Source organism: Anomaloglossus baeobatrachus, chromosome 8 (assembly GCF_048569485.1).
Source record: "Anomaloglossus baeobatrachus isolate aAnoBae1 chromosome 8, aAnoBae1.hap1, whole genome shotgun sequence".
NCBI classification, from domain to species: domain Eukaryota; kingdom Metazoa; phylum Chordata; class Amphibia; order Anura; family Aromobatidae; genus Anomaloglossus; species Anomaloglossus baeobatrachus.
Window position 1 is genome coordinate 30816276 of NC_134360.1, and position 144179 is coordinate 30960454.

At 44.5% G+C, this 144179-nt stretch overlaps 1 protein-coding gene across 1 annotated transcript; it reads right to left on the minus strand.

Annotated features, from left to right (window-relative positions):
• Positions 1-6373: 6373 nt before the first annotated feature.
• On the minus strand, positions 6374-66617 carry MDFIC2 (MyoD family inhibitor domain containing 2). Its single transcript, XM_075320706.1, has 6 exons — positions 66477-66617; positions 66155-66355; positions 65916-65994; positions 13701-13925; positions 13259-13517; positions 6374-6595 (listed from the first exon to the last, which is right to left on the minus strand). Exons 3-6 carry the CDS (start codon positions 65992-65994, stop codon positions 6451-6453), a joined length of 708 nt encoding a protein of 235 aa, XP_075176821.1. The 5' UTR covers positions 66155-66355; positions 66477-66617; the 3' UTR covers positions 6374-6450.
• Between the last annotated feature and the right edge of the window lie 77562 nt (positions 66618-144179).

The following is a 144179-nucleotide window of genomic DNA, read 5'->3' on the forward strand; positions in this document are numbered from 1 at the left end:
TCCTAACAAAGGCAAGGCTAAGGAAGACAGCGGAAGAAAGAGACACTAAGAGAAGGGCACCGGCTTTCACTCTCAGAATCACCCAGAAATGGCGGAGGTCCCTGACAGCGGTCCCAGCAGTCCAAGGGTCCCTGCAGCTGTGACAAGAAGTGTGAGTAAAGAACTTGAACTGCACCCTTGAAGTGGTCTCTGTTATTTCAGCTGCATAGACATTCACAAGCACCAACAGTGCCTCGGGCATTGCTCCACCTGTGGGGAGCAGTACCACCATAGCTGCCATCACATCATCCCGGTGGCCTCACACAGCAGCGGCGGCTTATTAGCCGCATACCACAGGTGGCGTCACGAACACAACCATTAACAAGCAAGCCACATATTCAACTGACACCCACCAGGGCCACGGAGCCGGGCCCAGCCACCACTGACTGCCACCGGACTAGTCCGGCCCGGCACCGGGTGTCCCATAGCCCTGGGGTGGGCGAGTCAACTTTTGGCGTCCCCGAACAGGATTTCGTGCCCGGTCACACCGGGTACTGTGCGCCTGAAGAATCGTGAAATAGCCTGTGTTTACTGTGAGAAACTGCCGCCATTGAAGTCACTGAGCGCGGGAAGAAGGGGGGCATGCAAGAATAAAGGGCGCGAAGAGAAGCCCCACCCCCTTGTCCAAGAAAAGAGCGCGAAGCAGTGCCCGCCATAGAAGGCGGAGGAAAAAGAAATGGCGACCAGATAAGCTGGCCGGCTGGCAGAAAGAGTCTAAATGCCAGACCAGCAGATAAAGAAAATGTACCTTATCGCAAATGGACTGATGCCGGTCGTGATGGGCTGGGCGCCAGTCTGGCGCCAGATGCTAGTGCAGCCTCCGGCCCCGCCTCCGAGAAGGGAAAGGGAGCAGCCGAGTGGCGTGGTCGAGCACCCGAGCAGTGTTCCAGGCAGCATTCCCCAGGTCGGTAGCATGGCGGAGGAGCTGCAGCAAGGTGCACCAGGGACCGGAAGAGTGGATCCCGAGCTGGACCTGCTGAGAGAGGAAATGCGAGTCCTGGCCCGGAGGCTGAGCAGCGTGGAGGTGGAAGCGGACCGGCAGAGAGAAACACCGCTGATACCGGAAGGCCTGGGCCAGTGGATGGATGCCGCGGAGCAGCAACAGGGTGAGCTAAATGAACCCCCGATCCGTCCGGACCCATGGCCCCGCCACGCGCCCCCAACCAGCCTCTTCACCGACCCCCTGGCCTTCCCCGCCAGCCCCGCTGACGCCCGGTGGGGCACCGGAGGCCTGCCCGAGACCCCCGCAGACGGAGCCTGGGGAGGGGTGGACCCGGAACAACTAGTGGGCCCCCTGCCGAGTCCCCCTGTGAGCCTCCTGGGAATGGCATCCCCGGGAGTGAATTGGGACGCAGCGCCCATAGAAACCAGGGGACTGCAGCGGCCGCTGCTCCCCAAGGAAACTCCCCTGGCCAACGAGATGATGTGCCGGAGGCTGGTGGTCGAGTACCAGAGGGAGCGGGAACTCCGGGAGGAGAAACGAAGGGCCCGAGAAGTCGCCAATCTGGCCTCCAAAGAAGAGGTCAGGAAGGCCCTGAAGGGATCCGAGTGCCCAGTAAGACGGGGCACCGTGGTTGATTTCCGGCAGAAAGGCGGCTGGGGCTTCATCCGGGAGCCCGGTCTGGGCAAGGACGTGTTTGTGGCCCGGAGAGACATCGAGGAGCACCTGCCCAGATGCCACCCAGGGCGCGATGCCAAGCCGGGTGATGTGGTGGAGTATACCCGGCTGATGGGGGACCGCGGATGGTACGCGCTGCATGTACATATCCTGCAGGAAGAAGCGGCCCCAGAAGAGCCAGAGTGGCGCCGCACAGTGCAAGAGCGCAGCATCTCCCCTAGCAGCAGCACCACCTCAAGGCCGACCCGGGCCACCGAACTGAGCAGAGGTCCTGCGACAGTCACTCAGGAGACGCAGACCAGGATCTCCATGGCGTGTGTGATGCAGGGAGCCCGGCCAAAGCAGGGCCCTAGAGACCACAGCAACAGCCCCCTGCAGACAAGCAGCCCTCTGCAGCAGCGCCGTGCGACACCCGCAAGTAGTCCCACTGCAATCCAGGCTGCAGCACAGCGCAGAAGGTCAGGGACCAGCGCCCAGGGGACCCAGACGATGATATCGTCGGCATACCTGCTGCCAGGAGCCATGCCGGAGTGGGACCCTGATATCTACCCTCGAGAGTAAAGAAGATGAAGAGATGTTGAACTGTACATAGCCCCTCATTCTTTTTGAAGAAGTCCCTCGTGTTTTGCCCCTTATTCTTTTCGAAGATGACACCCTTTCCTGCTGTACTGCCCCTAATGCTTTTTGAAGACGTCACCCCCCATGTTATGTGTTACCGGGCCACTGAACTGGAATGTGGGCCCCGGTGGAAGTGTATGTGTCATGTCATACCAGGCCACTGGACTTAGTGGCTGGTATGTTGTTTATGTGTCCTATGTAACCAGGCCATTGGACTTAATGGCTGGTTGATTTTGTCCCATTATTGTTTGATTGAAAGAAACGAACTGCCGGGCTACTGGACTTGTTGTAGCCAAAAATGTAATTAGTTGCACCCGTTATGCCCCCTACCAGAATTATGGGGGAAGTGCCCAAACTGTGCAATGAACTGAAAGTGCACACATAGTTTCTTTATAAGAAGTTGCAACGTTAAAGAAATTGTGCCTCCCATAAAGGGAAGAAATGTTAATTGTTTTATTGTTTTATTACTTTGAATACAAAAATGTTTTGCAGTTTCTCCACATGTTTTTGTTGTTTTTCAGCCCGAGGACGTGCTGGGATTTGCTGTGGGGGAGTGTGGCGCCCCTGAGGCTTCCATCGCCACAGGTCATTGCACCCCACCAGCGGTGTGATGCCCCATTCTGGGAGAGGAGGAGAGTGAACTCCGGTCCCCTGGTAAATCCACACTACACCCATTGTTAGGCACATACTAGGACCAGGGAAAGTGGCAGGCAACCCTCCCATGCTGCATGCTGGGAGGGGCCGTAAGACCCATCCCTGCTCCTATAGGTTACAGCTTAGCAACTGGGGGGTGGGAGGAGCCATCTGAGAGCAGACACAGATAGGAAGGTCAAGTTTAGTCAGTCTACCTGATGGAGAGCAAGGGTGAAGAGCCAGCATGTAGTTGGAGAACAAGAACGAGAGAAAGGAGGTAGGAGGAGGCCTGCTGGAGGCAGGCAAGGAGGAGAAAGAAAAGAAAGAAAGAAAGAAGGAAAGAAAGCTCCAAGTCAGACAGGAGCAGAGGAACTGAAGGAGACGCTTCCTGGTGAAGACCCTGGGACCCAGAGGTCCAGGTGACACCACATAGGAACAGAAGGAGTCGCAGGGCCGCGGGTAGTCCTGGAAGTATCACGAGCAGGCCTAGAGGTACCAAGGAGAGAGGGCCCTAGAAGTGCCACGGGTAGTTGTAGGCTGCGGTGGCCTGTTCCACAGTAACATCGGTGGAGGGATTAAGCTGCGACAGGGGACGGTCCCTAGAGACTGGAGGAGTGCAAAATCATCTCCAAACAGTAAAAACCGAGGCCCAGGGACGTTGTAAGCTCCCAGGGCCAGAACCCATAGCAGACTTCCAGAAAAGGGGTAATCAGCCGACAGGTGACCCCCCAGCCTGGAGGCTGTAGTGGAGGCCAAGCCAGGTCTATCCTAACAAAGGCAAGGCTAAGGAAGACAGCGGAAGAAAGAGACACTAAGAGAAGGGCACCGGCTTTCACTCTCAGAATCACCCAGAAACGGCGGAGGTCCCTGACAGCGGTCCCAGCAGTCCAAGGGTCCCTGCAGCTGTGACAAGAAGTGTGAGTAAAGAACTTGAACTGCACCCTTGAAGTGGTCTCTGTTATTTCAGCTGCATAGACATTCACAAGCACCAACAGTGCCCCGGGCATTGCTCCACCTGTGGGGAGCAGTACCACCATAGCTGCCATCACATCATCCCGGTGGCCTCACACAGCAGCGGCGGCTTATTAGCCGCATACCACAGGTGGCGTCACGAACACAACCATTAACAAGCAAGCCACATATTCAACTGACACCCACCAGGGCCACGGAGCCGGGCCCAGCCACCACTGACTGCCACCGGACTAGTCCGGCCCGGCACCGGGTGTCCCATAGCCCTGGGGTGGGCGAGTCATGTCTCCTATCTGACTGTGGCTTCCAATACCTCTGCTACCTGTTTCCATTCTTCCAGGACCTCTGCTACATTTCTGCGGTCTCCGGGATATCTCCTATCTCACTGCGGCTTCCAGTACCTTTGCTAACTGTTTCCAGTCTTCCAGAACTTCTGCTACTTAGCTGTGGTCTCCAGGATGTCTCCTATGTGACTGCAGCTTCCAGTACCTCTGCTACCTGTTTCCTTTCTTGTAGGACCTCTACAACATTTCTGCAGTCTCCAGAGTAGCTCCTGTCTGCCTGAGGATTACAGTACCTCTGCTACCTGTTTCCATTGTTCCAGGACCTCTGCTACATTTCTGCGGTCTCCAGGATGTCTCCTATCTGCCTGCAGCTTCCAGTATCTCTACTAACTGTTTCCAGTCTCACAGAACTTCTACTACCTAGCTGTGGTCTCAAGGATGTCTCCTATCTGACTGTGGCTTCCAATACCTCTGCTACCTGTTTCCATTCTTCCAGGACCTCTGCTACATTTCTGCGGTCTCCGGGATATCTCCTATCTGACTGCGGCTTCCAGTACCTTTGCTAACTGTTTCCAGTCTTCCAGAACTTCTGCTACTTAGCTGTGGTCTCCAGGATGTCTTCTATGTGACTGCAGCTTCCAGTACCTTTGCTAACTGTTTCCAGTCTTCCAGAACTTCTGCTACTTAGCTGTGGTCTCCAGGATGTCTCCTATGTGACTGCAGCTTCCAATACCTCTGCTACCTGTTTTCAGTCTTCCAGAACTTCTGCTACCTTGCTGTGGTCTCCAGGATGTCTCCTATGTGACTGCAGCTTCCAGTACCTCTGCTACCTGTTTCCTTTCTTGTAGGACCTCTACAACATTTCTGCAGTCTCCAGAGTAGCTCCTGTCTGCCTGAGGATTACAGTACCTCTGCTACCTGTTTCCATTGTTCCAGGACCTCTGCTACATTTCTGCGGTCTCCAGGATGTCTCCTATCTGCCTGCAGCTTCCAGTATCTCTACTAACTGTTTCCAGTCTCACAGAACTTCTACTACCTAGCTGTGGTCTCAAGGATGTCTCCTATCTGACTGTGGCTTCCAATACCTCTGCTACCTGTTTCCATTCTTCCAGGACCTCTGCTACATTTCTGCGGTCTCCGGGATATCTCCTATCTCACTGCGGCTTCCAGTACCTTTGCTAACTGTTTCCAGTCTTCCAGAACTTCTGCTACTTAGCTGTGGTCTCCAGGATGTCTCCTATGTGACTGCAGCTTCCAGTACCTCTGCTACCTGTTTCCTTTCTTGTAGGACCTCTACAACATTTCTGCAGTCTCCAGAGTAGCTCCTGGCTGCCTGAGGATTACAGTACCTCTGCTACCTGTTTCCATTGTTCCAGGACCTCTGCTACATTTCTGCGGTCTCCAGGATGTCTCCTATCTGCCTGCAGCTTCCAGTATCTCTACTAACTGTTTCCAGTCTCACAGAACTTCTACTACCTAGCTGTGGTCTCAAGGATGTCTCCTATCTGACTGTGGCTTCCAATACCTCTGCTACCTGTTTCCATTCTTCCAGGACCTCTGCTACATTTCTGCGGTCTCTGGGATATCTCCTATCTGACTGCGGCTTCCAGTACCTTTGCTAACTGTTTCCAGTTTTCCAGAACTTCTGCTACTTAGCTGTGGTCTCCAGGATGTCTTCTATGTGACTGCAGCTTCCAGTACCTTTGCTAACTGTTTCCAGTCTTCCCGAACTTCTGCTACTTAGCTGTGGTCTCCAGGATGTCTCCTATGTGACTGCAGCTTCCAATACCTCTGCTACCTGTTTCCAGTCTTCCAGAACTTCTGCTACCTTGCTGTGGTCTCCAGGATATCTCTTATCGGACTGTGGCTTCCAGTACTTTCCAGCTACCTGTTTCCTTTCTTGCAGGACCTCTACAACATTTCTGCAGTCTCCGGAATAGCTCCTGTCTACCTGAGGATTCTAGTATCTCTGCTACCTGTTTCCATTCTTCCAGGACCTCGGTTACTTGTCTGTGGTCTCCAGGATGTCTTCTACTTACTGCATGCCTCAACTACCTGCCCGTGGCCGATGTGATTGTGCCCTTCCGGAATTTGGGCTTTGTGGATCCACCTCACCTAGTGAGCCTATCAGTTGTCCTCCTATTGATATCACTGGTAACCAAAATTTGAAGAAGACACAAAATATACACAAATTATCCAAGCAGAAAGTGAGGAGAGTAAAAAAAAGAAACTTCTTTAATAACCAAATCATTTTCAAACAGATTTATAACGGGGAAAGTCACTTCGTTCTCAGTGATAACAAACTTCCGAAATCTCCATGGCGAGTTCCAAACATTCACTTGATTCTTGGCAAATGTCGAATATTCCGCAGTCGAAGTCACAGCCGCAGTTACAGTCATTACTAGATTGCTCCTCGTCGGAGGTGTGGTGGTACCTGTTAGATGGGCAGCACAGGGTGGTCACCATATTCTCGCACACATTAGGTAACATAAGCAGGAAATCACAGAAGTGGCAGAACAAGCAGGCCAGGATTAGAGATGCACATTCCCCTGTAAGGAATAGCATACAACTACATGTATTAACAGTGATCTTACATGGAGATAGCATACAGTAGATAGTTAAAGGGCATGTCCATAAAAAAATAAAATAAAAAAAAAAAGATAAACACATAATACCTCTAAAGTGGGAATCATAATACATGTTAGTTTTTAGCAAAATGACAGACTAGATGGCAGTCATGTGTAAAATTTAAAGGGGTTGTCCACTACTGGGACAACGCCTTCTCATTCCACTTGTTTGACCCCACTATAATAAAAGAGGTTATACTCACCGAAACCGCTGGAACGGCGCCGACACTTGCTCTCCTGGGGCTCATGTGACATTGTTACACTATGGGATCCTGCACCCAATCAGCGCTAACGGTTCGTGCCTTCGGATGTATGAGTAATCATCGGGAAGTGAGTGGAAGATGCAGGTGTCACTTCCTCTTGATTACCGTATTTTTGGGATTATCAGAATTTGGGAGGAAAATGAGGGGTGCGTCTTATAATCTGAATGTAGTTTACTGGGAGGTGGTGGAGAGGAGTCGCAGGAAGCAGGGGCAATGCTGCGGGCTGCGGGTGCTGTGCCGGCGCTGCGGGCGTTGTGCTGTGGACCGCGGGCATTGTGTTGGGGCTGCGGTCCCTGTGCTGTGGGTTGTAGGTGCTGTGCTGCAGGGGCCATCCTGAAAATGTCAGTGGTGCAGACTTCAAATAATGGCGCCCAGAGTCGGCAGATGCACAAATGGAGCTCTCGGCTCAAGATCTCATCTGCGCCTCCGGCCAATTGATCTCCCAGCAGCAGACTTAAGGAAAATGGTTTCTGGTGGTGGCACATGCGCAGATGAGATCTTGGCTTCTCATTGAGTCGATCTCTTAATCTGCGCACGCGCCGCCTCCGACTCATTGATTTCTTGGCAGTGAACTTAAGGAAAATTGCGCCCGGAGCTGGCACATGCACAGATGAGATCTTGGCTTCTTATTGAGTTGATAGCTTAATCTGCGCACGCGCCGCCTTGTGCCCATTGATTTCCCAGCAGTGAACTTAAGGAAAATGGCGCCCGGAGATGGCACATGCACAGATGAGATCTTGGCTTCTTATTGAGCCAATAGCTTAATCTGTGCCTGCGCTGCCACAGGCCCATTGATCTCCCAGCAGCGGACTTAAGGAAAATGGCACCTGGAGGTGGCACATGCAGAGATGAGATCTTGGCTTCTTTTTGAGTCAATAGCTTAATTTGCGCCTGCGCTGCCACGGGCCCATTGATCTCCCAGCAGCGGACTTAAGGAAAATGGCGACTGGAGGTGACGCATGCGCAGATGAGATCTCAGTTTCTCATTGAGCCGATAGCTCAATCTGCGAACGCGCTGACTTCGGGCGCCATTTCTTTGAAGCCCACAACACCGACAGTTTCTGGAAATTGCCTAACTCACAGCGCCCGCAGCAAGTATCTGGGACGTTCACGGCACCGCCCGCAGCATCGCCCTACTCCACCATCGCCCCTTCCTCCTGTGACCCCAATCCACCACCGCTGTCTCCCCCTCCTGGTAAAACACCACCAGATTATAAAACGGACCCATTGTTTTTTACCTTTTTTATCTATAAATTTGAGGTGCGTCTTATAATCCAGTGCGTCTTATAAACCGAAAAATACGGTACTTGTATGTTCGAAGGCACAAACCGTGGCAGCAGGCGCTTTCTCTTTATTACTTATATGTTCGAATACATAACCCCGAATTCTAAGAGATGTTCTAGAATTGTTTTATCTTGGGGAATGCACGTATTTTGTAAAACAGACATGTCAGGAGAGGTGACGAGTCCACTTTAAGATCAAAAGAACAACTTTGACACATTCTTGACGTTAGATATCTGCAGGTTGTATTATTAATCTACGTTCTTGCATTAAATTTGGATTCACCGTGAGGGTCCCCTGGGAATTTTGAGACAGAACAGATCATTTTAAGATTTTACATTTTTATTTTTGAAGCGGGACCCACAAACAAGGCTGAATGTTTTAATAATAGCATTGCGGCACGCAGAGTTGTGATGGGCTGCAGAGATGCTTTTAAAATCTCATCAAGCCATACAGCATGAACTTTACTAATGGACGCAGCGCGTTTTATGAAATCTGCATATGTGGGCCTTTTTAGCTTGATTTTAGAGTGGCAGCCGAGATAAATAATTGATGATGACAATTAGGCATCAATGCATTTCCATATCTGGGGAGAAAATAAGTTTACCGCAAAGAGTGATAAAAGACTGGTAAAGTTCATGATCTTCTCCTTCCCTTAACGCTACGTATATAGCTGGGGAATTCAGATATTTTTTAAAACCAGAAAGAAAATGTGTAGGGTTTTTTTTTTCCAGAATTTTTTTTTTCAGAATTTTCCATGTTACTGCATAAATTTGACCTAAAATATCAAATTTTCACAAAAGTTCCAAAAGTAGATAATGAAAGAGGAAACAAAGATAAAAATATTAGACTTTGCCATGAAAGTGATCCAATGTCACATGTCTATAAGTATTTAAAAAAATCTCAATATTCCGGGTACCTAACTAAAATGCCACTATCTAGGTTAAAAACATCCGTGTCTGGGCAGCTAGACTAAAAAAATCTAACTTGAAAAAAAAAAAAATCTCATTTTTTCATATAGCAGTAATGCAGTACCAGAGTTCCCTTATACATTGATGGCATTTTAGTGTGCGGCTGTATGCATTTTGTATTTGCTATGTTTTTTCAGCTGGCACCTATACACACTTGTAGGATGTGCGGGTCAGTTTTTTTTAAATATTTGTAGTGAGTCTTTCTGACTGAGCACTCTGCCCTATAAACCTGCCTGTGTTCATGATCCTTATACCAGGGGTCCTAGCTGCCCAGACATGGAGGTTAGTCCAGATAGTGGCATTTCAAGTTAGATTTTTTTTTAGTCTAGCTGCCCAGACACGGATGTTTTTAACCTAGATAGTGGCATTTTAGTTAGGTACCCGGAATATTGAGATTTACCTTGCCGTTGCTTTTCGGGCTTACATGCATTGGAAAATTCCTAAACTAAAAATCTCATTTTTTCATATAGCAGTAATGCAGTACCAGAGTTCCCTTATACATTGATGGCATTTTAGTGTGCAGCTGTCACACCACGGCCCCCCGAGGAAGCTAACGAAACGTGCGCGTCGGGGCACGTTCTCCACGCTGGCATCCACCTGAACATGGGTAAAATATGTCTCACTTTGCATCACTGCTTTCTGTGTAGGGGAATAACTAAAGTTTTACTTTGTGTTTTGCTACCACAATGATTGTTGAAATTCCCCTGCTCCTATAGCAGTATGCACCTGAATTCCTATTGATTCTCTGAATGCCCACACGGTAATTATGTCCTTGATATTGAACTATATGTCTTTAATGATTGTAAACTATGTGAGGCCTTCTTATTGAGAGTGTCATAGGATTTTTGAATCTTCCCATGGTTGGTGTTGGACCTTAGTGTTCCATGTTTGGATCCCCTCTTGTTTAAACCTATATGTGATTTATATTAAATATGATGTATTTAAAATCTTGCTGAATAATTCTTTTTGGAAAAATAATAATAAAAAACTTTTTTAATGCAAGATTATAGCTTTGACGCAATTTTTATATGTGCAGACTATGATTCCCAGTTTTCTCTCCTGTTTAATATTTTAGTTAGGTACCCGGAATATTGAGATTTACCTTGCCGTTGCTTTTCGGGCTTACATGCATTGGAAAATTCATAAACTAAAAATCTCATTTTTTCATATAGCAGTAATGCAGTACCAGAGTTCCCTTATACATTGATGGCATTTTAGTGTGCAGCTGTATGCATTTTGTATTTACATGTCTATAAGTGTCTAACGTATGTGAACCTTTAGGATTAGTAGATAATTTGAAGATTAATTTACAATCTGGTGATTTCAATCAATAGGAGGACAATCAGGTGTGAGTGAGCCACCTGTTTAATTGAAAGAACAGGGATCTATCAAAGACTGAGTTTCAGGACACATTTGTGGAATGAGATTTCTGAGGACCCTTGAAGAAGAAGTGTTGGTGCTGATCAGGCTGTAAAAAGTTACAGAACAATCTCTAAAGAGTTTGGACTCAACCAATCCACAGTCAGGGAGATTTTGTACAAATGGAGGTAATGTCACATAGAGTTTTGAACAAATTGTTATGGCGGCATTGGACTCGGTTCATATTGCAGATTCTGAGACTCCGCCAGATGGTTTCTCTGGTGTCTGGAATCAACACTGCTGTGTGCTGACTCATAGGCAGGTTAGGAAAAGTTAATCTCTGCTAGTCTGCTTGCTCACAAGTTGTGGGGAGACCTACCAAATCTGCTCTCCTCCTATTTATGTTAGTGGAATCCTGCTACCCATGCCAGTTATAGCTTATTCTGTGTTGGTCTGTGATGTGTGGTGTCCCAGACTTTCTCTGGTGAAAGTTGTGCTCTTTGCTTGTTTTGTAGCGTCCTTCCTGCTCTTGTTTTCCTCCTGAATCTCTTATCTTATTCCGTGTGTGTATGTGTGTGTGTGTGTGTGCGCTGTGTGTGTGTGTGTGTGTGTGTGTGTGTGTGAGTGTGCACTGAGTGACACAGTTTTTGTTTTGTCCCTTGTCCGTCTTTATCTGTGGTTTTAACACATTACTGTCCTATTTCTCTTTGGGGGGAGAGGGATGGGGAATCAGATCAGTACTGGTCAGGAGCAGGGTCAGGAAAGAGACTCAGGCCTCTCTACCATTAGGAGTATCCCTGAGGTTAGGGATAGCGTAGAGTCCCCTAGCTGGAGGGACAGCTTAGGAGCCCCAGTTCTCCGATATCACAAAATCATCGTGACAGGTAATTCAAGACCATTATTACCCTGGAAAGGAGTTTTTACTCCAAGAACAAGGTATAATGTAGTCTGAAAAACACCAACATAAAAAGGTGAAACTGTTTTGTAGAGAGGAATGGGCTAAAATTGTTCCGGTACGATATGCAGGGCTAATCAACTATTGCCGGAAATGTTATTGCTGCACAGGGGGTTTACACCTCATACTCAAGTCAAAGGTTCACATACGTTTGCCATACACAAACTTGTGATATTGGATCATTTTCCTTAATAAAAAGTTACGACGTTGTCTAATATTCTTAACTCATTTATTTGAAATCCAGGTGATCCAGCAGGTGAAATCCCTCAGGATTGGAGATGAGTGAATCAGAGGTTCGGTGTTCGTACCAAACACAGACTTTACAAAAAAAAACAGAATTCACGGTTTGGAGTTTGGGTCCTTTACGTATGATGACCACTAACGCGAGCATCGCTGTGCTCGGGTACGCTCGGTGCTCAGCCCAGTGCGAGCCGCTGGAAGTGTTTGTTCTGCTCGCACTGGGGGTAACAACAGCGTGATTGGATATAGTGTGCACCAAAAAAAAAAAGAAAAAACCCCGTCCACCCACCCCCGGAAGTGATCTATTTATGACTGAGATCCGAACTGCCCTATTAGTGACTTCCATTGGGGTTCAGGTCAAGTTCGGGTCCAAGTCCCAAACCGAAGTTTATCTAAAGCCCTGCTGACCCCCGACCAAACGTCAATAGATCTGTTCATCTCTACTCAAGATATAGGGAATGTCAAGCCCTTAAGAAAAGGACAGAACAAAGGGTTTGTCAGAGTTCAGATGCTAGCCAAAGGAAAAGAGCAAATCAGTAGAAATTTCGCAAATTTGCTAAAATTTGGTCAGGCTATTAGATCATTTTACATTTATTTGATGCAGATGGAATTTGCCTTACCTTGTACTGAGGTCTCTCCAGATCCAGAGTATAATAGACTCAATATTTTTTCTTTTATTAAATATATAAGTGAATATATATTTGGAATTGAGCTCTATCCAAATTTTACAAAAATCCACAATTATCATTGAGGATTTTTAGTAATTTGCTTCTTCTGCTGGCCAACATTTTTTGAACCATAAAGGGCCATCAGAATGTTTAAAAAATATATGAAAATCTTTATATTCACCTCATTGCTCATATCTTAGCTCTTTTGCTCCTCATCGTCAACCTTCTGGTCCTCATCACATCTTCTGGTCCTTGCCACTTCTCCTGAAATTCCCAAGCATTTCCCAGTGAGCCAGAACGTCCGACGCTGTTGGGGTGATCGAGGTGATTCTGTGCATGAACAGACTATGTTGTGATACAATGTCATGTTGTGGGCCATGACTTGTTGAGCATTTATGGAGAACCATCATCAGAGTTGGATGTGGTGGCTCACTGTGAGTAGCCTGAAGATTTTAGTGCGAGAGATGGGGATCAGAAGATGTGACGAAGACCGGATAGTTTACGGTGAGGGGCAAAGGGGGCTGGAGAGGGGAGCAGTGAGGTGAGCATAAAGATTTTTTCTATTTTATGATTACTACTTTTATTGTGCTCTAGGGTCTATATAAACACAAGAGCCTAATAAGGAACATTCAATTTACAGATCGTAATTTCTCTACAAATCAAATTTCCCAGGAAAAAAAGGACGACCCATCAAATTTAAATGTTCATTGATACACTCATACCTAAAACTCACCTCTCCCCAATCCCTACATGTTCCTCTGTGCAGTTTATTGCCGCATCCTCCTGTCCTCTTCTAGATGTCCCCAGTCCTCTTCTAGGTGCCACTGGTCCTCTTCCAACTTTAATGCAGTCTGGTATGTCTTCGGTGCTGATTAGGCATTGCCACGCCATGAGTTGGCCACCAACATCATGACAACGAAATGTCTTGTCATTTCCATAGGCCACTATGCCACTAAGAACCAAACCTGAGTATGGAAGAGGACTGGAGACACCTAGAAGAGGACAGGAGAACTGGGTTAGAAATTCTACGGAAAAGGTGAGACCTGGAGAAAGGTGATGCAATACCAGACACAAGCCTTATAAAGATCGATGTCATGGTGCATGTTTTTATAATCCTGTCTAACAATCCAGAAGAATATGAGCACTATCCATAATCACGTTATATTGATACGTACCTTCATTATTTGTTTGGTGGGGTGTTATCTGTTTTGCCTCTTTGTACGAGAGACTCTTGCTACACTCTTCATTTGAAGAATATGTAACCAGTTGCTTTCTTGGGTGGTTGCTTTCTTGGAAAGACTCATCTCCTGTGTCGGGACTTGGTGGTGGTTTGTGTTTTGGAGACAACTTTTCTTTAGTTTTAGGTCGATCTTCTCGGCTTCCGCTGGCAATACTCTGTTCTGAAATACAGAATTGTAGTTGGTCAAATCAACATTTATAGACTTGGAAGAACATAACATGATTAAGTAAATGGTCCCTGTACTTTCAGGCAACGAGATCTCACATGAAAAATAATTTGATAAATTAACAATTCCTCAATCCAAGGTGCCAGCCTCTAGATGTCTCACATCTGATGTCTTGTCCTTTGTCTGTTGTCAGGTGTAATCCATCTATACAAGAAAAGATGCCTCCAGAAATTACAAAAAGTGAGGGAGGGTCTTAAGGGTACTGTACATGCTGCGACATCGGTAGCGATCTCGTTAGCGATGTGAAATTCTAGATCGCAAGTGCAATCTTTTGAGATCGCACATAGGTCATTTTACGCATGTGCGATCTCGAAAGATCGCACTTGCGATCTAGAATTTCACATCGCTAACGAGATCGCTAGCGATGTCGTAGCATGTAAAGTACCCTTTACTCTATCTACAGGAAGTGAGAGCTAGTTTTTGTCTCTGTACAAGAAGTGAGAGCTGGTGTTTGTCTCTGTACAGGAAGTAAGAGCTGGTCTTTGTCTCTGTACAGGAAGTGAGAGCTGGTCATTGTCTCTGTACAGGAAGTGAGAGTTGGTCATTGTCTCTGTACAGGAAGTGAGAGCTGGTCTTTGTCTCTGTACAGGAAGTAAGAGCTGGTCTTTGTCTCTGTACAGGAAGTGAGAGCTGGTCATTGTCTCTGTACAGGAAGTGAGAGCTGGTCTTTGTCTCTGTAGAGGAAGTGAGAGCTGGTCTTTGTCTCTATACAGGAAGTGAGAGCTGGTCTTTGTCTCTATACAGGAAGTGAGAGCTGCTCTTTGTCTCTGTAGAGGAAGTGAGAGCTGGTCTTTGTCTCTGTACAGGAAGTGAGAGCTGGTAATTGTCTCTGTACAGGAAGTGAGAGCTGGTCATTGTCTCTGTACAGGAAGTGAGAGTTGGTCATTGTCTCTGTACAGGAAGTGAGAGCTGGTCTTTGTCTCTGTACAGGAAGTAAGAGCTGGTCTTTGTCTCTGTACAGGAAGTGAGAGCTGGTCATTGTCTCTGTATAGGAAGTGAGAGCTGCTCTTTGTCTCTGTAGAGGAAGTGAGAGCTGGTCTTTGTCTCTATACAGGAAGTGAGAGCTGGTCTTTGTCTCTATACAGGAAGTGAGAGCTGCTCTTTGTCTCTGTAGAGGAAGTGAGAGCTGGTCTTTGTCTCTATACAGGAAGTGAGAGCTGGTCTTTGTCTCTGTACAGGAAGTGAGAGCTGGTCATTGTCTCTGTACAGGAAGTGAGAGCTGGTCTTTGTCTCTGTACAGGAACTGAGAGGTGATCTTTGTCTCTGTATAGGAAGTGAGAGGTGGTCTTTGTCTCTGTACAGGAAGTGAGAGCTGGTCTTTGTCTCTGTACAGGAAGTGAGAGGTGGTCTTTGTCTCTGTGCAGGAAGTAAGAGCTGGTCTTTGTCTCTGTACAGGAAGTAAGAGCTGGTCTTTGTCTCTGTACAGAAATTGAGGGCCAGTCTTTGTCTCTCCACAGGAAGTGAAGGCACAATAAAAAGAAGAGGGTGAAGAGCCTCAGAGAAAAGGGAGGGAGCACTTTCTCCCATCTCCTCCGCTGTCTGTCTCTGTGTATATCGCACTGCAGTTGCATAACATGCCAGTGCAGTGCGATGTTTCACACATTCCCATAGGCTTGTATGGGGGTGCGTGGCGAGACTCGCTTCTAAACTCAGCATGCTGTGATTTCACCGAGAGCACGTTTCATGATGAAGAAAAATAAGCAAGAGGACACTGCCTCATTGATTAACACCGGTGTGAGTGCGATCCGATGGATGTTTTATCGGATCGCACTCGCACATAGAAATTGCAAGTGGAAAAGAGCCCTTACTTACTATACCGGGCAATGCCGGGTACTACAGCTAGTTTTAATATATTTTTCAGTTTGCAATTTGCAACATTACTCCTATTTCTTATGAATATTTCCGCCTTCATTCTTCCATATTGGACAATCGCGAGTGTATGACTGATAATAAATTATATATAACCGGAATAATGTCGCGTGTCCAAGGGCACTCAAGATTAGTGCTATCTTATGTAGGATAAGCAGCCTCCAATTACAGAAACCTTAAAGTAAATAAAAAGGATTAAACACTGCGCTCCGGCAATGTCCATCTCCGTCCCGAAAATTGCATATTTCAGTTTTCTGACATACGGGTGCAAGGGTCAAGTTAGACACGGAACATAAATGTTTTTCTTCTTTCTGCAAAGTGATATAGCCGAGTGACCTCTGATAAAACACTATGCAAAATAAGCTTCCTTCTTCCATCGATATGTGCAAATTATAGCTTTCCTAAGAATTTAAATTGACTCAAATACTTGAAAATCAATGGTCGGCTGTTATCCCCGTAATGAAAAAAAAAAGCATTTCTTAATGTACACAAGATGAAGACATTAAAAATGTACATAATTTAGAAGATACGGGTTCGTCTCAGTCAGATTTTTATTCGGGAGATAATTATATGTGCATATAAATATATACATTTATAATCAACACGTTAACATCTAGCAACGGTTAATGGAAACATTTACCAAATACTGTTGTGCGACGACACGGGGACATGACCGTTTCCACCGACGCCTGATATGTGGGGGCGTTTGCACAAAGGAAAGCGAGTGTGAACGAATGTAGGGCACGGCGATTGCAACCGTACGGCAAAAACAAGAGTCGTTTTCACATTAGGAATCTCTACCTATAGCAAACTGCAAGAATTTCAGAACCCAATATCCTGAAGAATGGACACGTGTAGAAAACAAAGATGATGTTGAGAGTCAAAAATGTAATTTAGGCTATGTGCGCACGCTGTGGATTTAGGCTATGTGCGCACGCTGTGGATTTAGGCTATGTGCGCACGCTGTGGATTTAGGCTATGTGCGCATGCTGTGGATTTAGGCTATGTGCGCACGCTGTGGATTTAGGCTATGTGCGCACGCTGTGGATTTAGGCTATGTGCGCACGCTGTGGATTTAGGCTATGTGTGCACGCTGTGGATTTAGGCTATGTGCGCACGCTGTGGATTTAGGCTATGTGCGCACGCTGTGGATTTAGGTTATGTACGCACGCTGTGGATTTAGGCTATGTGTGCACGCTGTGGATTTAGGCTATGTGCACACGCTGTGGATTTAGGCTACGTGCGCACGCTGTGGATTTAGGCTATGTGCGCACACTGTGGATTTAGGCTATGTGCGCACGCTGTGGATTTAGGCTATGTGCGCACGCTGTGGATTTAGGCTATGTGCGCACGCTGTTGATTTAGGCTATGTGCGCACGCTGTGGATTCAGGCTATGTGCGCACGCTGTGGATTTAGGCTATGTGCGCACGCTGTGGATTTAGGCTATGTGCGCACGCTGTGGATTTAGGCTATGTGCGCACGCTGTGGATTTAGGCTATGTGCGCACGCTGTGGATTTAGGCTATGTGCGCACGCTGTGGATTTAGGCTATGTGTGCACGCTGTGGATTTAGGCTATGTGCGCACGCTGTGGATTTAGGCTATGTGCGCACGCTGTGGATTTAGGTTATGTACGCACGCTGTGGATTTAGGCTATGTGTGCACGCTGTGGATTTAGGCTATGTGCACACGCTGTGGATTTAGGCTACGTGCGCACGCTGTGGATTTAGGTTATGTGCGCACTCTGTGGATTTAGGCTATGTGTGCACGCTGTGGATTTAGGCTATGTGCGCACGCTGTGGATTTAGGCTATGTGCGCACGCTGCGGATTTAGGCTACGTGCGCACGCTGTGGATTTAGGTTATGTACGCACGCTGTGGATTTAGGCTATGTGCACACGCTGTGGAATTAGGCTATGTGCTGTCACGCTCCCGGTGTCCCGGCACCGCTCCTTAACCACTGATCCGGTCTCGGTGTCACAACGCCGCTCTGTACCCACTGATCCGGTCCACGTGCTCACTGATCGCGGCCGCTGCTCCCGCTCGTGCTCCCCTGCGTCCCTCGTGCTCCCTGCTCAGTGGTCCCTCCGGCCTCCTGTGTTTGCCTCTGGCTCCCGGGCTTCATGCATGTGTATTAGGGCGCGCGCCGTGCTCACTCATCTTGTCTTATAGGCCCAGCATCCCTGGAACAGGATATGGTACAGGGTATATAAGACTTCCCTTTCCAGGTGGGCGGTGCCTGATCAGCGTGTTCCCATAGCTAGGTGTTCAGGTCCCATTGTGCCTTGTCTCCGTTTAACTCTGTCTCTTCCACAGAGCCCGTCCTGCCACCTTAACCTGGTCCTGACTGCTGATTCCCCAGGAAGTCTCCTGGTTACTGTCTGCTGAGGATCCCGCCATCTTCCATCAGCCTGAATCCGTCACTGTCGCGGGCGGAGGAGGGGACGCTGCGCTCTCCCACTGCTCGGGTCCGGCTGCTGCTGCTGCTGCTCTGTGGTGGCTCGAGCGGTGGGCCGGATCCCGGGGACTCGAGCGGCGCTCCTCGCCCGTGAGTGAAAAGGGGATTTTTGATTGTGTGGGTTTTGATTATTGTCCGTGACGCCACCCATGGTTGTGGTGATATTGGTGACACCACCGCTGCTCTAGACGGGGATCCCGGGAGCGGTGACAGGGAGCAGCTTGGTTGTTATTTCACCCCTCCGTGGGTAGGGGGTTGGTTGTCCCGGGGCCCGGTGATGGGGTAGGGATGGATGGCAGGCGGGTTACAGGGCCTGGTGAGGTGCAGGGTCGCAGGGGCAGCGCTGTGCCGCACGGCACGGTGGTACTCACTCAGCCAATGATGAGGACACAGTTCTCGGTAAAACACACGGCTGGATGGACGGGTCCCACAGACGGCTGCGGTGTTGTTTTCTCCCGGCAGGTTGATGGTGACTGCCTTTCCCTGTACCTAGATACGGTAGATGGTTCCAATGGGTTCCCACCGGTAACCCGCTCCCCAGCTTGGATATGAGCCGGAGGAGCCCCTTTTGCCCGCAGGCTCTGGCCCTGAGAAACGGTTGCCTTGGCGGTGGCGGTGTCTACCTCACTTTGGTTGGACTGTTGCCTTCTGTCGGGACTTGGCTGTTGGGAAACCCAGGAGGTTCCCTTCACTAACGAATTTGGCAAATTCACGGCGACTCCTAGCCTTGCCGGGGTCCGTAAGCCTCTGCCAGATGGTGCTGGCTTCTCTTTGCGTACTGGTCCGGTACCGCCGGGCCACCGCCCGTCCACGGTCCTTACGGTAGACTCCAATCAGCCACTCCTGCAGACGGTCACCACCGTCTGCCAACCTTGCTGTCTCGCCCGGGCCACACACCCGGACGCTGTCAGTTAGTTGCTCCACTACCACTTCTCCTCCTTCCACTTTCACCTCCAAAACTAATCTGCCTGTTTTTCCCGCCTCCAGGACTGTGAACTCCTCGGTGGGCGGGACCAACCGCCTGGCCCACCCCCTGGTGTGAACATCAGCCCCTGGAGGAAGGCAACAAGGGTTTTGTGTCTGACTTCAGTGTGCCTGCTGGGAGTGTGGGGTGTGTTGATGTTGTTCTCTGTGGCCCCTGGCTTGTCCAGGGCGCCACATCACCGATCCCCGACTTCACCTGGTAACACCAGTCTTCAAGTCTAGGCTATGTGTGCACGCTGTGGATTTAGGCTATGTGCGCACGCTGCAGATTTAGGCTATGTGCGCACACTGCGGATTTAGGCTATGTGCGCACGCTGCAGATTTAGGCTATGTGCGCACGCTGCGGATTTAGGCTATGTGCACACGCTGCGGATTTAGGCTATGTGCGCACGCTGCGGATTTAGGCTATGTGCGCAGCGTGCGGATTTAGGCTATGTGCGCACGCTGCGGATTTAGGCTATGTGCGCACGCTGCGGATTTAGGCTATGTGCGCACGCTGCGGATTTAGGCTATGTGCGCACGCTGCGGATTTAGGCTATGTGCGCACGCTGCGGATTTAGGCTATGTGCGCACGCTGTAAATTTAGGCTATGTGCGCACGCTGTTGGTTTAGGCTATGTGCGCACGCTGTGGATTTAGGTTAAGAGCGCACGCTGCGGATTTAGGCTATGTGCGCACGCTGTGGGATTAGGCTATGTGCGCACGCTGCGGATTTAGGCTATGTGCGCACGCTGCGGATTTAGGCTGTGTGCGCACGCTGTGGATTTAAGCTATGTGGGCACGCTGGGGATTTAGGTTATGTGCGCACGCTGCGGATTTAGGCTATGTGCGCACGCTGCGGATTTAGGCTATGTGCGCACGCTGTAAATTTAGGCTATGTGCGCACGCTGTTGGTTTAGGCTATGTGCGCACGCTGTGGATTTAGGTTAAGTGCGCACGCTGCGGATTTAGGCTATGTGCGCACGCTGTGGGATTAGGCTATGTGCGCACGCTGCGGATTTAGGCTATGTGCGCACGCTGCGGATTTAGGCTGTGTGCACACGCTGCGGATTTAGGCTATGTGGGCACGCTGCGGATTTACCGTGGATGTGCCGCGGATTTGCTGCAGAAAATGTGTCTAACATTGCTGCAGTCATTCCCCAGCAAAACCTATGGGTATAAAAAAAATGCTGTGCGCACACTGCGTTTTGCTATACCTGCGGATTTACCCGCGGGATTTTCGCTGCGGAATTAATGTGCATGTCACTTCTTTTCTGCAGGTCATTGCGGTTTTACCATCAATTATTGGTAATAACCCGCAGGGACCAACCTGCGGAAAAAACGCAGAAATTCTGCAGCAATTCCGCGGCAAATCTGCAACATCCCGCACTAAATCCGCATGCAGAATTTGCGTGCGGATTTCTGCCGCGGGTGCGGGATTCTTGCAGAGATCCGGAACTTTCTTAAGAAAATTCCATTTTCTAGTGTACACGCTGCGGATATACCGCTGATTTTACTGAGGATTTTCTGCAGAAAATGTGTCTAACATTTCTGCAGTCTTTACCCAGCAAAATCTATGGGTATAAAAAAATGCTGTGCGCACACTGCATTTTTTTTATACCTGCGCATTTACCCACGGATTTCTGCTGCGGAGTTAATGTGGATGCCACTTCTTTTCTGCAGGTACCTGCGGTTTTGCCATTAATTATTGGTAAAAACCCACAGGAGGGACCAACCTGTGGAAAAACTGCAGAAATTCCGCACCAAATCAGCACTAAACCGTTTTTTTTTTTTACCGCGGGTGCGGGATTCTTTCAGAGGGTCCGGTTTTTCCTTATGAAAAAGTCAGTTTCTAGTGCGCACATGGCCTTAAAGAGGTATATTTGACAGTGTCAATGAGGCAATTCTGAATTCTGTGCACATGTTTAATTTTTCCTTGCAGATTTGGTGCAGAAAACAATCTGCACCACGTCAGTTATGCATTTTTTTCCTGCATTTTTTAGCCCTGAAACGCATTGACTGCATTAAGAAAAATGCACCAAAAATGCATGCGTTTTTCTGCCAGATGGTGCAGATTTGATGCAGAAAATGTCTGCACCAATCTGCAACGTGCGCATAGCTTAATAGTCCTGTCAATGGCAGAAGCTCTCTGCCTACTTTGAGGGGGGGTGTGACTGGACCCCTGTACGGCTGCATAGGTTGCACTAATGATATGACCGCCCCTGCAGAGTACTGTATATACCATAAATACCTGATAAGTGCAAGTTTTACATGTCAGATTCTCATCTACAAGAGTACAATAATATAAAATAAAACAGGTTTTTGTTTTTATTTTTTTATTTGTTTCATATCACAATTTGAATTTAAAAACAAAATTAGTGAACTTGCAAATTTTAATGATTACTGGCACTTTTTTAAAATGGTACTTTCAGTCATTTCAGGAAGAATCTACAGCATTTTCTTTATGATCAGAGGCACAAATACAGTAGTATTCACCTTTCACATTAAGTGATGTCACAGCTCACCTCCTCCTCCTCCTGTTCAATGACTGATAACACCTCTATACACAGCTGATAACACAGGACCCACCATTCACAATCGATGATATACTGTGAATGGTGGGTTCTGTGATATCACAGCTTACCTCCTCCTCATGTATAATGATTGATAACACCTCTATATCCAGTATATAACTGTCACATCTCGGAGTGGGAGTAAGTGATATCACAGCTTACCTCTTCCTCCTGTACAATGACTGCTAACACCTCTATCTATACACAGCTGATAACACCTGATCCAACATTTACAATAAGTGATATCACAGCTTAGCTCCTCCTCCTGTACAATGATTGATAACACCTCTATACACAGCTGATAACACCTGATCCAACATTTACCATAAGTGATGTAACAGCTCACCTCCTCCTCCTGTACAATGATAACACCTTATACACAGCTGATAACACATGATCCAACATTTACAATAGGTGATATCAAAGCTCACCTCCTCCTCCTGTAAAATGACTTATAACACCCTTATACACAGTTGATAAGTTAACACCTGATCCAACATTTACAATAAGTGATATCACAGCTCACCTCCTCCACGTGTACAATGACTGATAATGCCTCTATACACAGCTGATAATACAGGCTCCCCATTGACAATAAGTGATATCACAGCTCGCCTCCTCCTCCTGTACTATTATAACACCTTATACACAGCTGATATCACTTTTTGTAAATGTTGGATCATGTGTTATCACAGCTCACTTCCTCCCCCTCCTGTACAATGACTGGATAGCCATATGGGCTATCCAAAAATCATTTTTTGAAGCAAAAAATGTGGCAATTTTTTTAGAAAATGGGGCAAAACCGCACTTTGATCATGGCATGTGAATGCAACAACCTGAATATACCCCATGAATTGCTACATTTTCTTCACTGTTATATTCCATCCATTTCTTTAGATGAGAAGATGCTGAGTAACGTTGTGTTTCTTGCCGTTAGTCGCTCTTTTGTCTTCCACATTCTCCGATCTATAGAGATTCCTCCGGAGGAGCTGACGTGACTCGCATCTGGGCTCCGAGTGATAATTTGGATTGATTGTTAATTAACTCTGCAAGTAAATAGCTCAGTAATCTCCATAATCATCAAAGATTTCCTATCTGTCAGCCCCTCCTGCCCATCTATGTAACGTATGGACACGAGAAGACGAGGCGACTGCGGCGGACCAATCACCGCAACACGCTTCACATTTATCATTTAAACTAAAATCATAAGAAATGATACGGTGGCTCAGTGGTTACCACTTCAGTCTTGTGGTGGCTCAGTGGTTAGCACTGCAGTCGTGGTGGCTCAGTGGTTAGCACTGCAGTCTTGTGGTGGCTCAGTGGTTAGCACTGCAGTCTTGTGGTGGCTCAGTGGTTAGCACTTGAGTCTTGTGGTGGCTCAGTGGTTAGCACTGCAGTCGTGGTGGCTCAGTGGTTAGCACTTCAGTCTTGTGGTGGCTCAGTGGTTAGCACTGCAGTCTTGTGGTGGCTCAGTGGTTAGCACTGCAGTCTTGTGGTGGCTCAGTGGTTAGTACTGCAGTCTTGTGGTGGCTCAGTGGTTAGCACTGTAGTCTTGCAGCGCTGGGGTCCTGGGTTCAAATCCCACCAAGGACACCATCTGCAAGGAGTTTGTATGTTCTCCCCGTGTTTGCGTGGGTTTCCTCCGGGTTCTCCGGTTTCCTCCCACACTCCAAAGACATACAGATAGGGAATTTAGATTGTGAGCCCCAATGGGGACAGTGTTCCTGATGTATGTAAAGCGCTGCGGAATATGTTAGCGCTATATAAAGATTTGATTTTGAAAGATTTGAAAACATTTCATTCCAAGGAGAATGTGATTTAGAATTTATATAAAGACGAATATTTTACAGCAAATTTCGGAACATTCCAAGAAATTCACAATTGGGTGTTTTTATTTCACGACCCTATGACGCTTTACGGGTGAATGTCCAACTTTAGGAAATTTTCAAAATTGCAATTTGGAGTTTTTGATTATTGGAGATTCTGGTCGTTCCTGTCATTACAGATATAATCTTGGCTTGACCCATATTATACCCATGGCCGGTACAATATGGCTTGCCGAGTTGGCAAACGATCACCGAACGTGGTCCAGATGAGGAGATGCCCGTATTATAAATGGTGGTGTTATCAGTCATTGTACAGGAGGAGGAGGTGAGCTGTGACATCTTATATTGAGAATGATGGATCCTGTGTTATCTACTGTATATAGAGGTGATATCAGTCATTGTACAGGAGGAGGAGGTGAGCTGTGAAATCACCTATTGTGAATGGTGGATCCAATGTTATCTACTGTATATAGAGGTGTGAACAGTCATTGTACAGGAGAGGGAGGAGGTGAGCTGTGAGATCACCTATTGTGAATTGTGGATCCTGTGTTATTTACTGTATATAGAAGTGCTATCAGTCATTCTAAAGGAGGAGGTGAGCTGTGACATCACCTATTGTGAATTGTGGATCCTTTGTTATCTACTCTATATTGAGGTGCTATCAGTCATTGTTCAGGAGGAGGAAGCGAGCTGTGACATCACCTATTGTAAATAGTGAATCCTCTGTTAGCAGCTGTTTATAGAGGTGTTATCAGTCATTGCACAGGAGGAGGAGGTGATCTGTGACATCACCTATTTTGAATGGTGGATCCTGTGTTATCTGGTTTATATAGAGGTGTTATCAGTCATTATACAGGAGGGGAAGGAGGTGAGCTGTGATACCAGCTATTGTAAATGGTGGATCCTGTGTTATCTACTGTATATAGAGGTGTTATCAGTCATTATACAGGAGGGGAAGGAGGTGAGCTGTGATATCAGCTATTGTAAATGGTGGATCCTGTATTATCAGCTGTATATAGAGGTGTTATCAGTCATTATACAGGAGGGGCAGGAGGTGAGCTGTGACATCACCTATTCTTTATAGTGGATCCTGTGTTGTCTACTGTATATAGAGGTGTTATCAGTCATTGTAGAAAAGGAAAGAGGCGGTGAGCTGTGACATCACCTATTGTGAATGGTGGATCCTGTGTTATCTTCTGTAGATAGAGGTGTTACTGGTCATTGTACAGGAGGAGGAGGAGGAGGAAGTGAGTTGTAACATCACCTATTGTGAATGGTGGATCCTGTGTTATCTACTGTATATAGAGGTGCTATCAGTCACTGTACAGGAGGGGGAGAAGGTGAGCTGTGACATCACCTATTGTGAATGGTGGATCCTGTGTTATCTACTGTATATAGAGGTGTTATCGGTCATTATACAGGAGGGGCAGGAGGTGAGCTGTGACATCACCTATTGTTTATAGTGGATCTTGTGTTGTCTACTGTATATAGAGGTGTTATCAGTCATTGTAGAGGAGGAAAGAGGAGGTGAGCTGTGACATCACCTATTGTGAATGGTGGATTATGTGTTATCTACTGTATATAGAGGTATTATTTGTCATTATACAGGAGGAGGAGGAGGTGAGCTGTGACATCACCTATTGTGAATGGTGGATCCTGTGTTATCTACTGTATATAGAGGTGTTATCGGTCATTGTAATCCTGCCTCTGATAGAGAAAATGCTGGTAAGTCTCCTTGAATGGACAGGATGAAGTTTGAGTCAAAAGTAGCCCCAGTGTCCAGAGTAAAGATTGTAAGTACAAATTTACCAATTCTGTTACATTATAATTAAATTATAACTTTTTTTTACAAAAATGTAAAAAAGATATTCACATAACACAAAAACCACAATTAAACAGTTGATCATTAAATGATGTCACGTATATTTATTTACATAACAAATTGACTTTATTTATTAAAGCTTGCAATCCTTTCATTCATTCTCTGCTTCCTGATGGGTGTTGTAGTAGAATGGTTTGCAGGTCTCCATACAGTATATCATCAATTAATGGTAAAGTATGCGCCATTGATGGCGTAAACCCCCCCCCCCCCCCCGATCGATTGTCAGCCTCTTGCGTCCGTCCGTCTTCCCTTCTGTGCAGTTACGGTATCTCCAGATGAGTTCTGTGGGTTTGTCTGCAATCTCCTATGAATGTAATGCAGGATTTGATTGTCTGGAGGGGTGCGGAGCTCCGGCTTGTCCTGTATAATGAGTGGTTGACATTCTTTATTTTATTTCCGCCTGCACTCCATGGATTAATAATGGCCCAAGTGCTTGGAAACACAAATGAAGCCAAATAGGCTTTTAACGAAGCATTATGTACAAATTGAAAACATTTAGTGTCAATGTTATATATGAAGCTGAAAAATAACAGCGTAATTACAAGGGAGGCTGAATGTGTCCTCGCGGCCGCTAAGAACGCTATCAATGGTCGACGTGTGAGCGCTACCAACGTGTCACCAATTAAAAACGTTTTAATCTTTCGGCTTCGCCACGGACGTGATCGCCGTGATTTAACCCATTTCTAATCGGGGGATGGTAAGTTGTGATATATGTGTCTTCATTCTGTTCATTATTCCGTGTGTTACATGAAACGGATCGTTCAGTATAAAAGGTTCATTATTTAACGAGAGACCCTTCACGTCTCTGCGCAGGAAACTTTTTAATTAGCTTTATTTAAAAATATCGGTATAAACTTTTGTATTTTGCACAATAAAATGACTTACGCAAGCAAGTAAAGTTTGTAAAATGAGCAGCTTTTTGATTGGCAGCAGCTGCTGATCAGCTGATAGCTGGGGTTGGTTTTCATAGTGATTCCCACCCCCTGACGATCCGTTCTCCCCCTGTTATGTATGCTAATTCTATTATAGAATCATTTTACTAAGTGGCTAGAAGGACCTGTGCTGATGTCCTACCCATGTGACCAGAAAGGGCGAGGCCTCAGCCAACATAGCTGATACCAGGAAGCAACATTATTTTTCTGTTGGCTGGGGCCCCGCCCCTTCTGGTCACATGGGTATGATATCAGAACAGGTCCTTCTAGTCAGTTAGTAAAATGATTTTATAATTAGCATAAATAAGGGACCAGAAGGACTTGTGCTGATATTATACCCAGGTGACCAGAAGGGGTGGGGCCTCAGGAAACTTAGCTAATACCAGGAAGAAACCTTATTTTTCTGTTAGCTGAGGCCCCGCCCCTTCTGGTCACATGGGTATGATATCAGAACAGGTCCTTCTAGTCAGTTAGTAAAATTATTTTATAATTAGCATAAATAAGGGACCAGAAGGACCTGTGCTGATGTCATACCCATTTGACCAGAAGGGGTGGGGCCTCAGGAAACATAGCTAATACCAGGAAGAAACCTTATTTTTCTGTTGGCTGAGGCTCCTCCCCTTCTGGTCACCTGGGTGTGACATCAGCACAGGTCATTCTAATCAGTTAGTAAAACGATTCTATAATAGAATTAGCATAAATAAGTGACTAGCAGGACCTGTGCTGATGTCCTACCCATGTGACCAGAAAGGGCGAGGCCTCAGCCAACATAACTGATAGCAGAAAGCAACATTATTTTTCTGTTGGCTGAGGCCCCGCCCCTTCTGGTCACATGGGTATGATATCAGAACAGGTCCTTCTAGTCAGTTAGTAAAATGATTCTATAATAGAATTAGCAAAAATAAGGGACCAGAAGGACCTGTGCTGATATTATACCCATGTGACCAGAAGGGGTGGGACCTCAGCCAACATAGCTAATACCAGGAAGAAACCTTATTTTTCTGTTGGCTGAGGCTCCTCCCCTTCTGGTCACCTGGGTCACCAGTACAGGTCCTTCTAGTTAGTTAGTAAAACCATTCTATAATAGAATTAACATAAATAAGTGACTAGAAGGACCTGTGCTGATGTCATACCTGTGTGACCAGAAGGGGCGGGGCTAATCTATATCCAGTATCTAGTGCCTGTGTTCGGTTCTGGTGTCCTGTGCCTGTTTGTGCCTTGTGGCTAGGCTGCCCTGCCTGTACCTGAAGCTGACTATCTGCACTAGCTTTCCTGTTAGATTCTGTACCAGAATCCACTCCAGCTCCGGATCCTGCTCTGCCCATCTCCTGCATCCGTACCTGCCTATCTGAACCTTTAGGGTCAGCTGCTACAATACCGTAGACTACCTTGGAGTGGTACCTGGTGGCTACCAACAGCAGCAAGCCTATCCTTACCATTAGAGGCTCTAGTGAAGAACCTGGGAGTTGCTTATTGACGCTCCTCCAGGAAAAGCCTGACCCCATGGTGCAGTGCATCAACACCCACGTGCATAATAAATTGGTTCCACTAAGCCACCAGAAAGTCTTACCGGAGAACACACAGTAACCTGACACTTTCCATTCTCTTCAGCTTTTTGTTCAGCTTTGCTGTACAGACAGGGACAAAATCAGCAGAGTCATCTCATTATAGATAGAATTTAACAGAGTATTTCACAGATGTTGAGTCTCTAGAACTTCTGCAGAAATATATATATAAATATAAATAACTATAGATAAAGTTCCATATACTGTACAGCTTTCATGCCACTTCCCATCTCTTCCCATCGCGAGGGGGTTATACTCCATCTTTACCTGTAGACTGTAATGAACAAATATGATTTCCTCTCCATTCTTGCATACTTCAGCAAACTTTGCGAACTGAAATTTTTTTAACAGTATGTAATCTTCATTTTGAGATTTGCTTCTCCTTGTTGCTCATTTTTGCCTCCTTCACATCCTGTTCCCAGGTCCCACCCCCACGGATGCATGTTTGGATGCCAGGTGACTAACGGCGCTGTCTAATGACATGCAGAGCAAACTTTCAAGAACAACTATTTTTAGAGGTTTTTTTTAGAAGGAATATTTACCAAATCTTCTGGAAGTTCAGGAGATCTACTTTTTTACATTGGAAGCTCTCAGGAAATGTAATGGGGGGACAAGGATGGTACACAGGCTCCACGGTTAACCCTAAGGGGTACTTCGCACGCTGCGACATCGCTATCCGATGCTTGCGCTGCCGAGCGCGATAGTACCCGCCCCGTCGCACATGTGATATCTTGTGATAGCTGCCGTAGAGAACATTATCGCTACGGCAGCTTCACACGCCCTTACCTGCCCTGCGACGTCGCTCTGGACGGCGACCCGCCTCCTTCCTAAGGGGGCGGGTTGTGCGGCATCACAGCGACGTCACACGGCAGGCGGCCAATAGAAGCGGAAGGGCACAGATGAGCGGGACGTAAACATCCCACCCACCTTCTTCCTTCCACATAGCCGGTGGAGGCAGGTAAGGACATGTTCCTCGCTCCTGCGGCTTCACACACTGCGATGTGTGCTGCCGCACGAACGAGGAATAACATCGTAACATCGGTCGTTCCGAAATTATGGAAATGACCGACGCTACACAGATCACCGATTTACGACGCTTTTGCGATCGTTTATCGGCGCATCTAGGCTTTACACGTTGCGAAATCGTTACCGGCGCCGGATGTGCGTCACTTTCGATTTGACCCCGACGATATCGCAGTAGCGATGTCGCAACGTGCAAAGTACCCCTAAGACTGGGATCCCTGTGCTTTCCCTTATCCTCATGGTAGACTTAAAGATTGTCAGGGTCAAGCCTCCAACGTGGCCCTGTCTCCTATCCTGGCCCTGAAGACTATGTCCCCACCACCCATGGAACTGACCAGGACGGAGATCCCCAAAACTCCACCAACACAGAACAACAGGCAGGGGTAAACAAAAACCCAAACACACCTAAAACTTGCACCAGGGGAAAACCAAAGAAGAGAAGGTAGAATAAACAACTTCCAACAATCACCAAAAACAATCGCAGCAGACAACAGAAGCAGTAAGAACAAGTCCTCTCTGCTCCTGAGCTAGCTCCTAACTGAATAGAATAACCAGCAACCTCTCCAGGAAGCAGAGGGAATAAATACAACTGTCCACAGCTGGGCAAGTCTGCTGCTGCACCAGGGAAGGGATTAACCTTTAAATGCCAAAAGGAAAAAAAAAACCCCATCTCAGATGGTAAATGAGAACGACGCTAATCCTGAACCTGTCCTTATACACGTGACAGTAAACCAGAAGAGTAGAGTCTCACCGATGTGCTTTCTGTTCCAATGGTGGTCCATCACACTCAGCCCCCCGTAATATATACAGTATAATAACTGTTCTGATTATATTTCCCTTTTCAGTTCTCGGCTTTGTTTGTAAATTGTATAAATCTTTCTCGTGTGCAGCCGACAAATTAAAAGCATACGTGCAAAATACGGTTTATAACTATTTGATTCCGGAATCAAAGGAATTATCACCTCGGCTCTCCTGTCAGCTCCATTACAGCACCGAGGGGATTATCTCAGTCCCACTTTTCCTTAAATATGAAAATCTTTTATCAGCTCTGTGAACGACATGACATCGCTGTTTGCACCCTTTGTATATCCTATCCCCCCCCCCAGAATTATTTGACATGTTGAAAGCGAACTCCACCTGTTCTCCACCTCATCATCACCGCGGCGCACACAACACACGCGGGGTGTTTTGTCTTCCGCGTGTGAACTGGTGACAAGAATCTTTCTGTACGACGAGACTATCATTTTTGTATCCTCCATGTGCAACAGCAAAGAACGTTCTCGTTATAATATCAGGAAGACGTTACGATATAAACTGTTACCAAAGCAAGTGTCACATGAAAAGCATCTCCGAGACGTGTCTGCAACCCTCGGGGGAAAACACACTGCATGTGCGATTTACAAGTACATCTATTTGCCTATCTATGTATATATAATGTATATACAGTGCCTTGCAAAAGTATTCAGCCCCCTTGAATTTTTCAACCTTTTCCCACATTTCAGGCTTCAAACATAAAGATAAAAATGTTAATGTTCTGGTGAAGAATCAACAACAAGTGACACAATTGAATGAAATGTATTGCTTATTTTAAACTTTTATAAAAAATAATAAACTGAAAATTGAGGCGTGCAATATTATTCATCCCCGTTAAGTTAATACTTTGTAGCGCCCCCTTTTGCTGCGATTACAGCTGCAGTCGCTCGGGGAATGTGTCTATCAGTTTTGCACATGGAGAGGCTGAAATTCTCGCCCATTCTTCCTTTGTAAACAGCTGGAGCTGAGTGAGGTTGGATGGAGGCGTTTGTGAACAGCAGTTTTCAGCTCTTTCTACAGATTCTCGATTGGGTTCAGGTCTGGACTGTGACTTGGCCATTCTAACACCTGGATACGTTTATTTGTGAACCATTCCATTGTAGATTTTGCTTTATGTTTGGGATCATTATCTTGTTGGAAGACAAATCTCCGTCCCAGTCTCAGGTCTTTTGAAGACTCCACCAGGTTTTCTTCAAGAATGGTCCTGTATTTGGCTCCATCCATCTTCCCATCAATTTTAACCATCTTCCCTGTCCCTGCTGAAGAAAAGCAGGCCTCAAACCTATGATGCTGCCACCACCATGTTTGACAGTGGGGATGGTGTGTTCAGGGTGATGAGCTGTGTTACTTTTACACCAAACATCGTTTGGCATTGTGCCCAAAAAGTTTGATTTTGGTTTCATCTGAGCAGAGCACCTTCTTCCACATGTTTGGTGTCTCCAGGTGGCTTGTGGCAAACTTTAAATTACACTTTTTATGGATATCTTTGAGAAATGTCTTTCTTCTTGCCACTCTTCCATAAAGGCCAGATTTGCGCAGTGTATGACTGATTGTTGTCCTATGGACAGACTCTCCCACCTCAGCTGTAGATCTCTGCAGATCATCCAGAGGGATCATGGGCCTCTTGGCTGCATCTCTGATCAGTCTTCTCCTTGTGTGAGATGACAGTTTGGATGGACGGCCGGGTCTTGGTAGATTTGCAGTGGTATGATGCTCCTTCCATTACAATATGATCGCTTGCACAGTGCTTCTTGGGATGTTTAAAGTTGTGGAAATCTTTTTGTAACCAAATCCGGCTTTAAACTTCTCCACAACAGTATCATGGACCTGCCTGTTGTGTTCTTTGGTCTTCATGATGCTCTCTGCGCTTTAAACAGAACCCTGAGACTATCACAGAGCAGGGGCATTTATACGGAGACTTGATTACACACAGGGGCTTATATTTATCATCATCAGTCATTTAGGACAACATTGGCTCATTCAGAGATCCTCAATGAACTTCTGGAGTGAGTTTGCTGCACTGAAAGTAAAGGGGATGAATAATATTGCACGCCACAATTTTCAGTTATTTATTTTTTAAAAAAAGTTTAAAATAAGCAATAAATTTTGTTCAACTTCACAATTGTGTCCACTTGTTGTTGATTCTTCACCAGAACATTAAATTTTTTAGCTTTATGTTTGAAGCCTGAAATGTGGGAAAAGGTCGAAAAATTCAAGGGGGCCGAAGGGACTGTAGAGACAGATACATAGAAGGATAGATAGAAAAGCACAGGCAGCACTCCAGAGTTTGAGATTAAATAAGGTGGACTTCATTGAGCCCAGTAGCAACATTTCATTTCATCAGAACCTTTACCTCTTAGGATAAAGCCCGAGGCTACAGGGGGCCAATGGCCAGATTGGCCCCATTTATCATAAGTGGTGCGCTGGCAGGGAGGGCTCTTGCTGCTCCGCTGCACAATATAAGCAGTGGAGCCAATGCTGTCCCGTCGTGGCTGGAATGGATGTGATAGGGTAGAGGTTTCCTCCTCTAGTGCGGAGTTGATCCCATCATCGAAGTGTTCAGCGTTGTACTGTGGCTGCTGGAGATGAGGAACGAGCTAAGGTTGAGTAATATGAGATGGCATTTGGTTTTTGGAGGGCACAGGATAATAAATATATGTAACAATAACTGGATGTTCCTACATAGGGGCTGAGTATTGGGGGATATTAAAGTGAAGGGTCCGCCTAATGACGATTATACAGGGAAAGAGGTGATTTTACATACGTGGGGCTGGATGTAAAAAGGGGTGATCTTGTATGGGTGGAGCTGGATACTGGAAGGTGTAGTGCCCCACGGGGTCTCAGGAGTTACTCATCACCGGGCCAGTGGTTTTGTGGGGTTGCTGTGACTGGCCTGACCCGGCTCCGTGGCCCCATCAGCTATGTGACGCCCCAGGGCTGTGGGGTACACCCAACTCTTCACTTAAGGGGTACTTTACACGTTGCGACATCCCTAGCATCGGCTAGCGATGTCGAACACGATAGCACCCGACCCCATCGCACATGCAATATGTGGTGATAGCTGCCGTAGCGAACATTATCGCTACGGCAGCTTCACACGCACATACCTTGTCGGCGACGTCGCGGTGACTGCCGAACAATCCCTCCCTCAAGGGGGAGGTGCGTTCGGCATCACCGCAACGCCACTAAGCGGCCGGCCAATAGAAGCGGAGGGGCGGAGATGAGCGGGACATAACATCCGCATTGCCGGTGGACGCAGTTAAGGAGATGTTTGTCGTTCCTGTGGTGTCACACACAGCGTGTGTCACACCGGCAGCAGTAACGACATTATGGAATGGAGCGACGTGTCACCGATCACCGATTTTTGACGTTTTTGAGATCGTCGCTCCTAGGGTTTACACGCTGCGATGTCAGTAACGGCGCCGGATGTGCGTCACTAACGACGTGACCCCGACGATATATCAATACCGATGTCGCAACATGTAAAGTACCCCTAACTCAACTCTTAACTGACTACTTCCTCCCGTCAACTTCCCAACTGTTCACTTGCCCCTCCCCCTCGCTGGTTCTGTCCTTACAGATTGGGTGGCGACTATCCAATCAGTGCCCATCCCTTTTACCTGTTGCTAGGCAGTTTCCCAGTCTTACTGCCGTCCCGCAGTTCCTGGAGTATTCCACTTCTACAGGTAACCCACGGTTCCTGGAGTCCTGGTTCCGTACCCCACAGTCCCTCACTCCTGTTACAGCACTCCGGTGTTACTTCAGGTCTTTCCCTTTCTTTCTGTACTTTCACTCTCGACTCCTTCCATCTCCTCTCAGCTCCTTCTCCTCACAACTTCCACCTTAACTGACTACTTCCTCCCGCCAACTTCCCAACTGACCAATCACCCCTCCCCCTCGCTGGGTCTCTACCTACAGATTGGGTGGCGACTATCTAATCAGTGCCTATCCCTTTTACCTGTTGCTAGGCAGTCTCCCAGTCTGGTGTTGGGGTTGTGTATGTGGCCTGAGGGTGCTGGTGTGTTGATTGGCATGGATATTCCAGGGTTTGTGTTTCGACAGGTTATATTTTGTGGCACCTGATACCTCAGGGGTGCTACATTCCCCCTTGCTTAACTCCAGCACGTCCGCAGGCTGCAAAGATTAGAAGGTACATTTTAAAGTAAACATAAAACATTCTTCACTTTATGGGAGGTGCTTTCTTAAACATTTCATTGAATCTAAACATATTCACATCATGAGTTTTATAACCTTCCTTGCCACCCACCACCCAGAGTCTCTGGTACCACTGCCCAGTGGTAAACCTCCCAAAGTCCCTGGTGTCTTTTTTCCACTGGAACAAAAAGGTTAACAAGGTGACAAGTTCCTGTAGAGTGCGCCACCGGTCCTGGTGGTGACGGGGGTCTTGGCCTGCTGCGCCACAGACCCTAACTGCACCTTTCCCCTCTCCTTGGAGCAGTTTTATGTGGGGAAAGGCTTCAGGTTTTTTACTCGAATATGAGGCACAAAAGTCAATCAACATTTTAAACTGGAATCAAAAAACTTTTTCGGTAGCACAACAGGTCATAGCTACCAGGTAACTGGGTAGGGGAACCAGATCCGCTTCCAGCTGGCAATTGCTGCTCCCTCATCGCCCGGTTCAAGGATTTCTACTTCTGCAACCGGGCAGCTCGCTGTCGGGTCCCCCTCAGCAGCTTGGAACACTACCTGGTGGTCGGCGATGGCATCCTTCTCCGATCAATCCCAGTGAAGGTGCAGCATGATCGGTCTAGACCGGGGAAGGCGATGCATCCTGATCCTTCTCAGCTAGAGAAGGTGATGCACCCTTGTCTGGTCAGGCCGGGGAAGGCGGTACACCTGGGTCCTTCTCCAGCAGAGAAGGTGATGTGGCCTGGTCCGGTCTGGCCAGGTCGGATGGTGGTGCGTTCCAGTGGTCTGTACCCTGGGGCAGCCATGTTGTTGCTCTGCTCTCCCAGAAACTTTCTGCAGCAGGGTTCCAGTGTCCCTGCATTGGTTTCGGTTTACATTGTTCAGGCACTCCCAGGGGGAGGAGTCTCTGGTTTTCGCGCCGTTTTGTAGTTTGTGGCGCAGTTGTTTTTAATGTTCAAAATGGCGGCAATTTTGCAAGTTTTTAGTCAGAGTTTCAGTTTACAAGGCATGCTTGTCACTCGAGGTTACGGGTCTAGTCAGAATCCTGCCGACTATGCTAAGTTCGGGGGTGTAATGCTCCAGGGCTGTGGGGTACTCGGTCTCGGGCATGTGGTGCGCAGGAGGAAACAGCCAAGGTTGCGTCCGGTTCCATGACCCAGGGGGTCGGTCCGATGAAAAAGGGGTGAAAAATAAAAAGGAAAATAAAATAAAGGAGTTCTTGACTACGCCACTTGCAGTGTGCGGCCAGGTTTTTGAGTCCGGCGCTGCAGCGTCTTGCTGGGGCTGATGGAGTAGTGCAGCTTAGGTGTTTTGGGCCTCCTGTAAGCAGGGATAGGCCCCAGCAGTGGATGATGAGGGGGCAATGGTAGGGGACAGTCAGTGTACGGATACGGAGGCAAGAAGGAAACAGTCCACACCGGTATTTCAGTTTCAATTTGCCTTTTACTTGTGGCCGTTACCTGGACCCGCTGGTGCCGGTTACAGGTGTTCCTGCTCCTCTTGTTCTCCGTGCCAGCTGTGACCTGGGTTAGCTGTCCTCTGTGCACACTTGTTAGTGGTGGGCTGCCGTGGCCTAAAGCTTCTCAGGAGCCCCTCCATTTCAGTACTGGTCCTATTGCAGGCAGCCTCAACTATTTAAGGGGTTCAGTCCACAGTCCCCTCTTTGCTGCTGATGCTTCAGACTCTTTGGGTGGTGAGGGACCCTGGAGATCCCCTCACCTGGCAGAATTAACAGTTGACCATAAAGTGTCCCGCTGTCCTAGGGTCTGCACCCCGCTGTGAGCCTTGGTTCCAGACTTCCACAGGCGTCCCACGGTTCCTGCAGTATTCAACTTCCATAGCTAACCCACGGTTCCTAGAGTCCTGGTTCCATACTTCTGTTACAGCACTCCGGTGTTACTTCAGGTCTTTCCCTTTCTTTCATTTTGTGGCACCTGATACCTCAGGGGTGCTATAGCTACATGTAAAAGACAAACAGACTGGTGCAAGGTGTAAAGGGGGATGGAAGGAGGGTGAAGAGTCCCTGGGAAACGTATCACCGGTTGCAGCGGTGACTGGGGTCTTGGCCTCCTCCACCGCAGACCCTTCCTGTGACTTTTTCTCTTCCAGGAGCAGAGTTGGATGGGAATGGGGGGGGCTACCTGCTGGGGGGCTGTGTGGGGAAGGGTTACTGACATTGCGGTCCAGCGCTGGGCCACTTTGATCTGCCCTGTTGAGGGCAGAGTAAAGTACTGTAATGCGCAGGCATGAGGAGAGGTTACAGACCGCTTGTGCATGCGCACTACAATACTTTGATCTGCCCTAAGCAGAACAGATCACAGTGTGTCTGTGCAGAACCTCAATACCAGCCTGTGTGGATGACGTAGGACTGCGTCATGCACATGGACCTCAGAAGAAGGAGGACAGCGATCACGGAAGAGAGGAGGCACTAGACCGGTGAGAGGAGGCGCCAGACCAGAGAGCAAAATGAGAAAATTTCTTGACAAAATGTGCATGTCACTTCTTTTCCGCAGGTACCTTCGGTATTTTACTCCATTCACTGTAATGTAATCGCGAAATACCGCGGGTATACCGCAGGTAGCAAATGATGTGCGGTATACCCGCGGTATAGCCGCGGTTTACCTGCGGTAATGTTCATCACTACCCTGCATTTTGCAGGGAAGTGATGTCATTATGACAGAAGAGGAAGCGGAGCAGAGAGTAAACACACACACATCACACACACAGACATATAGAATACACATAGAAATCAAACGTACATATAAAAAAAAAAACGTGGGCTCCGCTGTATTTTTACCGTCCAGCCGAGGTAAACACACAGCGACGGCCCGGTATTCACAGGCTGGGGTGGGCGAGGGCCAAGGTTATTGCCCCCCCCCCCTCCCGCAGCCGAGAATATCAGCCCGCAGCTGCCCCAGGACTGTCGCATCTATTATGCGACAGTACTGGAGTGTCCCCGATTCTTCCAGATTGCCGTGATGTGGTGGCAATCGGGGTAATAACGAGTTAATGGCAGTGAATCACTGCCACTAAGTCCAGGCTTAATCATGGCAGCGTCTTTGAGACAGCTTTCATGATAAACTCGTAAGTAAAGTGAATATGCACATACCGAAAAATCCGTTATTTAAAAAAAAACACAAAAAAGCCCCCTCTTTCACCCCTTTATTACACCCCCCAACACACAGCTCCGTAATCCACGCAGGTCGCAGGACGCTTGCAGCCACGACTGACACTGTACTGAATGCAGCCTCGTAATGAGACTACAGAGAGGTAATTACAGGTCATTTCTCACGGTCGGTAATGTGAACACTCTACTGCTCGTGAGAACTGCAGTGTCCTCGCAGGGACTCTATCTATTGATTGATTGATCTGTCCTCTATCTATTGATTATCTATCCATCTATCTATCCTTCTATCTATCTATCCATTATCTATCTATCTATCCCTCTATCTATCCTTCTATCTATCTATCTATCCATTAATCTATCTATCCATTATCTATCTATCCCTCTATCTATCTATCTATCTATCTATCCATTTATCTATCTATCTATCTATCTATCTATCCATTAATCAATCTATCTATCTATCTATCTATCTATCTATCTATCTATCTATCTATCTATCTATCTATCTATCTATCCATCCATCCATCCATCCATCCATCTATCCTTCTATCTATCTATCTATCCTTCTATCTATCTATCCATTAATCTATCTATCTATCTATTTATCAATCTAAAGTTTATTTATATATTATTATTGTCCCATAGACAATAAATGGAGCGGCGGTGCACATGTATCCTAACTGCGATTGATTCCAATGCAAAGGGCAATACAAATGTTACTGTGATAGGTCAGACCCCTAGCAATCAGCAATCCACCCATCCACCCATCCATCCATCCACCCATCCACCCATCCATCCACCCATCCATCCATCCATCCATCCATCCATCCATCCATCCATCCATCCATCCATCTATCTATCTATCTATCTATCTACCCCTCTATCCCTCTATCCCTCTATCTATCTATCTATCCCTCTATCCATCCATCCATCCATCCATCCATCTATCCCTCTATCCATCCATCCATCCATCCATCCATCCATCCATCCATCCATCCATCCATCTATCTATCTATCCTTCTATCTATCCCTCCCTCTATCTATCTATCTATCTATCTATCTATCTATCTATCTATCCATTTATCTATCTATTTTTTGTTTTTCTTTCTTTTTTTTTTTCTTTTTCAACATGCTTTATTTATATATTATTGCAGTTACAGCATAAAAAAATGCAGGGACCAACCTGCGGAAAAAATGCTGCAAAAACCGCTGCAAAAACGCACCAAAACCGCGGCATGCATTTTTCCAGCGGTTTTGGCGCGTTTTTTTTACCGCAGGTGCGGTAATCTTCAACTCCCAGAAGTTTCTCAAGAAATTTTCTTGAGAAAAATCACTTTTCTAGTGCGCACATAGCTATAAGAGCTCAGTGGTGGTGGCCGCAGCTTATAGCCGCTAAATCCGATGACAGGTCCCTTTAAGGAAGGTCTGGGATTTTTTTAGGTGCATTTAAAAGTGGAATAAAAAGTCTTTTTGGAGCAGGTTTTTCCCAATTCAAGAATATTTTTGAACAGTACAAAGCCCTATAAACCTCTTTCGATCCATCTGGGTCTGATTTGGCCTTTCACTGACCAAAGATGTAACTCGAAAAATCTTGCAAAATGTATTTTGCACGTTTCGGCACTTAGTCCGACCGCTCTTACGCCGGAATATTTTATTATTTAAGTCTGTTCTTTTTTTTTTTCTTCCAAAAAATTCTAATTCTCCATCTAATTACTAACACAATGCAATTGCTCTAAATGTTTCCTGAAATTATGAGTGCAAGGTTATTAATTTCTCCAGCCAGTGTAAACCTAAAGCCAAGCAAGAAGTTTGAGTTTTTATGGCTAATAATGACCTTCCATTACTGTAGGAGATGAGTTTAATAGTTCTGGTGATCTCTGGGGTAGTGATTCAACTGATACAATGCAACTATAAAATGTTTTATAGGCGTGATAGATGCATGGAACCGTGTACTAGTAAGTGCCTAATGGCAGCACATTTCTATTCAACTACGGCAGCGACAAAGAGGAAAAAAAGACGTATTACTCTAATACTGATAGGGCCATTTGTAATAATCTTTAATGGGTCTGAGCAGAGATATTGCATGCAAGCTCAGCATTAGGCACAGTATGGCTATCTTAATGAGTTTTCTAAATTTTTGACTTTTAAGGACATTGCGTTAAAGGGATTTTCTGTTTTTCGAAAACTACTGTCCCTTTAAAAAACAAAACAAAAAAAAAAACCTGTGCTTTCTTCATCCTCCCCAGGTCCAGTGCTGAGTCTCCGCTACTGATTCCATTGTCTGCAGACCTGGAAGCATGACGATAGTGCTGCAGCCAATCAGTGAGGTCAATGAATCTGGGTTTCTCTTCCTGAGTTGATGGCACAAGCCGCTGAGCTCACTGATTGGTTGCAGCGCTGTCAATGGGACATCAGTGCTGTAGACAATAAAAGACACAAGGAGCAGGGATGGAGACTCAGCGCTGGACCCAGAGAGGGGGAGTAATGGACTACCGACTTTGTTTTTAAACAAACTGCAACCTAGGGACAGGGTTTTTCCAAAATCCGTTCCTGTGAGACATGCTCTGGTTCTTGTCCTGCTACCCGGTTCTGATTGTCCTGAGCCCCGCTCCCCTTGCCCGACCTGTCTTCCATCCCTCTTCCCTGACCCGACTGACCTCGGTTCCACCGACCTGGCCTGACCTCCGTTTCCCTGGTCAGTCCTTTCTTCTGCCCTTCCTACCCGTCCTTTTGTTCATACCTCCCTGTCCTCCAGTCTCCTGTCCGGTGTTTCCCACGTCCTCCCCTGTGCTTACTTGATCTCCCGGTATCTGACCTCGGCTCTTTTCTTTGACTTTGGCTTGTTTTCTTCTCGGTATGAACATGATATTCCAGCATAGATTCCAACTGAGTGACTATCCTTGATCTTGGTAGCAACTTCTAGTGGGCTTCCATCTTACTACACTCAGGAGTTCTTTTCCTACCCAACTCCCTGCACCCCCTAGTGGTAACTTAACCTTATACATATACAGGATTGTCTGGCCGTGGTAATATCATGGCTATAGGTATAGCTAATAAGGCTAAGGTCTATCGAGCATAGAGTAGATGGCTTACAGCACAACACTCATACACATGAGGATGGCGGCCAATTATCTTTGTGGTTCTAAGAATGGGAATAGTCTTGTAGAAGATAAAAGTGTTTCAATGTGAGTCATCACCATTTATAAGAACTGCATTTATGACTATACATGTAAGTTCCTGCTCATGCCCACAATTGTTGACCATATCTAGAACACAACCTATAGAGTTGAGGTCTATCCAGGAATGGGCAGGTGGCTTATAGCCCGAGACTCAAACCCATAAGAATGGCTGCCTACAGCCCTTTTGGGTCCAAGAATGGGAATGGTTCTGTAGAAGTTAGGAGTGTCGGCTTGTGAGTCATCACCATCACCATTTACAAGTTAGAAGTGTTGGAATGTGAGTCATCACCATTTATAAGATCTGCATTTATGACTGTCCATGTGAAGTTTCTGCTCATGCCCACACTTGTTGACCATATCGAGAACACAACTGATAGAATTGAGGTCTATCCAGCAATGGGCAGGTGGTTTATGGCCTGACATTCAAACCAATAAGAATGGCTGCCTACATCCCTTTTGTGTTCAAGAATGGCAGTGGTCCTGTAGTAGTTAGATGTGTTAGGATGTGAGTCATCACCATTTATAAGACCTGCATTCATGACTGTCCATGTGAAGTTCATTCTCATTCACACAATTGTTGACCACATTTAGAACACATCTGAAAGAGATGAGGTCTATCCAATATTGGACAGGTGGCTTATGGCCTAAGACTCAAACCCATAAGAATGGCTGCCTTAAGCCCTTTTGGGTCCAAGAATGGTTCTGTAGAAGTTAGGAGTGTCGGCTTGTGAGTCATCACCACTTCTAAGAAGGGCTTTTATGGCTTTCCATGTAAAGTTCCTGCTCATTTCCACCATTATTGAGCATATCTAGAACATAGCTGATAGGGTTAAGATCTATTGAGCAAAGTTGATGGCTTACATTACAGGATAACGCTCAAATACATAACAATGGCGGCCAATAGTCCTTGTGGGTTTAAATTTTCAAATGGTTTTGTAGAAGTTAGAAGTGTTGGACTGTGTGTCATCACCACTTCTAATATTTACATGCAAAGCTTATGTTCATTCTCAATTGGAACAGAACTGATGTTTCTGAGGTCTATTCAGCATAGAGTAGCTGGATTACAGTGGAAAACCCAAGCAGATAAGGATGGATACCAATAGTCCTTATGGGTCTAAGACGGGCTTTGCACACTACGACATCGCAGGTGCAATATTGGTGGGGTCAAATCGAAAGTGACGCACATCCGGCGTCGCAGTCGATATCGTAGTGTGTAAATCCTTTTTGAGACGATTAACGAGCGCAAAAGCGTCGTTATCGTATCATCGGTGTAGGGTCCGACATTTTCATAATTGCGCGGCAGCGACAGGTACGATGTTGTTCCTCGTTCCTGCGGCAGCACACATCGCTGTGTGAGAAGCCGCAGGAGCGAGGAACCTCTCCTACCTGCGTCACCGCGTCTAACTCCGGCTCTGCGGAAGGAAGGAGGGGGGCGGGATATTTACGACCGGCTCATCTCCGCCCCTCCGCTTCTATTGGCCACCTGCCGTGTGACGTCGCTATGACGCCGCACAACTCGCCCCCTTAATAAGGAGGCGGGTCGCCGGCCAGAGCAACGTCACAGGGCAGGTAAGTGTGTGTGAAGCTGCCGTAGCGATAATGTTCGCTACGGCAGCTATCACAAGATATCGCTGCTGCGACGGGGGCGGGTACTATCACGCTCGATATCGCAGCATCGGCTTGCGATGTCGCAGCGTGCAAAGTACCCCTTAGACTGAGAATGGTCCTGTAGAAGCTATAAGTGTTAGGCTTTGAGTCATCACCACTTCAAAGAGGTGCATTCATGAGTCATGACTGTTCATGTGAAGCCCATGCCCATTCCCACCATAATTGACCATATCTAGAATGCAACGGATATGGTTGAGGTCTATACAGCATTGGGTAGATGGCTTATTTCTGAAGATTAGGAACCGAACCCATAAGAATGGCTGCCTATAGCCCTTCTGGGTCCAAGAATGGGAATGGTCCTGTAGACGTTAGGAGTGTTGGGCTGAGTCATCATCACTTTTAAGATGTGCATTCATGACTGTCCATGTGAAGCACATGCCCATCCCCTCCATTATTGACCATATCTAGAATGCAACTGATAGGATTAAGATCTATTCCACATTGGTTTGATGGCCTGAAGTCCAAGACTCAAACACATAAGGATGGTTGCCTACAGCTCTTATGGGTTCAATAATGGGAACAGTCTTGTAGAAGTTAGGCATGTTGGGCTGTAAGCCATTGCCACTTCTAAGATGTGCATTTATGACTGTCCATGCAAAGCTCATGTCCATTTCCACCATTATTGATCATATCTAAAACATAACTGACAGGATTGAGGTCTGTCCAGCATAAAGCATTGATTAGATCGGTTGAAGTCCGAGATTCAAACTCTGGGCTGAATACAGCTCTTATGGGTCCAATAATTGGAATAATCCTGTAAAAATTAGGAGCGTTGGGCTGAGTTATCATCTTTTGATAAGTTTCAGGTCTATCAAGCATTGGTTTGATGGCTTAAAGTCCAAGACGCAAACACATAAGGATGGCTGCCTACAGCTCTTATGGGTCCAATAAAGGGAACAGTTCTGTAGAAGTTAAAAAGGTTGGGCTGTAAATCATGCTGCTTTTAAGAGGTGGAGTCATGACTGTCCAAGTGAAGCACATGTCCATTTCCACCATTATTGATCATATCTAGAACACAACTTACAGGGTTGAGGTCTACACAGCATTGGTTAGATAGCTTGAACTCCAAGATTCAAAGTCAAGGTTTCCTACAGCTCTTACGAGTCTAATAATGGGAACAGGCCTGTAGACGGTAGGAGCGTTGGGCTGAGTTATCATCACGTGATAGGATTAAGGTCTATCAAGTATTGGTTTGATAGCTTGAAATCCAAGACTCCAACATATAAGGATGGCTGCCTAGTGCCTACACCTCTTATGGGTCCAATAATGGGAACAGTCCTGTAGAAGTTAAAGGCGTTGGGTTATAAGTCATTGCCACTTCTAAGATGTGCATTTATGACTATCCATGTGAAGCCCAAACCCATTTCCACCATTATTGATCATATCTAGAACACAACTCATGGGATTGAGGTCTACACAGCATTGTTTAGATGGCTTGAACTCCAAGATTTAAAGTCGAGGCTGCCTACAGCTCTTATGGGTCCAATAATGAAAACAGTCCTGTAGAAGTTAGGAGCGTTGGGTTATAATTCATTGCCAATTCTAAGAGGTGCATTTATGACTATCCATTTGAAGCCCATACCCATTTCCACCATTATTGATCATGTCTAGAACACAACTGATGGATTTGAGGTCTACACAGCATTGATTGGCTTGAACTCCAAGATTCAAAGTCAAGGCTGCCTACAGCTTATATGGGTCCAATGATGAGAACGTTCCTGTATAAGTTAGTAGCATTGGGTTATAAGTAATTGCCTATTCTAAGAGGTGCAATAATGACTATCCATTTGAAGCCCATACCCATTTCCACCATTATTGATCATATCTAGAACACAACTGATGGGGTTGAGGTCTACACAAGCATTGATTGGCTTGAACTCCAAGATTCAAAGTCAAGACTGCCTACAGCTCTTATGGGTTTAATAATAGGAACAGTCCTGTAGATGTTAGGAGTTTTGGGCTATACCGGATGAGCCGCCAATATAGTAATTGATATCGGGAATGTCTTAAGCATTACACAACAATGGTCAGAATACAGAATACTAGAGGGTCAAGTTTAGTCCTGCCGACCTTTGCCTTGAGGAATTACAGAATAATATTGCCTATATGATGGGATACATTGTATTCTTAAGCCTATTTATCCTCTTGTAATACAGATCGCTCCAGTCTCACACGGCAGCATAGGTGTTAAATTTTTTAGTGCTAATTCCACGTTCTTTTCAAAATGATCAACTCAAGCTGACACACTTAGTTTTGTCTGGAAATCACTCTGCCTTCATGACACAAAAGACGAAGATGGCAGGGAATGAATGTCAAATAAAATCTTTAGATTGCATCTTTTTACATGATGATAACATTTGCCAGCCACATGGGGTTCATTAATTTTGACTAAATGCAAGAGGGTTTTTTTTTTTTTTTTTGCAATGAATTTCAAAAAGTAGAGCACTTCATCTGAAAATGTCAGTCTATGGGTGTCTGATAATAGATCTTACAACTATACATTTGTAAAATATGGTATTTTTTTTCCTACTTAAGGTGCAACGACATTAAGATGCATATGGAATGTTAAATGGTAGACCCGACATTCAAAACAGTTTTATCTATAAGGAGTTTTTTTTAAGGGTGGGCACCTATTTTATTGAGAATGAAAACACATTTCACTTTTAGAAAATCAATCATCACTTTTTTATATAAATTTCACTTTTAGAAAATCAATCATCCCAGTTCTTTTTTTATACAAATACATATTTTTAAAGCGATTTCAGTAAAATCTTCCTCAAACTGAAATTAAAATAAAAAAAAACTTAAAGTTAAAGGGGTTTATTTTCAAGAATACATAAGTTTGTGAATATGATGATAAAGTTTTTGACTTATAAATGGAAATGTTAGACTTTTTTAGTGTTTTATATTATTTTTACTGTATATGTTGTTTTATGATAAATTTTTACATTTTTAAGGGTCTGTACACTTTTGCAAAAAAAAAATAAAAAAAAAATGTTTTTCTAGTTCCTATACTTGTAAAATTAAACAGTAAATTAAAATAAAATTTAAACAACTTTGCACCGCAAATAGTAAAGGGTAATCATTCAGTAGAATGTTCAGATCCATGCGTCTCCATGGTTACAGACTACAAACAAACTGTGTGTAAAGTCTAATTTTGCAATGTGATTGACTTCACATGGACCAGATCAGACTACGTAGGGCTTGTTTGAGGTCTGTAAGGATATAGACACATAAATCCGCATTGGTGCTGTATACAAAAAAACGACTATTTATAAGAGTGCTGCATTTTTAAGTATAAATACATTGTAACAATTAGTTCAGTAGAAAAAATAAAAACATTTGCACTGACCTTAAACATATGGGATTATAATCATATCTAGGTTCTAAACTCTTTTATATAATATTTCATTATTTTATAATATTTTTCCATCTATATAATTTTAATGTAATATTTCTAATATATATGATATATTTCAAACATATATACTATAATACAATATTTAAAAAAGCCTCTTAATAATTTTACATTTTGCATCTATATAATTTGAATATAATATTTCAAATATATTTAATAGAATTATATATATATATATATATACATAGATATATATATATATATATGTATATATATATAATTTGTTCAGAGCAGCACCGAGAGATTATAATAGGGTGCAAAAATCCTTCACAAACAGCATCCTACTGTCCATTCAATATGTTCAAAAAATCAGAGAAGGCAGCACTCCATTTTTCTTCCATTTTTTCAAGTTTGTCTTTCTTTAATGGCCCACAACACAGGACGTTTCGGTCGGGAACTGACCTTTTTCCAACAGTTTCTGACCGAAACGTCCTGTGTTATGGGTCATTAGAGAAAGACAAACTTAAAGAAAAATGGAGTGCTGCCTTCTGATTTTTTGAATATATATATATATATATATATATTTATATATATATATATATATATGTGTGTGTGTGTGTGTGTGTGTGAAATCTAAAAATGTATATCTATTTTAATATAAAATGTAAAATATACATATATATGTAGATATATATATATATATATATATATATATATACATAATGTACTTTTAATATTATATTAAAATTATATAGGTATAAAATGTATAATTATAAAGAAGGTTTTTGAAAGGATATACCATATATATATATATATATATATATATATATATTTCTATTAAGCATATTTGAAATATTATATTATTATATTATTGTACTGTATTATATATGTAGTATTATACATGTTTATTATATCAAAATTTAAATATTACTATATACGGTATATATATATATATATAGATATATATATATATTTCAAATATATATCATATAATATTTCAAAAAACCTCTTTGTAATATTTCACATCTATAATATTATATGATTTTACCTCATACCTCAAAGTCTCCTTTATCCTTAATATCTACTAATTTTTTCTTTACTTCATGTACTGTTCAATCATCAAGACCTTTTTTTATTTCTCATGTTATATATATATGTTATATTTCATAATTCTACTTTTTAAAATCTTTTAGATTGATTTTATTCCAAATATTTGACTTAATCAAGTAACAACAAAAAAAAAAAGAAAATGTTATCATCAACTGATGTATATTTTGATACTCGACAGTCTTCTCAGATATGAATGGTGGAGTTTTAAAAAGTATTTCATGCTATTTTGATTTGTATTGGACATTATGCTTCTGTTTTGTAAAAGTCAATTTTTAGTTTGTAAACTTTTAACTTTAATCTTACTTTATTTATAATAATAGTAATCTTACTATATATATATATATATATATATATATATATATATATATAAAAACAAAAATAGGCAGGCAGCACTCCACAATTTTTTTTAAAATACTTGACCTTTTATGTATATATATATATTTGTTTGTTTTTTTTAACAAAGCAGTTACTGTCAAAGCTTTGATGGGCCTAGCTAGTGCCGCTATCGCATAGTTTTGCGGGACGAGTTGTACTTTTGAATGTCACCCTTCATTTTACCAGATATAGTACTAGAAGACAGGAAAAAAAATTCCAAGTGCTGCGAAAAAACACACAATTCCAATGATGTTTTTTAGGAATTATTTATTATAATACACTATGCGGTAAAAATAACTTGGCAATATGATTCTGCTCATCTGTATGGTTACGGTAGCAAACTTGTCCAGTTTGTGTATTTTTTTAGTGCCGGAAAAAAAAAAATTGGTAATAGCAATTTTTTTTGTCCCGCCATTTTCCTAGACCCGTTACGTTTTCATTTTTAGGTCTATGGAGCCGTGTGATGGGTTATTTTTGCGGGAAAATGCTTTTAATCATAATATTTTAAGATAGACACATTATTTTTATGGCTTGTTACAGCATTTTTGGTCATATTACATTGATAAAAAAATAAATTTTGGCTTCTTGATTTTTTCCTGTTTATGGTGTTTACTGATCAGGTTAATTATTTTTATATCTGGATAAATCGGACTTCTCTGGTGCCAACTATGTGTATTTTTTATTATCTTTATTATTAATGAAGGAAAAGGTCAATAATTTGAATTTTACGGGGTTTTTTTCATTTTTTTAATACTTTTTTTATCTTTTCATTGTATTTATCAGCTTAGCCTACTCTTGTCTGATTGCTTGTGCTACATACAACATACTGTATATCTTGTTTATAACAAAAATCACAGTTTGCTTTGAAGCCAAAGGGTTTTTCAAGGGAGCGCCGTAATGACAAGCAATGAGGTCTTCAATAGACCACCCGCTATCAGAACAACCCATCGGTAACCTACAATCATGTCACCGTTGCGCCGTTGGGCGCCTAGAATGACTCAACCCCATGCCGGCATGCTGTTAATGCTGCTGTCAGAGGTTGACGGTGGCAATTACCAGGTTGACAATCGTAGGTGGTGCTTCGGGCTACCCGCAATTGTTAGAGGCAGGTCCATCACCTGATGGGTATGGAGCAAGCCCGCTCCATACACCCGTTACCGCAGCTTGGTCATACATGTACAATACCCCCATGACTCATGAGTCACCCCCATGCCGGCACGCTGCTAATGCCACTGTCAGAGTTTCACATCTGGATTTAACAGGTTAACAATCGCTGATGGTGCTTAGTGCTACCTGCAACTGTTAGAGGCAGGTCCATCATCTGTCAGGTATGGAGCAAGCCCGCTCCTTACACCCGCTACCGCAGCTTGGTCGTACATGTACAACGCCCCCATGACTCATGAGTCACCCCCATGCCGACGCGCTGCTAATGCCACTGTCAGAGTTTGACAGCTGAATTTAATAGGTTAACAATTGCAGATGACACCCGTTACCGGCTTTCGCCATAAATGTACAACGCCCCCGTGGCTCATGACTCACCCCTATGCCGGCGCACTGCTAATGCCAGTGTCAGAGTTTCATATCTGGATTTAAGAGGTTAACAATCGCCGATGGTGTTTAGTGCTACCCCCAACTGTAAAGGGGGCTTTACACGCAACGATATCGCTAACGAGATGTCGCTGGCGTCACGGAATTCGTGACGCACATCCGGCCTCATTAGCGACGTTGTTGTATGTGAAATGTACGAGTGACCGCTAACGATCAAAATGACTCACCTAATCGTTGATCGTTAACACGTCGTTCATTTCCCAAATGTCGTTGCTGCTTTTGGACGCATGTTTTTGGTCGTTCCTGAGGCAGCACACATCGCTATGTGTGACACCCCAGAAACGACAAACAACACCGTACCTGCGTCCTCCGGCAATGAGGTGGGCGTGTCTTTCATGCGGCTGCTCTCCACTCCTCCGCTTCTATCGGATGCCTGTCGTGTGACGTCGCTGTGACGCCACACAAACCGCCCCCTTAGAAAAGAGGCTGTTCACCGGCCACAGCGATGTCGCTAGGAAGGTAAGTCCGTGTGACGAGGCCTAGCGATATTGTACGCAACCGGCAGCGATTTGCCCGTGATGCACAAACGACGAGGGCAGGTATGCTCGCTAGCGATATCGTAGTGTGTAAAGCCCCCTTTAGAGGCAGGTCAATCACCTGTCAGGTATGGAGCAAGCCCGCTCCATGCACCCGCTACCAGCTTGTGCCGTACATGTACAACGCATGTCGTGAAGGGGTTAAAGGAGCTAAGGGACCACATTGATTGGTTATCGCTCTAAACTCCGTCGCTACTTAGGAAATCACACAGTACCTGGGGTTGGAGAATAAATTTCCAGCCATTAACAACTCTACAAGGTTGCCCCCAGCCTTTAAGGCTTTATTGACACTAACAGCAGTGAGTGATAGCTTGTAGAGCATCAATTAGTCTGGATGCTCCTTTGTCTGTGTCTCACGCAGGCTCCCAGGACCGGGCTGTCAGACAGCCACCTCCTCTCTTCGGGATCAAACTGTCAATGCAACTAGGCTTTCTTTTCATTTCGAGCTAAGACACCCCCAGAGAGTGAAAGCTTTCAAAAAAGCTTCACACTAAATTACATGATACTAGCTTTAGCTGAGCAAGCTGACAGACCTTTAAAGAACAATTACAAAGGTTTGTTTTGAACGACTTGTTAACTGTAATGAATAATTTCTGAAAGCTTCAGAAGTAAAGACTAACCTACATTTGACCTTAGAAAAGTAAATCTAATCTACCTGAAGGTACGCAAAGCACAATATGTTCGGGGAAAAAAATACTTAAGTTTTGATGCAAAGTCTTTATTTCAAAGGAAAAGTGTCATTCCGGTAATGAATTGTAGGCACATGCCGGCGCGCAATAATTCTGTGACTCTAATGAATGCGGGCAAGTGGCACACTGTAATACTTTGGTCTTTGGAGGCAATGGATAAATTAAAAACAGGTGATGTCCTTGATGTTCACGGTTTGGCTCAGTCAGGAGGCAACATTAGAGATCATCTTCAAATATAGATGTCTCCACCATCAACTTTCCGGAAGTAGTGGATTCCAGTTTAGAACAAGTTTCAATCCAAATTCTATCCCAATTCTCACCTGCCAGCTCACTAGCCAGGACTATTACAGGGTCAAGTAAAAAGAAAAAAGTTCAGCTCAGCCGTATATGTGCTCTCTCTCAGCTTGGATGGGATGCATGCAGTCCACCAGACAGGCAGGTCTGTGTGAACGTGGAGGAGAAGGAAAAAGAGGGACTCAGCACCAATTCCAGAGTGGAAAAATGTATCCAGCAAGATATAAAATTGAAACTTTATTCAATAATTAAAAATCCAAAATATCAAGGTTTCAACGATTCCATAAAAACATCATGGCTTGACGCATTTCGGACAAGAGAATATGAGTAAAGTCCTTAATCATAAGCCAACTGGTCTTTGGAGACAATGGATGAATTAGAAACAGGTGATGTCCTTGATGTTCACGGTTTGGCTCAGTCAGGAGGCAACATTAGAGATCATTTTCAAATATAGATGTCTCCACCATCAACTTTCCGGAAGTAGTGGATTCCGGTTTAGAACAAGTTTCAATCCAAATTCTATCCCAATTCTCACCTGCCAGCTCACTAGCCAGGACTATTACAGGGTCAAGTAAAAAGAAAAAAGTTCAGCTCAGCCCTATATGTGCTCTCTCTCAGCTTGGATGGGATGCATGCAGTCCACCAGACAGGCACGTCTGTGTGAACGTGGAGGAGAAGGAAAAAGAGGGACTCAGCACCAATTCCAGAGTGGAAAAATGTATCCAGCAAGATATAAAATTGAAACTTTATTCAATAATTAAAAATCCAAAATATCAAGGTTTCAACGATTCCATAAAAACATCATGGCTTGACGCGTTTCGGACAAGAGAATATGAGTAAAGTCCTTAATCATAAGCTAACTGGTCTTTGGAGACAATGGATAAATTAGAAACAGGTGATGTCCATGATGTTCCTTGGTTTGGCTCAGTCAGGAGGCAACATTAGAGATCATCTTCAAATCTAGATGTGTCCACCATCACCTTTCCGGAAGTAGTGGATTCCAGATTAGAACAAGTTTCAAACCCAATGCTATCCCAATTCTCACCTGCCAGCTCACTAGCCAGGACTATTACAGGATCAGCCAGGGTCTCAGGTATCCTGTTCTGTGACAGGTGCGGAACCTATCTAGGAACTGGCTAGGAGTGTAGGGTACAGCTGCAGGTGAGAGAAGGAGATGTTGCTGCTTAGGCTGCAGTCTTGGCGCTAACTGCAGCAGTCTGTTGTTGTGTTTTCCCCTGTCATTCCTTCCCTTGGTGTGTTATTAGTGCAGCAGTGGGGCTAGCGTCCCTCACCTGCCAGTTCACTAGCCAGGGCTATTACAGGATCAGCCAGGGTCTCAGGTATCCTGTTCGGTGACAGGTGAGGAACCTGCAGAGGGACTGGCTAGGAGTGTAGGGTACAGCTGCAGGAGAGTGAAGGAGATGTTGCTGTTTAGGCTGCAGTCTTGGCACTGACTGCAGAGGTCTGTTGTTGTATTTTCCTCTGTCTTTCCTTCCCTTGGTGTGTTATTAGTGCAGCGGTGGGGCTAGCGTCCCTCACCTGCCAGTTCACTAGCCAGGGCTATTAAAGGGTCTGCCAGGGTCTCAGGTATCCTGTTTGGTGACAGGTGAGGAACCTGCAGAGGGACTGGCTAGGAGTGTAGGGTAGAGCTGCAGGTGAGTGAAGAAGGTGTCCCATCTATCTTCTCACTAGCGCTAGGGCCCACCATTATTAAAGTGTCTCCGGTGTTCCCCTTGTGTTGTAGTTGGTTGTAGTGTTAAAAACAGGTGACGCCCTTGATGGTCACAGATTAGCTCAGTCAGGAGGCAACATCATCTTCAAATATAGGTGTGTCCACTATCACGTTTCCGGAAGTAATGGATTCCAGATTGGATCAAGTTTCCATCCCAATTCTATCCCAGTACTAACACATTTCGAACATGGGGTCATGCAGGGTTTCTTTGGAGACTTCCGGAAAAGACATCAGTAGAGTCAACCAACAAATTCAACTTGTTCCAAATAAAATAATTTCAAGTCAAGATAACCCATTGATTATGCTCTGAACACAAACAGAAGAGGGCCCCTGTGCGAGAAGGCTTTTTGCTGTCCAAAATCTTTTCATAAATCACAATTTCATCTGCTTTGGAGGTAGCAGACGCCCTCATACCACTTGAGCCCCTCTTCAGCTGCACAGGTTGCACCAAGGACATGTCTACCCCTGGCTCTGGGGTTATTCCAGACCTAAAAACATCATGAAGGGTCTAGAATGGGTTTAAAATATGATAAAGTATTTTACATTCTCTGATCCGACACCCTCCCCTGTCCTTACTCTGCTGCAGTTCCCTGCTCCTCTGATTCTTCAGACATTGAGACCACTGATTTGCTTCACATGGTCACGTGCGGGGTGATGCATGTTATTAATATCAATTACATGGTTTACCCCCACATTGATGTCAACGACATGCGTTGCACTACACGAGACCGTGTGAAGTCAATCAATAGTCTCAACCAGTGCCGGACACACACAGACTGCGTTAAGTCAATCAATGGTCTCAACCAGTGCCGGACACACACAGACTGCGTTAAGTCAATCAATGGTCTCAACCAGTGCCGGACACACACAGACTGCGTGAAGTCAATCAATGGTCTCAACCAGTGCCGGACACACACAGAAGAGGGCCCCTGTGCAAGAATAATAGTTCAGTAGCTCATTATAATGCACAATTCTACCTACTATGGAGGCAGAATTGGACCCCTCTTTGGCCCCACCTGTACAAGTTGCACAAATGATATGTACACCCCTGGCTTCAGTACCAGAAGGGGGGGCTGCAAAAAACAAAGACTGGTGCGAATGACTGGGAAGCTGTGGTGATGTAAGGACAGGTGAAAGCCTAATACAGGTAAATATAATGTGTTTCATTATTTGACCCCTTTCCTGGCCCTTTAAAGATTAAAGCAACATGATAGTTGGATGGCCACAATTTTGCTTGATTTATATAGATACCAAAAAATTTGGATTTTTAGTAAATTGGTAATGACTTTGATTTGTTAATATAAAAGTGTCAGAACACATAGAGTATAACAACGTACTATATATAGAGGCACTTAGTAGTGATGAGAGAGCACCAAAATGCTCAAATGCTCGATACTCAAATTGTGCAGGTCGGATGCTGACACGAGCTCAACTTGAGTACCGAGTATAATAGAAGTCATTGGGCAACCTGAACATTTTTCCAGAAACCCTAACAGGAATGCTGAGAGATGTAGGAAAATCACTGAAAAGGATGTGAACAGCACTCAAATGGAATGGGAACAAAATGCAGAAGACACTTGGACGTGTCACTGACTTCCATGTCGTGGTTATGAACTAAATAAATAAATATTATTTAAAAAGAACATGGGGTCCCCTCTGTTTTGCTAACTAGCACTGGTAAAGCAGACCGCTGCAGGCTGATATTATAGACTGGGAAGGTTCATGGTTATTTGGCCCTACCCAGCCTAAAAACACCAGCCCGCAGCCGCCCCAAATGTGACGCATCACAATAGGTGCAGTGGCAATCGGGTTAATGGTTTATGGTGTTGATGTCAGCTGTGTAATGTCAGTTGGCATCAAGCGCAGGGGTCAGTAATGGACACCCCCATTAATAACCCAGAAATAATAATAATAATAATAATAATTAACAATAAACACATGGGAAAAAAATGCTGTATTTGTTTGGAGTATGTGACGCACTGGGCCATAAGATGTACCTAAATTTTTGAGGCGGCAAATAGGAAAAAAATACAGAAGCAAAATTTGGTCACAACACACTTATAACTGGGATCTGCTGCTGACACTGTTATGAGAGTAATGCCCTCCAATTCTGTACTAATGTCTTCCATCTTGGGCCTCTTACAGTTATACAGTATATGTTCCCAATCCTGGTGTATATGTTCGACATCCTGGTACATATGTTCCCCATCCTGGTATATATACCGTCGACCTGGTATATCTGTCCCCATCTTGGTATATATGTTCCTAATCCTTGACACATCTTGTTAGTTGTTACATATGGTCCCCATCCTGGTATATATGTCTTTATCTGGTATATATTACCCTCATTCTGGACCCATCCTTTTTTATATGATCCCATCCTGGTATATATGGCCATTGTTTCGTTAACCGCCTTACAGCAACTATGGGTAGATGACCAAAATGAGATGTGCCCAGTCCAAGAGTTTCCAAACCAGGACAGGTAGTTTCACTGCCCCAATACTAGACGATACCCATTGTCTCCCAACTTTTGGTTGGCCTACAGCTTTTGTCTCTCACTCCGGTGTGGTCTGCAGTCACAGCCTATGCTCCTCTAGATGATGGATATTACGACCAAAGTGCGTATATCCAGCTCCAGGCAGCACCAACCCAATCTTCTCATCAATATCCTAAGTACCCCATGTTGTCCCATGGGTTTGAGTTTGGCCCATGGGAAAACCTCTCCAATGGTAATTGTGCATTGGTGGAGGTATTTTCCTAAGGCCGAACCACTCACCTGGGACTGCATGGCATACCCCCGTGATGATAGCTCCACTGGGTCTACTATCACCATGCACATAATGGGACTAGTGGATGGGAGAACAATGGGTTATTTGAGGCTCTTGTGACACTATCGAAAGACACGTAATGATTGCTTTACTCTAATTACCAATCTTGTGCCTGGCCTTCTGTGTGCATAAGATCCAGCTGGCACATCCTTGCCTCATGGCTCAGTCTAAAGGATGAGCATGGTTTGTGTCTTCCACGCCGCCTCTCCCGATCCATTAACATTTTATTGTGCACCTTAAACTGATGAGCAAGAAAATATCTAATAAAGCAGAACGTGCTGGAAAAAGTCTGGATCTGTTAGAGCAGTGGACTTTGCTCTATGTCCATTCTTCCAATAGTCTTTAGTTCACAGCCAGCTGTGCAGTGTTCTCTTCTGATGCCTGGCAACTGACTTGTATGCATGTAAGCAGCGTGGTACATAATGTCAATGCCATGTGCCCTCAGTGACATTCTGATGTCAACTGACAGAAAATTCACTGCTTCCCAAACTCATAATACAAGCATCCTCTCGGCATTGAAGCCAACCCTGAGATGTGTGATTATGGGCGTGGAGAGCAGTGAATATTCATTCTCTTTAATAGCGGACACATGAACACCCAGTCACTGCAGGAAGCTAGTGGCTGGTTGATCACATCTGCTCGCTATTAAAGAAAATGAATATTCACTCCTCCGCACATCCACAATCCTGCCAACCCTTCAGCACTAGTGTCCCTCACCTGCCAGCTCACTAGCCAGGGCTATTACAGGATCTGCCAGGGTCTTGGGTATCCTGTTCAGCGACAGGTGCGGAACCTGTATAGGGGCTGGCTAGGAGTGTAGGGTACAGCTGCAGGAGAGTGAAGAAGATTTTTCTGTGTAGGCTGCAGTCTTAATGCTGACTGCAGCAATCTGTTGTTGTCTTTCCCCTGTCTGTCTTTCCTTCCCTTGGTTTGTTATTAGTGCAGCAGTGGGGCTAGCGTCCCTCACCTGCCAGCTCACTTGCCAGGGCTATTACAGGATCTGCCAGGGTCTTGGGTATCCTGTTCAGCGACAGGTGCGGAACCTGTACAGGGACTGGCTAGGAGTGTAGGATACAGCTGCAGGAGAGTGAAGGAGATTTTTCTGTGTAGGCTGCAGTCTTAATACTGACTGCAGCAGTCTGTTGTTGTGTTTTCCCCTGTCTGTCTTTCCTTCCCTTGGTTTGTTATTAGTGCAGTGGTGGGGCTAGCGTCCCTTACCTGCCAGCTCACTAGCCAAGGCTATTACAGGATCTCCCAGGGTCTCAAGTATCCTTTTCGGTGACAGTTGCAGAACCTGTACAGGGACTGACTAGGAGTGTAGGCTACAGCTGCAGGTGAGGGAAGAAGGTGTCCCATCTATCCTCTCACTAGTGTAATGCCCACCATTGTGAAAGTAACCCCTGTGTTCCCCTTGTGTTGTAGAGATATCATAATTAACTAGTCTCCATCCACTAGCTCATAGTCAACTGAACATTAGATTTAGAAGTTGCAGAGGAGGAAAAATGCTGAAAAATACAGGAGACTTAACATATAATAATGACTGTAGTTGATGTTGAATAAGTGACAGCCCATTCTGAAAAAAGTCACCTGAAATAATATTTGATAAAAATCATTATCCCCCAAAAATTAAAATTAAAGTCTCCTTTAATTCTCAAAAAAAAAATCCTTAAAAGCTCAGACTATAATTTAAAGAAAAAAAAAAAAAAAAGAATATAAGATTGACTGATGAAAAAAAAATGAAAATGACAAAAAATAATATAATATCAAGTTGCAAGTCTCTTCAGGGCAAATGCAATTAACTTTGAATAATATGATCAAACTGATGGCTGAAAATGCTTTTTTTTTTTTTCTCAAACAATCGCAGCCCGAATGATTAGGGTCTCTTTTGAATGGCGCTCGTGTTAGGTGGCGTACATTAAAATATTGTTTCTTAAATGGCTGGCGGTCTGAAGTAGGGAACGCAATTAAAAATATGCATACACAATTGTCATCGGTATTTTGGCGACGATATTAGTTTTAATATCCGCAGCATACATGATCTAATCAAGAATACAGCCGGTCAAGTTGGGGGGAGCGTTTTTTGTCGCAGCCGATTCCCTCGCACTTTTGGGATTTAAAATTACCGAGAAGGACGTGGGTTACAGGTTGAAGAGGAGAAGTTATTATTGAAACACAATCTCAATGTCTATCCTTTAATGGATAATTCAAATTGTTCATTTATTAAAGGACTTGCCTATTTATTAATTCTCTAATAGACGTTTAAATCCCGGCTCTTAAATAATCCTATTTTAACAAATTATTTTATTTTCAGAATACTAAAAAAAATAAAAAAAAATTAAAGATGTTTTTTACATAAAGTGACATTCTTTAAAAAGAACAAGTTTATTTCTGAATTCCTATCGAGGGTTTTTTAATATTCCGAGAGCCGGCTTAATTTTTAATTGCGACCTTCACTAAAGAGGCAACAGTTTTACGAGTGTAATTAAGATAATGTTAGAAGAAGTGAAAAACACATAACCATTTTTATTTTTTTTATTTTATTTCTCGATATGACGGAGCGTACAATTAAAAAAAGACATTAATATACAATGATATGAAGGAATATTATGGAGAAAGATGTGGCCTATAGTTCAATAATAAAGTTGGGGGTTTTCAGTGATTCTTTTTTTTATTTATATACAATGGGTGAAATAAGTATTAAATACGTCACCAATTTTGTAATGAAATCTAATATATAAAGCTGAGTGTATGTATGTATGTATGTGTGTGTGTGTGTGTGTGTGTGTGTGTGTGTGTGTGTATGTATGTGTGTATGTGTGTGTGTGTGTGTGTGTGTGTGTGTATGTGTGTGTGTGTGTGTGTGTATGTGTGTATGTGTGTGTATGTGTGTGTGATGTATGTATGTATGTGTGTGTTTGTGTGTATGTGTGTGTTTGTGTGTATCTGTGTGTATGTATGTGTGTGTGTGTGCGTGTGTATGTGTATGTATGTATGTGTGTGTGTGTGTGTGTATGTGTATGTATGTATGTGTGTGTTTGTGTGTATGTGTGTGTATGTGTGTGTTTGTGTGTATCTGTGTGTATGTATGTGTGTGTGTGTGTGTGTATGTGTATGTATGTATGTGTGTATGTATGTATGTATGTCTGCTAAAGGAATTCTCACTGTCTGTACAATCACAAAATTTTGCACAGACACTCCATTTGCCTCAGCATGAACATCAGCGTCAGCATCAACATCAGCATCAACGTCAGCATCAGTGTCAGCAAGGCCTAAGACACACGGCATATAAATCGGACCGAGTGGGATGCGATAAAACATCGCATTCCACTCGGAAAAATATTAGCCTGTGTGTCAGCACCCATGAGCGATTATTTTCTCAGCCCCAATCGGTCCGAGAAAACAATCGCAGCATGCGGTGAGTGCAATGCGAGACTCTTTCTCTCGCACCCATTTAGGTCTATGGGGCGAGAGAAAGATCGCACTGCACTCACAGTACACTGGTGTACCGCGAGTGCAGGGAGAGAATGGCAATAGCCGGCTACGGAGGACAGAGGGAGATAAATCCCGCCCCTCCTCAGTGCTGGCCTGACCCTCCTCAGTGCCGACCCGCTCCTCCTCAGCGCTGGCCTGCCCTTCCTCAGTGCTGGCCCGCTCCTCCTCAGTGCTAGCCCACCCCTCCTCAGAGCTGGCCCATCCACCGCAGCTGAGGTCCGATTGCATTATCGGACTTCAGTCGCAGTGACACTCGCATGACACTCGGCTCCTACTGTGCTGCCAGCACGAGCCGCGTGTCATCCGAGGATCGCATTAGTCCCGTGTGGCCACGGCCTTAGTGTCAGCATCAGCCTCAGCATGAACATCAGCATCAGCGTCAACGTCAGCATCAGCCTCAGTAAGAACATCAGCGTCAGCTCAGCATCAACATCAGCATCAGTGTCAGCATCAGTGTCAGCATCAGCCTCAGCATCTAGGTCAGCGTCAGCATCAACATCAATGTCAGCATCAGTGTCAGCGTTAGCATCAACATCAGCCCCGCTCTGTACAGCAGAAATCGCAATATCCTAATGTCGCTCGCAGCCGGCATCCCCCAGAGGATCGTAACAACAGACATTGGAGTCATCAACAGACCCCCGACTGTCATGAGAACCCATTGACCCCCCCCCCCTCGATCACGTCACTGGGCCACCAATGGAAGTGGGGAATGACATGTTCTCCCCCCACGCATGTTATATCCCGCTGTCAGAGATTGACAGCTGTGGGCAGATCTACAATCCACCCATGGCTATTAGGCATATGCCGGCTGATCAGATCATATGCAGGGAAAGATGCGGGCTCCGAGTGTGAGCTGGCATCAAAGGCGAGGAAACAACCCATGAAGGACATATGTCATTAGGGTTAATATTTTGGAATCCAGACCTAGCTAAGGCTTCTGAATATACTATCTTTTAGTCTCATTGAACAAAAACAATAGCTTGTCCGTTTTTTCTTTGAATAAAAGACCCCACAGCAGGGAATACATTAAAAAACCAAAGGTCACCTAGTAAAGTCCTTGCTGTCTCTTCTCTGGTCCAACCAATCTATGTAAACTAGTGATGAAATTCTGACTACACTCATGTGACCTCTGCAGCCAATCACTGGACTCATCGATCATGTGACTACCATGCTTCCATCACTTAAGTCCAAGCATTGGCTGCAGTAGTCACATGCATATGGTCGGTACATCAATACTGCTGGACAATTCACAAAGACCAATGGGATTCAGTGGCAGAAGGTTACCTGGTGACATTATTATTATTATTATTATTATTATTATTATTATTATTATTATTATTGTCATCATTATTATTATAGTTTCCATGCTTTGTGGCATTATTTAATTAATTTAAATAAATTAATTTCATTAATATTGAAAAATCCCTTTAAAAATCATCAATTTTTAAACATAAATTTAACTAACAAAAACACAATTGTTTCTTACTATATGTAATTATTCATATTTTTTTTTTATTTTTGGACTACTATTGTATTTCTATGAAAGATCAATGACTTTTGCTGTTATAATTTTACATGTTTTTTCCCATTACTTTCATCCCCGGGATGCATACATAATGTGAATTCTTTGTTTGCTCCCTCTTTATATATTTACAGTTGAATCATTTGTAGCCGCATTACACAGATACGATATCACCTGTGAATAGAAGCCGTATTTAAATATTGAATTAAATGCATCATACGAGTGAAATGTGAAATAGACATTCCTTTTAGAATGCAGTTGTAAAATATTTATCACCGGGAAGGAGACATGCTGAGTATACACTAATAAATTTCCCATTGTACATAAACAATATAAGCATTATGCAACTATATATGAGCTTTATTTACAGGTCAGGAAAATGTCTCTATTCTGTGAGAGCAAAAAGAAATCTAAGCGCCTTTGAAATATTATCGACGGAAGCATTTACATAGAAAAAATGTGCGCTTGACTGCAAAAAAAAGTCATACAATCGCCTTAAAAATATGAGGCTAAGACCAATTATGAAGGATCTGCCACCAGGTAAAAAGTGAACAATTTTTGGCTATATTTTTATTCCCTTAGTATTCTGTTTTATTTCTTCTTGAAATCCAACCATACGGTTACAGAGATATGATCCTTTTTATTTATTGCTAATTTTTAGCTTTTACCAAGGATCCTCAGGGGTGTGTCTTTAGGCTATCAAGGATTCTCAGAGGTGTGTCTTTAGGCTATCAAGGATCCTCAGGAGAGTGTATTTAGGCTATCAAGGATCATCAGAAGTGTGTCTTTAGGCTATCAAGGATCATCAGAAGTGTGTCTTTAGGCTATCAAGGATGCGCAGAGGTGTGTCTTTATGCCATCAATGATCCTCAGGGGTGTGTATTTAGGCTATCAAGGATCCTCAGGGGTGTGTCTTTAGGCTATCAAGGATCCATAGAAGTGTGTCTTTAGGCTATCAAGGATGCTCAGAGGTGTGTCTTTATGCCATCAATGATCCTCAGGGGTGTGTATTTAGGCTATCAAGGATTCTCAGAGGTGTGTCTTTAGGCTATCAAGGATCCTCAGGAGAGTGTATTTAGGCTATCAAGGATCACTAGAAGTGTGTCTTTAGGCTATCAAGGATCCATAGGGGTGTGTCTTTAGGCTATCAAGGATGCTCAGAGGTGTGTCTTTATGCCATCAATGATCCTAAGGGGTGTGTCTTTAGGCTATCAAGGATCCTCAGCGGTGTGTATTTAGGCTATGAAGGCTCCATGTATCAAGACAAACATTGAATCTAGATCAAGAGAGGTAATTATTCCCTATACTCTGCCCTGGTCAGACCACACCTGGAATACTGTGTACAGTTCTTGGCGCCCCAAATCAAGAAAGACATCGATATATTGGACAAAATCCAGAGAAGAGCAACCAAGATGGTAGAAGGTCTGCGAACCATGTCATGGGTAGAACAACTAAAAGAACTAGGAATGTTTAGTTTGAAAAAGAGTAGGCTGAGAGGAGACTTAATAGCGGTCTACAAATACCTGAAAGATCACAGTGCGAAAGGAACTTCCCTGTTCTCATTAGCACAAGGAAGTACAAGAAGCAATGGATTGAAACTAAAAGGAAGGAGATTCAGATTAGACATTAGAAAAAACTTTCTGACAGTGAGGGCAGCCAGGGAGTGAAACAGGCAACCGCACGAGGTGGTGAGCTCTCCATCAATGGAAATCTTCAAGCGGAAGCTGGATAAATATATAGCTGGGATGATTTAGGAAAACCTGCACTCATGGGGGATTGGACCCAATGGCCATTGAGGTCCCTTCAAACTCTACCATTCTATGATTCTATGAGGGACGTGTCTTTAGACTATCAAGATCCTCAGGGGTATTTCTTTCGGCTATCAAGGATCCTCAGGGGCATGTCGTTAGGCTATCAAGGATCCTCAGGGGCATGTCGTTAGGCTATCAAGGATCCTCAGGGGCATGTCATTCGGCTGCTCTACATTGTTAACCTGTGAGCACCTCCCTGTAACAAAGATCATAAAAACTAGTACTACATACCCATATTTTTGGATCCGTATGATGGATTTTAAAAACATAAAAAACAGAAAACGTATGGAAAATGTGGTTATAAAATAAGATAAGAAACTGGACACTTTCACCTAGTGCCAGGTATTCTTCAAGATATATATATTTTTTTTTAAATTTCAAATTTCAAAAATATTTTTGGAACTTGTTTGACTGGGCCAATTTAATAAAAATCTCAATAAAAAATAAATATTCAGGTCACTACTATTTTTTGAGCCAGTGTCTCTGCTAAGTCTACAGCTGTACTTGATTAATGATAAATTAGAAGTAGGATGGTTTGGTCTATGTTGATATGAATTAAGATGAAAGCACCACATCACGATCAGCACGGGACTATGGACTAATTCTGGCAACCATTTTTTTTTGCATATGAGAGAAAAATTGAAAGTTTTATTTTTAATGTCCTGGCTCTAATTTTTTATCCATTGTGGGTCAACGAGTATATATTACCCTCACTATTGGATCTCATGCAAAATCATCCAAGCTTTTCCTACTGTTTGAACGGTAAAATTCGGACAGCCTTTCCAATGGAAGACGAATGTCACTTGAGTGTCGCCTTTTCATGGAGCCATTGGCAAGCTTGATCCATGACGGAGAGCACAAACAATTAGCTATAGCGTGGCACTTCCGGTAATAAGTAGGGGTGCTTCGGTAGGTTCCAAACCCGTAATATAGAAATCAGAAATTCGAGAACTCGCAATTCAGTGTGGAGAATCCAGTTACGGGTGAAAATGTTTGGTTCTTCACTCAGACCTTCATCAGTTCAACGTGCTCCCGGTTGTGAGACTGCCTTGATTGGTGGCATGGAGAGATTTCAGAGGTGTCCACTGCTGAGAGAAGCCATTGGCGAGTTTGATCAATGACAGCGCTCAAAACCAGATGTCTACTTTTTTTGTTTGGTCATTCGAAAAAAAAACATGTGAACAGCCCGATAGATAAAAATCGGTATGAATCTATCTGAGAGAAGCATGGATAGGACAAATCCAAGAAAAGTAGATGTGTCAAGGAGGTTTAATGACAGGTTTATACATGCTACATTCATGACCCGAGTATGGACCATGAGGTCCAGCTTGACCACGGATCTCATATATGATGTACCTATGATGTTGTTGATTTTGGTTCATCATGATCCATTCTCAGACTGTAAATGTCGGAAGTGTGAAGTGGCCTAACTTAGATAATATAGATTCTGAGGGCATTCATAGAAATCTTGAGGGTCCATAGCTAAAATCCTTAAAGAGTCCTTTTTCTCCCCTCAACGCCCCAAATATATTCAGTAGCTGGACTCATATCTCACAACTTTTACAAACAATGAGGTGGACATGTATTGTGGCACAATAATCAAGCCCTACTCTGAAGCCCTTAGTGTTCTCATTCACTGCACTAACCCTTTCATGGCTCTCCAAAGAGAAGGATGCTCTCTCACACACACACAGTGCATTATCCCCACAGTGAATTCCCCCAAAGAATTTTCCTCTAACGTGGCCCTCACAAGCAAAGAATGATGACCCCCACAGTGTCCTCAACACAATATGATGCTCTCATATTTCCAACCTCCAGTATGATCCCCAATGCAGTGTGATGTCCCCACAGTATCCCCACACAGTATTATACCCTGTATAGCATGATGCCCATATGGTATGAGGTTATCATACTAACTCCACACACACTATACTATGCCCATATCCCATACACATACAATATTATGGTCTCCATTCAGCATCATGGCCCCAACAGCCCTCACACAGTCTGATGGCTCAGTATAATGCAATTGCATAGTATGATCTCCCCATAGTTCCCCCTCACACAGTATGGTATCCTCACATTGCCCATAGACAGTATCATGGACATTCATTATGATGGTGATGGCCCTACAGCCCTCAACAGTCCTCCACACACGGTATGATGTCCCTACACCCTCTTCCACACAGTATGATGACCATACAACCTCCACATACACTATAATGGCCTACAGAGCCATCCCATCAACACACAATATGATGGCCCACACAGTCCTTCTCATACAGTATGATGATTCTACAGCTCCCTACACACAGAATGATGGCCCACACAATCCTCCACACACAGTATGATGGTACTATAGCCCCCCACACACCGAATGATGGCCCACACGGACCTCCAAACACAGTCTGATGGCCCTACAGCCTCCCACACATAGTATGATGGCCTGACAGCCCCCCATTCACTGTATGATGACCCACACCATCCTCCACATACAGTATGATGGCCCTACAGCTCCCCACACATAGAATGATGGACCTATAACCCCCCATACACAATATGATGACCCACACCATCCTCCTCACACAGTATCATGGCCCTACAGCTCTCCACACACAGAATGGTGGCCCACACGATCCTCCACACACAGTATAATGGCCCTACAACCCACTACACACAGTATGATGGTCCTACAGCCCCACAGACTGTATGATGGCCCTAAAGCCCCCCCATACACAGTATGATGGTCCACACAGTCCTCCACACACATATATAATAGCCCACACAGGATAATCATGCAAAATCATCTTAAGATTCAACTCATTGGGAAAGACATTGGTGATTAGATGAGATAAAGGGAAAATAAGAGAAGAGATCGATAAAAAAAAAAAAAACTATAAAGATGAAAATTGAGACTCTGGTAGAAAAGTTGGTATACAGTAGGAATTTTCCTGATGCCGTCCCATAGGTGAAGTCTGTATATTTACTACATGGATGACCTATAAAGTGGCAATTTTGGGAACCAATGGAAAACATTCCTGACTTAAGGCTCAGACAGAAAGTGAAGAAAACTATCACTTTGAGTGGAGCAATATGAGCAATGGAAGAAACCCATGCAAAGAACATAAAGACTTTATAAAGATGTTGGTTAGACTTGAACCCAAGACCAGTGCAGCAAGTCAACAGTGTTACCATTGAGCCACTTAGTTTCAGTCTAGATATGCAGGAGAGCTATCTTGTAAAGCTCTAAAACCACAGATAAAAAGTATACATCCATTTTCAAAATGTTTTTCATGGGATGTTGAGATAGGTCAGAAGTTGTCATCTTAGGGGTCCGGCTATGATACTTACTTACTTGGGATCAGAAAACAGGAGGACACATCAGGATACAGGGAGTAAGCAGAAATGCAGTCAAGTCAAAGGCCGAAGGTCAAAATTTCAGTAGAGTATGTATAAATTCAGGGAGCAGACAGAGACGTGGTCAGGTAAAGGTCTGAGGTCAGAAGCCAGGAGGTAACAACAAGAACAAGGAGCGGGCAGAGAGAAGTCAATAAACAGCTCGGTGTCAAAAAGCCTAGATCAAAACACAAGCACAGACAGGAGCCAAGAGCACAACTGCAGAACCAGAGAGTACGACTGGCGAGGTTCTGGGACAGCATGCTCAGAAATTAAACCAAGCAATTACCAGGAACATGGAGCACCTGAGTAACCACACCTAAGTGTACTAGGATGAAGTGTGTAGCTCCCAGCACCTTCTCCAGCTTTATTAGGGAGACGTGAAGATTGTGGCCCTCATTTCATTTTATCGGGCCATCTTATACCTGGGAAATCCTACAGAAGATGAAATTGCCATTGGGGGAGTTAGCAGCTTCATTCTTGAGAACATTAGTGGGGCTTCGAGACTGGACTTCACCATTGAAAACTCCTTGTCTTTATGACTATATTACCTTGCATTACCTTTTAACACCTTTAGATTTACTTACAATCCTAAAATAATATGAAATAACGAGACATTGTATGAAAAAGTCAAACTGTTCTCCATTGTGTTGACTGACATCTGTATAGAATATGATTTACCGCTTGATTTATTTTCTGCTATGTTATTTTTTTGACTATCGGGTGTTAAGATGCTCCTAAGATTAGATGGATGGCAAGAATAATGATTTTTCGAAATTGGGATCTTAGACAAAAATATCATATGTTAACGGTTCAACTAAATCCATCCCGTCTTGTCATATACCCAAAAAGAAACTATCTACCGAGTATCCAACTACTCAGAAATCTAAGCTAATATATAAAGTTATAAATTATATTTTAGAAATCATAAATTGAATAACATGAACCTTCCCAAAAATAAAAAGGCCAATTTTGAACATTTAAACAAAATAAAAAATTTCAGGTTTTTGGATTTCCAGTTTAACATTTCCGACTTTGGGTTTATCCGGTATCTTCTTATTCAATGCTCATTCATACCAAGAGTTAAACATTCCATGGTCTCGTCTTACGTCTGAATATTGTGTAAATATAGAGAAAAACTCAACTTACCTCCAGCCAGCCAAGCGATGGTTTCCTGCTCATTTTGGAAAATCTCTAAACTTTTTTTGGTCTTGTTGTCTTCTGACATCTGAAGGAAAGAAGATTTAAAAATGTATGCCTTAAACACTTAACAAAAATTTCAATCCAGGTAACGCTGCTAGAATAAGATGATGTTTCACCATCGAAAATTTTGCAAAAATTTCCTATTTTCTTTTTTTGGAAAATGAAAATAATGGATGGGACTTCACCTGCTCTCCGAGCGGATTTGCTTGTTGTGTGTTGTTGTCCGGGCTCTCTCATACTGACAGCAGTGAATTGATCAGGAATGCACTCACTTCACAGTGCCAGAATTGTCTTAATGCCAGGGATCATCTAAGTTACTACCGAGGGGATTTTGCAGACAACATTTGATGAGATATTTAAAATCAACTCAGCACTCGCGAAGCTTCCTAAGCAGAAAAACACAATAAGGCGCATTGTTATTAACTATCTCAGCAATGCTGTCATTACGAAGAAAAATCCTATTACTGTACATGGAATAAATCACTTATTATTATCTATCAGTCTCACGAGCTCATTGCCTTGGAGTAACCCTCGACTCTGCTCTATTCTTCCAGCCGCACATCCAAGCCCTCTTCACCTCCTGCCGAATACAACTGAAAAATATCTCCCGGATCCGTGCTTTCCTTAACCATGAATCAGCAAAACCACCAGTACATGCCCTCATCATCTCCCGCCTCGACTACTGCAACCTCTTGCTCTGTGGCCTCCCTTCCAACACTCTTGCACCCCTCCAATCTATTCTAAACTCTGCGGCCCGCTTAATCCACCTTTCCCCTCTCTATTCCCCAGCCTCGCCACTCTGCCAATCCCTTCACTGGCTTCCTATTGACCAAAGACTCCAGTTCAAAACATTAACCATGACATACAAAGCCATCCACAACCTGTCTCCTCCTTACATCTGTGACCTAGTCTCCTGATACCTACCTGCACGCAACCTCAGATCCTCACAAGATCTCCTTCTCTACTCCTCTCTTATATCCTCTTTCCACAATGGCATACAAGATTTCTCCCGTGCCTCCCCCATACTCTGAAACGCTCTACCCCAGCATATCAGACTTTCTCCTGCTGTGGAAAGCTTCAAGAGGAACCTGAAGACCCATCTCTTCCAATAAGCCTACAACCTACAATAACCCTCAGTCCAGTACACCACTGCGCAACCAGCTGTGTCCTCACCTATTGTACCCTCACCCATTCCTTGTAGACTGTGAGCCCTTGTGGACAGGATCCTTTCTCCTCCGGTATCCTCACCTATTCCCTCTAGACTGTGAGCCATCACGGGCAGGTCCTCTCCTCCTGTATCCTCACCCATCCCCTATATACTGTGAGCCCTTGCGGGCAGGGTCCTCTCTCCTCCTGTATCCTCACCCATTCCCTGTAGACTGTGAGCCCTCGCGGGCAGGTCCTCCCTCCTCCTGTATCCTCACCCATCCCCTGTAGACTGTGAGCCCTTGCAGGCAGGGTCCTCTCTCCTCCTGTATCCTCACCCATTCCCTGTAGACTGTGAGCCCTCGCGGGCAGGGTCCTCCCTCCTCCTGTATCCTCACCCATCCCCTGTAGACTGTGAGCCCTCACAGGCAGGGACCTTGATCCTCCTATACCAGTCTTTTTTGTACTGTTAATGATTGTTGTACTAGTATTTATGTATACCCTTTTCACTTGTAAAGCACCATGGCATAAATGGTACTATAATAATAAAAAATAATAGTACTAATAATAATATTTGTAAAGTCGGCAAAATTGGGCACTTCAGTCTCTGTCCACATTGTATATTGCTATTTATGGGGAGTTTGAAGATGTCATACTAGAGGAAAAGTGATGTCACTCATTCAAAATCTAATAATGGCTGAAATTATAAATTTTCTTTAGTGAAGTTGGTGGGAAACGATTCACACAACCCAATCCAACGGCCACGTCAGTAATGGTTTCTTTGATTAGCCGACTTGAGATGACATCACATTTGGGTCACACTACCATGATGATGATGCACCAGGCTGCCTAATCAGAAGAAGAGCTACAGATGCTGTCAGTCCTCACGGCTTCCATCCAGCAGTCATGGTTTACTAATGTGGCCAATGGACCAGGTGTCATGAGTGTGTTGTCGCGGGCGGGGAGGAGGGTGTCAGCACACCGCGCTCACCCCTTCTGCTCGGGTCCGGCAGTTGCTCCTGGTGGCTCGAGCTGCGGGCCGGATCCCGGGGTGTCTCGAGCGACACTCCTCGCCCGTGAGTGAAAAGGGGGTGTTTGTTGGGATTATAGTTCGTGACGCCACCCACGGTTGTGGTGATGGCACCACCGCTGCTCAGTGTGAGGGTCCCGGGGATGGTGATGGGAGCAGCCAGGTGTTGTGTTGCCCCTCCGTGGGTAGGGGTTGGTGATCCCGGGGCCCGGTGAAGAGATGTGAAGTGTAGGGCCTGGAGGGCGCAGGGACGCGGGGGCAGCGCTATGCCTTGCGGCACTGTGGTACTCATTCAGCCTGAGACACGGACACAGTTTGTACGGTAAACCAACGGCTGGTAGGACGGTCCCACAGACGGTTGCACCTGCACTCCCGGTAGGTGACGGTGACGTCTCTCTTCCTTGCACCTGTTTGACTGATGGTAGCGGTGGATTCCCTCCGGTTACCCGCTCCCCGACTGCAATCTGGGCCGGAGGAGCTCTACACTTTGCCCGCAGGCGCTGGCCCTGGGGAAACTGGTGCCTTGGCGGTGGCGGTGTCTCCCCGGTAATGGTCGGGCTGTTGCCGTCAATCGGGACTTTGTTGCTGGGGGATCTGCGTCCCCTTCACTGACGGATTCGGCAAATTGGGCGACTCCTAGCCTTGCCGGGGTCCGAGAGGCCCCTGCCCTGGTGCTGACTGTCCTTCGGAACACTGCTCCAGACCACCGGGCACACAGCCAACGGGGTCCTTCCAGGAACTTCCAAACGGTCCCCCTCCGGACAGTCACCGCCGTCGCTGACCTTGCTGTTCTAGCCCTACACACAGCTGGGCTCTCAGGCTTCTCCTTCTCTCTGCTCTGTCACCACTTCTTGCTTTCCTCCTTTTCCACTTTCCTTTCCTTCACTTTCACTTCTGGTTGTTTCCTCTAGCCCCTGCCTGGGCTACTCTGCTGTTCACTCAAGCCCTGCCCGGGCTAATCTCCCTTCACTCGTTCATGTCCCTGACTGGACTGCCTGGTAACTTCCTGCCTCCAGAGTTGTGAGCTCCTTGGTGGGCGGAGCCAACCGCCTGGCCCACCCCCTGGTGTGCATCACAGACTCCTGGAGGGAGGCAACAAGGATTTCTGGTTAGCAGGTGTGCCTACCTGGAGTGTGGGGTGTAGTGGTGTTGTTATCTGTGTCCCCTGGCTTGCCCAGGGCGACACATTCCCCCTTAGCAAAATGCAGACCGTCCGCGGGCTGCCATCCTACACCGGTTTTATTTTTCTGTAAAAAGGGGATAACAGGGTTAAACATAACATAAGCATTTTCAATCAACTCTTCCCAAGACGGGAGGCACATTTTACTTTTAACGTTTCAACGGTGTACGGTCACGGTTTCCGCTCTCTCCCACCCAAGCAACCTGGCCCTGATGCTGCCCCTAAAACCCAGGCAGCACCCCTTGACCCACAGTCCAGCACAAGTCACCCGAGCGGGATCTGTCCTTCCCTCCAGAGGGTAGCCACCGGTTCCTTTGGTGGCTGGGCCCTGGCCTGCTCTGCTCAGGGCCCTCCCTCCAACCTGCCTCTCCGGAGGCGGCATTGCGGAAACGGTAACGGTACCCAACATATTTACAAGCCACTAACGTTTGTGGTTGCCCTGCAGAGTTCACGGGCTTGTCCATGGCTAGTTCCCATGCATTTTTAAACTTTTAACGGTCCCCACGGGGACAACGGTGCCGGCTCCAGCCGGTTGCAAATCACAAAGCCAATCTGGTTACTGTTCGGTAATCATTTTTCATTATCTTTGGCAAAACTTTCAACTTTTTCAAACAAGCAGGTGGTCCCAACGGGGACGGTGCTGCGGGCCTCCATTGCCCTACTCCGGTCTTTCAAGCGCTGGGGCTGCTGGCAAGGGGTAGAGGTCTGCGCTCGCTCGGACCTCCGGGCCCCTCCTGAGGTTAACGTCCAGCGCAAACCATCCTCGCTCCCCAAAGTGCCGGGTATACTGCACAATATCTCCCGGCATCAGGTTACGGCCGGGATGTTCTTCGGGCAGGTGAGCATGCACGTCCCGCCGGGCTACAAACACCTCAGCCTCCAGGCCCGGCTCATAGATGAACCCGTAGCCCCGGCGGACATCAAACCGCCTCACCTGCCCCTCGTACAGCGGTCCCCGGTCACGGAAGGTCGCTTGCCGGAGATTTTCTTTCTCACGGATCGCTCTGGCCACCAGCTCGGCCTTCTTCCTCTCTCTCTCGGCGATCTCCAGGCCCAGCGGTACCGGCTCCCTATCCCAGTACGGCGCTGCTGCCAGCGCCGGCGCACGGGTTGGGCCCCGCGGGACATCCAGAACGTTACCCACTGTCAGGAAGGTGGGTGGCGTATCCCGCGGTGTCATGGCCTTGGGCGCTGCCCTGCAGCAACAACCCGGCGCTACCTCAGCCGAGGTGTGGGGGATGGGCCTAGGGGCTTTCCGCTGCTGGGCCTTCGGCCTGGAGCGGGTCATCGGCTCCGGCTCGGGGAGTCTCTCAGGGGATGCCTCCGGTTCGGTCTTCGGAGTCTTCCACGGCAACACTACGGACTTGCTGCGGGCTCCGGCTACAGGTTGGCCCGCTTGGGCGGGGACGCTGGGTACTGCTACCGGTTGCAGTGGTAGCAGGCCTAGTGGCGGGGTCACGGCCTCCGGGACGGGTGGCGAAGGAGGCGGCGAAGGGAGAGGGCTTGGACCGGGCCCCACAGCCGCGATGACCGGCCCCTCAAGGGCGTCAGGACGTGGGTCACTCACCCTCCCTTTCTCCGCTTCCTCCTCGCGTCTCCGCATGGTGGCTACAACGTCCGCCATGTCGGCCTCCCACTCCTCCATGAGGAGCTGCATCTTCACCTGCAGCCGTTGGTAGAGCTGCGCGGTCCGGATCTCTACCCACGCCGCGGTTCCAGGCGCGGGGGGCACGGTGTCGCGGGACGGCATCCACATGACGGCTGGTTCGTTTGTTTCCAGGAACGGGATGTTTGCAGAGTCCTGGCGTCCCTGCTTTTATAGCGGCGACTACATGCCGCCAGCCGCCATCGCGTCCCCCTTAGCTCTTTCCGGCCCCTCCTCTCTCGGGGCGGGGTTTTGGCCTTCGCGCCTCTACTGCTCGAGAAGACGCTCGAGCGGGAACTTTTCGCGCCAAAGATGGCGGCTTCTGAAATTTTTCTGCCGGATACCTCCGGCGGTAACAAGGCGCACCTCTACCTGACGGCAGAGCGGTAAGATCCTGTTCGTGACGCCAAGTTGTCGCGGGTGGGGAGGAGGGTGTCAGCACACCGCGCTTACCCCTTCTGCTCGGGTCCGGCAGTTGCTCCTGGTGGCTCGAGCTGCGGGCCGGATCCCGGGGTGTCTCGAGCGACACTCCTCGCCCGTGAGTGAAAAGGGGGTGTTTGTTGGGATTATAGTTCGTGACGCCACCCACGGTTGTGGTGATGGCACCACCGCTGCTCAGTGTGAGGGTCCCGGGGATGGTGATGGGAGCAGCCAGGTGTTGTGTTGCCCCTCCGTGGCTAGGGGTTGGTGCTCCCGGGGCCCGGTGAAGAGATGTGAAGTGTAGGGCCTGGAGGGCGCAGGGACGCGGGGGCAGCGCTATGCCTTGCGGCACTGTGGTACTCACTCAGCCTGAGACACGGACACAGTTTGTACGGTAAACCAACGGCTGGTAGGACGGTCCCACAGACGGTTGCACCTGCACTCCCGGTAGGTGACGGTGACGTCTCTCTTCCTTGCACCTGTTTGACTGATGGTAGCGGTGGATTCCCTCCGGTTACCCGCTCCCCGACTGCAATCTGGGCCGGAGGAGCTCTACACTTTGCCCGCAGGCGCTGGCCCTGGGGAAACTGGTGCCTTGGCGGTGGCGGTGTCTCCCCGGTAATGGTCGGGCTGTTGCCGTCAATCGGGACTTTGTTGCTGGGGGATCTGCGTCCCCTTCACTGACGGATTCGGCAAATTGGGCGACTCCTAGCCTTGCCGGGGTCCGAGAGGCCCCTGCCCTGGTGCTGACTGTCCTTCGGAACACTGCTCCAGACCACCGGGCACACAGCCAATGGGGTCCTTCCAGGAACTTCCAAACGGTCCCCCTCCGGACAGTCACCGCCGTCGCTGACCTTGCTGTTCTAGCCCTACACACAGCTGGGCTCTCAGGCTTCTCCTTCTCTCTGCTCTGTCACCACTTCTTGCTTTCCTCCTTTTCCACTTTCCTTTCCTTCACTTTCACTTCTGGTTGTTTCCTCTAGCCCCTGCCTGGGCTACTCTGCTGTTCACTCAAGCCCTGCCCGGGCTAATCTGCCTTCACTCGTTCATGTCCCTGACTGGACTGCCTGGTAACTTCCTGCCTCCAGAGTTGTGAGCTCCTTGGTGGGCGGAGCCAACCGCCTGGCCCACCCCCTGGTGTGCATCACAGACTCCTGGAGGGAGGCAACAAGGATTTCTGGTTAGCAGGTGTGCCTACCTGGAGTGTGGGGTGTAGTGGTGTTGTTATCTGTGTCCCCTGGCTTGCCCAGGGCGACACAGTGTCACAGCCTGATGTGATCTCGGAGGGATCTGGGATCAGAAGGTCACAACGTATTGTGGATCACAGATCCACTGTAGTGTCCGCTCGCCATTTACCTTGAGTTGGAGCCTGTTTAATTGCATCCTGTACTAAGGGGGTTAAGGTTCATTTCTATCCTGCAGTGATCTAACAGGTAGATGGAACTTCAGCTACAGCCACAACCTTCTGCTATAAATATCTGCTCCTCACTCCTTTCTATCCAGCAGTGATATAACAGGTAGTTGTAGCCTCAGCTGCAGCCACTCCCTTCTGCTATAAATATACACTCCTCACTCCTCCCTATGCTAGCTATAGCTCATACCTATGCTGCCCACTTTGAAGGAGCCAATCTCTGGAGAAGCTGAGGTGTTGCTTCTGTTGCAGCTGAGAAGTTCTTGCTGGAGACGCTGTAGAGTGTTAATTTTTGTTTCTTTCCCCACCTGTTAGTCTTGCCTCCTAATTTTGTCTTAGTGCAGTGGATGGACTCGCATCTCCCTGGCCTTTACTAGTCAGGATGAGTTTGTCTCTACAGAGCTGTGATAATGTTCCTGTTGCAGCTGAAAAGTTCTTTCTGAAGAAACCTTGAAGTGTTATTTTTGTGTATTTGTTGTGCATTTCCTCACCTTGTTGTCTTACCTACCTCATGTTGTCTTATTTTCAGTGGCAGGACTAGCATCTAAGGGCCTTCACTAGTCAGGGTGAGTTCAAGGCCAGCAAGGGCCTATATACATGATGTCACAGGGGGAAGAATGTTAGGGAGTGTAGGTATCAGCCTCAGGTGAGTTTTAGGAGGTGTCCCTGCTCCCCTTTCTCTAGCGCCAGGGCCTACCACTGTATTGTTTCCCCAGTGTACCCTGTGTGTTGTGGTGCTAGCCGAGTGTCCCATCTACACCTGGCGGAACCCCGGTAGCAACTGTGTGACACCAGGTCACGAGAATTGAATCTCACCAACTTTACTCAAAAGTATTTATAATTTCAGCCGTTCTTACACTCTGCTTTCAATAATTTCCAAAGGGAAGTAAACTCACAAAACGCATTGTGGGGGGAAGATATCAAGAGGGGAAATTTTAAAGCCATTTTTGCTTGTGCCTCCGTTGACGACACTCACCCTAACGTTATCAAAGTCTTGCCCAATGTGTCATAAAATAGGGAATCATTACATAAAAAAACTTCTGCGGAAATAAAACTAGAACTTGTCTCCAAATATTTTTCCACTATTTCCTCCCCCTTTCTATTTGAGTAAGTTTATGACTCCATATGCAACTTTTTGAAAAAGTCACAATCCATAAATTTGGCTTAACGCTTATTTGTAGAGATGAATGAATCAATTCACAGGACATCAGTATCCAATGGCAGCCAGACAGGGGCCATAATAGCCACATGAATCCCTCTTCTGGTTAGTCGGTGTAACGCCTGCCTGGATCCACAGACTCAGACGGGCTGTAATGGGGAGGCTAGAGGGAAGCCACTCACCAAGCAGGACCCCCAGAACCCTGAAACCCTTTAACCCCTATACAGGGATTTGGAATTACAAAGGGCCCTGGAGATCACTACCTGTGGAAGGCTGAAGTCCGAGAGAGTAGTCGTCAGGCAGGGTCAAACCAGGAATTGCCGAACAGGGACAGAATCAGCAGGCAAGGAAGTAATCAGAAAACAAAGCAGAGTTCAAATCCGGATCGGGCAGAGAGGTACATAAGCAGCAGGCAGAAGGGTAGTCAGAAAACACGCAGAAGTCAGCACACAGGAATCACAAAACAGAATAGGGCGGATCAGGAGCCAGGAAATCAGAACTATCTCTGGCAGAGGTCAGCAGACATGAGGGAAATAAGAAGGGTGTGGTGACTTCCCATTGGTTGTAGCTGAATGATGGTAACTTCATCTGGAAGACACACGCCACCTACAGTCAGCCAGTGGTACTGCAGATCCCAAGGAAACCCAGCCCAGTGGATGAGCCGAGCCTGCACCCACCGGCTTCGCTGGCATCGACTCCTCTCCCATCACCAGCACTATCCACGGCAGGAACACAGCGTCGCCTGGCGATCGGAGCAGAAGTCGTAGGAGTGGACTCCGGTGGTGACGTAACAGCCGGTCTGATGATGATGATATTTCTGGATGGGTTGTAATGAAATGAAAAGTTGGGGACACTGGTGGGTGAGAGGAAGTATGTAGAGCTCCCGTCCGGCACCAACAAAATGCTTATGTAGCTCCTGAGCCAGGGTCCTACAAAATAATTTTCTCATCTCTACTGAAAACTAACACATATTCTTGATACAGTAGAGACCTGTCACACTAGGTACGGGGAAGTACCAAGCACATGGCGAAAGGGAAGGGAAACCCTGTGTCTAGGGTGAGGGAAGATGTTGACCCCTGACCAAACCTACTGCAGGTCCATGGGGTCCCTCACCACCCTAGATAGGTGCCAGATGTATGTGCGGAGCCGGATATCTGACATTAGGTATCCCTAGTGCTGGATCCTAAATAGGGAACGTATGGGATGAGCTCTTTGTCAACCCCGCTAAACAACTATAGAAGACACAAGGAGGACACACAAGGGGAAGCATGAACTACGTATCTACAGATGACTCATGTAGAAGTTCAGCAATGATACCACAGAGGAGTACAAGCCAACTGCTTGCAACCTCAGCCCGAAGGAACTGAAAATATCACCAGCACAGTCCAAATGAACAAAGGGGCATCCAAACACCAAGGGAACACCGATAACCAACAGGCAGGAAGTCAAGCTCCCGCTGGGTCCAGAAGTTAGAGAGATGAATCCAGCAGGAAAGCTACCTATACCAATGAATACTGACAGCAGTAACAATAGAAAGTCAGGGAGCATTCTGCGCAGTCAGAAACCACATGACTGTCTGTCACACGTGACACCCCCGTGACCATACAAAAATGTCAGACTTTGTCCTTTAGGAAGACTTTTGGGGAAATGTATAAAACTTTAAAAAACATTTTTTTTATGTACCGAAGGTTGAAAATTCTGACACACACTATTTCTTGTGCAAAATTTACAACATTTTTGCTATCATACACCACTCTCTCTCCTAATGGAGGTGTCAAGGTGTGTATGGTTAGTATGGTAGATTTATGATTTGAGACTTCACTTCCAGTAGGGGCTGGAATAAAAAAAAAAGGATAAATGGTTTTAGGTAGAAGTGATGAATTTAAAGACTTGCCAATTGTATCAAGCACGGAAAACGTTAAACGTTCCCATTGAAGTTACAATGTGACTCCACGTAATGCACAGTATCATGGGGGGATTCTGGTCTTATTGACTTTGAAGTAGACCAATATTTTACATGAAATGTTTGCTATGTAACACAGATAAGTCAATGGTTTGCCCTGGTAAGGTTTGGAGAACCCCCAGTTCTTTTCTAAGCACCATGCACCTTCAAGCTACTACCAGACCTACTGTAAAAACATTAAAATTAATACATCTAGTTATCAAATATTTCATAGTAAGACATATACGTTCATAGTTCTGTTTATGTTGGAGGGCATAGGTTATTAATAAAGTTTATAAGGGATAAATATTAAAATGCCCATATTGAATATACTTGAGTGCTGAGCCATGGAAGGATATATTTAAATCCTTCCCGAAGCTTTCCGAAGTTTCCAGAAGGTTACGTAATATGGAACTATATTCAACTGTGTTCCACTAAACACCCTATATGGACTGAGCAGCTGGTATATAATACACGATGGAGGGGGCTACTGGGGGCTCCTCCACATTGCCTGCTGTGAGAAGACTCGAGGCTGCAAAGATGAAGACACGCTAAGAGATGACATCCCCTGCCTTGCCATTCAGGAACCAAAGAAAGATGGGTAAAGACTTCCCATTGATCATTATGGACTAAATGAACTCTTTGCGTAAGCCATCAAAGTATATTATTTTTCCTTTCTGTAACTGAACTCTGGCAACCATTTTTAAATAGATAAAATATATTTATTTTCTTTACATTTTTGGAAGTTCTTTCTTTCATGCGGCTTTACGTATTTGAAGAAAAATATAATATTTAAGAGTATATTTTTTTAACATTTTGGTGAGCCACCCATTCGTCATTTTTTTTTGCATTTTTGTTGTTCCTTCACTTTGCATAAGGGGGGTATCTCAAGTATCTCCTGCAAAGGATCAGGAATCGACAATTTATAAAAATCACGCAGAACCTAGGAAATACGTATAAGTCAAGTTGCATGAAAGTTTTTTTGAATGAACTTTAACGTTTTTACAAAGCCACAGAAGTTAACTTTTGACGTATTTTTGAGTAAGAAAGATAAAGTCAGTCCATAAGAAGTATTGGACCTGCTGAGTAAGGTGAATCAAGTCTTAGAGGATCATCCATCAGATCATCTGATCATTTCAGGTAAGAAAATGGATTTTATCTCTTCATATGTTAAGCAGAGTAAACTTCAGTTCACTTATTCAGATATTTCTAATGTAGAGGAGCTTTGGTTACGCTTTTATGGGGAGTGTGAACTTGAGAATTCACGTATAGAATGTGCAAGGTCTTTTAATAGAGAGAAACAGAAAATCAGAAATGTCTGTCATTTAGTCTATGATTTTCACAAGTTAATCATAGAAAAGTGTAAAAATGGTGGAAATAGACAACCTGAATGGTCAGGAAAGTCAGTGACAGAGAAATCCAAAGACTGCTTAGAACCTGGAATGTCAGTCAGTGATATTGTGAATTTTGACTGTAATGTTGGCTGTAATTTTGCAAATCAGAATCTTGATAATGGCGGCAGACATGTGCTACGTGATCAAGGTCATTTTCAGGACACTGGGAAAGAAGCAGGAAATGGCGTAGAGAAGCCAGAAGGGGGAGGAGCCAGAGTGGGACACGTGCAGAAAGGACATGTGGAGAGAGAAAATGGCGACGATCAGTTTCTAAAAATAGAACAGGCTAAGTTAGGGATTACACTTAGAAAAAATTTATTGGACATATGCAAATTAATTCCCGCATATAATCCTAAAATACATGTTTGCAGAAATTCAGAGATATTTGAAAGTTCCATCGAGAAGTTAAATTTAACCAATAGTGAGACGAATCAGTTATTCCGTATGTGGTTACCTCAGCATTTCTTTAGACAATTGGCATTAAAAAAGTCTTCTGACAATGAGACATTTGATTGTTCAAATGATAACGATATCATAAGGCTGAAAAATCTCATCTTCTGTGCAAGGAATGAATCTGATCCAAACTATGAGATGTTGAAAGAATTACAAATTGAACAGAATGAGAGTACGTTCTCATTTATGTCCGTTTTTGAACGTTTGTATAGGGCGGTTATTCCAAATGTCGGATTGGATGGAATGATACGTTTATTCATCAAGAAATTTAATTTCCTTGACAATGCCGCCTGTGCAGTGGCATTAAATAAAAAGTCCCTATTCGAATGTACGACATTTATCGATTTTGTTAGAAATCGCCAAAGTCAATCAAAACAGAAATTAATTAATTCTGAAAAACCAATACAAAAAAGGGAGAGTTTTTGTGAAAAACCAACAGTGTCTCCCAGATCCAGATATTTCTGTGACAGGGTATATGAAGTTCGGAGGAAGATGCATACGTGTTATAAACCATACAATCCACCCCAATTTTTGTCATCTAAAAGTCTTTTTCCACAGGAAAAACCCTTGTCACCAGTGACGGGATCGGTCACTGGGATTGAAAATCCCGGACAAATGATGAGTAATAGCTTTGAAAGACAGAAACAGGTGTCTTGTGCAGATTCTCTCCCTGGGTTAGAATTTCATAGCCAGTGGCAGCTGGGTGGTCTTTCAGAGAGAGACGTTCTTTCTCATATAAGAGAAAACCTTGAATTACATAAGTTCCGAGATTCCTATAAGTTCAAAGGGAATCTAATAAATCGAATCTTTGAAGAAAAAATTAGGTATGGTCTTCAGTTAAATGAAGTGGATTTCTGGGTAAATTAATTTTATTGTTTGAGAAATATGTTTATTCATATACAGTGAATCAATACATATATATATATATATATATATATATATATATATATATATATATATTAAAAGGTAGTGATAGTAAATCAAGGTCATATTTTCATTTAGTAAAATGATAGTTTAACGTTATAAATTAATAATTTGATCTCTGTATATGAATAATAATATTTAAAATAAAATAATAAGAGAAAGTAACGGATTTTAAGTGTTTCATTTTTATCATAAATATGATAATAATTTTATTCTTTTATTTCCCTCAGAATTTATCAGTAAAGTAAATTGATGGAGTATTAACTTTTTATTTTTTTTTACATATGTTCTTGTCCTCAATCAGGTAACATATATTTTCTTGTGTAAGGTTAATTCGCGAAAGCATGATTGATAATAATTATTATTTTCTCAGGTACCAATGGTCAGAGAAGTATACTTGAACGTTTCTTTTATGAATATATATATCTTCTATAGAGTTATTAGAAATGTAATCTGAGCTTTGGAGTAGTAAAACTGCTTGCTGTTTTGGAATGGTGTTCTTTGCACGTATCAGAGCATGTGACTTGGTACTAAAGCTAATAATAAATGTTTGTTTCATGGTCATATGTACAGTAAGTAATACATTGGAATTTGTTTTTTTCGAGAAGTACTTCAATTTAGTAACATAATCTTTGAAATGCGCATAGAATAATTGGGAAAACAGGGATTTGTGTCCGTCAATATTTTTATGTGAAAGTATATGTTAAAGAACCATGACAGTCTTGTGTGTATAGATGTGTCTATGAATGATTGATTGTTTGAGCAGCTGCTAAAGTCAGAGTACTTGGATCCAGAGAGAGAGAAAAAAAAAAAAGGGGAATTTTTGTTTTAACTTCGAGGTTATTCTTAGACATATTTCTTTAGTATAGAGATATTAGTATTTTTTTTTATTAAGGGTTTATTCTGAAGAGTTACATTCTAGAATAAGGTTATAACGTTTTGATTTTTTTTTTTATATCTTTTGTGTTAGTCACTTCTTTTATTGGTACATAGATTGAAAATCATTTTTCTTTTCAAATATGGAAGTGATATTTATAATATGGTCTTGAAGATATACCACACAAATTTTAATTTAATTTAATCTAAACATGGTAATTTTTATAATATCATATTTCATGATATTGTAAGGGGGAGGTTTGGTCTCAATCACACATTTATATTTGATAAATATATGTGTTTACAGGATACTTTAATAATTAATATTTCAAGTACAAAGGAAGAATTGGAAAAAAAAATATATTTTCATTTTTTCTTTTATTCCTATTTTTTATATTAATTATTATTTAATATTCACATTTTTAATTAAAATCTTAATTTTACAATTTTTATTTTTTCTTCAGATTTTAAATATCTCAATTGAGAAAACACTTCAATATTTAGTTCAGTAATATCTAATATAAGAATATTACTTTATTAAATATGAATCATATTAAAAGGGAAAAGTTCCATTTTTTGGAAGAAAAGATACTTCCTTCATCAATATATACAATTGTTTATTTCCTAGTAATACATTATTGTTATATTAATATGTTAACACAATAAGGATGAAATATTACTTATAGTTACACATTTCCTTATAGTAGGTTATTTAATAAATAATAGACAAATCAAATAAATTAAATTAGAGTAATAAAGATGGAAGATCGAGGTACATCTAGGTTTACCTTCCTATATTTATAAATAATATATATTATATTTTTAATCAATAATAATTTATAATGGGTATTATTGTGTTTTGATGGTATCATCCAGTCTTTTCTAAAAGGTTATTTGCTTTGATTTATAATTTACAAATGATCTAACTAAAAGCCACATTGTTGCCTTTCATATTTATAATATGATACATGTTATAGGTACACACTATATTATTTCATACTTTATATTATATTTTGGTTACATTCAACACATTGCCACCTATGGGTTTGGAAGGGTAATACACCAATGATAAAAAAGGTCATTACAAGAGAATACCATCGTCTATACCATTATACAGTATTTTATCATTCTGAGTATCAATTATATTAATACTTCTACGATAATAATAATGACATGGTATTATAGTATTAGAAGTTATGATACGCTGTGACATTTATTAGTGATAGTTATTGCCATATTTGGTATTTAGATTAGGGAGTGAAATCTTCAATCAAGATTACAAAAGATAAAACGACTTTATATTTTTTCTAAAGTTAAAAGGGATTCTGCAAAAAGGTCCAAAAGGTAACGTCTCAAATAAGACTGTGTAACATACAAAATACACTCACTGTGCTTGCATCTCAGAAACATAGTGCTCTTTTGGTTCAAGGATGGACAATGACACATGGTCTGTGCATTAAGACCTCCCTAAAGTTACTAAGAAGAGCAATGACGTGTTAAAGTTAACCCCTGTCGTGCTGACCAAGAACGTCTTAACATCTGTCCAAAAGGATTTGACAACAGGCAGCATGGAGGATAAAAGGTGACTAATGTAAATTGCACTGCACAGACATCAAAGACTTTTGCTATTCTTCTACATTCATGAACTGTGGTTTATCAACATTGGCTATGGACTTTGTAATAAAGAATAAAGTTTATGGACTTTGATCTAACGATGATAAACGCAATACGGGACTGTATTAAATTGGTAACCATTCATTTTTATCAAAGGATTTATTTCTAAGAGACTGTGTTTATGCCGGATTACATCGGAGATAAGAAGACATCAACTCAGAGGACATCATATGGTGACCGGATTTGGTTTTTGCATTTCTTTTTAGGTCTAGCGAAGTATAGTTTTATACATTTTTATATGATTGATCAGTCACAGCCTGTCATAACATGAATCCACATTATTATATTATTGAACTTACATGAATAATGCAAATTAATTATTCTTCATCATTATTATTGATATTAATCCGTTATTGCCAAATAAGGAAAGAAGATTTGTTATTTTAATGATGTATTAATTAATTTCGGGGTTACTCCACCCGCTTCAAGGGGGGTTTGTAAAAACATTAAAATTAATACATCTAGTTATCAAATATTTCATAGTAAGACATATACGTTCATAGTTCTGTTTATGTTGGAGGGCATAGGTTATTAATAAAGTTTATAAGGGATAAATATTAAAATGCCCATATTGAATATACTTGAGTGCTGAGCCATGGAAGGATATATTTAAATCCTTCCCGAAGCTTTCTGAAGTTTCCAGAAGGTTACGTAATATGGAACTATATTCAACTGTGTTCCACTAAACACCCTATATGGACTGAGCAGCTGGTATATAATACACGATGGAGGGGGCTACTGGGGGCTCCTCCACATTGCCTGCTGTGAGAAGACTCGAGGCTGCAAAGATGAAGACACGCTAAGAGATGACATCCCCTGCCTTGCCATTCAGGGACCAAAGAAAGATGGGTAAAGACTTCCCATTGATCATTATGGACTAAATGAACTCTTTGTGTAAGCCATCAAAGTATATTATTTTTCCTTTCTGTAACTGAACTCTGGCAACCATTTTTAAATAGATAAAATATATTTATTTTCTTTACATTTTTGGAAGTTCTTTCTTTCATGCGGCTTTACGTATTTGAAGAAAAATATATTTAAGAGTATATTTTTTTAACACCTACATCAATGTCTCATGTGAAAAACTAAAACTTGGCAACTTTACCAACAATAATTTTATTAATAGAATTCTGAGTCATTTTCTAACTTTTGTAACCCTAAGCTGGCTGGTAATTTTTAGCTGGGGGAGCACAAATCATTGGGCCCAGGAGTGGCGTGACTTAAGGCCACTATTCACGCAGTGACATCGCTAGCGATGTCGCTGCCGATCGCACCCGCCCCCGTCGTATGTGCGTCACGGGCAAATCGCTGTCCGTGCTGCACAATATCGTTAGGTCCCGTCACACGTACTTACTTTCCTAGCGACGTCACTGTGGCCGGCGAACAGCCTCTTTACTAATGGGGCGATTTGTGCGGCGTCACATTGACGTCACATGGCAGGCGTCCAATAGAAGCGATGGGGAGGAGAGCAGCCGCATGAAAGACATGCCCACCTCGTTGCCGGAGGACGCAGGTATGATCCTGTTCGCCGTTCCTGGGGTGTCACATGTAGCGATGTGTGCTGCCTCAGGAACGACCAACAACCTGCGTCCAAAAGCAGCAACGATATCTGGGATTAGAACAACGTGTCAACGATCAACGATTAGGTAAGTATTTTTGATTGTTAGCGGTCGCTCCTACGTGTCACACGCAACGACGTCGCTAACGAGGCCGGATGTGTGTCACAAATTCCGTGCCTCCAACGACATCTCGTTAGCAATGTCGTTGCGTGTAAAGCCGCCTTTATTCTTAGCCTTGGGTCTTATGAAGAACATGGTTTGTGTTGAGTTTGTCCATGATTCGGCTACTAATAATGACTCATAGATTTCACAGACTCTATCTGCCGCCATTACCAACAGGCAATGTGCACTTACTTTTAAATTATTCAGTGGAAATACGCAATAGCCATTACTTTTTCAGAATCCCGTAACACTGACAGCTACATCCCTTGCCTCTTGTGGTAGCCTCCAACTGCCAGAGAAGGTCAAGCACCACCATCGGCTATCACCAGCAATCCCATAGGGTATGAATAGGGCAATAGCACTCATGTGCGACACCTGCTCCATTTCATGTTTGCCCCGGCGGTTATACCGCTACCGATCTACAAAGTGTCACCTATCCTTTGAAGAGACGATAGTGTTTAACGACGAAGACATCCCTTGATTATGTACTACCTGTATATAAGAAAGGATGGCTGGCCTTTTGTGCAAAGCAGGCACTTATACCTCTTGTGTCACCCCTATTTGCATTTCCCTTAATGTATTTTACTGGAAAATTCTCGCCATTAGTAAAAACAAGACCAGGTCCAACTTACAGAAAACACTCACTCACTGAGAATGACAGTTGGCATTACATGGAGTCTTATAAAAGCTTTTCACTTGTTTTCTAATTAAAATGTTTACGGAAAATCAGGAGCTCATCCGTTGTACGATATCAGCGGAAAATTCACCTTCCTGGATATTGTATTTACCATGGATCACTGGGACATTAATGATATAGAAGATGATTAGGTTCTGTTCTACTTAACACGTAACTTTACCTCTATCATCTTGTGCACCACAAATATTAAGCTTTTCTGGTCCTCCGTGGTCTACTGGGGCCAGTATTAATGAAAGTCATCCCCTCCAAAAAAAAATATTTGTGCATCTGTACTGTACAATAAGCAAGACACATTGAATATGGATGAGGACCGGTAATCTCTCCCAATATATGTGTGTTTACAAATACTCGTAGTCTTCATGAATAATCCATATTAGAGCATTTTTTCTTATAACTCTTCTTTACCCCATTCTTCTGGTGTTTCTTCTAGAAAAGCAGAAATATATTGGCAACGTTGTATCACTAATTGTGGGCGTGTCCCTGCACAGGAAGTGAACTGTCCAATCAGTGCTGAATGAAATAAATTGGCAACTTTGTATCACCAATTGTGGGCGTGCCCCTGCATAGGAAGTGAACTGCCGAATCGGTGCCGAATTAAATAAATTGGCAACTTTGTATCAACAATTGTGGGCGTGTCCCCGCGCAGGATGTGACCTGCCCAATCAGTATTGAATGAAATAAATTGGCGACTTTGTATCACTAATTGTGGGCGTGTCCCTGCACAGAAAGTGAACTGTCCAATCAGTCCTGAATGAAATAAATTGGCAACTTTGTATCACCAATTGTGGGCGTGTCCCTGCACAGGAAGTGAACTGTCCAATCGGTGCTGAATGAAATAAATTGGCAACGTTGTATCACTAATTGTGGGCGTGTCCCTGCACAGGAAGTGAACTGTCCAATCAGTCCTGAATGAAATAAATTGGCAACTTTGTATCACCAATTGTGGGCGTGTACCTGCACAGGAAGTGAACTGTCCAACTGGTGCTGAATGAAATAAATTGGCAACTTTCTATCAACAATTATGGGCGTGTCCCTGCGCAGGATGTGAATTGTCCAATCGGTGCTTAATGAAATAATTGGCAACTTTGTATCACCAATGGTGGGCGTGTCCCTGCACAGGAAGTGAACTGTACAATCGGTCCTGAATGAAATAAATTGGTGACTTTGTATCACCAATTGTGGGCGTGTCCCTGCACAGGATGTGAACTGTCCAATCGGTGCTGAATGAAATAAATTGGTGACTTTGTATCACCAATTGTGGGCGTGTCCCTGCACAGGATGTGAACTGTCCAATCGGTCTTGAATGAAATAAATTGGTGACTTTGTATCACCAATTGTGGGCGTGTCCCTGCACAGGATGTGAACTGTCCAATCGGTGCTGAATGAAATAAATTGGTGACTTTGTATCACCAATTCTGGGTATCTCCCTGCACAGGAAGTGAACTGTCCAATCGGTGCTGAATTAAATAAATTGACAACTTTGTATCACCAATTGTGGGCGTGTCCCTGCACAGGAAGTGAACTGTCCAATCGGTGCTGAATTAAATAAATTGGCAACTTTGTATCACCAATTGTGGGCGTGTCCCTTCAAAGGAAGTGAAATGCCCAGTCGCTGCTGAATGAGTCAGACTTTGCAAAGAAACGCCCCATTGATAAGGGTAATGGCACCTCCCATTGGACAATAATTTTTACATTTCTATGAGAATTAACAGAAGAATGGTACAAGGCAGCCTTCTAAGAAAACTCCAGAGTTATTTTTCCATGGGGAATGCATGCATTCAACCAAAACAGACGCATTAAGAGATATGACAACACTCTCAGAAGTGCAAGAAAAATAGCACGGAAAGTGGTGTTTATACAATTTCACACTCCCTAGTCACATATTCCAATACAGTACCCTGTAAAATACTGCACATGGTGCCAGATAACCTCTCAGGGTCTTGTCTAATTTTTATAATGGCTTCCTGATTGTACCCTGGGAGCAGATGTCGGTAAAAGAAGGATTCACTTTTTTGCATGTTACATCCTTTTGTTTTTATAAGAAAGGAGTCAAACCAGGAGATGTCTAGCGTCAGCATTCCCACTATGTAGAACTCGTGCACACTCATCCAAACTTAGCATGCATGTGAATGGTAAAATCGGAAAGGAACAGGTTTTGGCTAAACGAGAATTCCGGTAATAAATATCTAATGTGGATGGCCAATTTAAAATTTTTATTCAGCCTAAAGGCCCCGTTACACGCTACGATTTATCTGACGATATGTCGTCGGGGCCACGGTTTTCGTGACGCACTTCCGTCGTCATTAGCGACGTCGTTGCGTGTGACACCTACGAGCGACTCCGAATGATCATAAAAGTAGCGGACATCATTGATCGTTGACACATCGTTCATTTTCAAAATATTGTTCGTTGTTTCGAACGCAGTAGACATATTACTACGTTTGACACCCTGCCAACGACGAACAACTTCGTTAGTGCGTCCGTCATCAGCAACGCGGGCGTGTCGTTACGAGCAATGCTCCACGCCTCCTCCGCTCTGATTGGTGGTCCCAACTGCATTCTGATTTGGCAGCCATGGTTGATAACGTGTCCCTGTAGCTTGTCTCTTGTACTAGTTGTTCAGGTCCCTCTCTGCCTGTGCTTTGTGTAACTCTGTCTCTGCTTGCAGATCTTGAGTACTGTTCTGAGCACACACTCCAGCCTGATCCCAGTAAACTGCTCCAGTCTCCGGTTCTGGACTTCAGCCTCATCCCGTTAAGGCCGGTTTCACACATCCGGCTTTTTGCCGTTTTTCCGGATGCGACGCTCTCCCGTACAGTTAATACAGTACAGTGACAGCGCAACAAGCGCCGGTCACATGCTGTCATGTGACCGGCGCATATGACCCGGAAGTTACAGCGCTGTCATTGTACTGTATTAACTGTACGGGAGAGTGCCGCATCCGGCAAAACGGCAAAAAGCCGGATGTGTGAAACCGGCCTGACCTGCACCAGCCTCCACCTCCGGACCTCAGCCTGATCCCATTAACCTGCACCAGTCTCCGGTTCTGGAGCTCAGCCTGATCCCGTTAAACTGCACCAGTCTCTGCTCTTGGACTTCAGCCTAATCCCTGTGACCTGCACCAGTCTCAGTTCTGGACTTCTGCGTGATCCTGTTAACCTGTACCTGGTCCAGATCGGATCCTGCATCCAGTGACTCTTGCTGATCCCGGCTTCTGTGCATCTAGGCTCTCTGCGGTTACGCCCGACAGTCCCTATATAGGGGTTTGCTCCAGGCTGCATCACAGGGGAGTCCCATCCAGTGACTCTTGCTGATCCCGGCTTCTGTGCATCTAGGCCCTCTGCGGTTACGCCCGACAGTCCCTATATAGGGGTTTGCTCCAGGCTGCATCACAGGGGAGTCCCATCCAGTGACTCTTGCTGATCCCGGCTTCTGTGCATCTAGGCCCTCTGCGGTTACGCCCGACAGTCCCTGTATAGGCGTTCACTCGAGGCGGCGTCGCAGGGGAGTCCGGTGCATGGTCCAGTGGGTCCACTCTGTGGACTATCCTTACAAATAACATGAGACCACATGCAGGAGAACCTGGCAGAAGGTCCTGGAACAGAAGCCATACCCCAAGTCAGGGCCGTGACAGCCTTCTTGCATGAAACCTATCTTTCTTTCTGTATTAAAAAAATGAATAATTCCCAAATTTCGCCATTTAAAACTTGTAATTGCCATCGTTCCCTTCCAGAGTATTTTCTGGTAGCATCTAAGCTCATTGCGTTGAGTTCCGAGCCTAGAAATGTTATTATTTATATAGATTTGAAAAGCTGCTGGTCTGTGCCAAGATATTCAGAGATGAATGATTTTCCTCCTTTCTATATATTTGGCTTCATTTTCCCACTAAGTGATGTAAAAAAAAAGAAAAATTCATAAAAAATATCCCTATTCCTTTGCATTTTCTTACAGACGTGACCTTAAAGATCAGTGCGTACACTACACATCGGCCGCGTTCCGCTTTGCTTGTCTCGTAATCTTCAATAATGCATGGTAATTCCGCGGTGATGTATATTGATGTAGTAGGATGAGGGATTCATCTTTACACAGTGATCTCCCAACCTTTCTAGATTATTGTTTAGAGTGCATGATCAACATCTTAAGAGTAAATAAATGCCGGCTCTTTCAGTCAACTGATTGATGGCAACTACCAGCTCAATTATGTAATTGACTGCAGCTTACAACTGCTGTAAACGGTCTACAGAGCCGATCATCTCCGAGCCTCGCAGATGAATGATTCTCCGCTGCTCAGCCGCCGGGAAAAGGCACAATGCTGAGCTGGCTTCGCATCTTTATGTCCCTTGAAACAATAAGAAAACAAAAGGGATTGTGAAGCTTTATTCTGGGTGTTAAATGACATTTTAAATTGTATAAGAGCTGGGTTTGTCATTCGGAGAAGCGAAACATAACATAATGATGTCTTAGGTGTCTTGAATATGGCACAACCTACATCTAGAGTACATACAGTCGGGCATTGCACATGGAAACATATGGCGCCCAACATATGGCACGGCATGCTCTCAATATTTCTTGGGAACAATTGATATGCAGAAGCGGTTTTGCAACAACCTGCGCAATACCTTTATACTGGGAAGAGGTAGGTTAGCTCCAGGTCATCTGTTTAAGGAAATGGTCACGGGTGCACGTGGTCAGAGTGTCAAGGGAGGAATGGAGGAATTTGTTTGTTGAAGACTGCTAATGGAGTGTTTGTTTGGGATATCCAGAGACGGTGCCGTATTAGCTGTATACCAGTGCCGATATATCAATGTATCCGACAATGAACACACTGACATGCTCTCTCTTTCAGCCAGCGTCATCAACTGACTCGTGTATTCGATAGATCCAATTATACAGTAAGCATGAATAACCTTGAAGCTAGACAGGGAGTGCTTCACTCCCCAATTTCTCACAGCACATTGCCTGCCTCCCGTACATTCCTTCTGTGTGAATATTACTGATAATACTTTTGCAGCTTCACATTCTGGCTTCATTATCTTTGGTTAACTGCTTCATGGCTTATACAGCTTAGAATTATATTATGGGTCTATGCGATGGCTACAGAGACAGACAGATAATTATGCAACTACATCTACATTTTGATTATTTACATACACAGATATTCTTATTACATTTGAACAAACAAGCATAGCTCAGGCGACCTCCACAAGAGTAGGAGAAAATCCAAATCCAATCGAAAAAGAGAGAAAGCCATGGCACAATCCATCCAATATTCCAAAGTGCTTTATTTACTTCATTCGGTGCAGGGAAAAATAGCGGAACCCCATTGGACGACAGCCGTTTCGCACCTCGTGCTTCAACGGGTCCAATTGGACACGTTGAAGCACAAGAAGGTGCAAAATGGCCTTTCTCTCTTTTTGGATTTGATTTCTTGGGAACAATACCTCCATTATACAATATAAGGCCATTGTCAAACTTGCAAGCGACTCGCACAAGAATCGAATTGCATCACCTGGCACGGAGTGCCGATCTCCAGACAGGAGCGTGCAGCTGCATATATTTCTATGCAGCTACACTCTCCTGTCCGGAAAGCGGCAGGCCAAGTGGGGGAGCATCAAGGTTCAATTTTAGGCCCATTGGATACATATTAAGAGACAGTATAGGCCAACTGGAGGAACATGAAGGTGCAATTTAGGCCCACTAGATACATATGAAAGGACAGTATAGGTCAGTTGTAGGAACGTAAAGTTGCAATATAGGCTCATTGGATACACATGAAAGGACTATATATAGTAGCTGGAGGAACATAAAGTTGCAACAGAGGCCCCTTGTAAACACATGACGTGACAGTATTGGCCAAATGCAGGAACATGAAGGTGCAATATAGACCCATTCGATACATATGAAGGGACAATATAGGTCAGCTGGAGGAACGTAAAGTTGCAATATAGGCCTATTGGATACACATGAAAAGACTTTATAAACTAATTGGAGAAATGAAATTGCAACAGAGGCCCCTTGTAAACACATGAAGGGATAGTAAAAGCCAACTAAATGTGTGGCGCCCCTGAGGCTTCAGTCGCCACAGAGTATTGCACCTGATTTAAGGTGTAATGTTGCACCCGGATCCTGAGGAGGTCGGTACCGGTTTTGCCACTTGCACGCTCGGATGCACGGCCAGGTTGCTCTCCCCAGTGGGGGCCGAGCTGGGGTAGGGTCTTGGGGTTGCCTTCAAACATGGGGGGCACTACCCACTAGTGAAAGGGACCCGGGAAGGAGCAGCCACTTAGGGGAAGTTAGGAGCCAACACAACAGTTAGAGAGTTCTCCAGCAGGAGAGGAAAGGAGCAGACGTACCTCACTGGTGCTCTGGTGGGACACAGGAGTTCACATGGTTGCCAAGGGGAGAGCTTCATTGCTCCCTTGGAACCGGCGCCACACACAGGAAAGGTGCAGGACCCTAAGGAAGATCACACTCCAAGTTGGTTTTCCAGAATCTGCCGTGATAGGGAGGTTTCAAGCTTCGCTGGCCACACAGAGCCCGAAAGCACAGTGCCAGATAGGATCCAGGGCCTTGAACAGCACCAGGCCCCACTGCGGAGCCGCAGCACCTGCAGATAGGGACAAGAGTATTACTCAAGATGGACTGGGGTCCCCAAGTAGCTTCAGGCCATGGGGATCAAACACACACGGTGCTAGGAGGAAGAAACTCACCGAGCACCACACTGGGCTGACCTCCAAAGAAATCTGGGTTGACGGGGCCCATCACAGCGGGTGACCAGTACTACCCAGGCAAGCAGCACGAACTGTGAGTAAAGACACCTGGAACCGCAGCAACCGACTATGACTCATGTTTACCGTCACTGCCACCCCGCGCTTCAGCACCAAATGTCATCACTACTTTCCTCATCATCCTCCCCGAGGCCTGCTCCACCTGTGGGGAGCAATACCATCTCTGGCTGCTACTACCATCCGCCCTGGAGGATAGCGACAGCAGCGGTGGCTAAATCCTTGGCTGTAAAGCACAGGTGGCATCACGACATTTATCCTACTACTACCCCATCATCATCCCTCTCTATTGGTGTACACCTCAGGGCACGAAGACGGGCAGGCCACCGCGACATCCCGGATCATCACACCAGCCCAGTGACAAGTAATGCAGGTACGAGATTCCCCGTGCCTGACGACCCCTGCCCCCTGGGTGCTACAAACGAACATGAAGGTGCAATATAGGCTTATTGGATACATATGAAGGGAAAGTATAGGCCAACTGGAGGAACATGAAGCTGCAATTTAGGCCCATTAGATACAAATTAAGAAACAGTATAGGTCAACTTAAGGAACATGGAGGTCATTATTATTATTATTATTATTATTAATAATTATTATAGCGCCATTTATTCCATGGCACTTTACATGTAAAAGGGGTATACAAAATAGGGACAGGTACAATAATCATAAACAATACTAGGCACAGACTGGTACAGAAGAACAGAGGTCCCTGCCCGCAAGGGCTCACAGTCTACGAGGGATGGGTGAGGATACAGTAGGTGAGGGTAGAGATGGTCGTGCGGTGCTGTATCAGACTGAGGGTTAGGGCAGGTTGTAGACTTGTCGGATGAGGTGGGTCTTCAGGTTCCTTTTGAAGCTTGTCAAGGTAGGCGAGAGTCTGATGTGTTGTGGCAGAGCATTCCAGAGTATGGGGAGGCACGGGAGAAATCTTGGATGCGATGATGGGAAGAAGAGATGAGAGGGGAGTAGAGAAGGAGATCTTGTGAGGATCGAAGGCTACATGCAGGTAAGTACCGGGAGCCTAGGTCACAGATGTAGGGAGGAGATAGGTTGTGAATGGCTTTGTAGGTCATGGTTAGGATTGTGAACTAGAGTCGTTGGGCAATGGGAAGCCAGTGAAGGGATTGGCAGAGAGGAGAGGTCGGGGAGTAGCTGGGGGACAGGTGGCTCAGTTGGGCAGCATAGTTTAGAATAGATTGTAGGGGTGCAAGACTGTTAGAAGGGCGGCCACACGGCAGGAGGTTGCAATAATCCAGGTGGGAGATAATAAAGGCATGCACTAGGGTTTTTGCAGCTTCTTGGGAAAGGAACGTACGGATCCGGGAAATGTTTTTGAGTTAGATGTGGCAGGAGGTGGAGAAGGCTAGGATGTGTGGCTTGAAAGTGAGATTGGAGTCTAGAGTTAAGGGTACTTTACACGCTGCGATCTATACAGGGATTTGGAATTACACAGGGCACTGGAGATCACTACCTGTGGTAGGCTGCAGTCCGATGAGAGTAGTAGTCAGGCAGGGTCAAACCAGGAGATGCAGAACAGGTAAAAAATCAAGCAGACAAGGTCGTAATCAGGAAATCAGGCAGAGGTCAAATCCGGATCGGGTAGTGAGGTACAAAAATGGCAGGCAGGAAGGTAGTCAGAGAATAGGCAGAGGTCAAAACACAGGGATCACTATACTGAAGAGAGTGGTAACCTGGAAGCAGGAATTCAGAACTATCTCTGGCAGTGACCAGCAGACAGGAGGGGGAATTAGAAGGGTGTGGTGTCTTCCCATTGGCTGTAGCTGAATAGTGGTAACTTCAGCTGGAAGACACACGCCACCTACAGTCAGCCAGTGGTACTGCAGGTCCTGGGGAAACCCAGCTTAGTGGATGGATGAGCGTAGCCTGCGCCCACCAGAGCCACTGGCACCAAACTCCTTTCCTATCTCTAGCACAGTCCACGGCAGAAACACGGCATTGCCTGGTGATCAAAGCAGAAGTCACAGGAGCAGACTCTTGTGGGGATGTGACAAAGAGGCTTTTCATATCTCCACTTACAGACAGCATATGAGACTTCCGGCCTCCATTTTAAGTTACAGTTAGGTCCAGAAATATTTGGACAGTGACACAATTTTGGCGAGTTGGGCTCTGCATGCCACCACATTGGATTTGAAATGAAACTCCTACAACAGAATTCAAGTGCAGATTGTAACGTTTAATTTGAAGGTTTGAACAAAAATATCTGATAGAAATTGTAGGAATTGTACACATTTCTTTACAAACACTCCACATTTTAGGAGGTCAAAAGTAATTGGACAAATAAACCAAACCCAAACAAAATATTTTTATTTTCAATATTTTGTTGCGAATCCTTTGGAGGCAATCACTGCCTTAAGTCTGGAACCCATGGACATCACCAAACGCTGGGTTTCCTCCTTCTTAATGCTTTGCCAGGCCTTTACAGCCGCAGCCTTCAGGTCTTGCTTGTTTGTGGGTCTTTCCGTCTTAAGTCTGGATTTGAGCAAGTGAAATGCATGCTCAATTGGGTTAAGATCTGGTGATTGACTTGGCCATTGCAGAATGTTCCACTTTTTTGCACTCATGAACTCCTGGGTAGCTTTGGCTGTATGCTTGGGGTCATTGTCCATCTGTACTATGAAGCGCCGTCCGATCAACTTTGCGGCATTTGGCTGAATCTGGGCTGAAAGTATATCCCGGTACACTTCAGAATTCATCCGGCTACTCTTGTCTGCTGTTATGTCATCAATAAACACAAGTGACCCAGTGCCATTGAAAGCCATGCATGCCATCACGTTGCCTCCACCATGTTTTACAGAGGATGTGGTGTGCCTTGGATCATGTGCCGTTCCCTTTCTTCTCCAAACTTTTTTCTTCCCATCATTCTGGTACAGGTTGATCTTTGTCTCATCTGTCCATAGAATACTTTTCCAGAACTGAGCTGGCTTCATGAGGTGTTTTTAAGCAAATGTAACTCTGGCCTGTCTATTTTTGGAATTGATGAATGGTTTGCATCTAGATGTGAACCCTTTGTATTTACTTTCATGGAGTCTTCTCTTTACTGTTGACTTAGAGACAGATACACCTACTTCACTGAGAGTGTTCTGGACTTCAGTTGATGTTGTGAACGGGTTCTTCTTCACCAAAGAAAGTATGCGGCGATCATCCACCACTGTTGTCATCCGTGGACGCCCAGGCCTTTTTGAGTTCCCAAGCTCACCAGTCCATTCCTTTTTTCTCAGAATGTACCCGACTGTTGATTTTGCTACTCCAAGCATGTCTGCTATCTCTCTGATGGATTTTTTCTTTTTTTTCAGCCTCAGGATGTTCTGCTTCACCTCAATTGAGAGTTCCTTAGACCGCATGTTGTCTGGTCACAGCAACAGCTTCCAAATGCAAAACCACACACCTGTAATCAACCCCAGACCTTTTAACTACTTCATTGATTACAGGTTAACGAGGGAGACGCCTTCAGAGTTAATTGCAGCCCTTAGAGTCCCTTGTCCAATTACTTTTGGTCCCTTGAAAAAGAGGAGGCTATGCATTACAGAGCTATGATTCCTAAACCCTTTCTCCGATTTGCATGTGAAAACTCTCATATTGCAGCTGGGATTGTGCACTTTCAGCCCATATTATATATATATATAATTGTATTTCTGAACATGTTTTTGTAAACAGCTAAAATAACAAAACTTGTGTCACTGTCCAAATATTTCTGGACCTAACTGTATGTACCACATCCACCCATCTTTTTGACTGCCCGTAAAACCCAGTCCTGACACACGTTACTAATTCTCCCAGTATTAAATTTACTGGTGCTTGCTTCTTGGCTTACATCACAGAGGATAACCACCTCTGAGATACATATCTCCCATCAGTCACGTGTCTGGCAGACAGCTTAAAAGGAACATGAAAATTCAATTTGGGTCCATTGGATAAATATGAAGGTACAGTATAGGCCGACTGGAGGAACATGATAGTGCAATATAGGCCAATTGGATAAACATCCTGTCATATACTTTATGGCTTTTCCCAGTGATTTTGCATACATTACTTTGGCAACATTTTTCCAATTATAACACCACTTATGTAGACAACACATGCAACTATAGAGTAAGGAAAAAGTATGAAAGTCTTCTAGAGAAGAATACCTCCATTAGTCAACATCTGAAGGATCAAGACTCCTTCCAACACATGGGATGTGAAGGTAGACTATAGGCCATTGGATACACATGAAGGGACAGTATAGGTCAACTGGAGGGACATGAGATAAATACGGACTTATCACATCTGTATTTAAGACTATATGACCCAAGAGCCTTTCCTAGTGACTTTCCATAAAGTACATTGGCCAAACTTTGCCAAATATATCCACATACATATGGATGACACATAACAAGCCATAGTAACAAAAGAGTAGGAAGTCTTCTAGGGAAGAATACTTCCATTATATCATATGTAATGAGATAAGTCATGTTCCACCATCCCATGTCATGCAAAAGGAGAGGAAAATCAAAAGGGCTAGGCCTCCTTTGTCCAATGATCCTACAGTAGCCTCTTTCACAATAATGTGCTTGGTAATAGAGATGAGGAAACCCGAGGCTCGGTATTCGGTGTTCGGACTTTTACAAAAAAAATGAGTTTGGGTTTGGAGTTTGGATGCTTTATGCATTAACTCCACTCGATCGAGCATGGCTGTGCTCGAGTACGCTCGGTGCTCAGCCCAGTGTTTGAACGGCTCGCACTGGAGGTAACAACAGTGTGATCGGATGTAGTGTGCACCCTCCAAAAAAATGGAAAAACCTCGCCCGCTCCCGGAAGTGATCTGTTTATGGCTGTCTGTCTGTGGGTGGAGACCCAAACTGCCCAATTAGTAACTTCTATTGCAGTTCAGATCAAGTCCTTATCATTGGGATGGGGGCTATTATCCTGCATATTATTAGCTTGGTAAGCTATACCTGCAGTAGACTCCTTCAGACTCCCAAGATTAGATCATCTAAGACAGGGGTTGGGAATCTTTTTGGCTGAGATAGCCATGAACGCCACATATTTTAAAATGTAATTTCATGAGAGCCATACTCACCAGGGAGGAGTGGCGGTGGTGGAGTGGTTCAGAAGGTCCCAGGAGGCAGGGTAGGAGATGCTGCAGGCATGTAGGAGGAGTTGTCGAGGCTCAAGATGGTCAGTGTGCAGAGGATCTGCGATACTGCTGCGGGCTCGTTGGGTTGTCGCGGCAGCAAGGAGTCCTGATCTGCCGGTGGGCTTCTTTGAATATCGCGCAGTTGATGAGATTGACTTCAAGAAAATGTCCGCGGCACGTGTGCAGATCAACGCGATGGACTTCAAGAAAATGGCTTCGGAGTCCTATCTGTGCACCCACAACCTCCGTGGCCATTCTTTTAAGTTTAACTCTTCAACTGTGGTAGAGTCAAAGTAACCTGCAGTCCACCGGCTACTGCGGGCTCACCATCACAGCACCCCATTAGTCCGCAGTATCGCCGACCCTGCGCCACCACTGCCACTAAGATGCACCCCTATTTTTTGTAAGTGCGTCTTACAAACTGGAAAATACGGTATATTTTTTATTAAAGGTTTATCTGCGAGCCAGATTCGGCCATCAAAAGAGCCACATCTGGCTTCGCGAGCCATAGGTTCCCGACTCCTGGTCAAAGACCTTACGGACCAGTGAAACTTTGAACAAAAGTCTGTCTCTTGTAGTTAAAAGCCTCCAAACTTGGGTGCACTTTTCTTCTTATAGCTTTATTTTTCCTTTTTTTTTTAAAGACAAAACATAATAAAAAAAATTCTAACCATAAAGAATGGAGGAATAAAATGAAAGAATAAAGAGGTTAGGATACTATAATTTCCTGTCTTGACATAGTTGGAGACCAATTGTGGACAGTAGAGTCTGCCTCCCTCAGCCTGGAGCAGCACAAAGACGGGATCGTAGTGTAATTATAAGTACTTACCTTCAACAACCATTCAGCTATTTATGCTAAAAATACAAAAAAAATATACAGTACCGGACTCACCAAGAGATTAATCTCGAAAGGGATTTGTGGGACTGCATCTTAAAAAACCATTATTAAGAACGTTGCGTTTTACCTCCGAAACGGCTTAAAAATGCAAACTATGCTTGACTTTACTGACAAGATTATTCATCTACTCAACAATAATAGATAATTGCTACATAATATGTATCTTATTATTATTACCCACACACTCGCTTGTGCTAAAAGCTACAAAAGACAGCTAGAGAAAATTATAGCAAGAATACTTTTTGATAATAAAGGAGAAATTGATCCGGTTAATTTTAAAGTTTCTCTTGAATCCTTAGCTTTTCTGTTGATATTCCAGTGCGAGTTTCTCTAAATTCAGTTATGGTATATGTGTTTATGGTATAATGTACAGGTGTCGATCATGAAAAGTAATATGTGAAAAGACAGTATTGATGGGGAGGTCTACCTACTGATCTTGAAATAAAAATAATAGAGCTTCATTCTTCAAAGACTCCATCCTTCCACAACCCTTCAGAGCAAGTTTATAATCTTCATCCCAAAACTTGTTTGGGTAATATAATTAAGACCTACTCCTTCAAAGATCCCATAATGTCCCTATACACAATAGACTTTCGTTGGCTGAATCTGACGATATTGACTGGTTCGTCCTATATATATATGGAGGCGCCGGCCAACTGATGGTCTGTGGAGAGATGTTGTCATGGGTGTGCCACGAAGCTGGGGAGACTTCTGGTGATTCTGGAACCAGAAAGTCATAACATCTTATTATGCACACGTCTGCAGCTTGTGTTTAAATGTATGCTTTCTTTTGGTTTTATAGGGGTTAAGGACTCTATCCTATCCGGCTGTCCTTTGGAGCCTTAATTTCAGGTGCATCTCTTTGTTACCATTTCCTCTTACTATAAAAAGTCATGTGTCTTACCACCTGACGCTGGTGATAGAATCTTCATTCTTATGCTGACCACTCTAGAAGAAGCTGAGGATTTGTGACAGTTGTAGCTGTGGTCTTTAGCTGCATTGTAGGAGCTAGGAGTTTTTACCTTTTTTGCGTCTATTTCCCCTATCTTTCTCCTTTCTCTTGTGTTGTATTATTGCAATGATGAGACTAGTGGTCTCGCCAGCCTTCTCACTAGCCAGTGTGACTTCTGGGCAAGCGAGGGCCTAGGCATATGATTGTTGATGGGGAGAAGGACTCATATAGGGAAGTTAGGGAGTGCATGGATCAGCCACAGGTGAGTGGCAGGAGATGACCCTGCTCCCCTCTCTCTAGCACCAGGGCTCACTGTTGTATCTTGTTTCTGGTGTACGCTTTGTGTTGCGGCACTTGTCAGTGGTTCCCTTATATCTGGTGGAACCATGGTGGTCACTGGATGACAGATGTTGATGGCACATGTCTATTTTCAGACTGCCGATTGCATTGTTCTCTTTGAGATAAGTCGTTGACCAAAGTATCGGTTGTCAGCTTTCTCCTAGAGAAAACAGGAGTTCTCCAGTGATCAAGCAGTCCTGAATATGGGAGTGTTAGCTCACCTGGCTGTTGACCAAACGAGAGGTTAAAACATTGTTTGGCCGATAGTCATATAAAGTGTATGTCTGACCTTAGAGGTTCCTTGGCTGGATGACGCAAAATAGTGGCAAAAGTGATCTTTCTAACCTCTCATTATGGGATTGGTGATATAGTCTATTGCAAAGATAATTCTGAAAACAAATGGGTTTTGGAATAATAGAAAACGTCTACAATTGCAGTTGGCAATATAAGCATTGCCTACAATACACCCAGGTCTATGCCCAATGCTACCACTTATCTGTTCCATCTCTCAGTTCAAGTGTCCTTCAAGTAACTAAAGATGTACACAAAAATTGAATAGCTGTCGGTCAAATGCTATTCTTCCAACTTTCTCTTCTAACATATAAAATAGTCATTTGGTGCCTCTAAAATCAGCAGATACAACAAATTTTGCTCTCATGTGTATAAACACCACACATCAATCTAAAAATCTTAGAATATGCTCTGTCAACTGTTGGGGAAAAGAATAAGTAGACATGTTGGGTTTCAACGTACCTAACATTTTCTGGGTATGATAATGCTATGCCCATGGATGTAAATACTGATAGAGCTAGGGTACCCATACACCGCAGATCGTGGTCAGAAGGCATTCATCTCTCTGGACTTAGACATACACATGAAAGCTTGCCCCGGCTAAGTGTTCAAGTGTTGTTTATGGACAGAGTTGAGTAGGTTGTTGCTAGTCTCCATGACAACTGAATTTGAATTCAAACTGAACAATTGAATTTTAACTGACGTCAGGGGGAAACTGGGAGGTCCCAATACCCATTAAATGGTCAACCTTTACTGGATTCTCCTGACAGCTACATTTGAATTCTAACTGAACATTTGAATTCTAACTGACGTCGGGGAAAACCAGGAGGTCCCAATACCCATTAAACAGTCAACCTTTACCGGACTCTTCTGGAAGCTGAATTTGAATTCAAACTGAACATTTGAATTCTAACTGACATCGGGGGAGAACCGGGTCATCCCAATATCCATTAAACGGTCAACTTTTACCGGACTCTTCTGGCAGCTACATTTGAATTCAAACTGAACATTTGAATTCTAACTGATGTCGGGAGAGATCAGGGAGGTCCCAATATCCATTAAACAGTCGACCTTTACCGGACTCTTCAGGAAGCTGAATTTGAATTCAAACTGAACATTTGAATTCTAACTGACGTCGGGAGAGATCTGGGAGGTCCCAATATCCATTAAACGGTCAACTGGTCCAACAAGGTCATCAGTTTTAACTGATTATAGTCTAATGAGTATGGAAATCGGTAGGCCACATAGGCGTTGGTCACTGATCAAGAAGCAATGTCCAGAACCAACCCCTTGACTACAGCACAGAATTGCTGTAAATATGGTACGTTATGTTGTATTTGTTGAATATGTTTCATCGTGTTGTTTTTTTTCAGTATAGACTTTACAGGGAAACTGTTATCAGGATTTTATACCCCAAACCAAAGGCATGTGTGTCAAGGCACTTTATTGCTGGTTAAATCTTTACCTTTCTGGTGAAAATTAAAATTTTAGAATAATCCATCTTTGAAATTGTATGCTAATGAATTGCAAGTGCAGCAGGGTAAGACATTGCACGAGAACTTCTCCGCCCACCCCCTGTTTCAGTGACCTGCCTCCTTTGACTGAGATCTTGCACAAGCGGCATCATTGCCTTTGGTGACACATGCACATCAATATACTAGGAGATGTTATGAGGACCTTACTGAGCATGCACCACCCCAGGCACTGATGGAGAATGCAAAAGATCATGGTTAAGGAAAGCAGGTCACTGAAACAGAAGTAACCTGTTAGTCTGAGACAGGAGGCGGGCGGGAGGCAGTGAATAGGCAAAGAGAGGCATAAAAGTTACAAGTTCCAGCCTAAAGTGCTCAAATGCTACCTTGGCATATAAGAAACATGAATATTCTAAATGGCACATGGTAATTGGTAGATTTTACATTGGAGACCATAAGTTTAAAGTTGTACTTCTGCGTAGAAACCTTCACTATCCGTAATGTGAATGAAAGAGTTTAATGCTTCCCAAAAATATGCAAAAGTCAATGGGGTCCATAAGAATTCCTATATACAAAAGTGGGTTGGGGGGGTGTCGTAGGTGGTCCATGCCTGGTTTGATAAGTTGAAGAGTCAGACTTTGCTTCTCATGACTGTTGCATGTACAGGACATTGTGGACACTGATAAGTTACCGACAAGTTCTACTTTGGCTTGCAACTATGAAAGCATTTACCGGAATAATCAATTAGGGGGCAAATTTCCAACGACCCTGGCAGAATATCTCCTCGCATTCACTATTATACGATTTATATAAAACACTTTTCTTTGTCTTGCTTGCCTAAAAGTACAATAACAGAATACACAAGTCCCGGGTTGTGGCTGTTATAAATGAAGTGATAGAGAAAGGTTTGCAAGCCAAAAATGTAGAAAAATTCAGAATTCACTTTCCCTTTTCTTACTTTTATAAACTGTTTCATTCGTGTATGTGTGATTGCATAATGCACCTCGCTCAATAAACCCCACAATATTTCATCTATTCCATTAGCTAAAATGGGAATTCCAATCAACTAAAGTTCTCCAAATCTAATTGAAAGGTTTGTCTTGTTTTGTCAAAAAAGATTCTCACAGGGTGCTGGGACCCTCGAAAATTGGCTGTAATATTCATCTTCAGGACTTGATCAGCTTGATTTCTCTTCAGCGCTCCCACAGGAAAAATGAGGCATTACACATTTCTCATGGAAATCTATAGGTTGTTTATGTAGCGCTGTCGTCTTTTCACTGCTTCTCCCCAGCAGGGGCGCTGACTCGGTCACCGCCACGGTCGGATTGCACCACCCTGCTTCACCTTCTGGTAGTCCTCCACGTGAGAGTCTCTTTCCAACTTCTCCCTGGGCCTGTGCACACCGCACAAGTGCCCTGGGAGTGCATCTAGGGAGTGCGCGCCTATGCTCGCTCTCTTAAAGAGCAAGAGCATCTATTCCAAGAAGTGCCTCTCAGCCTATAACTGAGGGCCACTATGTACTTAAGGCACCCTCCCACTAGGTCACGTGCCTGAGCAACTTGGTCAGTTTGTTAGTGCACATCAATCTAGCTAACTAGTTGTCACGTCCCGTTGCCCACTGTCCGTTACCTGTACCTGTGTCCACCTACCAGAACCTTTCACCTTGCCGTGCCTTCTATACCTGCCTACTCCAGCTATCCTGTTTGCCTCAGCCATTTTCCAATTCTCCATCATCCTGCTCCCAGGGCTTGTGCACACCGTATAGGTCCCCTGGGTGTGCACTTAGGGTGCGCGCGCTCATGCTTACTCTCTTAAAGAGCAAGAGCACCTATTCTCAGAAGTCCCTCTCAGCCTATGGCTGAGGGGCACTAGGGTACTTAAGTCACCCTCCCACTTGGGGAGGTGCCTGCGCAACTTGGTTAGCTAGTTAATGCATGTCCATCTATCTAGCTAGTTATCAGGTCCCATTGCCCACTGTCCATCACCTGTACCTGTCACTCTGTCCTGGCTGTGCCCTCTATATCCACCTGCTCCTGCTATCATGTCTCCCTCAGCCATTCTGGCTACACCTGTCAGCACCTGAGACTCTGCCTGTCTGTACCTGAGTCCATTCCTCTCCTGAGGTTCAGATGCCACAGTCATGGACACTGCCCTGGGTGCGGTACCTGTTGTCTACTCGGTAGGTGCTTATTCAAGTCCCTCCCATGACATGGTAAGCCCGCGTCCCCTCTGTGGTGCAGTTGGTCCACTCCCACTTGCCGCCTTTTCATTATTGGTGAGTGTAACAGTCCTGGGTTTTTATTTTGTTTGAGCTTTCATACTGAGTTTCTTCTCCTTACATCATCAATGGATTTTATATATGAAGTTAAATAGCTCTCTGACAAATAGGACAACTATGAGGTCCATTTAATACTGGTGTAAACATTTTTACGTTAATTTTTGATAACTAGAGAGGAGCTGGTTTGTTTCCCTTCCCAATTCCTTTAAAGAATCCAGCAAATGTCTCTGGTTACAAATCAATCTGTCTCTTCTGACAAAGAAAATTTCAAGCTTGTAAAATTTTACGGGTTCCCAGATTTAGAAAACCCAACAGGACGATAAGAAAGAGAATAATTTGCTCAAATTGTTCGACTAGATAAAATGTAATACCTCATTTCTCCTCTACAAGCGCTGTAGGCAAACCAAACACTTATTACCAAGTTCCTCAATATCGGAGGTCCCAATATACTGTATGGCCAATTTGTGAACACCTTATTGTCAAGGGAACCTTTTTAACAAGTAATGTTGTCCACATGGTAGGACCCCGCTTCACCTCTATCTATCCAGACCCCTCCATTCAGCTAGGTAAGATTGCTGGGACTTTCACCATTGAGGTCTATAAAACAACAAACTGTCATGGGTGTGCCATGGATGGCAGACAGTCTTGTAGTTTCTGGCCATAGAAGGTCATCTTGTTTGGCTGCACAGTATGCTCCCTGACTTTCCATTGTTCCTGCTGTTAGTATTCATTGGTATAGGTAGCTTTCCTGCTGGATTTTCAGCTCTCTCTCTTTAGGACTTAGCAGGAGCTCTCCTTCCACCCAGCTGATGATCATTAGTATTCTCTTAGTGTTTAAATACTCCCTTCTTTCCTGAACTGGTGCTGGTGATATTATTCAGTTCAATCAAGCTCTGGTTGCAAGCAGGTGGCTTGCTCTCATTTGTAGTATCTTTGCTGAACAACTGCCTGAGTCATCTGTGGATAAGTAGTTCATGCTTTTCCCCCTGTATGTCCTCCTTGTGTCTTCTATAGTGTTTAGTTCTGTTGACGAAGAGCTCATCCCATTTATTCCCTATTTAGGGTCCAGCACTAGGGATACCTAGGGTCAGGTATCCGGCTTGGCACATAGGTGTGGAACCTATCTAGGGTGGTGAGGGACCCAACGGACCAGCAGTAGGGATACTTAGGGTCAGGTATCTGGCTCGGCGCATAGGTGCGGAACCTATCTAGAGGGGTGAGGGACCCCAGGGACCAGCAGTAGGGTTACCTAGGGTCAGGTATCTGGCTCAGCGCATAGGTGCGGAACCTATCTAGGGGGGTGAGGGACCCCAGGGACCAGCAGTAGGATTACCTGGGGTCAGGTATACTGCTTGGCGCATAGGTGCGGAACCTATCCAGGGTGGTGAGGGACTCAGAGGACCAGCAGTAGGGTTACCTAGGGCCAGGTATCTGTCTCAGTGCATAGGTACGGAACCTATCTAGGGGGGTGAGGGACCCCAGGGACCAGCAGTAGGGTTACCTGGGGTCAGGTATCCAGCTTGGCGCATAGGTGCGGAACCTATCCAGGATGGTGAGGGACTCAGAGGACCAGCAGTAGGGTTACCTAGGGTCAGGTATCTAGCTCAGCGCATAGGTACGGAACCTATCTAGGGGGGTGAGGAACCCCAGGGACCAGCAGTAGGGTTACCTAGGGTAATGCATCTGACTCGTCACAGCGGAGCGGAACCTATGTAGGGTGGTAAGGGACCTCAGGGACCAGCAGTAGGGTTACCTAGGGTTAGGTATGTGGCTTGACGCATAGGTGCGGAACCTATCTAGGTTGGTGAGGGACCCAACGGACCAGCAGTAGGGTTACTTAGGGTCAGGTATCTGGCTCGGCGCATAGGTGCAAAACCTATCTATGGTGATGAGGAACCCCAAGGACCAGTGGTAGGTTGGTCAGGGGTCACATCTACCCTTCTCTAGACGCAGGGGTTCCCTTACCTTACCTTTCACCGCTCGTTTGGTACTTCCCCATACGTAGCATGACACAAACCCATGGAAAGCCACCTATAAACACGGTCATGTCTCCATTTTGCCCATACCTGGATGCAGCTGATTACTATCTCAATGGGGGAATTGGGGGGTTATACAAGGTAAGGAAACCTATCCTGTACATAATCTCTACAATGGCAAGACCCCCTTAAATAAGAAATTGACTTTCTGCATTTTTCTAAGCAGATAAGTCAAAGACGTTTTTCCTTCTTTCTTACATTTTCTTTTGGAAATTCCATTAAAAAAAAAAATAATAGAAGACGACATCCTCGAGAAAAACTTTTGTTGAAGCCAAGATCATCATCGTCAGCGGCAAAGTCTTTAAAGAATTCATTATTCTTGCTTGGCTGCCCTCTGCTGGAATTTCTGAATTATTAACTTTAACAACTGAGCACAGAAGATGAACCAGAAGTTTAAAACAGGTTTATACGGACAGTAAAACTAAGCTATCCATACCAACCGGGGCGTCGGGAGGTATTTATGGAAGCAAAGTAAAAGTAATTGAACATCAAGGGAGAGGAGATATTCAGATTTGATTTAATTATCCATGAAAACTAGTAACACTTTCCGAGAATTGGAGAAAAATAATTATACAGTAAAAAAAAAAAAAAATAATAATACACACATACACATTGTAACCGAATGGAATGGCCTTTCTGCGAAACTTAATAGATAGACCAGGTAGCAAATGGAGCAAGGAAAGATTTGTGCTATATAAACACTGTTACATTTGCAAACGTGGAAGTATCTGGAATAAATAATGAAGAAATAATGACGCAGTTAAATAAACCGTTTTCTCCGAGGTTTGGTAAATGCATTTCTGAGAGCCGGAGTCTTAAGAAGCTCAGCTTTATTAAGGACTAATTCAAGGAAAATAGACACAATTTACATTTACGATTTTTCATCAGGTCAGATCCGGCTATTCTGTACAGCTTTGCACAGATTTTGTTTTTTATTGTTCATTTGCTTCCTAAATGCAAAGTTAAGCATCTATCTAAACAGTCTTCAATAAAAATGTTCCATCATTTTGCTCCTGCAGAACGTCTGTAAGTATTTCCAGATAAAAATCCGTCAGAGTTCTAGCTCCTGGTTCTGAAAACTCTTTCTGGACCTTTATCCCTTTGCTCAGAGTTAAGGCGGCGTTACACGTGCCGATATATCGTGCGATCGCATGAGCGATCGCACCCGACCCCGTCGTTTGTGCATCACGGGCAATTAGTTGCCCGTGGCGCACAAAGTCATTAACCCCCTGTCACACGCACTTACCTCCCGCACGACCTCGCTGTGGGTGGCGAACATCCTCTTCATGAAGGGGGAGGGATGTTCGGCGTCACAGCGACATCACACAGTGGCCGCCCAATAGAAGCAGAGGGGCGGAGATGAGTGGAACGTAACATCCCGCCCACCTCCTTACGTCCGCATTGCCGGCGGTTCGCAGGTAAGCTGTGTTCATCGTTCCCGGGGTGACACACGGAGCGATGTGTGCTGCCTCAGGAACGACGAACAACCGGCGCACAGAAGGTGGAATGAGATTATGAAAATGAACGACGTGTCAACGAGCAATGATAAGATGAGTATTTTTGCTCGTTAACAGTCGTTCGGAGGTGTCACACGGTACGATATCTCTAACGATGCCGGATGTGCGTCACAAATTCCGTGACCCCGACGACATATCGCATGATATATCGTACCGTGTGACGCCGCCTTTAGGCTATGATCCCATTTTTATTCTGTTTGTTTTTTACGAAACAAAGCACCTGCCGCGAGGCGGACGCCAGGTACCACTCCCAGGGCAGTCACAAACACTGTGGCAAGCATTGTTGACCTTAGGGAGATCAACATATCCACTGCGGAGACACCATCACGTGTTTCTCAACACAGTGATTCTGATTCTAGAGCATTGCCCCCTGGGAAGTATGCAAATAAGAAAGCCGCGGAGACACCATCACGTGTTTCTCAACGCTGGCAGGAAACTAGCCAGGTCTTTCACCGGGAAGGAACAACCACGGGAAGGGCAGTCTCCAGTCAAGGAGACCACCTATACCAAACATGGTATCATCAGTGTGGAGTAGGAATCTGGCTAGTTACTAGGCATTGCCCCCACTAGCCAGATTCCTACTCCACACTGATGAGGGGCAAATACCCCGAAACGGCTGTCTGTGGATGGATACCATGTTTGGTATAGGTGGTCTCCTTGACTGGAGACTGCCCTTCCCGTGGTTGTTCCTTCCCGGTGAAAGACCTGGCTAGTTTCCTGCCAGCGTTGAGAAACACGTGATGGTGTCTCCGCGGCTTTCTTATTTGCATACTTCCCAGGGGGCAATGCTCTAGAATCACTGCGTTGAGAAACACGTGATGGTGTCTCCGCAGTGGATATGTTGATCTCCCTAAGGTCAACAATGCTTGCTTAAGTAGTCTTTTAATAGGCATTGCCCCCACTAGCCAGATTCCTACTCCACACTGATGAGGGGCAAATACCCCGAAACGGCTGTCTGTGGATGGATACCATGTTTGGTATAGGTGGTCTCCTTGACTGGAGACTGCCCTTCCCGTGGTTGTTCCTTCCCGGTGAAAGACCTGGCTAGTTTCCTGCCAGCGTTGAGAAACACGTGATGGTGTCTCCGCGGCTTTCTTACAAACACTGTGGCAGCTGACCCACAGGACAGGAGACGGACTCAGGTACGGACACAGGTATTGGCGGGATTACTGAGGAAGACAGGTACGGACAGGTATGGTGTACATGGCAGGGACAAATAGGTATGAGAAGGCAGGTACAGGTACAGATGACGAACACAGGGATAACAGTTCCAGGCAACTAGCTAGCAGACAGACAGATTAACTAACAACAGACATTGCGCAGGCACCTACCCTAATGGGAGGGTGCCTTAAATAAATAGTGCCTCTCTGAGAGGCATTTCCGGGAAATGGTGTACTGGACCTTTAAGAGGAGGGTCGGTATGCATGCAAATTCCCTGAGTGCATTGCCAGAGAGCCTGTGTGGCGTGCACAGGTCCAGGGGAGAGGGAGTCAGATGAGCACAGGTGGTCGTGGAGCTGCGGGGGAGGACGCAACCCAACAGTGGCAGTAAGGGACGCCGGCGCTACAGTTCCCTATGTTTCTGTTTGCATCAGTTATAAAAATTTATCTGTTTTTTACATTTATTCCATTTGTCGGTACCTCAATATTTCAAAACACAAGAGTGAACATATCGTTAGAGGTAGCAACAGATAGGGGAGGAGGTTTTACACAATTTTGCAGTGCAGAAGGGGAAAGTATCTAAAGTCTTATTATAGAGAATGGAGAAAACAGGCCAGGCTGTAGATAAAGAAGAAAGCACATGGAGGGGAAATAAGTCCAGGATAGAAGCTGTGCTTATACTGTACATGAAAGTAAGTTGAGAAAGGAACACAGTTAGTAAATGCAGATCTTAAGTCTAGCCTGCACATATACAAACACTTTGTGGCATTACACAGCCTGTATTACAGGAAAAGACACTCCCACAAGAGAAAAGTCTGAAACTTGAGTAAGACTCCAAGACCCTTAGTGTTACAGAAAAGTGGGCTTAATGTGGGAGGTGGATCTTCTAAGCCCAAGGTCCGAATGGGCATATGGGTCACGGGCGTCGATGCAGCAGGCAGACAATGAAAGCAGAATGACTGGAAATGAGAAGTTTCAATAAGGACCTGGAAGCCTCAAGCAGATAATAGATGCACTTAAAGGTGCAGGCAGATATACGCTCGTATAGCAAGGACAAAATAAAAGTCTTAAGAAAGTCCTGGAAACTACAATCAGATAGGAGAAGGCCTGCAAGCTGCAGGTGGACACGTAGCAGAATTACCAGAAACGCAAGTAAACAGGAAAAGTGCTGAAGATCACTGACTGGTAGTACAGATACTGAGGACTGCAGGCAGACTGGAGATTCAAGGACTGGAAACCGCAAATGGCCAGGAAGACAACCTGGAAATTATAGGCAGGTTGTGCGATACTGGAAACAACAAGCAAGTAGGTAGCAATACTGGAAAAAGCAAGCACGTAGGAAGCAATACTGGAAACCACAGTCAGGTAAGTAACTGTGGAACTGGAAGATGCAGACAGGCAGGAAGACACCCTGGAAACCACAGGCAGGTTGTGCGATACTGGAAAAAGTAAGCAGGTAGGTAGCAATACTGGAAAAAGCAAGCAGGTAGGAAGCGATAGAGGAAACCAAAGTCAGGTAAGTAACTGTGGAACCGGATGATGCAGCAAGTCAGGAGACGTTCTGTAAACTGCAAACCACAGGTAGATAACTGTGCAAATGGAAGCCACAGACAGCCAGGAAGACGTCCTGGAAACCCCGGGCAGATTGGGTGATACAAGAAACCGCAGGCAGGTAGGTAGCGATACTGGAAACCGCAGGCAGGTAGGTAGCAATACTGGAAACCACAGGCAGATAGGTAGCAATACTAGAAACCGCAGGCAGGTAGTGCAATACTGGAAGCAACAGGCAGGTTGTGCAATACTAGAAGCCACAGGCAGGTAGTGCAATACTGGAAGCCACAGGCACGTACTGCGATACTGGAAGCCACAGGCAGGTAGTGCAATACTGGGAGCCACAGGCATGTAGTGCAATACTGGAAGCCACAGGCAGGTAGTGCAATACTGGGAGCCACAGGCAGGTAGTGCGATACTGGAAGCCACAGGCAGGTAGTGCAATACTGGGAGTCACAGGCACGTAGTGCGATACTGGGAGCCACAGGCAGGTTGTGCAATACTAGAAGCCACAGGCAGGTAGTGCAATACTGGAAGCCACAGGCAGGTTGTGCAATACTAGAAGCCACAGGCAGGTAGTGCAATACTGGAAGCCACAGGCACGTACTGCGATACTGGAAGCCACAGGCAGGTAGTGCAATACTGGGAGCCACAGGCATGTAGTGCAATACTGGAAGCCACAGGCAGGTAGTGCAATACTGGGAGCCACAGGCAGGTAGTGCGATACTGGAAGCCACAGGCAGGTAGTGCAATACTGGGAGTCACAGGCACGTAGTGCGATACTGGGAGCCACAGGCAGGTACTGCGATACTGGAAGCCACAGACAGGTAGTGCAATACTGGGAGCCACAGGCAGATAGTGCAATACTGGAAGCCACAGGCATGTAGTGCAATACTGGGAGCCACAGGCAGGTAGTGCGATACTGGAAGCCACAGGCAGGTAGTGCAATACTGGGAGTCACAGGCACGTAGTGCGATACTGGGAGCCACAGGCAGGTAGTGCGATACTGGAAGCCACAGGCAGGTAGTGCAATACTGGGAGCCACAGGCAGGTAGTGCAATACTGGAAGCCACAGGCAGGTAGTGCAATACTGGAAGCCACAGGCAGGTAGTGCGATACTGGAAACCACAGGCAGGTAGTGCGATACTGGAAGCCACAGGCAGGTAGTGCAATACTGGAAGCCACAGGCAAGTAGTTCAATACTGTAAGCCACAGGCAGGTAGTGCAATACTGGAAGCCACAGGCAGGTAGTTCAATACTGGAAGCCACAGGCAGGTAGTGCAATACTGGAAGCCACAGGCAGGTAGTGCAATACTGGGAGCCACAGGCAGATAGTTCAATACTGGAAGCCACAGGCTTGTAGGTTTTGAAAAAGAAACGACAGACAAGACGCTATGCACAAAAATCCCTAAAAGTCCTAATACCAAGAACTAGGTGTGTATCTTGGAAGATCTTAAAGGGTTTTCTCATGAAAAAAGTTAATTTTAAAGTTGATTTTAATCAGTAGATCTTGGAATAGTAATAAGTTTCCCCATTGGATGTGTTTTTAATAAACGTTCCTGTGCTGAGATAATCTTATATACGTGTCCTTGCTATGTACTGTGTAATGTCCGTGTCTGACCGTTCAGGGACATGGTCTGATCATAGCACATCTGAGCAGGGGAGGATGCAAAATAGAGTATAAAGACATTACAGCGTGGGATTGTAAATGATTCTGTGAGGTAAAACATTTCCCTGTTTGCTTGTTTTTTAATGTTTTACCTCACAGAAAGAATCATCTAACACCAAGATCTGAGTTCAACTGGTAACTTTGCACCCTTGTGCCACTGGCCACTAAAGGTCACAATCTGCACAATAATGAACTTCGAGGAACGGTGCAACTGCTGATAGTCCACATATCTCAGATAAAAAAATATTTTTCAAGCATCTAGAATGCTGTAAGATCCCTGGGATCGGCGAGGAATGTAGATAATGGAAATATCCTATTGTGGATATGTTTGTAATGATGGCAGCTATTGTTGTTGCGTGCTGATCAGTCTGAATCCTTTTAATTAACGAGGTGAAAAAAAGCCGAACTTGGAAAGAAACTGATTTCGCATCTCAGTGTTTAAGATGTTTTTACATTCTGATATTATCTTAATTAATTGTTTGTGGTTTAATCTGTTAAGACGACAAAACCAAGCTGCACATAACAGCGGAATAATTAAATGTTATTCGGTAATAAATACTACATAGTGGGAATACACAAAGTATTTATTTGATATGTAATTAGGAATTTAATTTTCCGATCAAAAACTAATTCTATTACTCAAAATGAGAAGGACATTTTAAGGGATCTGAAATAATAGTTTTCATGGCAAATCGACAGGTCAAAAATGTCGGATAGGAGCAAGTTCCACCTCTGTGACATGGACCCATCTCCATAATAGGAACATGGGTCCAACCTAGAGAGGTGGCAACCAGCCGCTACATACCGGCGAAACGAGAAGGTTGTATGTTTCCTCGGATTTTTCTATAACTCCATTATGGCATAAACTTACTAACATTGTTGGGATATTTTTGTTCCAACCCCATTCTATCGATGGGAACATTTGGTTTGGGGTATTCCCCTAGGATAAGACTTAATAATCACTGTAGTCATTAGAACTGTCACGGTCCTGAATTGTGGTGCGTCTTCTGTTCGGTGACTTCTTTTAAGTCTTTCTGTGAAACCGGTATCTGGCGCGTGAAACATCCTGCCAGGGTTTCGGCACCGTTTTGTATTCCTGTGACGGGCTGTTTCCCTGGGTCTTTCGCTGGTGATGGAAATGGCTCCGCATTCCGGGTAATTGCCATACTTTATCAGGGGGCGTTCTCGGCCGGAGCGGTGCCAGTTACCTGGTTTGTTGTAGTAAGTGCCTGGCTCCTGGTTTGTCTTGTGACTTGATCTTGACTACTCGACCCTGGACTGTCTTCTGACTTTGCTCTGCCTGCCCTCCTAATCTTGTTGTCCCCATCTGGCTTCTGATCTCTGACCTCCTCCTGTCTACGTCTTTGCCTGCCCCTTGTGTCCCATACGTACTCTCCTGGTTACCTGACCCCCGGCCTGAGTCCTGACCTTGTTCCTCTCTACTCCCAGTGTTTAGTCGTGTCCTCTCGGTACTGACCTCAGTCTGTCTGACATCCCCTCTGCTCTCGCAGCACACTCATGCTCACTGCGCTACGCCATCTAGTTGCAAACTCTATACGACACCCCATAGTGACTAATATCTCTCTCCACTGTGTGAGTGGCGTAACTTTCCATTTAAAGGGTCTCTTAAAAGTATCAAAATTGCATTCAAGCCCCTTAGAACACTATAAAATTATGAAAAATCTAATTCTACTGTTACCAATCAGCCGCCACTCCTCTTCCGATGCCTCCTGATCTTCCGCCGGTCTCTCTTCTTTGTGTCCAATGATGATGTCCCAAAACAGGCATGTGACTCCTGCAGCCAATCAATCTCTACTAATATTACCCCACTTGAACTCAACTTAATCTTATTTTCATCCAGGGACATCCTTGAATTTGATGGGTTTGTTTCCCAAAGATTTGTGAAAAATTTTGGACTTTTGGCAGGAAACACCTTTCATGAAAATTCTACTGTATATAATGATGTTTTATTACTAACCCTAGTCTCTCCATCTGAAAACCCCAAACTAAAAGGCGGACCACCAGCCCATTTTCAGATCGGGACCTCCACAAATTTAATCTTGAACTGTTGGTAACACTGAGATAGGTGGGCATTAAAGATGAGTGAATCTGCCAAAACCAGAATTTGGCAGAGTTGCTCGAATTCAGCCAGGAATTTAGATGTGCGTTATATAGATTTGACTAGAATCAAATTTTTGGCCAAAAAAATGTTTCTGGTGCTCTAAGATCTCTCCAGACCCCATAAAATAATAAACAGAAGGATTAAAAAGTACAAAACAATGTACCCGCCTCTACCCTGTCAAGGCGCCGCAGGTCCCTGACCAGTTCTCTTTTAACCCGCTTCCTCTACTCTTCTGTCTTCAGTCTTCTTCAATCTTTGAAGCCCTCATTACAGACTAAATGTCATGACATCTCAAGAAGCCTAGTAAGTGCTGGAGATGCCGAAGAGTGTAGACACAAGAGAAGACCAGACTTGGAGATAGGAGGAGCGCCAGCAGAGGAGGTGCAAGCAAATGCATCACCAGGGCAAGTGATTATATTGTTTTATTAATATTTTGTGAAATTTGAGACAAATTTGATAACCCTCAAATGGATTCCTTAATCTTTATTAGGCATCTTGTGGATAGGACAAATGTCACACTAGGTACAGGGAAGTAACCAGTGAACAGTGAAAGGGAAGGGAGACCTTGTATCTCGAGAAGGGGGAGATGGTGACCCTTGACCAAGCCTGTTTCTAAGTCCTGGCTTCCCTCGCCACCCTAGATAGGTTTTTCACCTATGCGACGAGCAGGATACCTGACCCTGGCTGATCCTGATCTGAGCCTAAAGGTGGTGTCACACACAGCGACAACGACAACGACGTCGCTGCTACATCACCATTTTCTGTGACGTTGCAGCGACGTCTCGTCGCTGTCGCTGTGTGTGACATCCAGCAACGAGCTGGCCCCTGCTGTGAGGTCGCCGCTCGTTGCTGAATGTCCAGCTTAATTTTTTGGTCGTCGCTCTCCCGCTGTGACACACAGATCGCTGTGGGTGACAGCGAGAGAGCGACGAACTGAAGCGAGCAGGGAGCAGGAGCCGGCATCTGGCAGCTGCGGTAAGCTGTAACCAAGGTATGCATCGGGTAACCAAGGTGGTTACCCGATATTTACCTTCGTTACCAGCCACCGCCGCTCTCGCTGCCAGCGCCGGCTCCCTGCCCTCTGCACATGTAGCTGCAGTACACATCGTGTAATTAACCCGATGTGTACTGTAGCTAGGAGAGCAGGCAGCCAGCGCTCAGTGTGCGCGGCTCCCTGCTCTCTGCACATCTTGCAGCACAGCGACGCGTGTCGTTATGATCGCTGCTTCGTCTGCTGTGTTTGACAGCTAAGCAGCGATCATAACAGCGACTTACAAGGTCGCTGCTACGTCACAGAAAATGGTGACGTAACAGCGACGTCGTTGTCGCTTTCGTTTAGTGTGACCCCAGCTTTAGGTAGGGAGCGCATGCGATGAGCTCTTCATCAACCCCACTAAGCTCTAAAGAACACACAGGGATAACAAACAAGGGAATAATAACAAACAACTTATCTCCAAGAAGATTCAAGGACAGGACCTGCAACACGCAACAAAGTTACTCCAGATGAATGCGAGCCGACTGCTTAAACTTAGGATCTGCAGGTAGTTAGAGCTATCACCAGCACAGACCAGAAGGAAATGAGGAAATTTAAGGACACAAACGTGCTGATGAAAACAGCTAAAAGTGTGTAGAACTCCGCAGGGTCCTAAAGGGAAAGATATAAACCCCAAGCAGAGGAGATACATAAGATACCATATACACCAAGCAGGAATAATAGAAGGTCTAGGAGCAATTTTCACAGCCGGACACCACAAGACTGTCTGTCACCCATGACACACCCGTGTTACCATAAATGCCTAAGATGGGAATGAGTGGGAGATGAGAAAAACACCATCCCTGGTGCTAATAATGGGTATTTTCTTCTCAAGTCCCCACTGTCAACTTCTATAGTATACAGTGTATGATTGGAGTGGATATATATATATATATATATATATATATATATATATATACTCCTGTGTATACAGTAGATATATATATTAATTATATTTTACTCCAGTTCCCGGTCGAGTTCCATTTGGTGTGGGAGGGGGTCTGGGCTTTGGAGACTTGTTCTGGGTGATTGCTCCGCTTTATCTGGGAGCTGTTTCAACCGGAACGCCACCAGTGATAGTACCTGTTTTGCAGTGCACGCCTCTGGTTCCCATAAGTGTCTGTCCTGATCTTGTCCCACTACCTAGTTCCGGTATTCCCCTCCCGTCTCCTTACCTACTCACTTGATTCCCTAACTTCCTGACCTCGGCTTGTTCCCTGACTCTGGCTCTGTCCGCTCCCTTATACTTACGTGACCTCTCTGTTTACCGACCTCGACTCGTCCCCTGACTCCGGCTCTGCTTGCTCCCTTATATTTATGTAACCTCTCTGTTTACTGACCCCAACTCATCCCCTGACTCCGGCTCTGCTCGCTCCCTTGTATTTACGTGACCTCTCTGTTTTCCAACCCGGCTCGTCCCCTGACACCAGCTCTGCTTATTCCTTTTGTCATTTACATTATCACCGGCCTTTTGAACCCTGGCTTGTTTGACTGCCCCTCACTAGGTGTGTCTAGCGACACCTACTGTACAAACCCGGCAGATCCACTCCACTAGTAAGCCTGAGGACACCTAGTGGTTTGGTGTCTTATTACAGCCTGGTTCTCATCATCACATATATAATTTTTCTTATTCTACTATTAGAAACAAAGTTGCACCTTAGGGGTGGAGCTACTATAAGGCTAGCTACGCCCCTGAGGTACTGGGACATCCAAATGCTACTTTACCTTGGCTATAGAATATAGATACGGTATGCAAGAAAATGTGTCTACGGCTAAATTATAAAGAATATCCAGAGGCCCCCTCCAAGTAATGACTTGAATAAAAGCACTGGTTCTTCCGACTTCTGTTTTTAGCTCATATTATCATATTATTTCATATACAAAAAAAAGATAACAATATAAAACTCACTAAACACCTAGATTTTGCTTACAGATATACAAAAAAAATATCTCTGCTTACCAACATGTCCTGATAGATGCAAAAATGTTTTGAAAACATATTACAGTAAACTTCACTGTATCACGTTCCATTATACATCTGCCATTACTTGAGGTTGTTGTAAATTACGCTACAATCAAAGCACTTTCAGCCAATTTAAAAGCGTGCAATGAAAAAGTAAATAAGAATAAGAGGTTGGGGGCTTTTTATTTTTTTTTGCATAGATTTCACACTTTCCGGGTAATGATCGGCTTGTGCAAAATTATGAAATAAAATGTTTCGGGAAGAAAAATAACAAACAAAGCCCTTTTATGTAGAGGCGGATTTCCAGCGTGCTTTAGGCCACGCTTGGTAAGCAAAATTAAGAGTCACTAAAAAAGAAATAATTCATTTTTTCAGGCAACGAGTAATTATTGAAGAAGCAGTTTAGCAAACAGCAACACTCCCGTGAGAAAACCGGTAATCCAAAATGAATATATTATTTAGCTCTGTTACCAGGAGTAAAATATGCCGGTCTATTAATAAATCAAACTCTCAATTACTACTAAACAAATTATTAGGTTATTCTGGTAACTCGTTCAACACTGATCCAAGGAAAAAAGTATGTGGAAGACTTTTACTTATAATAGTAAAGGTAAGTGAGTTAAGCGGGGGCGTATACTTGTGAGGGAGGGGCCTATGAGATGTTAAAGGACCAGTACTGAAATCAGAAATGCACATGTCTTGCACATGGAGTCAGACGTTTTTGGACTCTTAGGGGTACTTTGCACGTTGCGACATCGCTACTGCAATCTCGTCGGGGTCAAATCGAAAGTGACGCACATCCGGCGCCGGTAACGACGTTGCAACGTGTAAAGCCTAGATGCACTGATAAACGATCGCAACAGCGACGTAAATCGGTGATCTGTGTAGTGTCAGTCATTTTCATAATTTCGTTGTTCCTCGTTCCTACGGCAGCACACATCGCTGTGTATGAAGCCGCAGGAGCGAGGAACATTACTTTACCTGCAATGAGGAAGGAAGGAGCTGGGTGGGATGTTTACATCCCGCTCATCTCTGCCCCTCCGCTGCTATTGGCCGCCTGCTGTGTGACTTCGCTGTGATGCCGCACGACCCGCTCCCTTAGGAAGGAGGCGGTTCGCCGGCCAGAGCGACGTCGCAGGGCAGGTAAGTGCATGTGAAGCTTCCGTAGCGATAATGTTCGCTACGGCAGCTATCACAAGATATCACAGCTGCGACTGGGGCGGGGACTATTGCGCTCGGCATCGCTACAATCGGCTAGCGATGTTGCAGCGTGCAAAGTACCCCTTAGGCTAATGATATGCAAATCGAAAAGGTCCGTGGAGCCTCTGTTGGGAGTCTCAACACAGAAAATGGCCATATATCCCTCCGGGAAAGACCTAGCCAGGGAGTGGCTCTTTTTAGGAGACCACCATAACCACCATATTAAGTGGCCCTTTTAGTCAATATACAGCTCTTTGACGAGTTTAAAGATATGACAAGGTAAATACCAAGGCCAGGTATCCATCCACAGACAGCTGTTTCGGGGTATTGCCCCTTATCAGTGTGGAGTAGGATTCTGGCCATGTGGAAGCAATGCCTAGTAGACCAACAAGACAAAACAATCACTGATCTCGGGGAGACCAGCCAGAGAAAACACTGCCGGCAGTCAGCGAGGGCGCTCAACACAGTGAAATCCTAGGTGCATTGCCCCTTAGGGTAATGATATGTTAGACACTAAGGATGAGCAGGTACATTTGAGCTATAAAAATTGTGCAAATTGTTTAAATTTTCTGAGTCCAGAGAATTTCCTAAAATTTGCATTGAATCTATTTGCTCATCTCTTGAAATAACACCAGTGCCTGAAGTCTCTATTAGATGCGAGCAAAAAGATTCGAACTCCACTGGTCTGGAAACTAGTTTGGTCCTCCATCGTAGCCAAACCAGGTCAAGGTTCACTACCCATGCACGAAACCTTCTGCCCGGCATTCTGGGTGCCTCTGTTTCTTACTAGACCCTTAACTCAATAGTCACAAGGTCTCACGTGATGTCATGACATGTGTTCCTTCACTACATCATGGCTTTGTGTGGTCTAATAAGGGGCAGAGGCTCCTAGGGTTCCGAGCAATGAATTGCAAGTGCAGAAGTGAACACCGGCATGGTTCATCTGCCACGGAGAACCAAGATGCCAGGCCAGGGTAGTATGAACCTATTTACTTATCTCTAGTACAAGCCTGAGGTTGTGAGGATATTCCTATAGATGAGCAAATTGATACAATGGGAATCGAATTCATGTAAAATTTTGGGAAATTTGTTTGACCTGGAGAATTTAAAGAATTTGCAATTCAATTTGTGCAAACCACCCCCCATTGCCATTTTACACAAAGGAGGAGCGACTATGCAGACTCCCCCATAATTAGAGATGAGCAGACTCGTTGGAGTTTGGGTTCTGTGGGTTCAGCCGGACTTTAGATAAAGTTCTGTTCTGGATCAAGACTTGACCCGAACTTCATTGGAATTCATTAATTGGGCAGTTCGGGTCTCCACACACAAATACAGCCAGCCATAAACAGAACACTACCGGGAGAAGGAGGTTTTCTTTTGTGAACACTACATCCAATAATGCTGTCTTTCCCCCAGTGCGAGCTATTTATACATTGCAAGCGGCTCTCACAGGGCCGAGGGCTGAGCACCGAACGTACATGAGCACAGTGATGCTCGATCGAGTGGTTTGCATACGTAAAGAACCCAAACTTTGAAGTCAAACACTGTATGTGTTTGGTCGAACATCGAACCTTAAAGTCCGGGTTTGCTCATCTCTACTACAGATGAGCGGACCCGTGGAAGTTTGGTTTGACCGGTTCATCCAGGCTTTAGATAGAGTTCGGTTTGGGACCTGGACTTGACCTGAAGCCCAATGGAAGTCACTGATTGAGCAGTTCGGGTCTCCACCAACATGGACATAAAAACAACACAGATCAGGTATGCAGAGGGAAACACAAAGGGCACAGGGAACAGAAGACAAGACCGGAAGGTGAGGAGACACAAATATGGGAAGGAGGATGAACCAGGAAGGGTAAACAGTTGACAGGAGCGGGAAGTCAGGGACTGGGACAGATAGACGAACAGGAGAGGGTGCAGGTCAGGGCACGGTAACAAGGGGTGAGATCAAACAGGAATTCTCACCAGAGCCAGTCACAGGCTGCAGAGCAAAACTATAACCAGCACAGGAATGACGGTGCAGAGCCCAGATATAGTGTCTCCTGAAACTGGAACGAGGCTGATGGGAGTTACCCCCTGACATGACCAGGACGTGTAAGGGAAACTCTGGAGCGGAGAATACCGGTCTTGGATCATGACAACCATATGGATTGTGGTTATAACCTGTTTATGAATATCAAAGGTTTTGATATATTAATTTTCTATAGTGAAAAACTGTGTAGACCCTAAAAAAATTTCATGGAAGGTCAAGGGGACTCACATTTGTATGGTGGAATGATTTTAAGATGGCCTTCACTTATCAGTTCTTGATGGGTCTTCTGAAAACTATCCACCTAATTCCCATTATAGACCATTTTTATGTGCATATTGTTTAGACCACCCTGTCAACCCCCCCCCCCCCCCCAAATGTCATTTTCTTTCTTTTGGCAAGACATTTGAATCCCATTTTGCTTTTTTTTTATGTTGCGCAGATTTTATGCCTGTATGTGGCTTTTTCCTTCTTCGTTAGAATATGCCAGACCTATAAATCATGTTCCATTCTCCAAAGCAAATTAACAACGGATCCTGTAAAGAAAATGGCTCTACCCAGTGATATAATTTGGAAAATTATTTATTATGGGGAATGGAATATTCTGAGGAAAATCTGCTTGACCTATATGAATTTACTGTATCGTAAAAAGGTTATTATGCATTTGCATCAAAATTATCTCATAAAAAGCTTAATTTTTTATCATTCTGGTCGTCGGATGTCTCGGAGGTAAATTATTCATTGCAGCCATTTTAGTTGCTAAATCGAAGCTTCATGTATATATTTACATGGCAAAAGGGATGAATAAAATTAGCTCTTTGTTGTTAACCAGAGTGCGCGGACAGCTGTGACTTACAGTAACTCGTATTTCTTGGCGCATTGTGTATGTGTACGTTACCTTGAAATTTCACACAATTTTTGACAACTTGAATAACACTGACAAACATGACTATCACCTCAATTTTTTTTAGGGAACATTACAAAAATAAAATTATAAAACAGGACACAAGTGCTGGATATGGCCCCATTTGCCCATGGGATAAAGTAGGATGGGTAATGGGTAGAGAAGAGTGGAGTTGAATTCTACTCAAATTTTGCCAAAATTTTGTGCCGGGGCTTCTGAGTTTGATGAGACCTGGTAAGGGCTCAGTACATGTGCATGTAAGCTCATGGGGCACACCATGACATCATGATGTCACTTGAGCAAAACCCTCCTGGGTCTCATCAGATCTAGAAGTCCTTTGGCAATCTGATGTGACGAGGACCGGATGGGGGATGATGAGGAGCAGAGGTGCCGGAGAGGTGAGTGGGGAGGAGAGAATAAGTATATTTTTTTCATTTTTCACATATGTTTATCATGCTTTGAGATCTGTAGAGACCCAGAGCTTATTAAGGGACATTAAAGAGGTTGTTCACTACTTTTACATTGATGGTCTATCCTTAGGATAGGTCATCAATGTCTAATTGGCTGGGGTACGACCCCCGCACTCCGGCTCAGAGCATGTGCGTGTAAGGTCATGGGACCTTACATCACACTTGAGCAGAACTCTCCTGGGTCTCATCAGATCTAGAAGTCCTTTGGCAATCTGATGTGACGAGGACCGGATGGGCGATGGTGAGGAGCAGAGGTTCCGGAGAGGTGAGTGGTGAGGAGACAATAAGTAGATTTTTTTCATTTTTCACATATGTTTGTCATGCTCTGAGATCTGTAGAGACCCAGAGCTTATTAAGGGACATTAAAGAGGTTGTCCACTACTTTTACATTGATGGTCTATCCTTAGGATAGGTCATCAATGTCTAATTGGCTGGGGTACGACACTCGGCACCCCGGCTCAGAGCATGTGCATGTAAGGTCATGGGGCACACCATGGCATCAATATACTTGAGCAGAACCCTCCTGGGTCTTATCAGATCCAGAAGTCTTTTGGCAATCTGATGCGACAGGGACCGGATGGGCGATGGTGAGGAGCAGAGGTGCCAGAGAGGTGAGGGGTGAGGAGACAATAAGTAGATTTTTTTCATTTTTCCCATATGTTTGTCATGCTCTGAGATCTGTAGAGACCCAGAGCTTATTAAGGGACATTAAAGAGATTGTCCACTACTTTTACATTGATGGTCTATCCTTAGGGGCCCTTTGCACACTACAACATTGCAAGCCGATGCTGCGATGCCAAGCGCGATAGTCCCCGCCCCCGTCGCAGTTGCGATATCATGGTGATAGCTGCCGTAGCGAACATTATCGCTACGGCAGCTTCACATGCACTCACCTGCCCTGCGACGTCGCTCTGGCCGGCGACCTGCCTCCTTCCTAAGGGGGCGGGTCGTGCGGCGTCATAGCGATGTCACAGGGCAGCCGGCCAATAGAAGCGGAGGGGCGGAGATGAGCGGGACGTAAACATCCCGCCCACCTCCTTCCTTCCGCATTGCCGGCCGGGACGCAGGTAGGAGATGTTCCTCGCTCCTGCGGCTTCACACAAAGCGATGTGTGCTGCCACAGGAACAACATCGTAACATCGGTCTTTCCCAAATCATGGAAATGACCGACGCTACACCGATGATACGATTACGACGCTTTTGTGCTCGTTAATCGTATCAAAAATGCTTTACACACTACGATGTCGAGAGCGACGCCGGATGTGCGTCACTTTCGATTTGACCCCACCGACATCGCACCTGCCATGTCGTAGTGTGCAAAGGGTCCCTTAGGATGAGTCATCAATGTCTAATTTGCTGGGGTCTGACACTCGGCACCCCAGCTCAGAGCATGTGTGTGTAAGGTCATGGGGCACACCATGACATCAATATGCTTGAGCAGAACCCTCCTGGGTCTCATCAGATCCAGAAGTCTTTTGGCAATCTGATGCGACAGGGACCGGATGGGTGATGGTGAGGAGCAGAGGTGCCAGAGAGGTGAGCGGTGATGAGAGAATAAGTATATTTTTTTCATTTTTTCACATATGTTTGTCATGCTCTGAGATCTGTAGAGATGTAGAGCTTATTAAGGGACATTAAAGAGTTTGTCCACTACTTTTATATTGATGGTCTATCCTTAGGATAGGTCATCAATGTCTAATTGGCTGGGGTACGACACCCGGCACCTCGGCTCAGCGCAGGTGCATGCAAGGTCATGGGACACACCATGATGTTGTGACACTATGACCTTTGGCAAGTGCTTGAGCAGAACCTTCCCGGGTCTCATCAGATCTAGAAATCCAGTGGAAATCTGATTTGACGAGGACCGGATGAGCGATGCTGAGGTGCAGAGGTGCCGAAGAGGTGAATTGGTGATGAGAGAATAAGTGTCACGCTGTACAAAGGGCTGGTAATAAATAGTACAGCGTATAACCCACTAGGTGGCAGCAGTGTAGTGAAGGAGAGTCAAAATAACACTGTAACAGAAGGGAGGCTGAAGTACAGCAGAGTAACTTCAAGAGACAGTTCACAGGCGAATCACCAGGGGGCAATAGAGTAGTCAAGCAGTCAGGGTCTAGCCGGGAAATCAAGTCAGTGCAGAGGGAGGATCAAGATCAGGTCAGAAAACAAAACCGAGGTTGGATGCCGGGAAATCAGGTATGCAGAGGGAAACACAAAGGGCACAGGGAACAGAAGACAAGACCGGAAGGTGAGGATACAAAAACACAGGAAGAGGACGAACCAGGCTGGGTGAACAAATGAAAGGAGTGGGAAGTCAGGGACTGAGACAGACAAACGATTGGATGAGGGTACAGGTCAGGGAAAGGGAACTAGGAGTTCGATCAAACAGGGAAGCTCACCAGAGCCAGTCACAGGCTTTACAGCAAAACTATAACCAGCGCTGGGATGACGGTGCAGTGCCCAGATATAGTGTCTCCTGAAAACCGGAACGAGGCCGAGAGGAGTTAACCCCTGACATAACCAGGCCGGGCCTGGGAAATCTTGGAGTGGGGAATACTGGTCCTGGATCATGACAATAAGTACCGTATATATTTTTTCATTTTTCACATATGTTTGTTATGCTGTAAGGTCTTTTGAGATCCCAGAGCTTAATAAGAGACATTAAACATGTTGTTCACTACTTTTACATTGATGGCCTATCCTTTCGAAAGGTCATCAATTTCTGATTGGCCTGGGTTGACACCCGACACCCCCACCAATCAGCTGTTGTTGGTGCTGGAAATACTCAGTTACAGAATTGCCCCGTCTTCTGATAGCGTCCACGTCCGGGACACGCCCCCTGTACACGCCCCCTGTAGAAGCCGGGTAGCGAAACGTAAGTCGGGGAACTGGACGTCCGCGGTGCTCTAACATCATCATACCCAGGTAATTTATGCTGATGGTGGTCTCTGTTGCGGTTACGCTATTAGTATGATGGACTTTCATCTGATACATTGCTGAACACTGCATGTCTCAGACATATAGTGGATCGGCTCCCTGCATGCATTCAGTGCAGCTTTAATGGTATTGTCTGTACTGCAACAACGCCCCACACAGGAACCGGGTTGCAGCACATAAGTCATCAGTAGTGACCGGTGGTGCTGCTTCACATAGTACGAGCATTTTGTATTTTGATATTGAAGGGTTATGTGCAATATTTTGCACTTGGACACTTTTAATCTAAAACCTTTGGAACTGTATTTGTATATCTAAAACACAGATTCTGTACAAGATCATAGCACATGTCACTTTAAGGATTTGGAATGTGCAATACAATACCGCTTTGTCCAAAGAAATATTTTTTCTGCTGCAACTAACATTTTAATTATGTGGATTATTTTTTCGTTTTTCTTTATTTTTTTGACATTAATAAAATACTATATTTGATTGAATTGAACTGTTGTGTACTCCTTTTTTTGGTGGGGGTAAAATAATGCTCATTTTCTCCTATTGATATAGGAAAAGAATACAGCAGAAAGGGTGAGGAACTCCGCAGGGTCCTAAAGGGAAAGAAAACAGCTGAAAGGGTGAGGAACTCCGCAGGGTCATAAAGGGAAAGAAAACAGCTGAAAGGGTGAGGAACTCTGCAGGGTCCTAAAGGGAAAGAAAACAGCTGAAAAGGTGAAGAACTCCGCAGGGTCCTAAAGGGAAATAATACAGCTGAAAGGGTCAGGAACTCCGCAGGGTCCCAAAGGGAAAGAAAACAGCTGAAAGGGTCAGGAACTCTGCAGGGTCCTAAAGGGAAAGTAAACAGCTGAAAGGGTGATGAACTCCGCAGGGTCATAAAGGGAAAGAAAACAGCTGAAAGGGTGATGAACTCTGCAGGGTCCTAAAGGGAAAGAAAACAGCTGAAAGGGTAAGGAACTTTGAAAGGTTCTAAAGGAAAAGAAAACAGCTGAAAGGGTGAGGAACTCCGCAGGGTCCTAAAGGAAAAGAAAACAGCTGAAAGGGTGAAGAACTATGCAGGGTCCTAAAGGGAAAGGGGTAAACCCCAAGCAGAGGAGATACATAAGATACCATATACACCAAGCAGGAATAATAGAAGGTCAGGGAGCAGTTTGCACAGTCAAACTCTGTGACCTTCTATAGCCGGACACCACAGGACTGTCTGTCATCCATAACACATCCATAACAGGGTTGTCCAGTATTAGAAGAACTTAAATAGTGCTACTATTGTGTCTGCCAGTGGAGCTCTATTGAAGTGAATACAGCTATCATGCAATACAACACACAACCTATAGTCAAGTGTGGCGCTGTTTTTGGCAGAAAGCAGCCCTAGTTATCAATCCTGCACAACCCCTTTAACTATAGAATCTACTTTTCACATCTCTAAAGTCTATTCCAATCCCGCAATCTCCAGTAATTGTTGGCCGAGTTCTTAATTACCGGCACAAGGTTATACGGAATGACCCTGCAATTGGACCAAAAATGTTTAATTGTACTTAACTGGAGGGTTTATTTGAAGGGCTTTGCCTAAATCTGAATTAGCATCAAGATGGGTAGGTCTCGCGGGAGGAGATAATCACTGCTCCCAATTAGGCATGAATATCTATTAAGCATAAATAGCTAGCAAGCTGCAAGAGTGAAAACTCCGGGGATTATGTATGTACTCTTCATTGTTAAATGAATCTAATAAATTAAACGAGATTTATTCTATTGATGATGTCTGAAGGCAGAAGCCAAAGTGTGATTGCTTTTATTACTGTGATTTATATGTTTATTACTTATACCCTAGCATCAAAAATCAGTCCTGATTGATAGTGGAGGGCGGCGGAGAGTCACACATGAGGGGTGCACTTGATGAATTTGCGAAAGTTAGCAAATGGAAGATGATTAATGCAAATGTATCAAGACATTTTCCCATAGTCCCCCAACCATGTATTTTTTGCTTTACTAGGATGAAAAGTACTATTTTCTATGTGTCTTCCATTTAAAGTGCACTCAACATAATATATATTGTGCTTAGTGAGTGATAAGCCCTGCCCATGCTTAAAATTAAGGATTGGAAATTGTACAACATCTGACCTACTTGTGGATAAACTTATTTGCAATCACTGGTAAGTTATGTCATTAAAGGGGTTCTCCGATCTGAATTCATAAGTCTGTGGTCCCTCTGTGTCACTCTATGTGACTGCAGACTTGTGAATCCTCACATTGTGCTCACTGTATACTGTCAAGATTCTCTGCTGTCAGAGACAGGAACGGTTGTCATGTGGCCAAGAGTATGCAATATACTCCCTGCCAGAACCCGACTAGATGGGCATGGCCTGCTTCAATACAATTGTATTTAGTAAGGCCACTGTGTCGCTCTATGTGACTGCAGACTTGTGAATCCTCACATCATGCTCACTGTACACTTTCAAGATTCTCTGCTGTCAGAGCTAGGAATGGTTGTCATGGGGCCAAGAGTATGTGATATACTCCCGGCCTGAATTCGGCTGGATGGGCATGGCCTGCTTCAATGCAATTGTATTGAGTAAGGCCACTGTGTCACTCTATGTGACTGCAGACTTGCGAATCCTCACATTGTGCACATTGTACACTGTCAGGATTCTCTGCTGTCATAGCCTGGAACAGCTGTCATGTGACAGAGAGTATGCGATAACCTCCCTGCCAGAATCCAACCAGATGAGCACAGCCTGCTTCAATGCAATTGTATTGAGTAAGGCCACTGTGTCGCTCTATGTGACTGCAGACTTGTGAATCTTCATATCGTGCTCACTGTATACTGTCAGGATTCTCTGCTGCCAGAGCCAGGAACGGTGGTCATATGGCCAAGAGTATGCAATATACTCCTGGACAGAATTCAGCTATATGGGCATGGCCTGCTTCAATGTCTGCCTGTCTGTTTGTTTGTCTGTCTGTCATTCATCTGTCATCTCGTTCATCTGTACAAACAATTGTATACAAGTACAAACAAGATGGGAATGTACAGCCATCATACCGCTCAGGAAGGAGACGTGTTCTGTGCACTAGAGATGAATGTGCTTTGGTCAGACATGGACATATCAACCCAAGAACAAAAGCAACAGACCTTGTGAAGAAGCTGGCGGAAGCTGGTAAGGTTGTGTCATTATCCACAGTGAAACGAGTGCTGTATCACCATGGGCTGAAAGGCCACTCTGCCAGGGAGAAGCCATTACTCCAAAAGAAACATAAAAAAGACAGATTAATGTTTGAAAATGCACACAGGAACAAAGCCCTAATTTTTGGAGATGTCCTATGGTCTGACGAAACTGAAATTAAACTGTTTGGCCATAATGACCCTCGTTACATTTGGAGGAAAAAGGGAAAAGCTTTGAAGTCTAAGAACACCATCCCAACTGTGACACATGGGGGCGGTAGTACCATGTTGTGGGGTTGCTTTCCTGCAGGAGGGACTGGGGCACTTCACAAAATAAATGTCATCATGAGGAAAGAAGATTATGTGGTAATAGTGAAGCAATATCTCAAGACATCAGCCAGGAACTTAAAGCTTTGGAGGAAATGGGTCTTCCAAATGGACAATGACCCGAAGCTACTGCCAAACTGGTTACAAAGTGGCTTAAGGATAACAAAGTCAATGTTTTGGAGTGGCCATCACAAAGCCCTGATCTCAATCTTACTCAAAATTTATGGGCAAAGCTGAAAAGGCCCAAGCGAGCAAGCAACCTATAAACATGGCTCAGCTACACCAGTTCTGTCAGGAGGAATCGGCCCAAATTCCACCAACTATTATAAGAAGCTGTGGAAAGATCCAAAACATTACACCCAAGTCACACAGTGTAAGGGCAATGCCACCAAATACTAATGACCTGGAGGGAAACGTTACTGTGCTGAAAGGAATAAAAATTCCTTAAAACATCCTCTCTCTCATTATTCTGGCATTTGGCAAATAGAAATAATTTTGGTTCCTAATTGACCTAAAATGGAAACGGTTTAGTCTGTTTTCATAACTGATAGTGAGAAAAACCTGCAGATGTGTGTTTATAGAGAGCGGAGGAGAAAACCTGCAAATGGGTCTTAATAGAGAGAGGAGGGAAAAACCTGCAGATGTGTCTGTATAGAGAGCGGAGGGAAAAACCTGCAGATGTGTCTTAATAGAGAGAAGAGGGAAAAACCTGCAGATGTGTCTATATAGAGAGTGGACGTGAAAACCTGCAGATGTGTCTTTATAGAGAGTGGACGTGAAAACCTGCAGATGTGTCTTTATAGAGAGCTGAGGGAAAAACCTGCAGATGTGTCTTTATAGAGAGTGGAGGGGAGAACCTGCAGATGTGTCTTTATAGATAGCGGAGGGGAAAACCTGCAGATGTGTCTGTATAGTGAGTGGAGGGAAAACCTGCAGATGTGTCTTTCTAGAGAGTGGAAGGGAAAACCTGCAGATGTGTCTGTATAGAGAGTGGAGGGAAAAACCTGCAGATGTGTCTGTATAGAGAGCAGAGGGGAAAACCTGCAGATGTGTCTTTATAGAGAGTGGAGGCAAAAACCTGCGGATGTCTTTATAGAGAGTTGAGGGAAAACTTGCAGATGTGCCTTTATAGAGAATGGAGTGAAAAATCTGCATATGTGTCTTTATAGAGAGCAAAGGGAAAAACCTGCAGATGTGTCTTTATAGAGAGAGGAGGGAAAAACCTGCAGATGTGTCTTTATAGAGAGCAGAGGGAAATTGCTGCTTTCAACTGTATCTGTCTATTTATCTCTTTATTGCTCTATTCATCCATCCATCCATCCGTCCGTCTGTCTATCTATCTATCCGTCCATCAATCTATCTATCTATCTATCTATCCATCTATCCATCTATTTATCTATCCTTCTATCTATCTATCTATCCGTCCATCCATCCATCCATCCATCCATCCATCCATCCATCCATCCATCCATCAATCCATCAATCCATCCATCCATCCATCTATCCATCCATCCATCTATCCATCCATCTATCTTTCTATCTATCTATCCCTCTATCTATCTATCCCTCTATCTATCTATCTATCTATCTATCCCTCTATCTATCTATCTATCTATCTATCCATCCATCCATCTATCTTTCTATCTATCTATCTATCTATCTATCTATCTATCTATCTATCTATCCCTCTATCTATCTATCCCTCTATCTATCTATCTATCTATCCCTCTATCTATCTATCTATCTATCTATCTATCCCTCTATCTATCTATCTATCTATCTATCCCTCTATCTATCTATCTATCTATCCATCCATCTCTCCATACCGTATATACATTCACAGTAGGACCACACAACAATACCTGTGACTTTCTGCACAATTACCTTTTCCGAGAACTAAATAATCAGACCGCGCGGCGAGCATAATAGCATTATAATTAATTGCAGTCATATTTTTGTAAAATAAAACATGCAGGAAAATTACATCTCCTTCGATTAACGTGAAATATAAGTGTCACCGCGGTGATAAAATCCTAATCAATAAGACAAAATAACAACGCTGTTAAAAGGGTACACAGGAAGGTGTTCTGGGTAAGTTATTTTCGAGGTTAGAACCCCTTTTAAAATAAAGGGATTTCATCTTCGCGCCGCGTCACGTAAATCATGGCGCTGTTTGTGTATACAATTATAATCAGACAATAAATTGTAGCTATCGGATGGATTATGTCTGCGCCGGGCGACCTTATAAATCCCGGCTTGTCGTACTTTTAGAAAATGCCCGTGTAACAATCAGTTGATTACATGTCGGGAGCAGCTGCATGTATGTTAGCTGGAAAATATGAAAGGCTGAGGGTAATTCAGAGTTCACCCGTAGACGCGGATGAAATATTCGTCTGACAGAAAGTCTCATTGTACGACTCCGAAATCCTTGTTTAACCTGAGATTCTGCTTCGAGAGATTTATAATGAGCTCTCCGGAAAGTTCTGCTAAATGTTGCAATTTTAGAAGAATGTGAAAGCAACAAGATACATTGTATTATATAACAATAGTAAACACTGAGACACTTTATTGGGAAAATATGGGCGGAGAGGGAATGTTCCTCCTTGCGGAGATTGACAAGTCGGCGTAGGGAGCCTTATAAGCCATTAAATGTTCCAGAAGATTAGAATACAATGGCACAATCCATCAAATATCCAAAACGTGCTTTATTCAGTCCAAAGAGTGCATTAAAAAAGCGGTAGGAGAGCTGGGTGCCGGCCCCCTTGGGACGACGGCCGTTTCGCACCTCCTAGTGCTTCAACGGGTCCACTAGGAGGTGCGAAACGGCCGTCGTCCCTAGGGGACCTGCACCCGGCTCTCCTCCTACTTATTTAATGCACTCTTTGGACTGAATAAAGCACGTTTTGGATATTCAATGGATTGTGCCGTTGTCTTCTAATCTTCTGCAACATTTATTGTGAATGTTTCTCCTTTTTCTACATGCACCCATGACCAGTGTGCTGCTGGATAAAGACCCGAGCAAGCCAACTTCTCCCCGGCACCAATACAAGGTACAATGCGGTGGTGCAGATCTGTTTTGTAGACTTATAAGCCATGCAATGCTCCCCTGGGCTTATTCAGGACTATTTTTTTTAAACTATGGGCTTAAAAACTAACAGGCAGGTAGTTGTTAACTACCTGCTTGCTCTACCCGGCGCTGGCTCAGAGTGGTCATTGGCCATTCCCACTTGTCATTCTACTGCTTCATGTCAACAGAGCAGCTACTTCCCTTCCGGGCTGCTCTGTCGATGGGTCATGATTAGGTATGACTGGACCCGTGGAAGTTCGGGCAGACTGGAACTCAGACTTGACCTGAACCCAATATAAGTAAATGGAAACCCAAACTTTGGTGATGTAAAATGGCTGTAAAATAGTTGTATTAAGAGCTAGGGGACTACAAAAGGATGCAAAAAGGGGGCAAACAAATGTGAATAGGGGATAGACTTAAAAAAAAATGACGTGGGCTCCCACTTGATTTTGATAACCAGCACAGGTAAAGCAGACAGATGGGGGCTGCAATGTTCAGCTGTCTGCTTTACCTTGGCTGATTATCAAACATAGAGAAAAACATACTCAGTTTTATTAATTATTTATTAAAATATTTTTTTTTAAAAAATGGTGTGAGGTCTCCCCTACTTTTGATAACCAACAAAGGTAAAACAGACAGCTTGGGGCTGCAACTCTCAGCTGTCTGCTTTACCTTGGCTGATCCAAAGACATACAGATAGGGACTCTAGATTGTGAGCTCCAATGGGGACAGTGTTGCCATTGTATGTAAATCGCTGTGGAATTAATAGCGCTATATAAATGAATAAAATTATTATTATATTATTATTATTATCAAACATAGAGATAAACACACTCAGTTATCTTAATTATTTATTAAAATAATTTAAAGAAAATGGTGTGGGGTATCCCTTATTTTTAATACGCAGCACAGGTAAAGCAGACAACTGCGGGCTGCTACCCTCAACTGTCTGCTTTACTTGTTGCACAAAGAGGACAAAGAAGGAAATGGCACTTGAATAAATTGCAAAAAGAATAATTTGTATTGAGAAATATGATCAAAATATTATTATAATAATTAATAATAATAATAATAATATTTTCATAATATTTCTCAATACAAATTATTCTTTTTGCAATTTATTCAAGTGCCATTTCCTTCTTTGTCCTCTTTGTGCAACATGTCTCTGTTTGAAGTTGGCACCTCTCCTGTGGGAACCTGTGGAGTGTATCCCTCAGAGTATTAATAATTTAGCCATGTATTTTTTGTTTACAATGTCTTCTTTACTTGGCTGTTTATCAAAAAGAGACACGACCGTATGCTATGTTTTTAATTTTTTATTGAAGTAATTTAAGAAAAAGTCAGGGGTCTCCCCTATTTTTGATAACCAGCCAAGATAAAGTAGACAGCTGAGGGCTGGTAATATCAGACTAGAAGGTCCATTTTTATTTGACCCTTCCCAGTCTAAAAATAGCAGCCCACCGCCACCCCAGAACTGGTGTATTCCATTAGTTGTGCCGATTCTGATGCTTCGCCTGGCTCTACCTGATTGCCCTGGTGTGGTGGCAATTGGGGTAATACTTTTGGGTTTGATGTCAGCTGTGAATTGACTGCTGGCATCAAGTCCAGGGGTTAGTAATGGAGATTCCAAATATAGACTGATAGGAAATGTAGACTGTGATAAGTGATGATGTCTATTGATGTCTATACAGCTGTAACGCCTGCCTGGAGCCACAGACTTAGACTGGCAGGCAGGAGGGTAGTCAAAAAACAAGCAAAGGTCAGCGCATAGGAATCAAAATATAAACAGCACATGAGCCAGGAGTACAGAACTATCTCTGGCAGTGGCCATGTGACAGAAGGGGGAATAAGAAGGGTGTGGTGTCTTCCCATTGGCTGCAGGTGAATTATGGTAAACTTCAGCTGGAAGACACACGCCACCTACAGTCAGCCAGTGGTACTGCAGGTAACAGGGAAACCAAGCCTAGTGGATGAGCGGAGCCTGGACCCAGCAGAGCCACTGGCACCGACTCCTCTCCCATCACTAGCACTATCCATGGCGGGAACACGGCATCATCTGGTGATCGGAGAAGAAGTCGCAGAGGTGGACTCCGGGGGGGACGTGACAACAGCGCTGTGGAATATGATGGTGCTATACAAGTGAGTAAAATAATAAGACAATTCTATAATCACATTTTATATTACGGTCAGATTGGAGATTATTTTTACATCTGTATAGAGTGCAATCGGGCTATGCTACGTCCCTGCCCATGTCGATAATAACTAATCCACGGAAACTGCACACTTTGCAAAGTTTTCCTCCATTAGTTATCCTTCACGCCGGACAATGACCTGGTCACTGTTCCTAAAGGAGATATATGAAATAAACGCTCGCTGATCATGATAAAGTCTCGTCCCCAAAAGATTTCTCTTGTGTGCGGCGGCAATATATCAGACGACTCTTTCCTGAACAAGTTTCCAGAGACTCCTCTCATTAGTCTTAAGGAACAAGGTCAAAGAAGATATCAGAAAGATCAGAAAGTAAAATATATAAAAAAAACCTCCTCATCTGATGGCGCGTCGCCCTCTCATATCACAGCGACATCGCTCCACCGCTTCAATGGCTCATTTACCTGAGCTTTCAGTTAATTCACCCGTCTAGCCTGCAATTTATTTCCTTAATGTAGATAAACAAATTGTGGCGTTTGCGATAATTGATTATTTCATTAGACAATTAGAAAGTCTTCCGAGTGGTAAATTCTATTCTCTTACATTAGCTCTCAATTCTATTGTTAAACCAAGCCATGAAAATCAAAGAAAAGTCACAATAACTGCTGTATAAATGGTTAATGCAGTTGCAAATTGATGTATCAATCGATTTTTTTAAATATGTATTTTTTTCTTACCTATTGTAAATGCCGCTGTTCTCCTGAATCCGGCGATGTTTTTCTTTTGTTCCTACGCCTCTCCGTTCCTGAGATATGGCCCCTTTTTGCTGGTATAAAAGTCTGGTCTTGTTAGCCAAGTGGGTGTGGTCCGATAACACGCCCACATAGAGGGGGTTGAGGACACACCCACTTTACTAAAATGGCTACAATTACATACCGGGAAGAGGAGGTCGTATCTCAGGAAAAGAAAAGAGCAGGAACAAAAGGAAAACATCGCCGGATTCACGGGAACAGCGGCATTTACACAGGTTAAAAAAATACAGTTTTTTTTAAAAATTTTTTTATATATAAAATCAAAAATTAAGAAATTTTTAGTAAATAAATGTAATATTTTTCTGTTACAAAGTCTTACAACTTGGTTTGCAAAATCTGGCATAAGCTTTGTTGGCTCTCTTTGCTCACATTGTTAAAGAGGGTGGCCACTACTTTTACAATGATGGCTTATCCTTAGGATAGGTCATCACTGTCTGATCGGCCGGGGTCCGACACCCCGCATTCCCGCCCAATCAACTGGCCGGCAGTTGGAAAGACTCAGTTGTCGAGCTGCTCCATCTTCTGATAGTGGCAGCGGCCGGGTACTGCACATCTGCTAGCCTGCTCATTTGGCTTCTTTGATCCCATGTTGTAAGGAAGCCAATCACATTTGTTCCTCTCATATTTATGCTGGAGGAAATCTTTTACCTATGCCAACTATAGTTTATGCTGTGTTGGTCTGTAAGTTGTGTTGTCGGAGACTTGCTGGAGAAAAAGTTGCTTTGTGCTTGGTGTTGTTGTGGAGTTATCCATTGTCTTGTTGCTTCCTTCCTGCTCTTGTTTTCCTCCTAATCTCTTATTGCCTTATACCTTTGTGTGTGTGCTGTGTTGCAGAATTATGGTTTCCCCTGTTTGTCTATATTTGTGGGTAAAATCAAACTCCTGTCCCGGCCCCCCTAGAGTAGGGTATATGAGATTAGGCTGGTCAGGAGTAGGGCCAGGAAGGAGACTCAGGCATTGTGGTGTCCCAGACCTGCTGAAGAAACAGTTGCTTTGTGCTTAGTGTTGTTGTGGAGTTACCATCTTCTTTTTGTTTCCTCCCTGCTCTTGTTTTCCGCCTAATCTCTTATTTACTTATACGTGTGTGTGTGTGTGTGTGTGTGTGTGTGCTGTGTGACAATGTTTTGGTTTCCCCTGTTTGTCTATATAACACTCATGTCACAGCCCCCCCTCCCTGGGGGAGGTGGTATAGTATCAGGGCTGGTCAGGAGTAGGGCCCAGAAGGAGACTCAGACTTCCCCACCTTTAGGGGTATCTCTGAGAATAGGGATAGCACAGGGCTCCCTAGTCTGAGGGTCACCTTAGGAGCCCTGGTTTCCCACTAACCCCATAGTCCTTGTGACATGTATGCCATCATTCTAATGATAATACCAATCTGAACTGTGCCTAATGTGAGAAAACACTTTGATAGGACCAGCACTTCAAGAAGGCACATTTTGATTTTTGTTCTCCGCCTTTCCATGTAAATTTCTCTATAATATATTATGATTTTTTTTTTCCTGATGGCTTTATCATATATTATAGTTTCTTTCTTTTTTTTTAACTCTTTATTACCCATACCTAATAAACACATGATAACTGAAAATAAAACCACTAAGCTCTCATTTTTCACCCGTGATCTCTAAACCCATGGTGGGGGAAGACTCAGACAATGAAACATTTCTGATAAAGAAGGGGGGTCTAGTAATTATCAACAAACCAAAAAAAAGCTTTAAAATCTCGACTTTATCCTTAAAAATAAGACTAATAAAGTAACATTATGCGCGCTCACTTTAATTTGATGTGAAAGCTGTAATATATGCCAGGACATGTGTAGAACACAAGTCAACTTCCATCTGTGCTTTTTTTTTCTGCAAATATATTTATTTTGGAACAATTTTCTGTCAAAATCAGTATATATTTAAACTATTTATCTCGGTTCTCATTAAGGGGAAAAAATGTGCCTCTCAAATGATTTTATTTGTTTAATTTTAGGACTTAATATGTGAAACCTGAAATGACTCTTCACCAACTTACACAAAGAAAGTGCAACCCAAGCACAATTGGAAATATGGACTTTAAGAAAAATTGGCCCTCCAGGTTCAAATATTTCAAAAAATTGTCTTATTACTTTTTTTTGTTATGGCCTCTATCAGAAAAAATGTTTATAGACATAAAGGGGGCGGCTCCGGGCCACACGGGCGCCATTTTTCTTCGTCAAGGAGGCTCCTTGTGCGGACGGGGCTTCGGGTGGGGTGCAGGACACGTAGGGGTACTTTACACGTTGCGACATCGCTAGCATCGGCTAGCGATGCCGAGCGCGATATTACCCGCCCCGTCGCACATGCGATATGTGGTGATTGCTGCCGTAGCGAACATTATCGCTACGGCAGCTTTACATGCACATACCTGGTCAGCGATGTCGCGGTGACTGCCAAACAATCCTTCCCTCAAGGGGGAGGTGTGTTCGGCATCACAGTGACGTCACCGCGACGTCACTAATCGGCCGGCCAATAGAAGCGGAGGGGCGGAGATGAGCGGGACATAACATCCCGCCCACCTGTTTCCTTCCGCATTGCCGGTGGCCGCAGGTAAGGTGATGTTTGTCGCTCCTGCGGGTTGACACACAGCGATGTGTGGAGCTGCAGGAGCGACAAACAACATCGTACCTGCGGTTGACCCGACATTATGAAAATGAGCGACGCTACACAGATCACCGATTTTCAGCGCTTTTACGATCGTTTATCGGCGCATCTAGGATTTACACGTTGCAATGTCGTTACCGGCACCGGATGTGCGGCACTAACGACGTGACCCCGACGATATTTCGGAAGCGATGTCGCAACGTGTAAAGCCCCCCTTACTTCCTGCTTCAATCCGGTTTCCATCACCCCTGCTGCCAGTCAGATAGTGAGACACACAACACCAGTTGGCTTGACCAAACAGTCTTGTTTGTTTTTTTTCTTCATACCATTATGACAGATGGCCTTCCTTTCTCCCTCTGGAGTGTACTATTTTTTGTTCTGTTCCCCACTATCTCAGACCTCATCCTCAATACTCCAAGGTTTGCACCTAATCCCCCCTTATTCCTTGCAACTTTGTCCATTTTTGGGCAGCTTTTCTAGCTGGGCTATTCTCCAAGCCTAATTTCCTCCCTTTTTTTCTCCCCTCTATCTTCTCTCCCTTCCTTATTCTTTCTTTCTCTTTATCTCTATTGTCTTTATTCAACTCTTCTTCTCTCATTTTTAGCCCTTTTATACTCCTCTCTCTTCCCTCCTTGTTGTCTTGTTTCTTCTTTTACTATTCCCCCATCTTGCTCTCTCGCCCCCATCTACCTCTATATCTTTTTTCTGATCTTTATCCCTCACTCTTCACCTCTTAATGTTTAATCCCCTTTCCCTTTAGGACCCTGCAAAGTTCCTCCCCCATAAAAAAATCAAATCTTTATTTGTATATAGTGGTAACATATTCCACAGTGCTTTACATACATCAGGAACACTGTCCCTATAAAGTCCCTGTCTGTATATCATTGAAGTGTGGGAGGAAACCGGAGAACGCGGAAGAAATCTACGCGAACACGGGAAGAACATACAAACTCCTTGCAGATGGTGTCCTTGGTGGGATTTGAAGCCAGGACCCCAGTGCTGCAAGACTGCAGTGCTAACCACTGAGCCACTGTACCACCCACCCTTCAGCTGTTAATCATCAGTATTTCCCTTTGTGTGCCTAAATGCCCCCATTCCCCCCGGATGTGTGCTGGTGATAGTCTTATCCCATACAAGCTTTGGATGTAAGTAGTTGGCCTGCACTCATCTGAAGAAACATTGTTGTTCTTTGCTCTACTTCCCTATAACCCCGCCCTCTGTCACTAATCTGAAAGTGGAAAGAAATAAACACAAAGACAAAAAAAAATCTTTATTTGAAATAAAATACAAAAAACACCCTCTTTTCCTTGTTATTAACCCCCAAAAACACCCAGGTCCACCGTAATCCACACAAAGTCCCACGTTGATTCCAGGACTGCTACATCTGAAATCACATTACGCGAGCTCAGAACATGACCGCTTGCTGTGAGCTTCAGGCAGAGAATGAGCCACAGTAGTGAGCGGTGAGGTCACTCAGGTTACTTGCCGTCACAGCTGGAGGTTCCCACTGTCCTCCACCTGTCATCACCGATAACCTGACCTCAGGTGACCTCATTGAACTGGATGACCTCCCCTAAGGTGTTTTTGGGATTTGGGGTTTCTTTTCACTTACAGATTAGTAATGGAGGAGTTTCATAGATTCCTTCATTCCTTTCTTTCTATCTTCCTTCCTTTCTACTTTCCTTCCCTTCTATCTTCCTTCCTTCCCTTCTATCTTCCTTGATTTCTCTTTTGCCTTTGAATTTACCCTAAAAAACCCTCCTACTGGGATAGTTGTGTAATGAGACAACTATTAAGATCACACGGGACTTGTCATGTAGCTTTTCATCACTCCGAAATGATAATTTTACCCATTTGTACACAGGTTCCTCCTTTTGCAGTCCCACATTGATCCATAATTAGGTAGATTTGTCTCGAGGACACCATAAAATAGAGCTAATCTTGAAGGATGTGACTGAACAGAACAATCTTACATCGCTTCATTCTCTGGTTGATTCTTCTTTAAGAAAACGCTCTCTTTAAGTATTTTGCATATAAAATGTATATCATGCAAATGAGTGAAACAATATCATCCATATCTCAACCTCATTGTTGCAATTGCAAATCTATAAATGCAGTTCATTGTATCGAAGACAAAAAAAAAAACTACAAGTTTCATAATATTCTTACAAAATGTCTTCAGCTGGAAAACCTTCCATCTCTCTATAGAAATATCCTGTAATGATACTATTGTAACGTGCAATTCCTATATTTACCATTAAATAGAGTTATCATAAAATGAACGATTATTTATTATTATTTTTTCCAATCTCTGTTATTTGGAAGGGAAGAATTAACCCACGCAGGGCGTCGCGATGACGTGACCCTCCCGATTTGATGAACAATACACGAACACTTTTGAAAAATTATATCAAACTCCGAGCTTAGTAATTTAATTCCAATTTGCGCAACCAAATCTTCGAGAAAAAAAAAATTGGAACTAAAAAAAGAAACTTTAAATTGCAATAGAAAATAATAAAAAAAAAAAAATATAAAAAAAAAAGGGGAAATCAGCCGGCAGATAGCTTCCCAACAGGGAAAATAAGTTTTAAAGAGGTTTCTTTTTCATTATAATGGGCCTAATTTAGGGGACATTTGCTGTGAAATAATCACAGGCTTCCTGGTAATTGTACATTATTATATGATGTTTTCACCGCATGCTATAAATTCTAAGCAGACTGGAGCCGGTTCTATGACGAAATCCTCAGTATCAGCGCTCCGCTAACCTGTTTGGTGAAGATCTGGGTTATCAAAAGAGTGTTAACCCCCTACCTGCGTCTAATACACCATTTCAATTAGCTCTTCGGATAACTAACTTGGATTTTCCTCGGCAAATTCAGCCGTAATTGCCCTGTTAATAATTGTTTCGCGTTTCAAATTAGTGCCGTCTTCTTCTCATTTAGATTAGACGGGAAGCTTTGAGAAATCATTTTGCTCCCTCTGTGGTCAATCCTTCTACGCTAATCCCGTCTATAACAAACAGGTAAAATGGTCAACTTGTGTTTTTTAGAAGAAGATTAGCAAATGAACACATTTTTTTCAGACTTTTCCAAGTTTATGAGAGACAAAAGTAAGTCTATGGATATCCTGAATGGCTCTAAATGACTCCAGAGATAGCGTCAGCCCAAGGCATCCAGTTGCCGGAAGCCTCTGTGTTTTGTGGGTGCATGAGAGATTTTGCTCTTTGCCAATGGTTGGGTAGAGTAAAGGTTTGGCCAATCATCGGGAACAAGTGAATGATTCTTCACTCAATTTTTGATCAATGTAAAGGGGCCTCAAAAGGAACCTGTCAACATCTTTTTAGACCCCAGAAAAATGTCATCTATGTAACGTCTTTCTCTCCCTCTTTTCCTGGGAGCCGTTGGCCTCATCCTTCTTCAGCCAATTATTGGCCAATGTGAAGGAACCTTAAAAGGAACCTGTAAGCTGGTTGTTAGACACCTGAAATAATGTCATCTATGTAACGTCCCTCTCTCCCTCTTTCCTTGCCAGCGGTTGGGTAGAGTAATGGTTTGGCAAATCCTCAGGAACAAGTGAGTGATTTTTCAGCCAATTATTGGCCAATGTAAAGGGGGCTTAAAAGGAATTTGTAAGCAGGTTTTTACACACTTGAAGTAATGTCATCTTTGTAACATCCCTCTCTCCCTCTTTCTATGCCAGCCATTGGGTAGAGTAAAGTGTTGTTCAAACATCGGAAACAAGTGAGTGATTCTTCACCCACATATAGGCCAATATAAAGTGACCTTAAAAGGAACCTTTAAGCCGGTTTTTAGAAACCTTAAGTAATGTCATCTATGTAACGTCCCTCTCTCCCTCTTTCCCTGCCAGCCATTGGGTAGAATAACGGTTTGGCAAATCATTGGGAACAAGTTAGTAATTCTTCACCCAATTATTAGCCAATGTAAAGCGACCTTAAAAGGAACCTGTAAGCAGGTTGTTAGACATCTGAAGTATTGTCAACTATGCAATGTACCTCTCTCCTTCTTTCCCTGTCAGCGGTTGGGTAGAGTAAAGGTTTTGCCAATCATAGGAAGAAGTGAGTGATTTTTCACCCAAATATTGGCCAATGTAAAGGAACCTTAAAAGAAACCTGTAAGCAGGTCTGTAGACATCTGAAGTAAGGTCATCTATGTAATGTCCCTCTCTCCCTCTTTCCTAGCCAGCTGTTAGGTAGAGTAAAGGTTTGGCCAATCATCGGGAAGAAGTGAGTGATTCTTCACACAAATATTGCCCAATGTAAAGAGACCTTAAAAGGAACCTGTCAGCAGGTATTTAGACCCCAAAGTAACATCATCTATGTAACGTCCCTTCTCCCTCTTTCCCTGCCAGCCGTTGGCTGCATGTTAATAAAAAATAGATCTTTATTCACTGTGACCGGCTCTCTGATCGACATCTCGCACAAGCGCTGTTATTCCCAGTGGTGGAGAAAGCGCAAATCAATACTCTGACTGTTGAGCATCATCAGGACCTTACTGAGCATGAACTACCTAGGGAATGATGCTGCTTGCAACAGATCTTAGCTCTCTTGCCGTGGATCAGATCAATCGCTCACAGGAGGCTGGCACCTAATGGAGAAAGTGGAAGAGAGGCCCAAGAGCTGTAAGCGCAGGGCCAAACACCCTGCTCTTGAGCCTTATTTGCAAAAATTATTCACCAATGGATTTCAATAATAAGGAGGCACAGACTTATAAAACAAAGGTAAGGACGTCATCAATGTTGTAAGGACAATACATAGATGACATTTGGTTGAGTTCTAAAATCCTGATGAGTTCAACAGCTCAAAATGGGCTTTCCCGCTTAGGCTTAGCACTAGTGTTCAGCTCCCTGCATCCCAGTACACTGAACTCTCTTCTGCTCCATGTCTAGCTTTGCAAGTAGCCCAGCATACTCCCATGTGTTGTATTTAGTTAGTCTTATTTAAGGCTTCCCACCTAGATCTTGGTGCTAAACCTTCCTTGGAACTCTTTTAGTGTGTCTGTGTACAGTTCTTGTCTATAGGCTCCTGGAGATCTCCAGTCTGCCTCTGGTTTCCAGTCCCTGAGTTACTTGCCTGCTGTCTTCAGTCTGCAACCTGTCTGCGGTTTTCACTATAGTTTCCTAATTGCCTACTATCCAGTATCGCAGTCTGCCTACGTGCCCGCTTGTGGCTTCTGAGCCCCTTTAAGACATTCAGCTTTCCTCTACAGTTCCTGTCTAGTGATGAGCGAGTACGCTTGTCACTACTCGGTACTCGCACGAGTATCACTGTACTCGGGCTACTCGGCGGGTACCGAGTAATTTTGCGATACTCGTGCTGTACTCGTGGTCTTCATCCCTGCATGTTGGTGCTCTTTTGAGAGCCAGCCCTCATGCAGGGATTGGCTGGCAGACCACTGCAATGCCACAGCCCTGTTAGTTGTGGAATTGCAGTGATTGGCTGGCCCGCACAGCGTGACCGAGTCTTTATACCGGCGGGCGCGCTGTGCTCTGCACACAGCCATCTCGTATTCCCTGCTTTCCCCGCCCACAGGCGCCTATGATTGGTTGCAGTGAGACACGCCCCCACGCTGAGTGACAGGTGTCTCACTGCACCCAATCATAGCAGCCGGTGGGCGTGTGTATACTGTGCAGTGAAATAAATAATTAAATAATTAAAGAAACCGGCGTGCGGTCCCCCCAATTTTAATACCAGCCAGATAAAGCCATACGGCTGAAGGCTGGTATTCTCAGGATGGGGAGCTCCACATTATGGGGAGCCCCCCAGCCTAACAATATCAGTCAGCAGCCGCCCAGAATTGCCGCATACATTAGATGCGGCTTTCTGGGACTGTACCCGGCTCTTCCCGATTTGCCCTGGTGCGTTGGCAAATTGGGGTAATAAGGAGTTAATGGCAACCCATAGCTGCCACTAAATCCTAGATTAATCATGTCAGGCGTCTCCATGAGATACCCTCCATGATTAATCTGTAAATTACAGTAAATAAACACACACACACGAAAAAATCCTTTATTAGAAATAAAAAACACAAACCAATTCCCTCGTAACCAATGTAATAAGCCCCAAAAAGCCCTCCATGTCCGGCGTAATCCACGGACCTCCAGCGTCGCTTCCAGCTCTGCTGCATGGAGGTGACAGGAGCTGCAGAATACACCGCCGCTCCTGTGAGCTCCACGCAGAAAATTAGGTGAGTAGCGCGATCAGCTGCTGTCAGTCAGGTAACTCACGGCCACCGCTGGATCCAGTGGTGGCCGCGGGTAACCTCAGTGACAGCTCAGCTGATCGCGCTACTCACCTCATTTGCTGCGTGGAGCTCACAGGAGCGGCGGTGTATTCTGCAGCTACTGTCACCTCCATGCAGCAGAGCTGGAAGCGACGCTGGAGGTCCGTGGATTACGCCGGACATGGAGGGCTTTTTGGGGCTTATTAAATTGGTTAGGAGGGAATTGATTTGTGTTTTTTATTTCTAATAAAGGATTTTTTCGTGTGTGTGTGTTTATTTACTGTAATTTACAGATTAATCATGGAGGGTATCTCATGGAGACGCCTGACATGATTAATCTAGAATTTAGTGGCAGCTATGGGCTGCCATTAACTCCTTATTACCCCGATTTGCCAACGCACCAGGGCAAATCAGGAAGAGCTGGGTACAGTCCCAGAACTGTCACATCTAATGTATGCGGCAATTCTGGGCGGCTGCTGACTGATATTGTTAGGCTGGGGGGCTCCCCACAACGTGGAGCTCCCCATCCTGAGAATACCAGCCTTCAGCCGTATGGCTTTATCTGGCTGGTATTAAAATTGGGGGGACCGCACGCCATTTTTTAAATTATTTAATTATTTATTTCACTGCACAGTATAGACATGCCCACCGGCTGCTGTGATTGGGTGCAGTGACACAGCTGTCACTCAGCGTGGGGGCGTGTCTCACTGCAACCAATCATAGGCGCCGAAAAGCAGGAAAGCAGGGAATATGAGATTGTTTAATGAGCGGCCGGCTTTTTCAAAAGAGGAAAAGCCGCCGGAGTTTAGTGAACATCTGTGCAGCGCCGCGGCAGTGATCGGGGAACGGTAAGTATGAGAGAGGGGGGAGACTGACTGACAGACTGTGAGAGGGGGACAGACAAGACAGAGAGAGACCGACAGACAGACAGAGAGACCGACCGACGGACTGAGGGAGATAGAATGAAAAAAAAAAAATGACCGACATCGCTAGTAAAAAGCACAAAACGTGCGTTTTGGACATCGGAGTGCCACACAATGTTTTCACGTAAAATCTTTCATGTAATCTCAAAAAGTAACATACACCAGCTCTATCTCACTATTGGGTATTGCCCTTAACATTTCCGCCATGAAAATTCATTTTGGTGTCATTTTGGAAGATTTTCTGGTGAGTCCGTAAAAATGGCGTAAAACGCGGACAAAATTGTTCACAGCTGTGACTTTTCAGTGATAAATGCTTCAAGGGGTTTTCTCCATGCTGTTGCCATGTCATTTGAGCACTCTTCTGAGACTTTTGTGCCATTTTTAGGGTTTCTACATGCTGCCGGGGGTCATTTCATAAAAATACTCGGGTCTCCCATAGGATAACATTGGGCTCGGTGCTCGGGCCGAGTACACGAGTATCTTGGGATGCTCGGCCCGAGCCTCGAGCACCCGAGCTTTTTGGTACTCGCTCATCACTATTCCTGTCCTCTTACGGCTTCTAGAACCCCTTTAGGACTTTTCAGTTTGTCCATATGAGTCTGGCTGTGTCTTCCAGGACATCTCTTGTCTTCCTGCGACTTCCATGACCCCTTTAAGATTTTCAGTTTCCACCTATGTGTCCGCCTGTGGCTTCCAGGACATCTGCTGTCTGCTTACAGCATCTATGACCCTTTTAAGATTTTCAGCTTGCCTCTATGTGTTTGGCTATGGCTTCCAGGACATCTCCTATCTGCTTGCAGCACCCATGACCCTTTTAACATTTTCAGTTTGCCCCTATGTGTCTGGCTGTGGCTTCCAGGACATCTCTTGCCTACTTGCGGCTTCCATGACCCCTTGAAGATTTTCAGTTTTCCCCTACGTGTCTGGCTGTGGCTTCCAGGACATCTCCTGTCTGTTTACAGATTCCAGAACCCCTTAAAGACTTTCAGTTTTCGTGTCCTAGTGAGACCCTTGTGTTTCGTGACAAGCAGCCTCTATGATTCCCAGTTGGTAATACATTTTCTAGTTTTTACCCTTCAACAAAAGAGAGAACTGTAGCTAACATAGCCAACTTGGGTATCTGGGTCCAAGTGTGGAAGGAAAGTCAAAATTAACAGGTAGAGAATAGACAATTAGTCCAACTATAATGGGAATCATGGGGTAACTCAGAAGGATGGATGGGAAGTCAAATAAGCCTGGTCAGAACAGAGATTTTAAGGAGATTACATACTATTGTCGATATTCTTTTAAATTTTACTTTATTTTTAAACAAATACATTTATTTGGGTCCAAAAATCAATTTGGCAATTGGGTTTCAGTAAAAATTTTGCACCATTTTGCCTTCATAAACTCTGTTTCCCTACACTTTTAAGTTTGAATGTCTATTCTTAAGTTAGAAACAATGATAACTTTCCATTCATTGGGGTTTGATCATAGAGGCCCCTGAAAACCAAAGCTCTGAGGAATTCTGTGTGAATGGCGAGGAGGTTGATCATGAGCAATGAGAGTGTCGAAGACTTGCCAAATGCAATTTCCGGTGCTGCCGGAACAGTAGAGCGCAACCCAAGAGGATCCGCTCATCTTTCCAGTGGTCACATTTTTCAAACATAAGATATCCCCTTAAATTTACACAGAACTTTGAGGGGTCGGTTTCAGAAAATATTAGTAATTTCTCATGTAGCTTCGGGCATCAGTTTTACTTCTATGTTTTCAATAAGACACGTGTGCTCTCCTATAATTGCTTCAGCACCGAGAAGAAAAAAATTATTTGCATTAGTTGTGACTGGAAATTCAAGTACATCTGATGGTCGTAATATGATTTTGGAAGCTGAAATATTGACTTTCAATTCTCCCAATATTGTTACCTTCCATTTAAAGAGTCCTGTTTATACATGTTTTACGTCTCATCTGTCCCCAGCTACATTGTACAGAGGTTAGTTACCGTTAGGCTGTTTTGTGTCACCTCCACTGCTTCTATAATTCCTTTTTTATTTTCTTAATTTTCGCCTCAAGATCTACAGCGTGGGTTTTAAATAATTTGTTTAGCGATTACTTTCACCTTAATCAACAGTCTGTTTTATGCCAGCGATGGGAATTTCTGCAGTTTTCTTGTAAGATGCTCTACATTATGACTTGGCCGGCTTGCATCCTTTAAAAGTTAATGTAATGGTAATTTAATATCAGTACCTTTCAGATCCACTGCTCTCACCAACACTACACAGAGCTGAGACAACAATTCCAAATAAATGTATTTCAAGGGGAGAACTATGACCACATTGAGCATTTATTTAACCCTTTTTACAATTTTTATGTCTTGATTAATACAAATAAAAAAACTGTAAAATAAAAAAAAATTAAAAAAAAGAGTATGGATGAAAATTTATACCAGAATTAATACGTCACTTCTGTCTACTTTTCAAGATAAGGAAATAACCCTCTACCAATTTATG

Excerpts from the sequence above, each read along its gene's own strand:
- MDFIC2 (XM_075320706.1), bottom strand. The coding sequence starts at position 65,994 with ATGTCAGAAGACAACAAGACCAAAAAAAGTTTAGAGATTTTCCAAAAT. Across the intron at positions 13,926-65,915 it reads CATCGCTTGGCTGGCTGGAG|AACAGAGTATTGCCAGCGGA; the intron begins GTAAGTTGAGTT and ends TCTGTATTTCAG. Across the intron at positions 13,518-13,700 it reads CCACCAAACAAATAATGAAG|GTGTCTCCAGTCCTCTTCCA; the intron begins GTACGTATCAAT and ends GTCCTCTTCTAG.